Here is a 144,179-nt window from a genome sequence, read left to right as displayed (position 1 = left end):
CAATGCAATGAAAGGCTTAAAGTGACTTAAATGATCACTGACCAGACCTGAAACCCCAGAAGAGTAATACAGAACACAAAAGCAATGACATTTAAAATATCTTTACTTTTTAATGGTTTTGCTTTCTGTACCAAACTTGTTCACTTATTTCTCTAGCTCTTGAAGCATGACATAATTTTTCTTATTTAAAAAAATCCCCAAGACTCCAATTGAAATCAAAGATTATAAAAATATAACTTTTAATCATTAAACTAAACATAAGGAATTCAAATTCCTGTATTCCAAATCCTCAGAAATTGTTTAAAAAGAGCTTTTGAACATGGAGAATCAACATGAACTATATATAACCGAGTTCAACAAATATCCAGAGATATTTTATCCACAGAACTCCCAAAGATCTTACTACCTTTTCCCTGTTCTATATGTAAAAGAAGAAAAGGTCATTTATCTGACAATTAAAATAATATTTTTACTGTATGAAGATATACACAACCATAAAAACATTGCAAATAAAGAAATCCATTCCTTATTTTCATTATGAAACAAAAAATAAAGAAAAAAACTCCAGGAAAATTAAATTGCAAACATAAATCTTGCAAAACACATAACTGGTATTATGACTGCAGGTGCTGCTCAGCTCATATCGATTTGTTCCACACTGAACACCATGACATCATTTTTTTCTTCTCAATCTTCCCAGTTTTTCTGCCCATTTTGAGCTTCTGTTTTTTCCAAGTTGAATATGTTTCAACCCTGCTCCCATTAACCCAGATGCAATTTTGATTGTTATTTCTTTTCCATCAGTTGGCTGTTAAATGAATATTAATTTTAGTGTGTCAGAAGCAGGGAAGGGAGGCAGCTCACCCCTGGGCATCTGACAGCAAACCCTTAACCCCTGCTAAAAGCCTCGAGTGCTCTTAGCTTGGAAGCAGAGCTCAACATCCCCCAAACCCAGGCTTTTGCTGGAAGCAAAAGTGTCTACCCAAAAGAAGTGGCTATTTCTGAGGTTACCTAGACTACAAGAGCACTCTGAAATCACTGAACGATATGCAGAAATGAGCCAGTCATACAGCTTAGCAGTGGCTGAACATCTTTGGCATAGTATCTTGAGGTTTACAGCATTACTTAAATTAAAACATGGATTTAAAATGGGAAAAAAAAAATCACTAGCTAATAGGCTTTGACTAGGTGAGAGTCATACTTATTAGCACAACTGACCTTACCCAAAGTCAATTAGAGCACATGCAGAACAGAGGACACCTAAGCCTGCACAACCAACTACTGATGAACACACTGATGCAAAAAGGCTTATTTTAACAACAGATTTAATTGTTACAGTCAAAAGCTGTTCTCCATGGCATAGCTAATAAATATAATACAGCTGAGGTGTTCAGATGTGGTTGCTTAAGCTGGACATCCAAAACCTAGTGCTGCATCTACACTGCACAGATTTGTTAGCATTACTCCCTGATAGTCTCCTGTTCCACAACAATAATTTTTATCAGCAAAGTCTTATCCTTTCTATAGCATAAAATATATAATTCTAGGGAGCTTTTTGTTTATCTTTCTGTTGGTACATGGAATGCTTTCAGGGCCTCCAAGGCACAAATCATCTCAAAGACATCTTGAAAAGGAGGAGAGGTGCTGAATATGAAAGATGAGGTTTATTTATATAGCTACCCAACGCCTCTAGAAAGCAGGGTTCCTTGTGTTCAGGTGTCCAGAGTGGTGAACATACCAATACAGTTATCCAGATGTGCAAACTCTCACCCACTGAATGTTTTAGCAAATACACCAAAACTTTACTTAAAATCCCCTGTTAACTGTTGCATTATCTGGTCTGACATTTTCATCCTGTGCACTTAGAAGGAGGTCATATTTTAAGTCTCTGTAACACACTATAGGATCACTGAGGCTGCAAGTGGTAACCTAACTTACACACACCTTCTGCTTCTACCTATCCATCACACTGGGGCTCTAAGGTACAGGTCATTTATGGTGTCTCACAGGATATCCAGCAAAGCCAACTTGGTCCACAATGAGCAGTGCAAAGGCATGATAATACACAAAAGCAATTTACAGGAACATAAATAGTCTGCATTATTCTGTAGAAACTAAATTAACCTGAGAGGCAAGCATTGCTTGTATGCCATGAAGCATCTCAGTTTAGGCATTACCTATTTTCCTACTGAAGGTCCCCACCCTGCCACTCCAGCACCACCAGAGATGCCACAGAGATTATGGCATTTTTTCAAAAAAAAGACAGAATGATATAGCAGTGAAAAGAAAGCTGAAGGAAAGCAATACCTAAATCAAAGGAGTGACACACTGGCAGTTAATTGCCAATATGGTGACAGGAATGGAAAGAACTGACGGTTCAGAAAGAAAGGTACAAGAGACCTGTGACAGGGGAGTAACAGAGGTAAGTGCAGCATCTGCTATACACAGTGACCTAACAACCCGATTCATCTCCTTCAGCAGAAAAAGAGCCCAGGAAATCGTCTCCTACAGCTCATCTAAGGTTAATTACACCAATAACCCCTGGAGGAATCCCCCACATGCCCTGTGAAACAGGTGCTGTGTAGGCCCAGTAAGCTCCCCCTGGGAGAGACACCTGGGAGCCCCAACTGCTTCCCACCTTCTCCTCGCCACCCAAAGGGCTTTGTGGCAGAGAGCTCCAAGGTATTCCATCCTTTCTTCCCAAGGTGTATTGTCTCACACTGAAACAAACCTATCATTTGTCACATCTTGTGAACACAGTAAGGAACACAATAAATTAACTCCAGAGGATTAAGGAGAAAGAAAAGCACACGTTTCACTATAAACTGTTGCACTAATAACATTACTAAGTATAAGACATACTTGTACAGGGAACTGTTCTGAGAGAACCAAAGCACCCAGCTTCGTGGCTCTTTCAATGCACAATTAGAGTAGAAGATACATGGACTATGGGACAGCAAGAATAAAGGAGAGTATAGAAAAGGAATGGGTAGCACTAGTACCAGCTTTGGCACACACCACACTGACTACAGGTAAAACCTGCTGCTGCGCTGCACTTCTGTGCCACAGGGACATTCTGCTTCAGCTCAGTGCTTAGGGAACAAAAGATGGACACAGGGAACTCGCTGATTGTGCTGAGAAAGACCACAGGAAGATGATTTGACACATACAAAATTTCCTTTGAATACTCCAGTTCCCAGGAAGACCTCATATCAGTAGAAATGATGCTTTCCTCCTTGCCATTGCAGTTTTCCTTAAAAAAATATTGTTCTTAGAAATACCTCCAAAAGGAAGAGATACTTGGACAGCTCACTGCTAACTTCAGACAGCTTCACTCTACCTTCAGGCAGAGCCTGACGCCCCTTCAGAAGCGGACTTTAAGAAAGGAATAAGACAAAATAGTCATTGCACTAATGAAATAGAACAACAGCACAAAGACTAGATTTGGCTTCCACCAACCACCTCCAGATGAAGTCAGCATCTGGTAGCAACCATGTGGAAAGGCTTCCCTGGCCTCTAAATGATGGGTGATGTTTTTCAGCAAAATCTCAAACTTGGATCCAAATCATTCTTAAAAGAGCCAACTACACTTGGGTATCCACATGAATAGAAAAGATTATCCTGGAAAAGGCAATGGTGAGTGTGACTCTTTCTGAAGCACAGCCCCGTTTGTCAGTTTAAAAACCTAATTCACCTGAATTCACCATGATGATTTTTGGCTTTGGGTGGCTTATAGCTGTTACATACTTATCAGTATATTAAGCATGAATACATTGAACACCAACACCCACAATCATGCCTCGAGCAAGAATCCAGAACTAAGCTGCAATTTAAACAATTTGTTCATGCAAACAGAGGAGTACTTCCATACACGCCAAGCTGGATTCTGTATGCGAAAACAACAACTTAAAAAAACCAAACCACAGATGCACGTACAATCGCAGCAGGGAAGGGAGGAAAAGAACAGAAAAATCGCATCTGCGATTTCCGTTTACAGCCTGTCCTCGGCAGCGCGATGATGCATCTCCCTCCCCATCCCCAGGCCGCTGGCACCGCACCGGAGGCGCGGCCGGGCCCCGCCGCTGGGCGCTAACAGGTGCTGCGCCCCGAGCCGCGCACGACAACTTCTCCTCGGCAGCACTTCCAGCTCCAGCTGGCTTATTTTTCTCCTTCCTTTCCCGTCCTCGCCCCTTTCCCAAGGCTCGTCGCCGCTCGCGATTACCCCCGCGCCGACGCAACTTTGGAGCGGAGAGGTAGGGCGCGGAAAGGAGAGGAGGGGATGCGCGCCCGCGGTTCGCTCCCGTCCCGTCCCGTCCCGTCCCGGCCCGGTGCACTTCCCGCGATCGCGCACCAACGTGCGCCGGCCATAAGGAGAGGGTCCATGGTGCTGCCGTGGAGTGCTGGGAGAGTGGCGGAGTGCTGAGGCCTGCCGCTGCGCTTGCTGCTTGCTGCCGGGGGCGGCGGCGGCGCGGGGGGCGCGGCACCGGCGCCGCGCACTCCCCCAGCAGCGGCGGGCTCGGCCGCGGCAGCGGAGGTCGACACCTGCTTACAGTTCCCAGCTCGCGGCAGCTCCCGCACAGCCCGGCCGCGCCCGGCGCGGCTCGCGAGCGGCTCGGCGGGCGTGGCGGCGGCGACCCGGCCCCGCAGCTGGGCTGGGTGGGCTGGGCTGGCCGCCGCGGCGGGGGGGCCGCGGGCGGCACCCGCTTCCCCGCCCCGCCCGCAGCACTGTTGGCGCACCGCCCCGGCACCGCGGCACCGCCGGCCCGCAGATGCTGAGGGCTCCGGGAGCCGCTCGGGACCCCCGCGCCGAGCCAGCCTGAGCTGACACGAAGCCTCTCGGTCTCCGGGGGCGAACAGGGGCTGGAGCGCACGCGGAATGGCCCCGCAGCCCCGGCCTCGCGCGCGGCATCCCGCTGGGAGCGGGCAGCCTGGGTGCGCGGGCACAGGGAGCTGGTAGCGGCACCGGGAATCCCCAGGCTGGTCCCGCCGGTCGGAGCCGGTGCTGGGGAGCAAAGTGATGCCCACACCGAGGGGCAAGGGCAGCTCATCTCAGCTCCGCTCTCGCGGCGTGTGCAACTCCTCTGCATCACACAAATCTCTGAGATCCATACTTGGCTGCCACACGCCTGATTCCTTGCCCAGCTTGCTAGTCCATCAGCCTGATTTTAAAATACTCGGCCAGCTCTACTACTCACCACGGTTGAAAAGAGCTCCCGACAACTCATTCTTACGCCATTTTATGGCTTAGCTGGTGGAACTTTATTTTCAACTTCTCTCTTGTTTGCAGAATTTACCATTCAACAATTCACAATAAACATATTTTGTCCCTTTTCTTATGCTTTCCCCTGTGTCTCGCAGATGCTGTTATCACTTCGCATGAAAATTCAGTGGTTTCACTTACCAATTGATTCTGGAAAACCTTTGACACCAATCCAAAAAGTAGGATAATAAAAATGTACGTTCTATATGTTGAAACCTTTTTTGTCTGTCATTTTTATCACCCTTCTGACATGTACTTTTTGGCTTCATCTCCAAGACTGAAATCTTTGATCATGTTTTTACTGCTTCAGCATGTTGTGGGATTCTGAACCAGGAGTATATGCCAACAGCAAAAGCACCTGGAGCATCAGCTTTGCGCTGGGATTTTAAACTCTGAAGGAAAAAATAGACCCGAATTCATCCTATGTACCATTAACTCCACGCTATTTTGCCAGTATACTGTTGCAGCAGGAGGTGGTGAAAAGAAAATCGGCTGTTTTAAATCAGTCCTTTGCTTCAGTGACTATAAAGTGTCTGCCAAAAATGCTTTTATGTAGAGGCCCATTAAGTAAACAAGTAAAATCCCAAAGAGGCAATGCCATTTTAAGATTTTTTTAATTCAGTTGTGTAAATAATGAAATTGTCTCTTTGTAAAGTCTCTCCCAAGTTTTGAAAGGGTATTGATGTGTGTGTTTCAGAAGCCATAAATTAACTTCAAAGCAGTGTTAATCTTTTATCATCCAGATAAATTTTAAATGCACTGGGTAAACATCTCTACATAGTGAATGTAGCCTGGTCAGTCACTGCATCTGCAACAACAGCTACAGTAATAACAGAATAACAAAATACTTTAGGTTTCAAAACCACAGTAACTTCCGTACTTGTTTATTTCTGTGGAGCATGAGAATTGTAGAGAAAGAGCTGGAAAGGACCTCAGGAAATAATCTAGTCCATGCATCTAGTTAAAATACCAGTGACCCTCCAAACAGGGGGTTTATCTTTACCCAAAGCCTTCTTTAAAGTGTCCAATGAGGAATGTTTCATTCCCTATCAAGCAGTGCATAGATATATTCCACTAGCTGTTTTCTAAGGCTCTGTCCACCAGGAATATGAAGAAGAAATTATTTGCTTTGGGGCAACCACTTGGCTCCTGAGAACTGCTCTTTGTCTTTTTCCAGTTTTGTGGTATCTTGTCCAACCCCTGAAAGTGCTCAAGGAGGATTGCTAATAGTAACAAGATTTTTCAGTCAGATTTCCAAAAGTTTTATTGTAACATTTAGCAAGTTCAGCTACCTAACGGTGTCCCGGCTGAGATCTTCTTTATCACCGGTAACAATACAAGACACTTTCTTGTTTTACTGACTGATGGCACATCATCACTTTGGCTTTCTTGGCATCAAATTTTATTAATTTTGCCTTTCCACTGAGAAATAGAGCAGCATTTTTCTTGGTCGATTCATGTAATTCTGGAAAAAATTCTTTTTATCCTTGGTATCTCAAAAATTGATTTCCTCGTATTTGTGTCATGTAATTGCTCACTTCAGGAATACCCTGCAGACCAATTATTTCGGAAAAAATAAAGATGAACTGCTCAAGTTTCAAATTCTTTATTTCCATACTGACTACTAGAACAACTCTTTCTCTATAAAAAAATTGATTTAACAGAAGCATTGTTCAATACAGGGGACAGTGATCTTGGCTACTTTCAGTTTCTATGACAAAAATATATAACTTTGTTTCATCTTTGTTTATGAGGTTTCAGTAATATGAAAAATTGCTGGCTGATGTCTGTGTATATAAATTCCTACTAGTCTAGTGAACCACATACAGTGCCAGTGGAAAGTACTAGTCATCACTAAATTTTGGAGATGCTGTAAATTTATCAGTAATATAGAAAACTGCTATATTTGTTAAGCACTCGGCAAGTTTGATTTAAGGTGTAGATGATAAGGGAATAATAGATGAAAAAACTATTGCATATGCCAGCTGTCCTGCTTCTGTGATGTAAATATGACAATCCATAGATTCATTTAAATGCCACTAAGTATTACTTCCTATTCTTGATCTCAGTTAGGAATTTGGCTAAATTTTCTTGGAAGATAGTGCCAGTCAAAACCAGTTCTTGTAAATATACTTGTAGTGAAATTGCCCCTTTACTTGGCAGAGGTTTTTAATATGCTTCCCTACTTGGAGGAGGATTAGGTTCATTGGAACAGCATTTCTATTTGCAAAAGCCATCCAAACCATTATCAAATTTTGTTCTAGAAAATTATTATTAACCGTTGCAATGTCCTCAATCTCCAAGCTATTAATTTATCGTTCATATTTCTTAAGCTTGACAAAGGGGAAAAAAAAATCACTCTTCAGTTTTCACTTTTACTTTTTCTCTAGTTCACTGTCTTGTTTGTGGAACAGCTTGGTTTTGTACTGTTCAAGCTGAAAACAATTTCTGAGGAAAACAAAATTATTTATGTTCATAGAATCATAAATCATTAAGGTTCCAAAAGACCTCTAAGATCATCAAGTCCAACTGTTAACCTAGCACTGTCATGTTTACCACATGTCCCCAAGTGCCACAACCACATGCTTTTTGAACACTTCTGGGGATGGTGATTTCATCATTTCCCTGGGCAGACTCTTCCAATGCCTGACCACCCTTTCAGGGAAGAAATTTTTCCTAACATCCAGTCTAAACCTCCCCTGATGCAACTTGAGGCCATTTCCTCTTGTCCTCTTGCTTGCTACTTGGGAGAAGAGACCATTCCCCACCTGACTACAACCTCCTTTCAAGTAGTTGTAGAGAGCAATAAGGTCCCCCCTGAGCCTTCTCTTCTCCAGGCTAAACACTCCCAGATCCCTCAGCTGCTCTTTATAAGGCTCCAGTCCTTCACCAGCTCTGGTGCCCTTCTCTGAACACACTCCAGCACCTCAATGTCTTTCTTGTAGTGAGGGGCCCAGAACTGGACACAGGATTCCAGGTCTGGCCTCACCAGTGCAGAGTACAGAGGGATGATCACTGCTGGCCCCACTATTTCTGATCCAGGCCAGGATGCCATTGGCCTTCTTGGGCATACTTCTGGCTCACGTTCAGCTGCTGTCGACCACCATCCCCAGGGTCCTTTTCCACTGGGCTGCTTTCCAGCCACTCTGCTCCAAGCCTGTAGCAGTGCAGGGGGTTGTTGTGACCCAAGTGCAGGACACTGCCTTCTTGAACCTCATACTGTTTGCCTCAGCTCATCAATCCAGCCTGTCCAGATCCTTCTGCAGAGTTTTCCTACCCCACAGCAGGTCAACATTCTCACCCAAATTGGTGTCATCTGCAAACTGACTGAACAATTGATCCCCTCATCCAGATCATCTGTAAAGATATTAAACAGGACTGATCTCATAACTGAGCCCTGGGGAACACCACTTGTGACTGGCCATCAGGTGAATTTAACTCCATTTGCCACCACTCTCCAATCTTTTATTATGATACTACAAATATAAAGGTTTGCTTCTTACTCTTCCCCCAAAATACATTTTGGATATAAATTGCTTTATAATAGCTCCGTAAGTTCTTCCATAAAACAAGTATTTCAGATATGCTTCTGTCTTCCAGTAATGATGATGCACACTTTGAATTGAGATCTGATAGCTGTCCTCCCAGCCTTATGTCTGGCTTTCTCATCAAAATATCTAGATCACTTAAAATGATTATGTCATGATTTGCTATTTGTATGGACAGACATTGTAGCACCCAGCTTAAACTGCAAACATGGTTGCATAACATTATTCTTAAAAATGAGCAAAGAAGCTCTTTAATTAGCTTTAAAGCTGTGTGCTAAAAAGACCACATTTTTCAGTACAGTGGAACACAACTCAATTAGAGAATAGTTTGGTTTGTCAGTTTTCCTGGGGCATAGTAGGAAATCCTTTCTTGCACTGCATGTGCACATAAGCTCTGCCTTTGCTTAACAAAACAGACCTAACAAAACATGACAATTGAGTCTTGCTGCCGAAAAGGATTTTAAATGGATTCGTATCCGTACAGCCCCACTTACCATATGTTGTATTTAGATACCTTAGGCAATACAGAACCAATTTTTAGCTTTGCATCGCTGATATCACATTTAAATCTTACATTTATACAAAGGGAGACCAAGTTCCCACTTTGAGGAGAGATAGTAATGTTGGTTCCTTGTTGCATTTTAATATACTTAAATGCTATTCCCTTTGAGCCCCATTTTAAACCTACTGTTGCCTCATTGCATCAGGTTGCAGTTACACAAGGCAATTAATTCCCTCAATGAAGAATCAGCCACAGTGACATGTGGTATCCAGTCTGAAGACAGAGTGCATTCTCTCTGACAGACTCCTGCTGCTAAGCATATCATAAAGGAGGCCAAGAATGTTGAATTTTTTAAGTGAAGTCTGTCTGTACTGAATTACCAAAGTGGAATTCACTCAGAAGCATTTGACTTCTTTCTTTATGTTGATTTCATTTGCACTTTGTCTTTCAACAAAAAATGTTGATACCTGCAACTTAACACAGTGCATAAATTTCAAGCAGCCAATTTCACGTAGTGGAATCCAAATGCCCCAACTTGCTTCACAGGTCCCCTGGGCAGCACTGGGATAGTTACTCAGAGAGTCACTGTCAAACTGGGGATGGATATGGTTTGAACTGGGCATTAATAAACAGTAGACACAGATGTTTGCTTAAACAAATACTCCTTTTCAAAGCACGAGTGCTTCCGTTCATGCTGCAGACTGATGCCTCACCTCTCCTGGCTCCAGATCCAGCCCCCTCACCCAAGAGAGAATAGCCACAACTTTTCTTTCACAAAGATGGGCAAATACTGTCCCTCTTTAGAATACATTGGAAGGGGTTCACTGTTTACAATAATAGGATAAAGGATGAACTCAGAAGAGGGAAACTTCAGTTCACTGACCTGCCAAGCCCAAGATAGACCAAGCAGGTCCTGGTTCCCTGGAGGTATTCTACAAAAGGCTGGCATTGGGAAGAAGATTTGCTCCTCAAACCACATTGAAGGCAGATGTCTCTGCAGAAGGACATGTAAGTCACTACGTAAGAGAGAAAGAACTGTGCCAGTGTTCCAGGCACAGTAGGCCAGTGTTCCAGGCACTCCTATGCAAGGAGAACAGTCTGGAGCCCACACTCCACTGGCAGGGAAGTTGATCTTTATGTTAGGTAGTGTTGGGCAAAGAAGCACAGAAATGACTGCAGGAGAAGGCTCGGGCACTGCAGTACTATCTGTTCAGCCAGATATCCATACCTAGTACACTGTAAATTCATACTTTCCCTTCCTTTACAGTAGTAAATGAGATTACAATAACAAATTTTTGGGTTTACACTGTAATCTTTGTAAACTTCCACATCAGCATATTTTAGTCATGGTCAGAATAAAGTTGTTTTTTTCCTTTTATTTTTTTTTCACTCCACAGTGCAATGGGTCTGGTTGTACCAGCAATGGAAGCCTGGAGGTCAGATCTACACCTACCAATTTCTACTGCCTGACAAGCAAAAACATCCTTGTAAGTCAAAGCTGCAGCATCCCTGCTGACCTTACTATGTGTTACAGTAATCACAAGAGGAAGCAACATTGCCCAACAAATTTGGTGTAAATTACATCCCTTTTGATCCCTATAAACTTCCACGATCAGCAGCTGTTATGTACTGAAGGACTCACTCACACACATCATAAATTTACTTAATGCCAAGTAATTTAAAGGCAAATTAAGTTTGTAACTTTCTGTGTGACTCCTGAATTCCCCAGAGTTGCTCACACAAGAATAATAAGTCAGATGTTACCCTCAAACCACCAGTGGGCAAAATATTCTTCACAAAAGAGTTTTAGGTTTAAAATTCTCCTGAAAACAATATAATTATCACACAGACAAGCTGTAACAGTGCTCAAATTCTTACCATTTCAGGCCATTAGCTTAATGTAGAATTTAACTCTAATGCGCAGGAATGCTTCTGAAGTTCAAGAAGCTTCTCTTTGTACTGCTGGCACTGCAACTTGACAAGCAAACAATCCAAATTGCAGTGACTCAAGGGATAAATGCAGAAGTACCTGAATGCAGAGACAAGAAAAAACATTGCCTTCTACTTCAATCCTGGTCTCTACCGAGGAAAGGACGAGTATTCAGCCCCGTAGGAGTCGGCACTCTCCAGGGAGCCCAGCCAGCTCCTTGGCTGCTGTAAGTATTAAAGAAATTGACATTTTTTCTTTCATAAATGAGAGCTGAAAATGCAACTGAAGTGGGAGCAAAAGCAGTCTGACAAATCTGGCTCCTCAAACTAGCTTAATCTGCTTGGCACATGCCCTGAGCCCACTGGTGGCTCTTCCCACAGGGAGGACGAGGTCGCTGTCTGTGTTTGCACGGGGCACTCCCAGCTTAGAAAGAAGCTGGTAGAGAAGAGCTGACAGAGAGGTGAAAGAAGTGGGAAGGTAATTAATTGGTAGGGCGTTACCTTTCCTCAGTGGAGATACACATACATCATGGACATCAAAATATGTCTTGCATCCCTGATGCTGCCCCTTATTGCTGTGATGGGTAGATTAGAATAAGGGATATATAATGTAGCCTTTCTTCCCAATTACATTCCTGTAAATATTTTGCTACATAACAATTTGTCTTAGAGATTGCCTGTTCAAGTAGTGGCTCCAGGTCAGTTTATATCACGTTAGATGACAGAAAGATTCATGATGGATCTGGCAATTGGCGCTAATTTAAGAGGCACTATTTTGAGGGGAAGGCAAAATAGAAAATGCTTCACAGTCATACATTATTAAAAACCCAGGAAGAGAATTTTCTTGGCTTTTGAAAACATTCCTTCCCACCCCAAGGTTGCATTAGCTGATACAAAGGAATGAATAAAAGATTGCTGGCAGTAAGGGTAGAATTCCCAGTTCATGGGGAATTTTGCCTGCAGTAGCCTCCTGTAATCCTGAAGCAAAAGCTGTCTCCACCAGTTCTGTTTATCACCAAGATTTAAATGTCCATGAAAAAGCTTCTAAAGTCTATTTATTTCTAATGGAAATAAACACTCCTTCCTTTACTCCATTCAGACAGAATTTTCACCTGTCCTGAGATCAGATGATCTGTTTGAGATGAGCAGTGAGCTCTGCAGTGTGTCTCCTGTCATAGCACATTTGATTTCTTGACATTGACACACTCTGGACACACTTTGAAACAATATAATTAGCAACCACAATGTGAATTCAGTTCTGAGTCTGAAATGTCAGCATACATTTAAGAACCATACTCCATGACATAATTACCAAGATACTAATTAAAAGTATTGAAAAGGGGGCATACGGCCTTGAGAAGGAGAATTTTATGGACCCAGTCAGAGTTCTCAAGGGAATTCTTTTGCAAAAGGGATGCCACTGTGAAACTGTTAACATATCCAGAAGAAAATAGCACTGCACAGAACCTTAAGAAATTATCTACATCAGTCCTCTGCCATGAATGGGGACCAACTGTTATTTACCAGCCCCTGTGGACCAGTTCCTTCTTGCTAAAAAAGGACTTCATCCTCTGGCATACCTCCTAGAAGAGCTGGGCTGCTTCTCAAACCCCTAGTACACTACCTTCCCCCCAAAATGGAAAACACAAACAGGCAGTTTCAATCACAAATGCCACAGCTGTTGTTAATACTGTATTTTCTCCAAAAACTGCGGTCTATGTATATTGTCCTACTATATTGTTCCCAATACCCGTGAATCCTGCCTATGAAGACCTGGCTCTGCTGGGCTCTCAAAGAGCAGGACAGCATATTACATTCTCATTTTCCTCATACACACTTGAAAGAGCCAGTATTCTTTGAACTGGCTTCATTCTTCATCCTATTTCACACATTAGAGAAAAAGATGTTAAATATATAATCAGGTGGCCCAGTAGCCCTCTAAAAGGGGCAGAAAGGGCAGAGAAGAAAAAGTAGGGGAATTATCCGAGGCAGAGGGTTCATAAAATAAGCCCCCACTCATAAAAGCACAGCACAAATGTTAATTGAGTATTCATTCAACGTACTTTACAAATACTTTTAGGCTATAATGAAAAAACAAATGGGAACACAGAAGTCGTGAGTATATCTACAACGTAGGTGCTGATGCTCCCCACAAGCCCATCCAAACCAGCAGTGTTGGTGGGCACTCAGTGGTTCAGGCTCATCAGCTCAAAAGTATCTCAAGAAGAAGCCTGTGGAGGTTCCAGTGCAGAATGGCCATGCCAACACAGCCCTTTGCTGTGCTCTGTGCTGTATTGTATGGTTATATCAGGTTGGTTCTGAGATCTCCACGCCCACTGCATGATGCAGACACCTTCTGAAATACTGACCAAAGACAAAAGTTGTAAGCTTATAGCAGAACTCAGATCTCAGGAGTTCTTTGGTTTTAGTATTGAGTCCAAAATATTTCCCCACTGTACAAAATAATACAGAATGGATTTAATTCTGTCTAGAGTATTTTAGAGGCAAACAATAAAAAAAAAATGCTAATATCCCATGGGCAGAGACAAAAATGTTGAGACAGCATGGGCGTAGAAAAAGAAAAAGTAGGAGCTATGCCATGCTAGGATCTGCCACGAATGTGCTATGAAAGGAGGTGGTAACTGAAGTATTTTTAGTGACTAATAGAAGTAATTAATATGAGAAAAAATAATGGTAATAGGAGAAAGGAGTGGATTTTTGCTATTCAGTTAGAAACTGGGAAAACATTACAGGAAGCTATGGACCATTTTAAATACAAATTTCCATTCAGAAGCCTTTCTCAGAGTATTTGTTTTAGGCTTGTGTCTGACTGGTGGGGAAGAACTGATAGAATTAAATACAGTTTGGGTGAAAGCTGCAGCTGAATGGAACTGTAGAGATTGTGACATAACAACTGCATATTCCGAAAGGTAACCCAATCTTCTAAGGGATGTAAGTTTTAAAGTGTTGAAGTGCTAAAGGGAACATTTGGAGTGCAGATAGGGCATACTGCCAGATAGTGCCCTGCCCTATTGCTGGGTTGAAGGAATGGTGCTCAGTCTTCTAAGGAACAGAAAAAGTCAAAGTGCTGAATGAAGACCACAAACATCAGAAAATCAGGTTTCACCAAGTTCAGGAGTCTGTAGGAGGTCTCTAGGGAATGGAATAGGTCTGTAGGGAAAAGGAATCAGGAGGATATGGCAGTGAAATTTCACTACACTACTGCACAATAAAAAACTACCTTAAAGAAGATGAGGTAGAAGGTGTAGTAAAGAGTCATCAAAATTGCATCAGGAAATGAAATTTTGAAAATTACCAAATTAAGTGTGATTGCCTTCTGGCAGCTTTTTTATTTTTTTTTTTTAAAGTAACTTGAGGCGAGGGAATAGGAAAAAGCTCCCTTTTCATTTTATACAGATCAACCCTTTTTTCTCCCTGTCCCTGAAAGACCGAGCTCATGAAATACTCAAATGGAATTTCAGTGTTTCTGTCACTTGGTAGTTTTCTAATACAATGTAAGTTTGTCCATGGTATTCAAAAGTGAGCTGAATTTGGGTCATCATCAGCCATTTAATTTTGCTCACCAATGAGGCAAAGCTAATGAAGACATCTTTCAGAGCAATGTAGTATGTGTTTAACGTGTCAGCACTTGTGAAATTGAGTTTCCTTCTTTAAAAGACACAAAGAACTTTTAAATGCAGGGAGGTAACATAATGAATGAAATGTGAACATTACTACATTGCACTTTGCTTTGAACCATTGGGACGTTCCCATCACATTTCAAATATTCTGCCACATTGTCTTACAGTCAAAGGCTATCACGAGAATATTCATCTTGCCTCTGATCTCTGTTTGAATATTGCTGAACTGAAGCTGATAAAGAAACTTCAAAAGGAGTGTAAATTATTTACAGGTTCTGGGACTTTCACATTAGAAAATACAATTGGGAAAAAATAATGAGTTTTCAGTTCTCCAAACACTGAAAGACAAAAGTGCTACATCAAACACTCAGATTCTTTTATCTTTAGATGATATGATACAAACAAGAATTAAAAATATGGGGAGAAGAAGACACGTAGTGAGCCAAATTCACTCCTGATGTCTTACATAGTGTGTCTTAAACAATTTTTCTTTTAAATATTGTGAAGTATTATTTGCACCTCTACAGCATCTGCATTGTTTTTTTCTTCTACATATCTTGAAACATTTCACAAAGACAGTGATACTGAAAACCAGAAGAAAGAATTATCTCACTAACCACTCTGTAGGACAGTGCTCAGTATCATATTATGTGTATCACACTCCTTTAAGACAATATTCCACAAGCTAATAGTTTTCAAGAAACTTTTATTGAATATGAACCTGTCAAAATACTTAAGAATGGTTTTTTCCCTACACATTATCTATTTTTTTTCCACAACTTCTAATAGTTTTCACCCTTCCAAAATGTAAGGTAGCCCCATATGCCTTTGATAAAACAGAAAACCTTGGAGTCTAGGGACCTCAGTCCAGTCCTCATCAGGGTTGTTCCCACATCACAGAGAACATCAATATATCTGGAACTTAGTGGTAAATGAAGTAGAAAGGTCCAAATCCTATTAACCCACCTGAAAAACATCTGCAGATAGAGACAGTTTGATATGTTCTTCCTATCTGAAGGCAAAATCTGTCTGATTTAGGAGCAGTAATTATTCTATTTTCAGATGCTGCTTCTCTCCTGACTTGTCATGATTAAGGTGGTATTGAGCCTTCCTACCTCAGACATACATATATAAAGGAAAATAACAACCAGCGACCTCTGTGCAGAGGCTTTCATTGGCCAGACCAAAGGTGCTTGACAGCAGGGATAGGGAGGAAGAGGAACATTCTCTGTTGCTGCCAGTGCCGCATCTGTGGAGAGGGTGTCATGGTCTGTGCATTGTAAAGATTTTAGAAACAATAAGGAATGGTTGTAACTTTTTTTGTTTGTTTAAAAATGAAACTGAAAACCCAGAAAAAGTGGCTAACTCATGTGCAAATGTAACTGTGACAAATGCCTCGGTTTATTGGAGAATAAATTAGTATTCCTGACACATCAGTACCTCCCACTGCATTTTACAAGTGAGACACTTCAGTGGTGTTATGTGTAAATAATACAAAATAACTTGCTTACATGAGCAGACATCATTTTATTCCTTCCTCCTACTTGCCAATGCTTGTCACGCTCAGCTTCATTCACTTTAATTAAAAGACCATGAACTCATTAAAGGGAGATGACAGAGAAATAGAGGATCCCATGATGGAATTCACAATGGGTGTAAGCAAAGCTAATAGTCTCTTCCTCATGAAAAAGCAAGCTACTAATACAATCAGTAAAGATTACGCTTTGTTTGTTGTCCTCAGGATTTTAGGTCACAAAGCATATTGCTCCCTGAATGCTAAAGCTGACCCTTGGGCTAAAAAATGAAAAATGAATGGAAGAAATTGGTTTGTTGTTTCCTCCCTTCTCTTGGATCTAAAGTAATGAATGCTGAACAGACAGCAAAACAAATAATACATTCTTGGAATGGAGCAACAAGAATCCTCCTAAAAATAGAATAGGAATGAATCTGGAAGACCCAAATCTTTCTGAAGGCATGAACAAAGAAAACTAATCAGTCACACTTTTCCAGTTGCTGCCAGCCGCAGTATCCAAGTGACGGCAATATCCCGTGTCACTACTCTCTCCATCTGGTCTGTACAAAGAGACACTGCTGTTCAGTCTTCCTGTTTTGCACCTTTCTCATAAGCTGACTTTCCAAGATTGGTAGAAAAGGGTCCATCGCATTTCAGATAGATTGTGAGGTAATATTTTTGTCTTCCCAAGAAAAATTCATGGCAACTGTATTCATATCAGTTGAAGAAAGAGAAAAAGGATGTCAGGAGAAACAGTTTCTGAGATTATATACTGAGGTATTATTTTGGGAATAGTAAATTACAGCAAAAGTTCCGAAAGAGGGAACATGTTCCCTTTATCTTCTTCCACTTTGCAGAGCTATACCACTCTTTGCACCTTTGAAGCTCGTGTAAGGTACTGCATCAGGCATTATTAGATCTTGTGAGACAGCGATTTTTCATTAAGAAGCTGGTGAGGCACTGGCACAGGTTCCCATATAAGTTGTGGATGTCCCATCCCTGAAAGTGTTCAAGGCCAGGTTGGATGGGGCCCTGAGCAACCTGGTCTAGTGGAAGGTGTCCCTGCCCATGGCACTGGGATTGGAACTAGATGAACATTAAGGTCCCTTCCAATCCAAACCATTCTATGATCCTGTGGAGAGCAATGTCTCCAACAGATACAACTCTTTCTCCAATGGCATAAGTTCAAGCTTTCTGCTTTATAACAACATTAACTTATTTTATTCTCTTTTTTATTATCTTTCTGTTTTTCTTTAATAATATATTGAATTTACCATGAGCAATTAGGCTTTGACTGATTTTGGCAGGTGTCCCAACTCATTGCAAATATTTTGTTGTTGTGGTTTAGGCCCAGCCAGACATCAAGCCCCATGCAGTGTCATCTTACCACGCTCACAAATCAGAGTTCTTGTATTCCAAAGGGAGCTGCTCTTTGATGATCCTAGGACTGTCCCAGGTTCTTCTGTTTTCTGGGGGAAGGAGAGGCTCTATCTTAGAATTACACAGCTTGGACCCAAGCTGAAGCTTACAGTGAAGAAGAAACAAAACCTAATAGACCTAACAGAGGGCTGGCCTGTAGGATGCAGTCCTCCCACAGGCTTTTGCCTGATTTTCCATCATATTTTTGACAATCTATGGTCAGCTTAGTCTGCTAATTTATTTGGCAGACTAATTTATTTAGTTTAAATTTATACAATTTAAACAGAATACTTTAAAACAGTGTCCTTAAAATCATTCCTTTGTTTGAGATGCAAAACATTGACAGGTATTTCTAAATAGGTTTTCACCCTTCACAGAAAAGGAGCTATAGCTCCTAGTCAGCATTTGAGCCAGCTCCATCTGTGGTGGCAGCAAAAAGCTGCAGTTCAAGTGTCCCAGAAACATATTTATGGGGAGCAAAGGTTGTACCTGTGGCTATTGGAGTTTTTAGAGGCACAAAAGACTAAATAGAAACTGAAAAGACCATTCAGGTCTCCACACTGGGCCAGAATTCAGTGTTTTCCTGAGATGAGTTTAAAAACATTCAGTGATCAGGTCATGTGGTGGAGATATGCAAACTCTTTAGGCAACCTATTTCAGTTTTAACTACATTATTTGTTAGAAAGTCTTTTCTAATACCTAACTTTAAGTTTTCCTTTTTGCTATTTAAAGTTATTACTTTCCTCTCATCCCCAGTTGATATGGAGGATACTTTATTGCCTTATTTCTTACAGCAAACATTCAGAGATATAAAGACTGCTATCATTTCTCCTTCATCACTCCTCTTCCCTTAGCTCAACAACCCCAAATGTTTCAGTCTTTCTACATAGCTCACACTCTCCAGACCTCATGGGCTTTTCTCATCCCCTTTTAATTTTCCTCTGTACTTTCTCAATTAATATGCATCACTCTTGAAAACAAAGCCTAGAATGGGATATTATACACCAAGTACAGCGTTACAAGTGATACTCCAAAATTTTTTTTGCTTTAGTTCTATCAGTAATAATAATAAAAAAAGAGAGTAGATCATCTGAGCATCGAGTAACTGCAAGTTTTTCCTAAAGAGCTCACAAATAAACATGGCACAGTGACATGAGCAAGAAATAGCATTTAAAAAATTTTATTAACCAAAAATAGCAACACAGTGCAATAATTCTTAATAGATGCTACATACTTTACTTGTAACAGTAAACCTAAACTGAAGGTAGTGAGGAAGGCACTTCGGGGCTCCATAATTCAGAATCTGAGAAAAAGTATGTTTGGTTACATACTGTATATATATCCCATAATTGTTAAAGCATAAGGCCACTTGCTAAGGGGAATGGTACATCCCTATCCAAAGTGAACATATCACAGAAATATCAATGTTTTTGGCTGAGCTCCAAGCCATGGCACCTGTCCAAACTGATCCATCTTTTATGGACCAGTATGTACTACCTATCAAGTCAAATAAACTATGATCTAATCAAACCAGATACAATGACCATATAATAAAAGAAATCACCTATCAAATCAGCCACTGAATGAGTATAAAGATATTTCCAAGAGGGACAGAAATTATTTTGCTGTGGCAGATGTCCAACTCCACTATTTGTCTTTTGTTCTAATCTTAAGGAAAGCTTCACCTGCTTTATTGAAAATCTTGCAAGGTTAGGCTTGAGTTGATGGAAAAAAATCCTTTTTGTAATCTTTTGTGCAATGAAAAATGCTTTTCACTCCATTTGAAAAAGTCTTCCATAAAGCAAGATGGTGAGGTTTATAACAGAAAGACGTTGTTTTTCCATGAGTAGTTGTAGACAGCACTAAGATGCCTTCATGTTCTCTTCTCTAGGCTGAGTAATCCCAGGTCTCTCAGCATATTCTTATGAACCCCATGCTCCAGTCCCTCAGGTATCTTACAAACCTTCTGCAGATCTTGCCCTGCTCCATTATGTCCACATCCTTCTTCTACTGGGGATCCCCAAACTGGATGAAGTAGTGCAGAAGTTGTCTCACAAGTGCAGAATAGAGGGGACAGATCATTTCCTCCAACCTTTTCATACACTCTTCAAGTACAGCTCATGACATGGTTTGACAGAGCCCTACGTCTTTTGCGCACAGAGGATTCCTTTTAGCCTTGCCTTTCAAAGAAGATCCCCATTTTCTTTCCTACTCTTTACTTACACACAGTTTCTCCTTGAAGATTTAGGGAATAAATCCCATCACAGGAAAGCCAGTTTGATTAGTTGTTTTTGAATTCAGTCTTGAGCAGTTTCTCTTACTGAATTTACCATTAACTGTTAATAAACTCATAATTTCCATAAAGAGAACAATAAGGGACAAATCTCTTTCCTATAGGAAGAGCTGAGACAGAGGAGAGCATCTGTAACAGACTTCACTCATAAACCACAGTAGAGCTACATTAAATTTCTTCATACTGAGTACTTTTGATGTTTTATGTTTGTTTAATGATACTAATTTATGAACCACAAAACCTCTGGCTTGCTCTCCAGTAAATCAAGTCCAGTCTTGCTTCTCATCTCGGGAACAGAAGCAGAGAGGTTTCATGTAATCTCAAACACAAATAATTTATTCAAGAGAAAACGTGTATGGAGCTTTTTATTTTAACTTGTCAACAGGAAACATCTAATACCATCTGAAAGCTGATTACAGAAAGACATCAAAACTCTCACTTTCTTGGGTCTCAGCTGCACAGACATGAACATGGCATTAAGCAACAGCCTAAAGCAACAGCCTTTGTCATAGCATTATGTAAGTACATACCTAAAGATAAGGACAAAGTGTTTCACATTTCCCTTTCAGGCAGAGATGGACCAGGGTGAGAGATACTTTCGGACCCAGATTTTATCCACCTTGAAGTTTCAAGGTGCTTTGGATTGGAAATTACAAATGAGCCTGTCATATTTTTTCAAACCATTTTGCAAGACTTGTTTAGATCTTGTTTAGGTATGTTCATTTATATCCAAGACTTTGACACTTAGAGCCTGTCCATTCACACTACTCATGTAATTTGCTTTAGACATGGAAAACATTTTTGCAGAGATCAAAGTTTTTTGTAGATTATTTCTGAAAAAGAAAAGGTATAGATCAATTCTGCTATTTGCTGTAACATTTGCACACCTCTCCCAGAGTCTGGCAGGTATTTATTGTGACATTTTAGGGGCTGTGGTGCTGAACATTCAAATATTTAAATTTAACCATTTACTGATGTAGAAACTGGAAAATACGTCTTTACCCCCTTAGTTGGTGCTATAGCTACTGAATACTGAGTTTAGTCCTTCATCACTTGGTCTCTTGATGGCAGTGAAGGGACTCCATGAGAAAGAGAAGGAATAGTCTGGTCCCCAGTAAACCATTCATGATGATCAGGAAACTCTCCAAGGAGAGGCATAATATGTGCTTACTCTGGCAGCAGAGGAAGTATGAGTACTTTAGGTGGTTTTCAGGGAAAAGAAGGTACTGCTGCTGTTTCATGTAGTATTTTATCTGGCAGGCATGGGCTGAAACAAGAGTTTGAGCCCTATGACTGAGATAGATGGCCACAGAAATGCCTAGCTTGTGAGTCTGCACAGCAACTGGATGGGCACGCCTACATTGTCAAAATGAAGGTGGCTCTTCCTCTGTCCAGAAGGAGATATTTAGGGAATCTACAACAAAGACAGACATTCAAGCATTTGTAGAAACTAAGCAGTGTTTTAAAGGTGTAAGACATTGGGCATAGGATCATATCAGCTAGTTTTATGTCCAAATCTGTCTTTTTCCATCTTTTTTAGAGTCTCCCAAATACTAAATTAGATTATTTTGGACAGTTATTTGCTATACTTCCTCCTCAACATGATACATGAAAGAGGGTAGATTTAGGTTAGATATAAAGAAGAAGTTCTCTACTGTGAGGCTGGTGAAGCACTGACATAGGTTGCCCAGAGAAGTTGTGGATGCCCCATTCCTGGAAGTGTTCAAGGCCAGGTTGGATGGGGCTTTGAGCAACCTGATCATGTAAAGGTACCCCTGCCCATAGCAGAGGAGTTGGAACTAGATGAACATTAAGGTCCCTTCCAATCCAAACCATTCTATGATTCTATGTAAAGAGAAAATCTACAGAGATGGAGAGAGCACAATAGGGTGCCTGATCACGGTCAAGTAGTAGGAATATGGCCCTGTAGGCCATGGGTTCTGTGGTCACACTAAGGACTGGTGCTATATTTTATGGGACAGCCCCTCAGATCTCCTGAGTTGGTTACATCTGAAGTCCTCAGAGCAAGACACTAGTGCCTCAGAGCAGGGGACTCCAGGCATTCCTTAAATGGCTGGACCAAGTATTACTGAAGATGAATGTACACACCTACTTCAGGGGGAAATTGGGTTATTATTGTTCTTAAAGCATTTTGGAGGAACAGATTATCATAAATACTTCTTTTTTAAGTGACTAGAATATTGGAATTTGGAAAGGTAGGAGGGGGCAGTCATTCATTTAATGAATATTATATGCACTACATATTCTCACATACTTAAAAATGACAATTTTGAAATATGTACCCCAAATCAGCTACATTGGCAAATAAAATTTAAATGAAATTCAGGGTTTTCAAAATGTAATAACATGAATATATATGCCTACATAGTATATTGTATAAAATATATATAATATTTTATACATTATATAATATATTATATATATTTTATACGAAATATAACATATATAAAATATAAAGTTTATATTCTACACATTTATATTTTATATTATTTTATGCATTTCTTGGAAAGGTGATAAATTATCTTGTGCTTCCACCGTCCAAGAATTCAGGTCCTCTTTTTGGTGTCTCAGGCAGACGTCTTTAAATCCTTGATTTCTTCTAGAAAATAGGACACGATAAACAAGTGGACTTGTTTAATGTGCCAGTGCAATTTTTGAAGTAGGAATTCTGTTCAGGAAGACCCAAAGCTGAGAGCCTTTTAACGAAAAGTGTCCTGGAGATACAGATTTGAGATACTGTCAGGTTTAACAACCCAGCTTTCATCACTTGTCAAATGCTGTTGTAGGGAAGTCCATTTAGAAATGTCATGTGGTAGAGCAGCTGTATAGGAGTACACTGGATGTCAGACCCTGTTTCATTTACTGTCTTTCCTCAAAGTGCTCATTAGGGGACTACAGTGACAATCTTCTAGCATTGTAATTCTAGGTATTAAGAGGTATTTATGTATCCAAATTAAATATTTTTATTCTGTGTCAGATGAGAATTGTACATTTTACAAACTGCAATTCAAAATAGCATTTACTGCAACTTCATTACTGAATCCTAAGTGGAATTGCTACATCCTGAAAAAAAAACAGTGCACGCAAGAAAAGTAGCAGGAGTGAATGTATATTTTTGTCATACCTGGCAGGTCTAAATAATCATCATGTAGTCAGGACATGATCTGATTCCATTTCTTATTTTTCCATGAGACTTACAGAGAAAGTGTTGTTTTCTGCACTACCAAAAGCTCAGTCTCACAACAGTGTGCACCATTCTTGCCCTGGTTGTTATTGGTGTTTGTTCTGGGTGTTTCCAGTGAAGGGTTTGAATAACACCCTGGCACCATGTAAACAGAACTGTTCTACTTCCTCTAGTGGTTTTAATTCAGTTGGAGAGGCTGCTCAGTACACCATAGCAGGTTGCTGGTAGCGGGATTTAAGGCAGTTGTCTCTGTCTCCCCCTCCCAGATAGTTACAAATGCTCACATCTTTGTCAAACAGCCTTTTCAATACCACTTCTAAAAGTTAATTCTGGATACTGCCCATATTCTAAAAGCACTTCGGTGGTTTTGATGCTGATTTTCTTGTATTTCTGCACACACTAAACTTAGCAAGCTTCATTTGGGATTGGGAATAGCAGAAGTGCTTAATGAGTAGGAATATATCACTTGTTATAGGCCAAATTCTGTTACATTCTGCTTCCTATAAAAGAAAAAAACAAGTGGCAGAAGCCTGTAGTGGTTTCTTTTTGAACACCACAAGTTTGCCAATCATTATTAAAATTGAGAGAGCACAGATTTTCTCAATCTGCCCAAAACCAGAGAGTTTTTCAGAATAACTTCCCTCCTTCCTTCCTTCCTTCCTTCCTTCCTTCCTTCCTTCCTTCCTTCCTTCCTTCCTTCCTTCCTCCCTCTCTCCCTCCCTTTCTCCTTCTCTCCCTCCCTCTCTCCCTGCCTGCCTGCCTGCCTTTCCTTCTTCCTATCCCAGTAATGCAGTTTCATTCCCTAGTACTAAAACAAACACAAATAGATAGTGCACTACCTTCTCTTCATGGCTTGAGGGGGGTCATTAGTTTATTACAGATGTTGCAAATTAACCTTCTACCCCAATACAGCCAGCTGTGGTTTTACACTGTGCAACTTCAGCGTGATATTATTTGCTTTCCAAAATCCAGGACATTTTCTAAAGTAAATTATCATCTTGGTTGTATCATCATGTATTGGGAAACCTTTATGAGTGTTTATGAAAGGGGCAGGAAATGAGAGGTAAAATTGCCTCTGTTTTAGAAAAGTTTATAGTTTATCTAAATTTCCTGGCCTTGAGGAGTTTAGTGTCTCTAATTCAGCATTGCAATAAAGTTAATTGCCTTGGATATTCTTCTTAATGTGAAAGTAATTCTCAGACAAATATAGCTATTAAGAGACCTTGTATTACTGGGTTCATGGGTATATCCACAGTGCCTGAAAATCTTAGGCGTGGGCTGGGTGTCTACTGCACCAGCCAAGGTTCACACAGGCTATGTGTGGTCTGCCAGGCTGGTATTTCCCACATCACATTCAGCACTCCTGGTTCTCTGCTTGTACGGATTGGGAGCCCTCCCAACTCACTTTTTTTCCAGTGGACCCACTGATGAAAGGGCAGGGAAAGAGGTAATGGCTAGTGCTATCTGGTTTGTGCCATCTTGGAGGTTTATGCAGGATTCCACAAAGGCACACCAGAACATGGGCAGCAGTACCGTGCTCCCTCCTCTACCATTACAGCACTGCACAGAGAGCAAAATGCCTTCCCCACTCTGCAAAGCTGACAGGCTGAGTATCTTGGGAACAGATTTTAATATTTACTTGCTATTACTCCATCCACAGATTACTCTTCTCTGGGGAACTGTCATCAAGCCTTTAATGCAATATTCAAGCTCATTAACAGCCTGTGTAGACAGTGCAAAAGAAAGAGGTCAGAACCGAATGTTTGAGTGTATGATGTCTGCACCTGAGGAAAAATGCAATAACCAGAAAATATCCACTCTCAGAAACAGTCTGCTTGTTAACAGGAGCCACGCTTATGGCACAAACAAAACATAAATGAATATATTCTACATTTTAAAGGGCAACCCCCAAAGCAGAATTTTTTAGCCAGAAAGCAAAAGAAAGCCAAACTCTTTATGAAGTCTGATAGAGACAGCTATTGCTATCAAAGACATGCAGTAAAAACTAAACTAGAACAGTAATGACCATGGACAGCACTATAAAACTTCCAGACAGACAAACAGATAATACCTTACAGATAAGGGACAAAAGGGCAAAAACCTATTTTAAGGTAAGAAAGAAGGGGTAAAAAACCTCCATAGAAATTATAACAAAATACTAAATAAGTAAATATAATAAATCAGTCAACTAAAGTCACAGGTCATAGTTTTGCCCCTACAGCATAAATCTGCCTTATGTGACACCAGTTAACTAATTCTTTCAACCTGACAAGATCACAGAATTAGAAGAGATCTCAAAGGACCCTCTCCTCTACCCTACTGTGTAATGCAATCACTTTGATAGAAGGTTCTTCAGTCTGTTTTAAACTCGTCCTATCATCAAAATTTCATATCCTTCCTATGAAATCCTTCTGTTTCACTGGCCCCACCACAAAGATGGCTAAAGCCTATCTTCCCTGTGGCAATTTAACCACATATTCCTCATCCTGTTCAAAACCATCATGGAGAACAGACTGTCCTTCTGTAGTGGGTTTACATGGAAAGGTTTTGACAGCAGGATCTCTGGTGTCTGTGAGGAGACACCAGGAGCTATCCCCACATCAGATGCAGCCACTTCCTGCAGGCACCAGTGGACCTGCCAAAGCTCAGTCAAAACTGAGCCCATCAACAATGCTAGTGGGTGCCTCTGTGATAACTTATTTAAGAAAGGCTGAAAAATGCTGTGCAGCAGCTGTGAGAAGGTGTTGTGAGAAAATATGAGAGAAGCAGCCCCACAGCTCCACAGGTCAGTGAAGAAGGCAGGGAGAAGGTGCTCCCTGCAGGGCAGAGATTCCCCTGCAGCACGTGGTAAAGACCATGGTGAAGGAAATTGTCTCCCTGTAGCCTGTGGAGGACCACGGTGGTGCAGAAACTCACACTGAAACTGTACCTCTGGGAGGGACCCCCAATGGAGCAGGGAAACAAAATGAGGAGAAAGGAGCATCAGAGATGAAAGATTGTAAACTGACCACATCCCCATTTCTATCCCCCTGTGCATCTCAGGGGAGAGGCAGAAGAACTGTACTGAAGCTGAGCCTGGTAAGAACAAGTAGGAGAGAGCAGAGGGTAATTTTAGTTTTGTCTTTTCTTCTCACTATCTCAATCTATTTTTAATTGACAATAAATTAAATTAATCCTCAGTCAAGACTGGTTTTGCCCATAACAGTGATTGCTAAGCAATCTCTCTGTCTTTATCTCAGCTCACAAGCTTTTTCATCTTATTATCTCACCCATCCTATTGAAAAGGGAGAGTAAGAGAATGGCTTGGTGGTCATCTGGCAGACAGTCAAGGTCAATCCCCCACATCTCCTTTAGAGAATGTTATTACATCATTTTCTAGACCAGAGGTACAGTATCTATCCTCTTCAATCTTAAATGAAGTGAATTTTAACTAAAGGTAGCTTTAGAAATATAGAAAACCATGAGCAATAAGAATTATAGATGACCTAAGCTTTTCCTTAGCATTATTTAGCTTAAGTAAAGCTTATCAGAAAGAGAAGACCAGGATAAAACTCTTCAGAAGCAAGAGATGAACTAGAATTTTCCAGACACACAGTGAGCTTGATTACAAATAGCAACATTATTAGACCCACTTATCATACATAAACTAGAACAGTTTTATGTTACTGGTGTGGTAAGCAGGAAGAGCTTCTTTTTCAAACAGTGTTCCTTGGGAGCTGAATTCATGATTAGATGGCTGGACACAGAAATTATTGGGGCTTCTCAGAAGCTTTAGTTTTTGGATGGCAGGGAAGTTAGCAGAGTTTTCAACTCAGATGTACTAACCATTATTTAGTGATTCCTAAAACACATAACTTTCTAAATTCCTTGCTTTTAATTACTTTTTATCATCCTAATTTGTACACATTAATTTATTAATGTATTGTATCCTACTGTTTTTCCCTTTTTCAAATTGGAGATTTAAGATAAGATTGGTGGGTTTTTTTACACATCAAAGGCTTAAAAGCCCAGTTTTGAGGGTAAGTCTCCTTGAATTCTGCTGCTTCCCACTTCATAGCAGGGAATCAATACTCTTCTTCACTGTCACTTCTTTAAACTAAGTAGATCCCTTTGCTCTATTCCTTGGATGACAACACTGAAAAGTGAATAATGTATTTGAGTTGAATCTTTACCAATGAAGGGTATACTGGAAGAAATTATTTCACATATCTTTGAAGTTTTACTCTTGACAATACATCCTAGGATGACAATTCCAATTTTTGTAATGACATGGTTGACCAAAGACCAGTTTATGACCTTACTTGACCAGAGTTTTTTCTTCAAAGCTGTTGAAGAAAGTTGCTCCCCATCCTGTATCACTAGGGATGATTAATCCCACTTACGTATCATGTCTTTGGATAATTTTAATTTCATTCTAGCTTCCTTTTAATTTCATCCTATTTTTAAGTCCACTTTCAAATTTTCCAGTAACATTTTTGAACTCTATTTTTATAATCGGAAGAATTTCTGTCCTTGGTTTAGTGCCATCTCCAATTTTAATTTAAGAATTAATTAGTAGAAACTATAAACCATCATCATTACTGCATTACAAGATGAATCATGGTTTACAGTCCCTGAAAAGAATCAAGATTTCATGTCATACCACTTCTAAGTTGTAATGAAGGTCACACACTTTGGACTGGTGCAATAGGAAGCTGGTTTTTGGCGTCTCAGACTACCCAAGGGTCTAGCGTGTGCAAAGGTCTGTCTTTTTACTCCAGAGTAACATGCAAATGAGACTAAAAGATAGGAGTTTAGTCTTGATTCTATTCACCGTTCATGTTATTGTGGGGTTTTTTGTTTTTAATTATTGTATTACTATATTACTATTATTACTATTTATATTATTCCATTGCCCAGTAAATTAAGTTTGCTATTAACAGATGGATTTGATTCACTAGGCATGCATTAAATTAAGCAGGGAATTCACAAAATCACACACATAATCACAGAATATTCTGAGTTGGAAAGCACTGACAAGGATCATCAAGTCAACTCTTAAGGGAATGGGGTCCTTTCAGGGCTCTGTCTGCCCTTTTCATTACATGATAAATGGAGTTATTTCTAAAAATGGTTTTACAAGTTTTGTCCATAATGCATATTTCAGTCGCTAAGTTATTCAGCAATATGGAAAAAATCAGTTGTTGTTCAGACTTCTGAAAGTAAAGGCCTATTGATTAATACAGAAGTTCTGGATGGATTTGGAGTGGCTCAGATTCTGTGTCCAGTCCAACAGGGCTTGTGCTTGCCCATGTGGGCTCCTCTATGCTACTGGAACCCATTTGCCAGCAGAGTGAGAGCTCATGAGAACATTTTTCTACATGGGGGATGCTGTATGCCTGTAAGATCCAGAGCTGTTGGCAGGAAGGAGCAGATTCAGATTTGGATTTCAGCTTTAAAAACAGAAACCTATATAATTTGATGCAAAGATACTGATCTCATCATTCTTCTTTGAAGTAATTTGAAATAATTTTGGAGCTAATTTCTGTGCATAGAAAGATTTTCAGGAGTGGTGTTGTCTGTGCATTAAAAAGATTACACCATAGGGCCATAATCCCAAAAAGCCTTGTATCTTTGCTTTACTGTTATGGCCTCAATGGAATTAACAAGGATATTTACATAATTAAAGTCGAGTGCATGAAAACAACCTCTTGGTATCAGAACCAAAAGTTAAATATACAAAGAGGGGCAAGAGGAGATAATCATGTTTTTAAGCATATTGCACCTGAAATAATTAGCATATTTTCTGCATTTTCTCTTTTTCTGAGTGACAGAACTTGACATTTAACTGGGTTTTAAGAGAAAAGTGAGACAGGAAGTAAGGATGGTACCAAAACCCTGGGGTCCCTGGAGCCCCTTGTTCCCAAGAATCAGCTTTCAGGAAAGTTGATCTTTCCATCAGACTATAAACAAAAATTCTTTTAGAATTTGGTTGAGTTTTTTTTTTTCAGGACTGAGCTACTAATACAGCTAGGCATAATTGTATTAAGTCATGTGCTTACATTTTTGTTCAAAGAGAATTTTATGAATTTGAACGCTAAAGAAATCCAGGGTAGGGAAAGCCACCTCTGAGCTGCAGACCTGATTTTGGGCTGCTTCTGCCCTCTTGTGACCATTGTGACATGTTTTCTGCAGTTCTTTGCTGCGTAAATACACGACATTTATTCTTGCTCACGCTCTCAACTCTTCCCAAAACAGGCTGCCAGCGTGCCAGCAGGTGGCTGTGGCTACACAAGCAGAGACCTCCCCCATGCCTGGGCTTCCTGCCCAGAGGAAAGCGGAAGCCTTTGGCCCTATAAATTTACTTAGAAGAGGAAGGCGCGGGGGGGAGGAGGGGGACACACAATCAAAAACCCCAAACTCACCTCATAAAACAGATTTCTGGTAACTTTGGTTTTCTTCAGCTGCAAAATAGAGGGTTTGCATTATAATATAATAATAATGAAAATAATAACGGAGGAATTGTAATGCAATGTAATATAACACAATATAATGGTTGCCTCTGCAGATACCCTGTGAGAGTGGTGCTGTGCAGGGTCTCCTTGCTAATGTTGCTTATATTAAAGCAACTTTCAAACACAGTATGGTTTAACAGACATGTCCTTAAATATCACAAAGCTTGGAGCCCAGATAAGCCACTCAGTTGTGATTCATTCCAGTGAGCTTCCATTACCATTTTTGAATATGTGTCTGCTCAAAAAACATCAGAGATTTGCTGCTTGCACCATCTTTCTCCCCAGCACTTATAGGGAGAGGCTCTTTAACTCCTTGGGCTCTGGGCCAAAGCCCTCAGGCACATACAGAGTTGCTGAAGTGAGATAGATTGCAAGGCCACACCATAACAGCCTCAGAACATCACATATATACACACACATTTCACATTTACCACCCCACGCAGCCCCCCCTTTTTGTCCCTTACACACCTGCTTTCATGTATATTAGCATAATCTATCAGAACACAGACTATTTATAAAATATTGATGATTCTCTCTACACAGAAAGTGGGAAAGTAAAAAGTGGAATTTTTTCCTCAGGTAGAATTTCATTATTTTTTTCATGATTGTTGGAAAAAATCATTTCTCTTGTTCTAATTTACAAAAGTGTAAATTTTTGAAAGCAAGACAGGTTTTTTACATTGCAAGTTGGTAATGTCAGGGTCCTTATGTAAGGTCCTGCCCTCCAAATTTTAAATATATTGTTCAAAACTCAGTAATGATAATAATACACAATGATTTTTTTATTATCATATGAACTTCTCCAGAGCCACTATAAACCAGGAATTCCTTAGTGATCTGCAAGTCACATTACCAAAATCCTTTCTGCATGATAATACCATGGAGAATGAGAGTTTAGACAGGGAAGGGGAAAGCTCAGCCATTCCAGCATCACAACCTTCAGGAGCAGGGAAAACATTCATGGGGGTCATTAAAGAAGCTGTGATTGGCACAAACAGGTATTGTGATGTGCATGAGATGTGCTCACCACATGTGGCAAACAGCCATCCTTTTGTGACTTCTGCAGGTACTTGAACACGAACCCTGTTCCATTTTTCCTCCTAATATCTGAAATTATTACAGACATTAATGTGAAGGATTTTGCTTTGAGTTTGAAATACCAGCATTTTTATCCTGGCTGTTCATACAGGAATTGTGTACTAATTGTGTTATTCATACAGCATAGTTCACTGCAGCTAGGCAAGCGTATGGTCTATATTTTGGCTGTGCCTTAAAACAAGTATAATTATTGTTTTATAGTGAGTTTTCATAATTATTAAAATTTTAAATTCATCTCCATAACAAATTTTACTCCCAAGGTGCATTATCATGTGTCTCTGCAAACAAAGAGAGGGTAGCCGAGGGGCTGATGGCTGCTCCCTCTCATTTCGGGCCCTTCCCTCCAGCCCTGGATCACGAGCTCCCTCATCCACCTCCAATGCACCTGGATGGCACTCTGGCATCAGCTGGGTGCTCTGCAGGATTCCTTTAGCACCAGCAGATGTCCCTGCCATGTAAGAAATCACCATTCAGATAATCACCTTAGAGGAGAAAACCCTTATTTTTTGGATCAACTGGAGTAGTGTTTCCAAAATGGGAAGAAATACGAGAAGCATCCTTCCTGCCTGCCTCTCTCCCACCCTCTCCCTCTCTCCCCGAGCACAACCTGTGACAGAACAGAGATGGTTTGTGTGGACAAGAGTACAGGCTGTCACAGCTTTCCAGCATTTCTGTAACACAGTTACTACTACTGCTCTTGTCACATGTGATCCAACAGAAATGGATATGGGAGAATATTCTGATGAAACTTTAGAATGTGATGGTGACCATGAGATACTTTGCAAAGAAAAGTAACCTGGTGCTCTACCTGCCTTCATTGGTGACTCTGGGAGTGTGTGTTGCTACTCCACTGGGAATTTCCATGCACAGCATCTTCCCTTGATCCTCGATCCTCGGAATAAGCCTTAAAGTCCAGATGCACGGGGTGAGTGCAGAGATCCTTCCAGCCCTGTGGCCTCTTCCCGAGTCCCCAGTAGCAAATGTTTGAGGAAGGAATATAATAATACAGAAATACAAAATAATCTTTTCTCCTTCCTATCCTCCCAGATTCCAATTCTCAGTAAAGCCTTTCCTATGCCTTCAGAGATGCCCTTTCTGTGGCTTTTTATATTTCTCTATTACAAAAGAAATATTTGAAACTACTATCTTTAACTGACCTGTGCAGTGCCACACCATAGGTATCGGTGGATTTAGTGAAATAACATATATTCAGTACTGATGGGATTTATTAAGTTTCCTGTTCTCAGCTCTGCTCCTCTTTTCCCTGTGAATTATGGCAGGACAGATATGTACATCCAGGTCATGGGAAAGATTCCAGAAGATGATGAAAATAAAATAGAGGGAACAGCCAAGAGTTTCCTACCTGGGTTAGCTGCTGCATCGAACAGTGACTGTCTACCAGAGCTGGATTTTTCCTCTCAGCCCAGACCCACCTGCTCATCCCCTCTCCCTGCTGGAGCTCTTGGTGTTCACACAAAAAATAGTCACATTCCAAGTTGATGGGGCAGAAACTTCAACCTTTTCTAGCATGAAGAAAAGACTGCTGAAGCACTAAGGTGTCTCTTAAATATGAGATCTTTTGCAGGTTCCTTCAAATGTTTGCTTCTCTATTCCTGATTTCCATATTAATTTATTTCTATATGCCTATCTCCAACTCTTTCTTTCAAAACCATTGATAAAACTCATTGCTAATGCACACCCTACATATCTACATTTTGAAATTTGGACATAATTTATCACATCATGTTCCAAATATAAATCTTACTACCATGAAATTATTATTTTATTATAAGAGCTTTCTACAGTGTTTCTACCAAAATATTTACACTTAAAAATACCCTGCTGCAAAGTTACTATTAATAGACCCAGTGTTTTTAGATGTGAAAGACACATTAGATCACTGAATCTGGCAGTTATAAAATACATTTACTCATGTGAGGGTTTAAAAGGAAAGTAGGTTTTAATTTAATAGCACACAAGTGAAGCAGAGACATTTAGAAATAAATCATAATAAAAAGTTGTATTCTCTGAAATGATCATAGTGAAGGATACCTGTAGTTCTGTGGAGACTCTGTCCAGTGCCAACTGGAGGCATCATTTGATGCTGGACACTGTTTCTCTTCTTTGCCAAACAAGTTAATAGGTAAATAGAAATGCACAGCCTATGGATACCTTTACTGTAATGTGCCTATCTGAATGACTCCCAGCTGCCCCTCCCAGCTGCCCTTAAGCAGACAATAATTCCTTGAGGGAATGAGATGCCTCATGGTAAGCACATCACTGCTTCCCTGGACTAATCCAGAGTTGTTCTGTTTGCAACACTTAGCACTGCTCCAAGAGAAAATTGAGACAAGCAGGTTTAAATTCACTTGGAACTCACATCCCAGTGGTAAAGGGCTCTAAAACAAGATAGAGAAGAAAGAAAGAACGTGGGATGCTTTAGTGAATTTCTACTTCTTCAGGATCTAACATATTTCTTCTGTTGTTTAGGCTTTTAGAAGTGCTTCCAGACCACAGTATTCCTTTGGGTGCTGTAATGGCATTTATGGAGGCCAGAAGGAAACTTCAATGTATAAAACTTTCAGCAAGGGTGTTTTAAAACCTAGAATGATTTTGTGCCATATGAAAAGAGTATCATAGGAAAAATCAAGACATTTTCCTAAAGAGGGCTAAACTTGTAAACCAGAAAATGTCATCTTTATTTCTTGACATTGATATATTGCCGAAACATTGACAGAAACAAAGTAGCTGCAAACTGGCTTTCCAATAAATCCAAGATATAGTTGCAGTTTAGTGTAGCAAATCCCCAGACAAAGGCTCAGCAATGAGACACTTTGGAAACAACATCCCTTAAATGTTTTAAGCATGTCCTCAATACTCACTCTATAAAGAAATCAAACAGGCAGAAAAATAAAAAGCAGCACAAGAAGAAAATCAGAAAATCAAGGGGTTTTTTAGCTGAAGTCATTATAAAGAAAATTTTCACTGCAGAATTCCCGTCAGACACACAGATAGCAAAATGCATACAACTGTGTGCTAATCACAGCAGCATCCAGAAGGAATGTCATACACCAGGAAAAGCCCTCTGCTCATGTCAAAGGGAACAGAGATGTTGGAGTCCTGCTGAGCAAGTAACAGCCCTTTCTGGAGTCTTTCAATTTTAGTTTAATTTTGAGTCTCAGTGATTGGGACATACAGAAACAAAACTTTCTCTTAATCACAGTCAGGGACCTCAGTGAAACTCAAAGATCTGTCAAAGACAAATGTAAAAAAAAATTAGGAGCTGGGTTTCCAATAGATGTGTATTATTATATCGTATGGATAAATTTTGCAAGGGCAGCCTGCCAAATGAAGGTCCCCACTGTACTAAGAGCTCAGGAGCAACAGAAGTCAAGAGAATCCATGTGAGAGAGAGGCTTTATTAATGGCACAGCTGCAGGACAGAGCTGGCATCTTATTAGGTACTCCTAGTCCCATCATGAAATAGGAAACTGTAATGTTCATGCAGCTACTTGTTTTGTGTTGCTGCGGCTAAGGGAAAAGAAAACGTGTGGGTGGATTGTCTGGTGGATGGATATTGCAACTGAGATAAAAATTCTGATTAAATATTTAGACTTAGGGAAAACAAAGGTGATTTGGGACATAAACTGAGCTGTGTTCTTGATTAACAAGGAAATGTTAATGCTTCCTTCAACGAGTAGATGGCAGCAGTACCATTTTCTGCTTAAATACTCTCCTGTAGACTGTGCTTTTGTAATAGGTGGACAGAGAAGAATGAAAGTCCCTGTTCAGGAACAGGCAGCTGGAGGCAAACAAAAGAGGGAACACAAATAAATGTAGTTCCTCTAGCAAATTCAGCTCAAGGAACTCATAATATTGCTATTTGGTACATAAACAAACATCCATGAAACAAAAACCTTTTTTCTCCCAAATAGGACTTAATTATCTTCTGCGCATGAAAAGAATGAATTCTGCCTCGGGTCTGTCAAAAATATTCTGGCCATTATGAATCTATATGGAGCCAAGAAGAATACATACAGTGCTTGCATAATAGAGGCAATAATCAGGCTGTGTGCTCTTTTGTTTCCATTACAGTGCATAGCTTTGCCTAGACCAAAGGTAAGAACATGTCTGGCATGCACGAGTCTGTGCATAGCATTGCAACAGTTCTGACAGTTCTGTGGATTTCTGTGGCAGAATGATAATTATTTATTTGATATTCAACCAGATTTGAGAATTTGTTTTCCCATTTTGTCTCCAAAGGTTGTCCCCACTCTCTACATGTGAATACTTTTCCTGCTTTAACAGCCAAGAAATAAGTAGCCTTCAGGGGTTGGAAGCCTGACTGCTGTCTCCCTCAGAATTTGGAGGACTGAAGCTCTGACTCCTGTCTCCAGCTGTCAGCCCTGTTACACACAGCAGAGAGGAACAGATGATGGCCAGATAACAACTGGAAGGATCTGCCTGTATTAATCCAACAAAAAGCAGCAATGTTTTTGGTTGTTTAGAAAGTTTGAGTATCATGGTTTATGTGTATGGATGTAGTAACACAATGGCTCAATATTGGAGCTAACTACCTTCATAGTGCCTAAGTGGCTGAGGTTGGGGGCTGTATGCCAAAGAGTGGCTTTCAATTGGAAAACTGCTGTGCTGGAGTCGCCAGCACACAGCAGCTCAGTTTACCTTCTCCCGCTGTGTGCAACAGTAGTGGTGTGCAGGCACAAGGAGATGTGACACAACTTCCAAAGCTCACTCCAGATCATGGTGTCCAAGACTGTGGCTTAGATTTCTCTTGTATCACATTTACATTCATATGTAAAGACGTCCTTCCTTTAATTTATATCATAAGCAAGTCCCTGGAACATAGACACAACAGTTTTTGGGAAAGCAGTTTGGGAGAGAGACATTTGGAAGATTAGAAGCCAAATAGACAAGAAGAGATACACTGGGAGATACACTGGGAGTCTGAGGAAGAAGCAGCTTTCAACAACCAGCTAACCTAGGACACAGGGCAGATATATGCACTTTTCACAAGGGAGGGGATATGTCCTGGGTACCAGTGAAGGATAAGGAAGGACAGGGCTTTTGATGAAACCTGCAAAAGGTAACTGGGGGGAAGGCAGTATTAACAATTGCTGCAAGAAGAGCACAGTACCAGTCTTAATGTGCTTAAAGCATAAAAATTTTGCTTGAGAGAGCATGCATTTCATTTTAAGATGAATCAGTGTTGTTTTAGGAGATTCAGTTCTGCCTGTGCTGTTCTGGATTTGACATGAGACATTTTCAGCAAGTTGTTCAATATGAAGTTTTGTTTTCATTCTTCCTATAGAAAGAAAAAGAAAACTGTGATTGCAAAAAGTGACACTTGTGTATAAAAAAATCTTGTGATCTGTTGAGCATGCTGTTTTCTGTACCTAGATCAGCTGAAACAAACCAAGGGCTCCTTTGGACAGTGTAATGCTTAGGAAAAGTTTTCTGTGGTTCTTTCACTTGAGGCTTATATCTCAGACCTCATTTTACACTCCTAAATACAAAATCTGGAAAATGTTAAATTCTATCATATGAATGTAGACAAGGAAATTTCTGTGATGCTAAAATGTTGCTTATACCCTGAATATTTAGCTAAAGAAAGAAGTGATCCAAGAAGTCTCTTTGAAAAATTAGAATAAATGAAAAGGCAGAAATCCAAAGTAAAGCATGAAGAGTGTTAAAAAAGGTTTACTTGAACAGGCCAAGGTGAAATATGACAGAAAATCAGGAAGGAGAGATGCTGACTGTATAGATTACTTTTCATTTTTTTATAAGGGTATTAACTGTTGTGTCTTTTGATCCAGTCATTCTTATTTATACATACAGAAAGTCTTATGTAGATTGATATACTGCCAGAAGTCTACAGGTATAGACCATACAGGTCTATACATACAGGTATAGAGTTAGCCCATATGAGCTTACAGATAGACAGTGGGTTGGCTGGGTGGAGAGCAATACCAATACATCCACTGGGAATGGGAAGGACTTGCTACATGAACAGGGGCATGGGGAAATTTGAGGCACAATGCATGCCACACTTGTTTCCTTTTATTTTTTATCTAGTAAAGAATGACTAAATGTAGTTAATCAGGATTGCTCTGAGGTTTGCAAATGGCATTTTCCTACATTATCCCTATTAAATTTTTCTCCACTTTTTTTTTTGAGAAAGAATTCTGCAGAGTGAAACTAAAATTACCAAAGATTTAGCATATGAACAGCCCAGACATGCCAAAGGATAGAAGCAGATGGTTTGTTCATAAATATGTAAGAGGACTCCCATCCTTTCTTTCTTAATAGTTTGTTTAATTTTTTCTTCCTATGTTTATAACAGAAATGGGGAAATACTCACCAGTGCTTAAATTAAATCTAACAAAAAAGGTGTTATCACAACCATTCAGCATCCACTGACGCCAGGCTATGGTTTAAGGCTGACCTTAGCTGGCCTTAGTAGTGGAATCATTTAAGGATTAATGAAAGGCTGTCTTGTCACACAGGAGGAGGGGAAGCTGGTCAGTATTTTGTGCAAATCAGTTCTTTCACCCATCGTTTTACCACACATCAGCCTAATCAATTTTATCAGTCTTATATATGCTTATCCTGGGCCACACACAAGGTAAGCAGTTGCCTCAGGACTAACAAAGGATACCATGTTTGAGCTTGCCAGAGTTCTTTCCCAGTGCTAAAAGTTTCTGTTGTAAATCAGGCATAGCAGTGACATCTCAGACTGAACAATGCCTTCAATTTGTTAATGGACTTCCGGACTGCATGGTGTTAGCAAAGTCATGGAGGTTTCAGTGATTTAGTGAAGATAATGATAGTCAAAAAGGTAAGAGACTCATAGTTGCCCTTTTGCTCACAACTCTGAATTCAGATTAGAAATCACAAAGGCAAAGCTTTTCCATCATTACCTCTTTCCCAGAATTTCAATTTCTGCTTAAAAAAACCTTACTGCATCATGTTTTAGTTCATCTTAATCAAAAATACAGCATCAATGCATGACATGCTTACCAACTGGAGCCATGCATTTGGTAGGGCATGAAGAGGTGAAATTCATACTGAAAGGATGTCTACCATAGTAATATTAACAGAACAGCCTGAACACTGCAGGCATCACTATAATCTAGAAGAAAATAGTGGAATACACAGAAAGATGCCTGGTGAGTTTCAGATGAGAGTGGCTGAGCAAAAATGGGTGCAGCAAAAGGGGTATCTGGCAGGGAGGGGCAGAGACCTTGATTTCTGGAGGGACCTAGTTTGGTGTTACTTGATATCCACAAATGCAAACTGTTGAAAAATTTGCTAGTCTTCAAGTTTGTAACAGTCCACTTAACATCCATTTATTGAATATAGATCCTGCAGGTCTGCCTGAAACATTACAGCTCTTTGGTACCATCCATCTGGAAATGATCACTTCCAATTCAGGTCAGGAAGGCACTCCTGTTCCTTTTAAGGTCTGCCCCTAAAGCCCACCATGCTCATCCTTCCTCCTTTCTTCCACACACTCTTTACACATTTGTATTTACTTCCCCCTGCATGAAACCATACTATTTAAGTACTGTTTGCAGTACTCAGAGATTTGAAATACAATGATGGTAAATTATTTAGCAAACAATTAGAGGAAGGAGTGCAAACAGAGCCACTAATTTCCAAAAGTATCTTTAATCGCTTGCTTCAGGCTCAGAACCCCAAGCAAATATTAAGATAATTAATCGTTGTCAACTTGTCAGTCACATCAAAAGCACCTTCAGTCAATTATGCAAACGTGTCCCTCATACTTCAGAAGGTGTGAGCACAGCTATCTGCTGTTTCTGTCAAGGTCACACTGAATTCACAACACTTTTCCCATAGTGTAGAAGTTCAAATCTATTCTGATGGTTCCTTTAGGATTTTCAAGCCTTTGTTCAGCAATCGTTATCAATGAATGAAACACTTGCTTTATATCTCCAATGAGTACTTCAAATATAACCTTTGAATAACCTCCAGTAATTGGTTGACAGATGACATACATGTGAGTTTGGATGTAAAAATTGTTCTAACAAAATCCAGACAAGCACAGAGACATAGAATTCATGATCAAAAAGGCAAACCAAGGCACCTTTCCAGAAGGCAGCTGTTCCCATGTTATGTTTTTCAGAAAAGATTTTAGCTTATAGAATTTAGGAGTACCTTATCACTTGATAGCAACATATCATGCCTTCAGTAACTACTTGAAGCATTAAATATAACTGCAAATTGCTAGTGTTGGGGCTCCTTGGGATTCCTGACATCCTGTGAGATGTGCTTTCCCCCACCCCGTTTGAGCAATAACCACCAGTGGGTGTGGTGATGGCTGCATCCAGCTTACTTTGGACTCTGGGGGTGGATGGCAACATGGTAGCCAAGGGCTGTCTGGAATGGTGACCCAGACGTCTTGTTGGTGTGCAAATATGACTATAAGTCACTTATTTTACTCTATAAATAGCGGGTAGCCCAGGGCCCACTGATCTCTTCTATATGGCAGCAGGCTGCCTGCCAGCAGCAGGCTGTTCTCCTTTAACAGGAACACCTCCCAAGATCACTACTCAAGCTTGAGAGATCCCTTCCCACAACAGATCCTCACTAAGTGATTAATAGCATGATGAACTTTGACATCTTAGCTAAGTGGTATAAAGGATTGATTGTGCACACACATAATCCTTTAGACATAAACTGTTGACCAAGTCAGGACTAGGAGTAGGATCCAGCTGCACCTAGATTCTTCTCTGAGAACAGTTTTAGAAAGCAAGAAGGTCTATTCTGAACCCCATGACTCAATGGGAGGGTCTCCCTGACAGTTTTGTCTGACCCTGTTCTCTCTGTAGTAAATAATCAAGTGTACCTTGCCATCGAATCTTGTCAAATCACTGTCATTTCCCGTTGAACATTTGCTCACAACTTTGTATGGTTGCTTCTGTCTTACGAGTCAAGCGCATTGCTCCATGCAAGACACATGCATATCAATCAATCAATCAATCAATCAATCTATCTATCTATCTATCTATCTACCTATCTATCTATCTGAGAAAAAAACCAGAAGCAATGTTGTTGGAAGTACAACAACATCCCCACTGGGAGAGCACTCTCTGGGAGGAGTGCAACTCCAAAGACCCATCTCCATTTTGGTACATCCTCATAAACCTCCCAGGAGGCAGCAAGTAACTAAACTTGTTCCTTTACTGTCAGTTTTGCTAACTTAAAGCTATAAACCCACTTTAGGTCTTTTGCTGGGCATTGTTGAGCACTACATGTTTGTACGTAACAATTGTTGCTTTTAAATACAATGTAAGTGTGGTTTAATGCATTTCTGTGGGATTTCATTCTGACTTCTTAGTGAAGGAAAGCAGCATTTTCAAGATGGAGCTGTACAGTTTGTCTTCTGGCACAGGACTTGACACAAATCCTGGCATCATTATTTGCATGTGGAGTGCTTCATGTATTAGTGCTAAATATAAAGACAGGCACAGAGTGCCTTACTACCTTTCTCAAGGAGAGCATGTCCGTGTGGCTGGTGCATAAGTACTGTGACCTACAAATGGAGAGTGCAAGGATTAGGTTTCCCAAAAAATTAGGTTCACAAAACTTATTTTAGCATTACTTTGGCTGTATTTATCACATGAAATCCTCAACCTCCAATGCTCAGGCACTTCTAGCATTCCAATGGCCAGCTTTATGCGTTCAGACTTGTCTCTGATCAACTCATTTTCTACCTCTAACAGAAGGAATTAAAAAAAAAAACAAAAATAAAAAAAAAAAACCTTAAAGCATCTAAGTTTAAGTACCTCAGAGCTGCTTCGCAGGGCTCTGAAATGATTCTGTATTTGCTAACCCTGGAGCAGGAGGCATTGGGAAGCAGAGTATGGCCTCCCCTCACTGCCAGCCCATCAGGCTGGGGAGAGTCGGCAGCATATTTGAGGGTTCCTGGGCCTCACTTGCCTGGTCCTCTGGCAATGTGTTGGCTTAAGCCTTTTTTTGCTCAGGACCTCTGCACTGCACTACAAGGAAGCCCAGCCCTAGGAGTGCAACTTTGGAGACTCAGTTGTGTTCTGTTTGCTTACTTTTGTGAGTCTCGCTAGAATGCTTTGCAGTTGCATCCTCAGAGCCTGGAGGCCATCCAAAAGAAAACAGCATTGAACCTAAACTCCTTTTGGGCTCTGGAGCTGATGCTGCATTTTGGGAGCTAGCTCAGGCCATTTGCAATGAATGGCCATTTTATGCCCTGGAGCAGATTTACTGTGGGATTCCTTTCTCAGGATGAGAAACTGCCACGGTTTTAAACAAGGGGACACATCTCTTTGGCATCTGTATGCTTCTAACATCAAGAATGGCAAGGGCTCTCTAGAGACAGGTTTCACTGTACATTAACTTTTGCAGTGTGTCAGCTTTACGGTGCAGTTGGAGAAGTCACTATCCAAGCTCAGGGTGTTAGGACAAAGCATACCAATAAGATAATAGAATTTTCTGGATTAGCTAACATGAGCCAGAAATCTGGGTTGACTCTTCTCTGCTAAAGTCATCCTGCATGTTTACAGGTCACAACAGCTTAAAAGGCTGGGGTGGCCACTCACATAGCCATCAAGAGGTGCATTTGGCCCAGAGACAAGTTGGAGCTCCCTGTCGCTGGACAGCAGCAGAGGCAGCAGCTGGGACAGATGGAAAGTCATGCTTTGAGGTTAACGCTGATCCATGAGAAATAGTTTTGCACATACCGCAGCACAGTCAAGTAGTTTTGAAACTTTCTAAGAGATTAGAGAAAAGATCAAGAACAAAACTGAGTTTCCAACACATGAGGGACAGTAGGCTGGCTTAGGATGCTCAACAGAGAGGTTGGATCCATACTCTTATGTGACTGTGGCATGCAATTTCAGAAATAGTGTTTTTCCACACTGAAACTGCATATCTGACCTACAAGTTATACAAAGCAAAGTAGGTAGCACTGTCATCACTGGCAGAAAAGGACTAACCAGGAGGCTGGAGAGAGAAAGACACTGAGCAAAGTCAGCTCAGACAGTAGATATCATGGGAAAGGAGTTCAGCTGCCTAAAAACCTGAACTGGAAGCACCATTTCTCCAATAATCTCAGAAAATAGGGGCAAAAAAGGGTTTAAGGCTGCTTGTGACTTACAGTGAAGAGATGATCATTTTATTTTAGTTTGTTAGCCTTTGAAGAAGCAAGAAAGCTGTTATCACTGTAGGGCCAGGCTACCGACTTGGGATCTCACTGTAGTCCTCTAGCAGATAAAGTGGAGTATTGCCTAAACATTGTATAATCTGGTACTCCAGTAAAAAGATGACCTCCTGTGAAAAGAATTTATTGCCAGATTACTGCTCAATGAGACCTCATTCTTCATATGTGTTCTTACATGTGTTCTGTATTCACTAAGAAAATTGCTGCAGTTGGATGAGCCCTCAAAAATTGTCTTTGTGCCTTTTTTCAGTGTCCAAAGAAGGGGACATTTTTAAAACAAGTGTATCTCAGAAAGTATTTAATATAGAACATTACTCTTCAAGACTGCACATGCATCATTCCGCACTATTGAGTGGCTACTTCCCACTCTTGTGTGCAGGCTTCAACAGTCATTTCTGTTTAGGTCATGCACTTAAATTACATTTACATTGTCCTGTGAAGAGAAGGGATTTTGTAAGGGCACTGAAATCTGCTATGCTTGCTCTTACTTTCTTAATGCAGCCAGAATGGTATAAGGAACATCAGTGTACACTAAGTTTAATTTGTATTAAGGTGTCCATCTTCCTCAGAGGAAAAGATAGATTACTCTAATATGCACAGTTTTGTAATAACAAGATGTCTCACCTAAAATTGTAGCTTAGTTGATAGATTGGTTAGAAAGAATTATTCCCATGTAGATTCTAACATTGTATTTTAATAAATGTTTTAAATAAAGGGAAGACTACTTCTCATGCAGTTTTGCTTTGTTCTAATGAAATATTTACCATGCTGTAATTGCAGTCCATCCCTCAGGCAGAAGGATACTGCCAGCCATGTAATAAATATTCTACTATGCCTCAGCTAGCCTTTTTGAAAAAGAACTTCTCTTGGTAGGTAACAGTTGTTTGATAATTGTTTGTTCTGAGATGACCACTAAGGAATTAGTTCATTAAATGGATTTTAGAAACAGCAGGGGTATAAGATTCATCACATCTCATCACATTTAGCTATTCATTTATATATTCAAAAAACTTTACTAACTATTCCTCACAGAGGAGAAACAAACCACATGAGTCAAATCACCAGGTTACTTCTGAACTGCAAAAGTACTTCATAAAATCACTTCCAAAAAATACAGGAAGCTCTTCTGAAAAACCAAACCAAACCAAACCAACCAAAAAAAAACCTAAAAACCAACCAAAAAAAACCAACCCACAACTCCCCCAAAAAACCCACAACTCTCTCCCAAAAAAACAATACCTCCCAAAAAAAAACCCACAAAAAACCCCCAAAGAAACAAACAAACAAACAAACAAAAACCACCAAAAAAGACCAGGAAAGCTAGAGAGGGCAAACGTGCAGAACTAGATCCTCCCCCACTGCCATAGCTCTGCTACTCGACTTTAATCAGCTGGCACAAAATTTAATCTAATAATAACAAAGGGCATCAAAACAGGCCTGAGTGTAGTTCCACACTTGAAATTCTGTAGTCAGTGTCCAAGGACAAGGATAGTGCACTCATTTTTGAGTCACTTCCACAGATCATTCTCACCTCTTTGGCCACTGCTGCCATCTTCCACTAGTGCTGAAATGGGCCCAGCATCTTCAGAGTCATGTCAATATTGATTTAAGTTTACATAAACCACCTGTAAGTATTCCTGTAAAACCAAGTTACTTGCAATAGTGGAAATCCTTGTAACGCTATAGAGAAGACAGAAAACCTCACAAGAACTCCCATACTGCTTCCTACCTCTATTACTGATCACAGTTTCTCTGTCGTGGGAAAAAACATGGTGGCAACAGGCAGGGAGAGAACATGCAGCAGGAGCAAGAGTGAAGCTGTTCATTTCTCTCAGTTCCCTCTCTTATTCTCTGCCTTTCCTTTCTGGGTTTTGATCTAATACTTCGATCTGACAAATGGAAAAGAACAGAGGATCGCCAGGAGGTAGCAATAAATATGCAGCAGTACTTTCCTGCCTTTAGTTTTCACCTTCATTCATAGCAGAAAAATTGCCTCAACATATTCTTCCTTACAGAATGGGGAGGAGGACACTTTATGCCAAACAGAGATGTATTTGTTTCCTCTTAAAAGAAAAGATCAGCCTCTTACTTCTGTATTCAGAAGCATGTATTTACAGAGTTGTTACATCGCCTACAACCAGACTTTAAATATTTATTGCTTGTGTGGTTTAAAAATAATGCAATCAGATGACAGGCAATCTTCCACAGATTCTCCCTCTGACAATATTTCAAGCCATGGGGGAAAGCCAGTAAGCTGGCTGGCAGCTTACTCCACAGGCAGCTCTACAGGGCCAGATCCTGCTTGGATGCTGGGTTCCTCCACAACTGGGAGAGGAACACAAGCCTAAGAAGCCCAGTGCTTCGCATCTCACAGAAAAGATCCATAGGCTCCCAAACCAAAAGAGGGGAAAAGGATCAACAGGATAATAATTTTCAGTTTTGAATACTCTTGATGTGCCCCACAGAGGGCTGGCTGGGTAGGGTAGGGCTTTTGGACTGCAGAGCCTGTACCAGCCAGCTGCCAGCCCCCACATCTCCCTGTATTTCCATGAAGGAGACATCCTGACCAGCAATGAAGACAGAAGTCAGAAAGAAAGGGAAACATTCAGCTGCCCAGACTAATCCCCCAACTTGACAAATATTTTTCTGTCCAGGAACAGCCACCAGTGTCACTGCAATAGGAAGCAATATCACAGGAATCTGCAGCATGTCTCAAAGGACCATACAACACTTTCAAACAGCTTGTGTGTCACCAATGCTCAACATTCACTTTCAGGAAAACACTGCTGTATTCATCCGAATTAGAACTGCTGCTAAAACAGGCTAAGTCTTAGGGACCAATCAAACCTTCCCCCAAACACAGACTAGCTGTACAGTGTGGGCTTCCTCCACAGTCAAGTACCATCTGGGAACTGTGGAATACTTTCTGCTGATTTTGTTAACTTTACGGAAGATGGAGTCAAATGCAAAATTCACTTCAAAAGTTTCAACTAAAAATACTAACAAGCTTTTAGATCAAGGCTTCTAGCTTCTAGTCATCTTTGTGGGAAATGGCAACACTTAACTTTTCTGTTTGTGGTGATTCAACTACACCTCAAACTTAGCTCTGTAAGGATGTTCAGTCTCTACTGAATTATCCACAGTGCATGCTGCATTGTACAAGCATCTTTCTGAAGTGGAAGCTCTGAACCAGACCGTTAAACACAGGAAATTTATCTTTTTTTTTAATAAGTACCTGCAGAAAAGTGTAGATGAGTAAGTAACATCTTAATATATATGATGTCAGGAAGCTTTTGTGCTACTAATTTGATCATTCCTCTTGTGACTGTAGATAAGAAAAGTTTATTTTATTTTTTGCCTCATGTCTTGGTAAGTTCAACAGTTTTTCCAATTTTCCTTGTCTGGGTCCTACAGTTATGGAAGTCCTGATTTACTTTCATATAGAGGGAGATCTTTTTGTGCAGCACATGGGTTGCCAGAGGCTTGTTGGCTTATTCCAGGAAAGATGAAGTCATTACCTGGAATACTCTGTAAATACAAAGAGATGAGATCCAAGCACATCATTCTTCTCACACATGGGTGGAGACAGACCAGCTGAAGTTACTATGAAAAGAGTATAAACAACTCTCTTAGCAGTGATGCAGCACTCAAGACTCACATCCCTAGCTGATATTTCAGGGATACTGAAATAAATGTCAGAATTGCTAAAGGCCTCTCCTGCCCTAACAAAGGACAGGAAAAGTTACATTTTGCAATGCATTTTCACTCTTACAAAACATGCAAGAATGCAGAAGTGTTATTTATGGCTTTTAAAAGGCTAGAACAAGCAAAATGTTGGCAACAACTCTGCACAGAAAGAGTCAAACCCATGTTATGAGGTAGCCATAGAGAATGGAAATAAAAACCTTTCTTTAAAGGAACAATATCAAAACATCTTGATTTCCCAGACACTGCAAAAGAAGAAACCACAAAAGAAAAAGTTATATGCTTCAAAGCACATCGTCTAAACACAAGCCAAAATCAAAAACACTCAAGAGGAAAGCAAATTTTAACATCTCTTGTAAATGAAAGGCTAAACCAGGCAGCAAACAAAGGTTGAGAAGAGCAATGAAAAACTTGAAATAATGCCAATTAGATGGCAGGGAGAGAGGACAAGGGGAGATGGCCAGCAGTGAGCATCCTGTGCCCAGAAAACATGCTGGGAAAATGCCAGAAACAAGTGGCAGCTGGGATTTTCATTCTGCTTAAACTAGTTTCATTCCTTGAGAGACTCTATTGTGCTGAACTGGATTATTTCAGTTTTACTCCTGAGAGTAGGGGCATTCTCAAAAACTCTTTGTACTTCTGACAGAAAGCTGGTATGCCTTAATTTGCCCAGTTTTGTCAGATGTTGGTTTAATGGCACTGGATCTAGGTGAGATAAGGGGGTTCACAGACTTGGCCAGAGCTGCCCTCATGCCTTTGCTCTGGTGGTATCCCAGCCTGGACAGAGCAGACCCCCTCCCACTTGCTATCCACCACATGCTCAGAGGGCAGCCACTGCAGGAGACTCCAATGGCACATGCTCATTTACATGAGGAAAAGCCAAAGATTTTAATGAGTTAAACTCATATGCAACAGCAGTAAGTATATTAATAGCTAAAAGTAACACTGTAGTTTACTGCAGGAAGATTTCCTCTCTCCTTCATGTCCAAGGCTTTATTACACAGGAGAGCCATGGGCTGCTTTCACCTTGCATGAGTAAACTGTATCATCAGAGAATAACTTTAACAACTTATGTTTCCAGAAAAGTTAGAGCTCTCTTCTCATGGGTAATGGGTAAAAGAGAACCAAAACCCCCTAGAAAAGTCCCATGCCTTGTCTAAGATACAACCTTTCTCCTGATGGCAAAGGTAAATCCTATCATCTTTTACTTCTGTTTGGACAAAACAGTTTGCTTTCTTCCTACTCCAAAGAATTCAGTAGTCCTTTGTCTCAGGTTTATCCCTGTGGAGATGAAGGAACAGGGAGAAACAGGCCCTTGTCCCTTCCTCAGCTGCCCCCATAGACCTCCAGCTACCACGCCACACTTCCAGCTCTCCTCCTCTGAGACCACTTCTCTGTGTTTGTACTTTGAAACCGGCTTTATACATCTTGTTTTCCCAAGCAGTCCTTGCTACCTCAGTGTACAGGTTTCAGCAGCATCTCAGCTCTGTCCCTGATGTGGCTGCCCTTCCCCAGGCTGCCCTTGCCAAGCAGGGTGCTCATGTGGCAGGTTCCTGTTTAAGCAGTTGTCTGTCTCCCTATAGTCAGGGGAGGGCCAGGGCCAGCACAGCAGATCCCAAAGCTGAAGCATCTCTGGCTCTGGCCTGACCAGGAGCTTCGGCCTCAGATACAGGTGTAGGATGGAGTTGTGCAACAGAACATATAATTTTCATCACAGAATACCTTCAGACTGTTGTCTCCAACTCAGATTGCTTTTAAGGGCAGCCGCACTCACTGTAGTGTTCTTCAAGGGCTTCCCACTGCCAAAACAGCCAATGACATTGCATGATGATGTACCCAGAAAGGACAATGACAAACAAATCTAGTCCCAGATGAAACACAAAGAAAAATTAATTAAACATGGGTATAAAAATAATTACATGCTACATAAAGACACATGCAAACTGACATTTTACAGATGACTCATACTTCCTTGCTTTTTTCCAGTGTTTCCTTGAAGCCTGCCCTTAGTCATCTTGAGGAAAGTGTATTTGCTTATGGAGCCATCTGCCTTCATTAAGAGCACTTGCCTGATTCCAGATCCTCTTCACCACCAGCATGACCACATCTGCTGTAACAGAGCACGTAAGATCTCAAGATCATCCACAGATCTGCCTGTGTCTTCCAGAGTTTTTCCAATACCCTGAAACAAAAAACAACTCATAACCCATAGAGAATCACAAACAGACAGATTTATAGGACAGCAGCTTCTTTACAGACTGCTGCAAATGTTCGATTAGATTAGCTGTGACCTTGTGAGCATGAAATCAGCTTGATCACCATCACTAGTTCTGTAAGTAGAGACTAACACTGCGGGAAAAATGGGATTGTACCAAACAATAAACCAAAGTGATGTCTTTTTTTCTAAGTAGCTTTATCAAAAATCTCAGAGGCCTCATTATAACAGACTCTGACATCCCCACCCCTCAGCTCTTTCTCTATTAACCAAAGTGTGTAAGGAAGGAATTTTAGAACTCCTTGCAATGCAGCACTCATTACATCATTGCAGTCACAGACCGTGAATACTCATCTTCCTTTGGGGCTTACAGCATTTCACCAGGGGCTCTGATGGCTGAACTTCAATTGTAGTAGGTTGACCCTGGCCAGACACCAGGTACCCACTAAAGCTGCTCTCCCACTCTCTCTCTGCAACTGGACAGAGGACAGAGAGAAAAAAAACAGCTAAGAATTAATGAGTAGAGATAAGAGCTGGGAAAGGTCAGTGGATGATTACCTTCACGGGCAAAACAAGACTCCAAGTGGGGATAATACTTATATTTATTACTAACAGGATAAGAGCCAAAGAGTGAGAAATAAAACAGTCTTAAAAACATCTTCTCCCACCCCTCCTTCCTTCCATGTTCTCCTTCCTCTCCCCCAGCTGTTCAGGGGGAAGGGGAATGGGGGTTGTGGTCAGTTGTTGTTTCTGCTGCTGCTCAGAGAGAGGAGTCCTTCCCCTGCTCCAGTGGGGTCCCTCCCACTGGAGACAGTCCTTGATGGACCTCTCCAACATGAGTCCATCCCTCGGGCAGCAGCTCTTCCCAAACTACTGTCCCGTGGGTCACTCCTCCACAGGGTGCAGTCCTTCATGAATGAGCTGTACTGATGTGGGTCTCCCACAAGGGCCACAAGTCCTATCCGGGAAAAACCTACTCCAGTGTGGGCTCACAGCATTTCACCAGGGGCTCTGATGGCTACATGTCAGTTCAAGGGATTCTGGTAGCTTTTACCACCCTGCAGAGTCCTCTCTGTAGCCACCCTGGTACTGTGTCTCCCTCTCTAGCCTTTTTTGTTCCCAGACAGAAGAGCTGTGGTGAGGGGTAGCTGTAGTACCATTACAAGGTGTGGATGTATTTCTGGCAAGCTTGAAATAAGGGAAGGAATAGAGCTGGTAGAAAGAGCAAAACATGCCAGGTATGGAATAACACCCCACAGCTGATTTGGCTGCGGGAAACGATGATGCTCAACACAGCTGGTGCCATTGGGGGCTGAAATGGGACCAGAAGATAAAATAGGGCCTTGGGCAAATAAGAGGTGTTCAATTTAAATCTAAGGCACATAAAGCAGAGAGAGGTAGCAATTTAAGCATGACTGTTTAGCTGTGATGTTTTGTAAGAAATCAACAAGGCTGATGTTAATAGCCAGGAAACCAGGAGAAGGGAGTTGCAGAAAGTAGGAGAGGGACTGAGAGGGAAATGAATGAGTGCTCTGGGACATTTTTTCCCTTCTTCTATTTCAGAGAAATACTTCTTTCAAGTTGTAATAACCTCCCTGAAAAGCAAATTGGACTGAATGCTTTAGTGCAGCTACAGGATGCTGCCCTGCTCCACTGAAGCACTTAAGCACACACTTACTTTCAAGCTTATGGGCAGCCCAGAAAGCCAACAGGACTATGCACTTTCTTGGAGAGAAATATGAATATAAATGCTCTGCTGGATTCAGACCTGGAAGCTAGATTCTACCTTCAGCTTCAGTCATGTAACTTCAATAAAGGCTGGACTGACAGCTGGGAAATACCACCCTGTGTATACATGAATGTAATGAAAAAAACCTTACCAAAGGAAAGCCACTGAATTGAACTAATACATTTAACTTTTATGTAATAAAGTTATAATTTTTAAAGGTAGTTTTCAAAGAGCTCTTGAATATGTCCTGTACATCCTTCTTCTGCCACTCTTCAGGAAATCATATACATCTAAATGTACAATCTAAAAAATACTTATTTCTTACAAGGATCTATACATTTTGTTCTGTGTAGCTTGAATTGATTGACACAAACAGATCTCTTTTATTTTTACAGCTGGATTATTTAATTTCTTTTCTTAAAACTACTTCTCAGCAATGACATATCAACAGTTGTATCACACAAGGCTTGACAAGTAAAAAGACACACAGAAGGAAGAAACCATCTGGTTGAAAGGAAGACTATCCATCCTCTGTACAGGGGACAAGACTATAAATAAAAAATTACTGATCTGAAAAAATATTGGAAAGCACCAGACAGACTGTTTTACTGTTAGCCACACTTCAGTACATCCTCCTGCAAACCCAGCATGGGCTAATGGAGAAACACTCTGCATGACTATTGATTTCTTTATTTAGTTTCCAGGCAGTGGAATTACAGCACAAGGATCACTGTTTTCAGCTGTTTTGCTTTATTCTGTGAAGTGACCAAAAGGTATACGAAATTTTTGAGCTCATTTGGCAATTACAGAGATGTCTCAGAACCAAAACTAATTCTGAGCTGGTATTAATTATAGTGTTTTAATAACATGAGATTTTGACCCTCTTCAGGTTTCATGTCATCAAAACAACCCTAATGCTAATTTTGTGAGGACCCTTTCTTTTCAGGTAAGCAACAGTGTTTGAATCAATTCAAATTACTAACCTCTACCCATGAAGGTCAAAGAGGTTGTAACCCCCCTGACAAACAATGCTGGAAAACTGGTAACAACAAATTAGAAGGAGGCTGAGGTACTTAACAACTCTTCTGTGTCAGTCTTCAATGGCAACCTCTTTTCCCACACCTCTTGAGCGGATGGACAGTAGGATGGGGGCTGGGGGAGCAAAGTCCCTCACACTGTAAGAGAAGATCAGGTTTGTGACCACCTGAGTAACCAGAATGCATGCAAGTCTATGGGACCTGATAGGATGCATCCCGGAATCCTGAGGGAATTGGCTGATGTAGTTGCCAAACAATATATCATTAGATTGCATAGGAAGAAATTCTTTACTGTGAGGGTGGTGAACCACTGGCACAGGTTGCCCAGAGAAGCTGTGGATGCTCAATCCCTGCAGGTGTAGAAGGCAGGGTTGGATGGGGCTCTGATGTGGCCTAATGGAAGGTATCCCTGCTTACGGCAGGGGGGGTTGGAACTAGATGACTTTTAAGATCCTTTCCAACTCAAACCATTCTATGATTCTATTGTGATTATTAGTATTTTATTTCATTTAGTGTCTCATATGATGGGAGTATTCCAGAAATTATATGAAGGATTTTTGAGCACTCCAGGCACTGTGGATGAAACATGCTACTACTGTAATTCTTACACCATGTCATGAAAGTCACAAGTCAAATAGGACTCATGACTTAAAAGCCAAGCTGTACTTAAAAATTATCCCTAAACGATCCAAGAACTTAAACCAAATAGAAACAAATTTTAGACAAGAGTATCAGCTGGATTCCCAGACCTTCACCTGTGGTCATCCCACCCACACTGTCACATGGAGGTGGCAGGAGTCTGGGAAATACAGATGCAGAAACCCTGTCCCTTTTCAAACTCTACCAAGAAGTAAGACAGCTCCTATGAGTACCAATTAAGGACTTTGGGGTTGTCTAGTTTGCAGAAAGGGAGGACGAGGGGAGATCTCATTGCTCTCTTCAGCTTCCTGAGGAGGGAAAGTAGAGAGGGAAGTGCTGAGCTCTTCTCCCCAGGGTCCAGTGATAGATGGCCTGGGAATGGGTCAAAGCTGCACGAGGCAGACATGTCATTAGGGAACACTTTATCAAGAGGGTGGTCTGGAACAGGCCTGAAACAGGCTTCCTAGGGAGGTGGTTGATGTCACAAAACTGTCAGCATTTAAGAGGCATTTGAAAAGTGCCTTTAATAATGTCTTCTAGTTTTTGGACAGCTCAGTTGGACTAGATGGTTGCTGTAGGTCCCTTCCAACTGAAGTATTCTAGTCTAGTCTAAACTAGTCTAGTCTATAGGAAAATACACATACAGGAAGACATAGAGAGTAGGAAACTGCAGCATCACACAACATCCTCAGAGGCGTCAGCATGGTCCCATTCAGGAAGACACCTTTTCGGTCCACTCGAGTCAGACAAGTGGTGACTTCTGGGAACGAGGATGACATCAGGTGCTGCCAAGGGCCCTCCAAAGCTCATGAGACCCACTTCTCTAAAAAAATGTGTTTTGAGGAAAGACATTCAGGACCACAGTAAGAATTCACTGTCTGCTTTTCTGTTTTATAATACACATTGCTTTATTTTTCCTTCTTCAGCATGGCATTAAAAAACCCAGCCAAACAACAACAACAACAAAAACCAACCAACCAAACAAAAACAAACCATTGACAAACAAAGATGTGACAAGTTTTTCTTCTGGGAAGCATGAAATGGGGAGTTCTGGTACCAGTGGATGATAGATAAACTCCATGGAAGAATGAGGTGGCCACTGATTGCAGCAGGACTTCAGTGCTGAAGATAAACCTTTCAAAGCCCGTAGACACCCCAGCCATTGTTCTCTGATGCCCTGGGTTTTGCCATAGTCACTCTCACCACAGCAAGGCCATCAGAGCATGTAACTCGATTAGGATGGGAAAAACGTGCATGCTCCCCTCACTCCCCCCGAGAGCACAAGGGATAACATGGCCAACAGCCAGGCATGGGGAAGAGGAGGCTGTGTGCTTGCACGCTTAATTTTGTACCTCTGAAGACTTGCTACAGTCTTGTCAACAGCCTCTCCATTCCACCTCTCCTTAGTGCTCCCAAACTCATGGGAGAAGCAGTCTGACGCACAAGTTATGTGGTGAGGGGTGGTCTCAGTTTATGAAAGATTTATGAGTGACCAAAAAACCCACAAAACAAAAGGCGTGGGGGGGAAAAAAAGCATTCATTGCTGAATAGTCTTGAATACTCTGCTGACTGACATAGCAAGTTTTATAAGCCAACTTTCAGCCTCCTGCAGCCAGCATTGCCTCTTGCTGAGAAGTTCTGTTGTCTGTGGGACAGCGTTTCCAGGGTGGATCAACGTTGGAGGGGAGGCAAGGTTGGGGAGGTTCCAGCTGCCTGTATACAGGCTCTGGTTTGGGCTCCATATCTAGGGCTTGCCCATCTCAGGGAGGAAACCATGATGCTGGAGTTAAAGCACAAGAGCTATGAGGTTTATTGCTGTACCTGAGAGGTATCATCTATTTTTGTGAAATTAAGTGGAGAAACAGGAAAATATAATGGAAGAAATCAAAGAGCATTAAGAATCTTTATTTGATACCTTCTACCACATACAAAGACTACTGATGATTGAGAGAGTTCATCTGAACATTGTAATCCAGGTGATTTTCAGTGAGCAAGTGATAATTCAACAAAATGTCAGGGGTTTTTTCTCTACAGAATTTCTTTGATGCCAATGAAAATTCATACAGGAAATGGGTGGGCAAAGGATTACAGTTTTTTGGAACTGAGTTTTGATTTTAATCTGAACCAATTTTTCAGTCTGAAATTAATTTTTCTATTAAAAAGAAAAACCACCCAAATGTCGATATGTTTAAAACTTATAAAACCAAATTGCAACAAAAAAATTGTTTGTAAATGCCATTCTGTGATGGTCTCTGAACGTCCGAAGTTTTTCTTCAGCTCAGGTCAAAAACCATTGCAAAGAATAATAAATACTGAGTGGGTAGAAAAAGCATTTTCTTAGCATCTCTGATGATAGGAAGTCACAGCAATGGGAGGAAAGCCCCAAGTTAGTGTGTTTTAACACCCAAACACAACAGCAACAGTTTTGCATTGAGTGGTACCAGTGTTTGGTTATTGCCTTGATAATAGCTTTGGTGGTATTTTATGCCTTTGCACCAATGAAACCAGACATGTTAGCAATGGTGATATTTCAAATTTTGTAAAGTTAATTACCTGATTATTATTGCCTTTCATGAAGTGTACAGGGCACTGGGTCCTTGGGCTCTCAAGGTACACCAAGGGCTGCTGCCCCATGGGGGAAGGTCAGCCAGGAGCTGAGCACTGTCTGTGGTCATCAGATTTTTTGCTTTGCTCTGTAAATTGCAAATATAGTGCAATGCAATGCTTCAAGGAGTTTCACAGCTGGACTCTTTTTTTTCTAGGAATAAAAGAATGTAATATTGTTCTCAGCATCATATCAGGGTCACTTGGGCCATATGAACAGGCTCAAGAAATAAGACTCCTTCTTTTGTGTAAATGGCTGTATACTTTCAACGTAAACTTGTAGTGAGGCTTGTATAATTGTACAGTGCTCTAGGATGTGGTATATTTCTCTTCTTGATCTTTAAAACAGGAGATGGGTATATATTAGGAAGAGGCTTGTAAAACTTTAAAAGCAGCAAAGGATGCAAAATCCATTTGCTGGTGTTTGCACAGCTTAGTGAAACTCTACATAAATATTATTATACAATCAAATAGTGTGTTGACTGATGGTAAAACATATAAAGGGAAATGTTAAACATTCAGCACTGACATTTTTTAAAGCTGTTTAGGGAAATGCTTCGTTTCTGATAGAAGATGTAGATTGAATAATCCTCCATCGTCTTTAGTCTTTCATTGGTTAGGCAGGCCTTAGCATCATTCTCATCAATCACACAGTCTGAAACAAATCAGCTGAAAATAAGGTCAATGAGGCAAAGAGAAATAGCTCGTTGTACAGGAAATTTCCTATTTTCTCCTGTCTGATTAGTTGCATTTTTGCTACAGCCAAGTTGTCAGCTCTCAACTAATGCCCCAAACTGCAAATACATATTCATATGCATATTAACTGTAAAGGAACTTAGCCCCTTAGTCTGAGTTATGTACATGCATAGTCTTAGCAGAGTGAGCTTCTAAATTATGGCCTGGTGTGTGTTACGCAATGTCAGCAAAGATGTAATGAATGATAGTTGTGGGGTCTCACTTTTGAGTTTGAATCTGCTAAAAATGCATATGTCTAACATTGTTTTCTTTTTGTAAATGCAAAAATTTCATATGCTTCTCAATTTGCTGACATTTGTTTGAATATACACAGATCTAAATGATGAAACCTTGTCCCATAGAATTCCTTTAGACTCCAGAAATAATGCTATCAAATTATAAAAATGCTGCTAACAGTTTGTACTGGATGCAAAGAAAACCACTTGTCCTGCTCACAAGTAAAGATTAATAAAACATTGACAATATAATCTTCACTCTTTCCTTTTGCATCCAGTACTAATGCTTTTGCATTAGCCATCGTTATTACAGAAACAAGAATAGTATCTGCAAAACTAAAATTGAATTGCTTGGTAAAGAGGGAAAAAAAAAGCAGCACATTAAAATTTGAAAACATATATAGTAAATTTTAATTGATATTTTAAATTGACAAAGCCAGAATTATTTATAAAGCCTTTCCCATTAAGTTTGCAGGAAGTAAAGGCGAGAAATCATGCCCTGCTACACAAACATTTTATTACATTTACCCACCACCAATGTCAATCCACCATTATACCATTGGTCCTCAAGAAGGTAAGTATTGTGGAAAGCAGCCAGCCTCATCTGCACTGTCTCTGGTACCCGTGGCTTCCATATGGTGTGTCTTGCTAAGGCTGGTCCCTTAATGCCTTGCTGCCAGAGACTAACAATGCCTGAGACTTGTTATGGTGAGGTCTTAATGATTAAGATATCAGGACCTTTAATATGTTCCTGAAAACTTGGCTCTAGGAGCTGTTTGAGCATAGCAAGGTCTCAGCATCACAAAACAAGTCTTCCTGAACAGTGACTGAGCCTGTGGAGAAGCTGGAGTCCAGGCAACTAACTTGCATTTCCCAGACTATGCGGGATGATGGGGAGAAAAAAGGTTCCCATCAGTGCTCCAGGCAGGTGATGTTGTCATTGTCATCAGGAAATGGATGCTCCTGCTGCTATTTCTGCTGCGTAAGAAGGACTTTGTCCCTTATTCTAGGAGACTAGGGAAGCCCAAAGCTGTTTACTTCACTCAGGTGGAAGGAAGCTCTGCAACTGCCACAAGCGGGTCAGAGTGGTGCAAGGATCACCTTCACCTGAATTTGGACTGGTTGCGGAAGAAAGGATCCTGGTGAGCATAGCTAAGCACCTCCTATGAACAAGGCAGGATGTCCTTTTCCTTTCACTCTACAGAGCTTACTTGGGATCCAGGCTTTTGTACAAAATCCTGCAGTATGGGCCAGCTGCAGCCCAGAGCGACTCCCTCACTGTCATGATGCTCTGTCAGTGTGAGACCACACACGGAGGGTGGTGTGCTGTGTGCCATGCCCAGGGCACTGCACAGGCGTGTTTCAGGAGGAACAGGCACCTCTCCAGGAAATGGCTACATTATGTAAAGTTGTTTCATTTGAAACAGGGTTTTCAGCCCTACAAATTGCCTTCAGCATCTGAGTCCCCAGGTGAAATGCAAGTAAGCAAACCTAATGCTTAAGGCAAGGAAAGTCTTATTGGACACCAGATGGTTCATATGTAGATAAAGGCATATGGATGCATGTGGGATTTCAGCCTGGCGGGGAAGGTTCCACGCTGAACAGGTTTTGTTTCTCTTGGATCAATGGTGGGGAAGAAAACCTTCGCTGAGTCTATAAGACCCTTTGGGAGGAGCCTCCAAAACACACAGCCAGGCATGGAATCAGTACAGGTTCTGCAGGGTGTCTGCAGCATATCTGGCATATCTGCTGGAAATAAAAGTGAACAGCACCTTTTGTTGTTGTTGATTGTGTAAAGTACTATTCCATAAATTTGTAAGTCTTTGTAAACCCGTGCATTCTGTTCCAAACAAGACAAAGCCTCTCTGTAAACAAGAGGTGCTTACATGTATGTGCAGTGTTGCAGAGTTGCCAAACACTACTCTTGGGAAGGAAGCCAGACACTCAGAGGCCTGGTCAGTGTTTTTCTTGGAAGATTGCTGCTAAAACATTTTCAATGAGGTTCTTTCTTTGAATGAGACATATTCCAGAAAACTTCTAAGGAACAATAACATTTTTTCTCCAAAATCTTGGCTATATAGAAACAAAGTACTCCAGCCAAGCCTCAAACTAATTAGTAATTTCTGCAGTGTTACCTCCCTGGAGTTTTAATTCAGTTAATTTTTGTCCCTGTTGCCCACTCTGGGCTCTGTGTGTGCCATAATTCACACTGAAATGTTAACTCTGACTCAGAAGCAATGAGACTTTCTGACACAGATGAGACCTCGGGGCATTTGGAGTGAGCTCCAGGATACAGATTAATATAATATATGGAAATACAGGAAACATGGATTTAAAAAAAGCTTCATACTAAAGTTTCGTCATCATGTAACTGAAGCTTTCTTTTGTATTTGGATGCCTGTTGAATCAAAATTTTACCTGTGGGACAGGGGAGGGATGGGTCTGGGAATTCAACTAAAGTATCTCCTAGATTATCAGACAGTAACAAGATGGTGATTACTGACTGTCCTTAAAATAATAAAACTCAGCCCCATAGTAGACCTTTGCACCACAATGAACCCAAACAGCTGCTTCCAGAGGCTGCCAGGCTGGGTACATGTTAAAACTCTCCTAAGGCACAATGAGCTGTGCACTGCTACAGAGGTGCAGGTGGAAGGAGCAGAAGGTAAATGACTGAAAGGACTGCCCTGACAGCCAGCACACAGGATGGTACATTCCTGCATGAAGATGTGGTTCCTGAGATGTTGTTTTCAGTAGCAGTTGTAGGAATCAGAGAAGACAGCAGAAGCCTGTATGTCTGCTTTCTCCTCACTTTGTTGCATGCATAACATGATTTAAATATTTTCATCTTCTTCCTTCTTAAGAGTCTTCTGTACACACCAACCAACACACCAGACACTAGCAAGGAGAATGTCACCTTCCTGTCACCTCGGGAAAATATTTTTCATTCCCATAATACAAACCATCAAAAACTAAATAGGATAATTTAAAAATACAATCATATTCTTAGTTGACTGAAGCAAAAGGTGATGCTTTAATATCTTATTAAGATATTGGATATTAATTTCCTTCTACTCAAATGCAAACATGGACGTTCCTGTCACCACTAATGGACTAATATTTTATATTAAAATTTTTTTTTTTGGAAACTATTTGCATCACCTACAAATCAAGCCAAAAATGAAACTACCGGATTTTTCCTTGCCAAAGCAGATTTACCATTCAGCACCTGTAATGACAAGTTTTATTCATCTGTTTATACAGCAGTTACCGACTGTAATGTATCCATGATATATATGTTACCTTGTTGAATATTTCTTATAGGTGTATGCTGAAAACTGCTCACATAAAAAAAACATGAGGGTAATTTGGCTTCAGCTGGCACTCAGCCAAGAACAGGCCTGTCCACAGCTGCCTGGGTAGGCACACCTTCAGATCTTTGTATAAAATATTCCTCTTCCACAGTCATTCTTGAAAACATACTTGTCCCATATCAGTGTTCATGAATACCAAATAAAAGGTAAAGAAATTGCCCTTGAAGGAAACTCCTCATTTTTATTTAACCGAATACTTAATGAATCTACTTAAGAACTTGCCCCAGGATATTTCTAGAACTATCTGTGAACAGAAACCTGTAAAATTAAAATATTAAGTGTTAAACTTTTTATAGAATGGGATAAACCTTCCTTCCTCTTTCAGAGGAATAAAAGTCACATGGCAAAGCACAGAGCATGTGACTGCTGCTGGTGAAGTGTGAACATGCTGCCTGCATCAAGACTAGTATGCTAAATAAAACAGAGTAAATATGAAGTCCTTAGGCTTTTTATCCTCCAGTTCAGTTTATTTGGGCTCTTTGCAGTGCGAGTCTTGGTGAAGGTTCTAGCCCATGTCTGAATGAGTGCAACTGTGATGAGCGGCAAAACTTCCTACTTTACTTTGGTGGGTGAGGTGTTCTGTATTGTTTTACAATGCAGAGCTTTAATTTGTAATATTAATAGAAGCTCTTAATGAAATTTGATTCATTAAGCATCTTCAAGCCCACAAGAGGATGACAGGTCATCATTTGATGCAGAGAGAGGCAAAGAAATATCTGGCATGAGAGCTCATCTCTTGACTCAGACACTGCCCTTTCCAGGCTTCCCCTCTAGAAGATGAGTACGAGCCTCAGGCAGATTGCTGCAGTGTTTACTGGAGGAGGAGGAGAGGTTCAAGAGGAATATCTGCAGAGAGGATCCTGCCAGGCAAGAGGCAGGCTGGAGATAGACAGGTGCCTGGAGCATGTGCAGGTGTGCTCTGGGGCATGAGCGCCAACACCATTGCCACAGGCTGTGCACAGCAGTGGTTTAAACAGAAGAAAAAATGCCAAGTAGAGGAAAATATATTTTAGCTATCAGGATGATCAGAGTGAGCTATTTCCTTAGAATTATCAATAAATAACTATAAGTTCAAAACCAAGATCACCCTCACTCAGCTGCACTAAATGGTGCCACTACTGTTTCTTGCCCTCTCTGAGATCTGCAGCTCTACCAGCACCGTAGAAACACAAATACTTCCTCAGCTATGCTGGTATGCATGCCACTGTCTTTCTGCACCATTCCCTGTTTTCAATCTCTGCTCATTTTTTCACCTCTCTCATCATGTCATGCTTTCATTAACATGAGATTATTTCTGCTCTTTTTTCCCTTCAGTCCTCATACTGGATTTACTGACCTTTTCCCTTCTCCTAATGGCTTTGTTATTGAACGTATGATACCACAACAGACTGAACACCTCTCTTTATAAGAGGTGCCCCTCAGGGTTTTCCAAGCTTGCTTTTATATCCTGCAATGAAATTCTGTATTTTTGAGACCATTCCTAGCCCCTTGAAACTGCTGGAAAACTTATTACTGATTCCTGAGGGACATGACTGATCACTAAAATCAATGATACTTTAGGATCAAACATTTTACAGCTCCAGCTGACTTCAACAGTAATCCTCCTTGTGCATCTGAGGATGCAATCCAAACCACAAGTCAGTAAACAATTAATTGACCTATTTTTTAAGAAGATATGTCAGAGTTAATGGGCAATGTACTTAGGCAGCTTGAGGCAGAATTGAGGTCTCATAATTTTAATGCTTTGTATATTTATAAGTACTGAACTCTGAAGAAAAATGTTGAGCATCATCATTGCACATTCCTGTCAAAAACACAAGTCAGAGAATTTCACTGCACCAACCTCAGTTAAAGCACATGTCAGAAAAGCAAAAAGAGTTAATGATCCTCACATTTAAAATACAACTCTGTATTTACAGTCTGGATTTCCCTTAAACCCCTTACTATAGGCTCTCTAAATTTCTCTTTTCAACTGTAGAAACCTCTACTGGCTTCTCTCAGCATAAGTACTTAGAGAACGTGACCAGATTTTGAAAGCCATAAATTCTATGAATTTCGTAATATTTTCTGAGACTCCTCAATATTCCTTTCATTTGCTTTTTCTTTTTTTAAGTAGAGCCTTCTTTCTGCAACCAGTCTCCAAAGGTCACCTTACAATGTTTTGCTATTTCCCGTATTAAGCAGCAATGCTTTTCAGCTGACATTCCAACTTCAAGTCATGCATATGAGCATGATGTGAGCTTGCTTCAGACCAAGTGAGAGGGCTGCAAACAAGACTGCTGTATAATTGCTGAGAAAAACAACATCCATTGTCAAAAGGGGCACTTCATCAAACAAAATTTAGCTGCATGAATACAAGTGTCTCCAAATGTTTGGTTCATGCTAAAAATATAGCACATTTATTAAAAATATATATTTATAAACATTGGTATGAACAGACACAGATGTTAAGCAAAAGAGAAAGGAAAAATAACCATGTAATGTATTTCTCCCAACATTTTATCAGGTTTAGGCAGACCTTGCTCAATGGAATTGTTTTTTTCATGATTGCACCATATGTTCATTCTAAATAAAAGGCTTGTCAGATCCAATGTAAGTAAAAGCAAAAACCAAGAGAAAAAAACCATTTGACCTAACAGACACGTGATCTGTGCTATGAAGCTATCTCTGAGTTCAGTCTTTGCGGGTATACAGCAAACATTTCTAATTATATATAGTGTACAGTTTCTTTATTTTCTTTTTTTTCTTTCTATTTTTTCTTTTTTTTTTTTTTTTTAAATTGTGTTAAAACAACATATCCCTGGTGGATTTCTTCAAAGCTACAGCTTACATAACTGCAGTCATTCTCCCCCAAACTGAAAACCAAACCGAAAGGGAGAGGGCAGGATAGAAGAGTTAAGCTTATTACTGTGTGAAAAAGTCTTGTTAAATTAATTGTGCTTCAGTCTTCGCTGCCTGCAGGCAGTGCTTTTATGATGTGTTAATATAATACAGAGTCAATTCTGATTAAAGAACTTGTCAATAGTCAGCAATGTTTGTTGTCATTCTTAATGGCCATTTTATCTGGTCTATTTGCATGCCTTCTAGTTTACAACGTTGTGTAAATATACACAAAAATGATCACAATGAGGTTCAGAATTGTCCCAATAATTCCAAGCATTGCCAAGATGGTTTCTTCTTTGCTTTCCTTTTCTTGACTCCCTTTATCTTCTTCATTTCCACTAGTGATTACCATCTTGGTGGCCAGTTTCTTTATCGTCCCCTTCAGGATAACCTAGATTTAGGAACAAAAACATCAAAATGGGTTGTTAGTTTGAGTTTCCAAACTCATATGAGTAGTGGAGCCAGTTGCCGAATTTTTGCCCAGTGACACATGGGGTTGATAGTTTTACTAGCTATTTAGTAAATGCTTAATTAAAATCATAGTTCAGCTAGCCTGTAGTGTACTTATAACCCTCCACAACACCCTCTGCTTAAGTGACAGTAATCATTCCTAACACACATAACTCATCTGCAGTGTCGTTGTAAAACTGGTTAGAAGTGTATTGACAAGGTGTGACTCCACTGGCATCAGTGGGGGTTTTGCCTGCACTGAGACTGCAGGAGACCATCTTGTCACATTGTGGAGACCCCAAATTTACACTTCAGTACCAAGAAGCGAGTAAGAGAAATAAAACTAGAAAGACCTTGTTTCTTTTCAATAGGAAATCACCAAAGACAAAGGCATTTTGTCTCCTGACGAGAAGGCAGCAGTGACTTCCTAATAAATAATTCAAAATAAAAGCAAAACCAAAATAACATCCATCTTGGCTTTTATTTTCCTCATTCTTAATGTACGATGAAAAGTTACTTGCAGTGCAGTGAGCTGAAATGTATCGATCTGCCTGCAGGGAGAAAACAGCCATTTCCCAAGCAGCAACCCTAGCCTCTGAACTGCTTAAAAAAAGAAGATTCCTCAAATGTGGGATGAGACCTTACTCCCAGCACAGCTGCAACCACAAACAAAGAAGCTTCCTTGGTCTTCCAGCCATGGGTAAACATCTGGTTGTTTGGATAAATTCTATGTATCTGTGTTTATCTACTGCAAATTTTAATCACATGGGCAAACCAGAGTGTCCCAGAAAACTGAGAAAGGTTGGCTGATTTCCCAATGCCTACTGATCTGCCAACATCTGGGTTCAGGCAATGTCCTGCTGTTGTCTCCCAAGCTATAAACCATCTCTGCTGTAGAAAGCACTGGTCAGATGTAGGAAAAGAATGCTCTCCTAGAGCTCCTGCCTATAAGGAGGGATTTGGTTTGGTCCTTTAGTGGACCCTCATTCCTCCCTCCACTAACTCACGGAGCAAAACCACTAGATCCCGTGCAGTGTATATACTGAGTGGTGATGGCACCCTGAGAACAGGCCACCACCTCTGTTGTCACATGTCCTCTCCAGCTCATATCACCAGAGGGGAGCCCTGACCTGCAGTTCCTCCAAGCTCCAGTGCTGCGCAGTCATGGAGCAGCAACCAGAGTTCTGAAAGGATGGAAAGGACTGGGAGAGGTGAGGAAGTCTTGCAATGGAGAAACTGAGAGGAAAAACAAAGAATCCAGGCAAAACAACCTGTATTTTGTCATATCTGCAAGTTGTTCATATATAGGACAGTGAGTAACTGCTGGCAACTTCTTAGGAGTGGTGGAATCAGAGCAGGTGCAAGTGACTAGTGGTAAGGCAGAAGTGGGGCTCTGCAGAGGTGCCACTGGCCTTTGCACTTACACTTGCATTAGCATTTATGTGTTTTATCTTATTGTAACCAAGGAATTCAGGGGGAAAAAAGAACAAGGGAGTCAGTAACTGTAGGGAACCCACAGCAGACAAGAGTCAGTGGGAGCAGGGGGCACCAGGCAGAGTGGTACTGCATCAAACATCAGAGCATGCTCATTCACCGGGTCTTGGGATAACCTGCCCCAGGAGAGCAAAGTTTCAGAGGCACCAGGTGCCTCCCAGGGATACTGGTTCCTGCTGCCCCTCTTCAGGTTTCCTTCCAACCCTTGGAAACTCCCTGGAACACAATTCCTTCAGATACAGCCACCTGCAACTCCTGCAGGACCTACCTCTTCTAGCAGCAGAAGGGTTTGTCATATTTACCCCCAGCTAGTGTCCAGAGGAGGGCTTGGCTGCACCTGGCTGCCTCCCTATCTTATTAATTGCAACTGTGCAGTCAATCATATCTTAACAAGCAACTTGTGTCTGGGAAGTCACAGGAGAATTCCTACCAAAGCCATTTACAATAACGTCACAACCCAAGCACATCCACTCCATGCAGCATCAGACCACAAACCCACATCCCAAGATATAACACGCAGCTATTACTTCACCCACAGAGCCATGAGTCATTTGGATATTGTGTTCTTTTCCCCTTCAGTAAATGGAGGTTTTCCCTCTGGCCAACTGTTTGCATTTCACCGTTTATTTGAGAAATCAACTGGGATTACAAATATAGTCTGATAAAAACCCCAGGCCTGGAATGCAAGGATTTGAGGGGAGAGTAAAGTTCTTTCTGGCTGGTTCCCACAAGAGTTGAACATTCTTAATTCAACACTCCAGTTCCCATAGAAATATGGTCACACCCAAGCCCTTCTGTATAATATATTTCTCTACGTCCCATGGTTTCCTGTTCAAATCAACACAAACTCACAGGAGTGGTGCAGAGCCCCAGCTGGGGTGGCTTTGCACATGCACTGCAGCTGCTGGCACTCTTAACTTTGGTATGGTGACCTTGCACCACATGCACTGGGCAATCCTATTTCTAGGATTACTGTGAGCAGAGGCAGCATGGGGGTTCAGACAGCATCTGAACCCCTGTCTTTTTTTCTTAAGTAACACAAACTGCAGCATGAAGTTAGTGTCAAACTCTTTCTTGCAGAACACTAGATCCTAAAATTAACATAAATCTAAAAAGTACATGAATAATTCACAAAGAAAGAAAACATATCAAAGGCTATTAGATACAAAGACAAAGCCTCTGGCTTAAGAAATCCTTGAGTTGTGAATTTTTTGGAAGCTCAAAAACTATTCTGGGGAAGTACCACTACATCCTTGCCTTGTTATTAAAGTCTTTCTCAGGCACCCATTACTGGCTAATGGGAAAAGTGGGGGTCCTTAGGCTTCATGATCTCTGTTCTGAGGTTGTACAATCACTTTTTTCCTCTTTGCAAGTTGTGTTTATTAGTAAGGAAATACTGGGTGGTTTCAAATTTAAACACTACCAACACTAATTGAACTGCCAGATCATTTCTGTCCCACTAAGGAACACTTAATTCCCCACTTAACTGAGGGAGAAGGTCCTCAGTGTGATGCAGCGAAATACGGACAGAGAAGCTGGTGGCTGAAACATGATGAACATAAAGGATCAGCAAAGAGGCATCAGTAGTTGAGAGTTTATACGTGGGCTGATGCACAGTGTGATTTGTTAGAGGTCATCTCTGTGTGCCTATGTGCTGTGTTTGGCTCGGGCTATGATGCAGCCTGGGACAGCATGAACCGCGTCCTTTTTGGATGAAACTACAACCAAAGATGTGCTCCAGGAGGTCTTTGTGCACTATGAAAACTTCAGTCTATGACAGTAGGTTTCCAGACAGAAGCTGGTGTGAATTAAAACCCCCGAAACATGTGCTTTGTGGGTATTGGCACCACTGGTTTCTCTGGAGAGATTGGTCCAGAGGGTCCACACTGCTCTCTATTTTAGACATTGCCTAAACTACAAGAGGGAGTACAAAATGGTTTGGTATAAGAGGAGTTTAACATTCAAACAGAACATGACTGAGACCAAATACAAGTATATTAATACTTTGCCAAATATAGCACGGTTGAAATCAAGGTAAGCATTGACTTTGAACTGTGAAGAGACCAAAATCAAAATTACTTCTCCATATGTAAGGACTGACCTTGGGAGAAGAGGAGCACCCTCCTAATGGCTGACTCAAGCCTTTAACCTTCACAGATCTTATGCTCAGAGCGGTATTCTGACTGGCTGGGGTTTGTGGGTGTTTTTTGCTATTGGGGAAATACTTGCTGTCAGTTTTAGTATAATTACCCCAATTAAGAAGATAAAAAGTCATCTGGCTTTCTGGGTACCTTTTCTCAGCCTTTATTATTCTTTTCCGGAAATTGATTTCATTTCTTTGACATTATTTAATATTTTTATGATTCTTATGACACATTTTTCCTTTTATATTTTTCTGGTGGTACTTCATGCTTGTCAGAAACATTCCTTTTGGTTACTCAGAACTGCTGCTAGAACTGCTGAGATAGGAGGTCTAGAGAGCACTAGATTTACCTTTTTTTTAAATAACTATACTTTTAAATTACTACCTCATTAGGAAAGTGCTTACCTACCACATCAAAATTAATGTCTTTCCTACTTCATTTTGTAAGATTCATCATTAATCTAACATCAGCCTTTTGAAAATATATGTATTCCAAAAAGCTATCCATTAAAAGATGGATATTCCATGTATTCTGCATTATACAGGGAGACGAGGACAGTTCAGTGATTAGGACACTCCTTGCACTATTCATGTCCTTGCACTACTGCTGACTTCTATATCTCTAGAAAATCCAATTAGTCTCTCTGCCTCAGTTTCTCGTCTATGGGATTCTTTGAAGAACAGACTGTTCAGTCTATGGCAGAAAATGATCCATAATAAAAATGAGGTCCCAGAAAGACTTCTAAAAGAGGGAGATGCTAACATGAAAAGTTTCAAACCCAACTGTGCTATAAAATACATCTGCTATCCCAGATCTGTGGGCCCTGCTGCACATCACTGCCATTGCAAAGAGTCCAGTAAACTGGCAAAAGCATTTCTAGCAAAAGATCCTTTTTGTGTCTCTTCACTCTCAGTGTGACTGATCTAAAGGTGATGGCTTGATGGCAGGGCTTTGGAAAAGGCAGCAGCAAGTGCACATCTGTGAATTTACTGCAGTATGTTTGTCACATCGAAGATACAAAGCACATCCCTCACAAAGTACCTGCCCTGACATATCTGACAGCTTTTGAATATGCTGGCACCTTGACTTGATCTTGAAAAAGTTTTGTAATCTTAAATCATTTCTCTTCTAAGTCATTATTTATAAGCTCCCTGAAGAGGCTGTGAGTGCAGGGCTCAGCCAGTAGAATCTGAGCTCCTGGGAAGTCAGAAGAGGGGAGGATGGTCCAGGCTCTGCCAGGGGCCCTCAGCACTGCCCCTGATCAGCCCCATGCTGTCATGTAATGTCTGGCACCTTGAAAAACAAGAATGGAAACTTCTGAAAAGCTCACAGGGTCAGATGCTCAGCAGCATCTCTCTCCCAAGTTCAGCTCAGACACCTACATTTACACCAGCTGAGGATCTGGCTCCTTGTTTTCAATCTACCTTGAATATCAGTGAGCGCAAATTTTGTATTCTTAATCCATAATCACAGACAATCACCAGCCAAATTGTTTTGATATTTAAACTTGTTTACAGTCCCCAGGCTATTAGTTGTGATGACACATTAAGAGATAAGAGAGCTTTAATTTTCTGAGGATAGTTCCACCCTCTGGGGATAAGAAAATGCAGTGGAAACTTGTTTTGATTAGCAAACTGAAGAGGGCACAGAAATCAGACTAAGTGGAGTGTGAGTTCAGGTGCTGCTGGAGTTGACACCTTCCCTTATCTCACAAAGAGGTGCTCGAATTACCAAACAGCGAGGAGAGGCTTCTCGAGGATTTAATCCCACTTTAACATCATGGCCAAGTGCAGTTTTTTTCCTTTCCTCCTAACAAGTAACCTCATTTTCCTCCAAGGGCAAACTTGGGTATTTGGGTGCTTGGCTCCTGAATAGTCCCCAAGCAAGATGCTGAGCAGGGCAGTTAAGTGCTATTGCTCGTGATGTGAGGGAGGAAGGTGCACTTGGCACACACATTTGTGCTCGTTTGCAGTTCTTTTTCTAGGGATTAGATTGGCGTAGTCTCACTTCTGTGATGACTTTGTATCCACTTCTGATCCTTGTGCTGTTTTGACTGGACAAGTCCTCTCCTAAACTCTAGTAATGCAGGATGTTGTCAGCTATCAGTCAAGATCCTGCTCAGGGAAGTGCTGGCAGGTGCAGGGACACACATTTGCATTTATTTTTAGAGTTGGATTTCAGGGAACTGAAAGGCACCATCTAAATGCAAGATAAGGCCAAGAGAAGCTCTGGGGCCATAAGAAGCTTGACTAAGAGCTCATTCAGACACAGCAGCATGCACAGGTAGTGCACAGTATGTATGAATAGCAGATGAATTGAAGTGGAATTAGCATAAACTGATAAACAGTAGAAATTAGTATACCCATGAAAAGCAAAGACCTGCCATAAGAGAAGGGAGAGGGAAAAAAAGGAAGGGTGCCCAGGGAGAGGTCTTTCATTAGAGATAAAAAGATCAGAAAGAGCAGGAATGAGAGCCAGGTTCAATAACACACCCCAGGAGCGAGCAGAGACCAGTGCCTAAAGCGAAGAGATGTCTCAGTGGAGAGAGGACACAAGCACTTATGTAGTCCTCAAGCAGGAAAATAAACCCACATCAGCCTGCTGCTATGCTGCAGGTTTTAGTCAGTGGGAAATTCTTGCTATTTATAGCTCTACAGTTGGTATATTTCCAAAGGTCTCAGCAATGTGAGACCCCCACTAGAATAAAGGGAAGCACTCAGCAGCAAAGAGGTTACTCTGAGAGGGTAGAATTCAAATAAGTAGTGTATTACAGGGCTCATCCTGCTCTCCACCTTGGGTTTGATCCAGTTTGTTCTGGCAGCTCTTTTTGTCCCCCAGGGCAGCTCAGAACTCAGTGGAGGCAAAGGACTTGCAGCCAGTTTTACAGCTTCACCTTCCTTCTCCTCATTTATGTCCCTGGGACCACTCTCAGCCCTGAAACGCTCAGGATACCTAAGCTCTATTGTAAAGAAACTAGATATGTTCAATACAAATATCCTTATTGTAGAAACAGAGCTCTGTAGCAGAATAATGATCCTCAAGCACCAGGGAGTTATTATAGACCCTTCCTGCCTCTGTGCAGGCAGTGCTTTGGTTCCTCCACCTACGCCAAAGCCTTCCCACATCAGGATTCATAAGGCTTCATGAGTCCTAGTTTGTGAAAGAAACAAACCTGACTGAAGTGAGAATAAGTCTCCCTTTAACCCATAGTCCTCTCCCCTTTCATATGACATGCACTGTGAAGAAAGAATTGTTATTGATCAAAATTAAGTATTTTTAAAACACAGCTTGAAGTATTTATGTTTAAAAGCCAAAATTTAACAAATACAGAGATTATTAATTTTCTGGTTGGACCTAAAGAATGGTTACATTTCAATATATTTCTGTTTGGTTTAGATTGGCCTATTTTGTTCACAACCCATTTTCCTCATACACAGCCCTGTGCTTGTTGCTTGGTGCTAGTGCTCAGAAGCAGATATGTTTGACTCTCAGTGGTACTGTAGCACACACTTGCCTTTTTCCTCCTTTCAAATACTCATTATTTCTTTTCAGACCCTTAGACTTCCACAGTAAAAGTTGTGCAAGTATTGCTCAGTTTGGCTAGAAAAAAGTCAGATGGGCCAAATTCTACTTCTATTTACTGCTCATATAGAGGAAAATTAAATCCTGGCTTGTTGGAAGGTAATGACAATGTTCTCTCACATTCACTGAAATCAGAGTTCATGGGCTGCCTCTCACAAAGGTGGAAATAAGAAAGTCTGTAAGCTGAATAGATACAAAAGTTGGTTGAGGAAATGAAAAACAAGGAACTTCATCCCAAGAGTAGTCAGGAGTTAGAGAATGAATAAAGTTATTTTTAGTAGCAGCTTATTCTTTGACTTTGGTACCTGATTGTTGTATTTTTATTTTGGGATTTTGCAATCCAGGCTCTTCTATAAACCTGTCCCCACAGTATCCTCTAGCAAAGAGGTCAAAAGAGAATTAGGGGACTTCTGAAAAACTATCCACTTGTTATTTCAACTTGTTTCTTCATTCCTCATTATGCAATTTGAGAAACAGTGAATAATTGGTTTTTATTCTTCAGGTCACCCAGAATGGTGTAAGTCTCTTACTATGTCCCTCTAGCCATCTTTTTTCCAAGACTCAAAAATCCCCATCTGTCTAGTTGTTTCCTCATACAGAAGCTATTCCATGTTTTTGGTTATATTCTTGCCATTCTCTCTGACTTTCGTAGTTATGCAAAGGGTTTTTGAAGCAACAAATGGCAAAACCTTTCTGGGCTTCTGGAATTAATGTAGAATCTGTGTGCTGAAGATGTATTGTCCTTACTCCAAAGATTTTGTCATTTATACATGTCAAGGTTGACAGAAAGGACACTTTTCATTCAAAGATTATTAAAAAAAAAAAAAAAGAGAAAAAAAGGCTAATATCTCTCCCTCCCACACATGCGAAATTATGATAGAATAAAGATTTGAAGTTTGAAGAAGAATTCTCTTAGTCTTTTGCCCATCTTTCCTGAGGTTAACAGAACAGAATAATAAAAAAACTATATTGAGCACACCTCGATGCTGACAAATTCAGTTTAAAAACAAACAAACAAACCAAAACAAAAGAGAAAACCAACCAACCAACTAAAAAAACCCCACAAAAAACCTGTAGAAACCTTAAAATTTGCAATTTTTTTTTCCAGATAACAGTTTTTTCTGCTGAAAAAGCTATGTGAAAGAATGAGATGCTAAAATATCTCCATCATGTCAGGGCTCAACACCTATTTTTCTATTTCAAGGGCATCTCCAGGGTTCTCTTTTAGAAGCAAAAATACATTGAAGCCTTGTACAAGGAAAAAATGCAATATCCAAGTCTCAGAGTAAGACAGGTCTCCGTTATCTGCCAGAAGGCACATAACCTCTGTCATAAGCAATTTGAAGATCTTCCCTCAGCGCTGCACGTTGGAATGGAAACCGAGCTGCTTCAAAGACATTTAAGAAATATTAAGAGAAGGAAAAGTGACACAAATTTATATTAATTTGTTGCTATATAATATCTCTAAGTTCAGCCAAGGCCAGGAGACAACGTGGTGTGTAATGGATCAAACTACCTTAACCTCAGATGTGACCCCTCCCTACAAAACAAACGTACACCAGAAGAGCATTCAGAAGCCTGAGGGATATAACATTAGAGCTTCCCCAGAAAGGAGTTGTTAGTGTGTGGGGAAAAAAACAATTTATAAAATCTAAAATCTCCACTTTTAATTCCATCTATATCTTTATTCCAAAATTAATTGTTAATTATGGCTACATTAAGGGATGCTGCAAATAATTCTAGCCAACTGATGCTTTCTGATTTAGGAAAGCTGTGTTCAGGGTTTTTTTTTATAACTTTCTAAAATTTTAAGTGTTTGGTCTGAAATTATACATGCCAGCCCTTTGTCCCAGAAAAAATATTTTGTAGGAAAAAATCACCCAGTTTTGCTCTTTATAAGAATGATGCTTGGAAACCAATTGTTTTATCTGCATAAAAATCTGACAACCATTTCTGTGAAATACTGAAGTATCTTTACTTTGAATCAAGGACTGCATTCTCAATTTTATTGTGGCTGAGATGGCTTGATGTAAGTGCTGAAGGTGGGTTTGTGCATCTGAAAATACATTTCTTTTTAAGTGATCAGTTTTGTAAAAGACATTACCTCTCTTGTAATTTACCTCTCTTGTAATTTCTTTTCCTGTTTAATTACTCTCTTAGCTCAATGTATCTTTGCAGCACTCCAGTAGGTTGAAATGACAAGATGAAAATCTGAACAGCAAAAGGGTTTGATTTTGATTTTAAAAATAAATTCTTTGGGTTTTTTATAATTAATCTACTGTCCAAAAATACCACAGTTAAAGGTGATCCAGAAAGAATTCAGCCTCCTTTTGTTCATATGTTGTTAGCTAGGCTTTAACAAAGCTCTGAATTTCAGCTTCAGTCAAAACACCGTGCATTTGCCATAGAAGAGGAGGAAAAAAAAAGCTTTTGCTCATAGGATGCTTCAATTTTTTTTATTTTTTTTATTTTTTCAGAATTTAAATGTGTCAGAAGAATCTGAGAAGAGGAGCAGCATTTTTTGTCTGCAGGTGTGAGACACTGTTCTGAGGAACAGGACAAGTTGTTCACACCATGTTTTTCAAACCTACCCCCCTGTTCTGTGTTTCTGGGAGCCTGCCTTGGGCATCGAGGATAGAATATCTGAAAGTGGCAACTACTGGCCAGTAGTGTAAGAAAAGCTAATGGGAGTTGAAGCATGGGCTGCCAGGTCCTCAAAAAAATTGCATCAGGCCCCCACAATTATGAATACTTGTAATCTTGCTCTTTTTTGCCTTAGGTTGCCATCTGTAATAGGGAGTAATGATACTCAGAATTGCTATTAAGATGTTGTAAATGGAAATTAGTCAGTGTTTGCATGTGGCAAGGACCTGCACGGTGGAACACCCTGGAATGCCCCAGCAGGAAATAATTTTGTCTTCACAGCAGAGTATGGACTATGCATTGAAAATAAAATCAAATATTGAACTCACAAACTGTGTCATCTATTATGCGCACCAAGTGAGACAGATCCTGGGCAAAAATAGCCTATGACTGATGCACCTGTGCAAGGTGGCAAATTAATGGAGTAGAGACAATTTTGCTTACAGCATTTCTTAGCTTCAAGTGCTGAGCTGTGCAACCTTGATAATGTTCTTTTCGCATACTGTTTTGTGTGTAATTATTACCTGTATCAGCCCAAATTTAAAAATAGATCACTTCTCTATTGAATGCCTCTTTTAGGACATAGTTGCAGCTGACTCTTAAAGGTTCCAATAACCTGCAACTCATGCTGAAGGCTACTGGCACTGTCACAACAACGCCATCCAAACTCTGAAAATTTCAAAGCCTCTTTCAAAGCCCTGAGATGAGCACTCCAAAAATGGAGGCAGCTGAAAATCCCTTGCCACTTTTAAAATACTAGACATAATAAGATAAAATAACAGATGATTTGAGGGAGAAACTAGTTTCTAAAACAAAGTTATCGAAGTAGGGTAACACTCCAGGCAACCAACTCCCACACCTTTTATCATCATCCTTAGTCATTTATATTGGAGCAGCATGCAGCAACCCCTGCTGACGTCTGGGCTAGAAACCAGACACAGATAGCAAGAGTGATACCTAGCCCAAGCAGCTTACAAAATTACAACAGTAAGAAGCATGGGAAAGGGAGGGAGGAAGAACAGAAGGTTGAAGTGGGTTGCTGAAGGTCGATTTGCACAAACCTGGCACAGCTGAGAGAGCCAGGGCCTTGATCCATGGGAGCAGCTGCCTCTCTGGCGCCTGCTCTGAGCAAGCAGGGCATGAGAGATGGCAGCTCAACTTGTGCAGGTGCCCTGCTCCTGGGGAAATAAGCTGGTTGTGCCAGGAGTAACATATTTGGGAAAACACAAGAGTGAGATGACACATGTCCTCTTCAGGGCTTGGGGTGGCAGAGCAGAGAAGTGGGATTTGGGAGTGAAAAGGTCACGAACTCAGCAAATGCTCTGGCAAGGCCATTAGAATGGGCAATGAAAAAAGGAGCATGGAAGAGCTGGTTTTCCTAACCCTTGTGCGCTGGCACATTGCTATAGCAAGTGTTTGCTGTTGGGAATTGCAGCTATCACAGAGTCACAGAATGGCTGAGGTTCGAAGTGACCTCTGCAGGTCACTTGATCCAACCCCCTACTCATTCAGGGTCACCTACAGCCACTAGCTCAGGACCATGTCCAGACAGTTTTTCAGTATCTCAAAGAATGGAGACTTCACAACCTCTCTGTGCAACATGTTCTCCTGCTCAGTCACCCTCAGTTACATGCTGCTTCCTGGGGTGCAGAGCTTTCCATTGTTTGGAAAACGATGTCACCTGGCATATGGAGCAAAGCCACAAAGCCACTTGGATTCTTTTTTTTTTTTTTTTTGCCTATGGCTTATTCTTATTCTCTTTAAAAAGATACAACAGATATGGTTATGGATCTGGAGAGATTATTTGCATATGTCTTCCAACTCTATACAGTATGCCTAACAACCCATGTTCTTCCTCTCTCTGTAGTGGGTACTGTACTATATAAGGAACATATTTTGATAGCTAATGTAATACAACATACACATCATGTTGCCTCAAGGTCATGGTAAATCGTATCTGTTTATATGATGCATCTTGACATACTCTAATGTAGTGCCAGTAATTTAAAACAGTGACCATATAAAATGTGACTAAGACCAAGAACATAGCTTCAAATTTCACTGACTTTTTTGCATTAAGAGTATTCGCTTGCATTTTGGTAATTCTTCATAAGGATTTAGGGAAAAGAATGTACATATTGCTACATTCTTCTTCAATGGACACCAAGACAAGTTCCATTCACAAAACCTTGAGTAAAATTACTGCTGAAAGGCAAGCTGATCTAGATTTATTCCCCCAGAAAAGAGAGCCAAATTTCATCCTGATTTTTTTTAAACATATAATGAATTCATTAAGAATATCACCTGCAATAAAAAGGCTGCTAACAATAAATAAAATATTCATAGTATCTGAATTATGCAAAATTGGTCACTGGAAATTATTGTGTGTAAGTCCCAGAACCCTTAGAGAGCACTGAGTCCCACTGAACTAGTGTGATAATTAAAAAAACAACAGCTTGCCTAGAAGCAGTAGATTGGATAATGTTTCTTTCAACTTTATTTTCAAAGCAAAGTGTTTATCTGTTATGAATTGTAGCCCAAGATATTCTGCACATGTTTAGACTGACCCAGGTTTAATTCTAGCAGCTGTCATACCATCCCTATAGGACCAATGCTTTCTCCATTAAAACACTTTTCTCACATTTGTAAAGTATCCATTTGGCTCCGCTTGTATTTTTAAAGTAAAACGATCCTCTAGGGAGATGTTTAACCATTTCTTTCCCTTTCATGCTCTAAGCCAGCATCAAGGAGTGGTGGGATGAGCTGACTGAGAGAAATGAGCATAAGAGTAATAAAAAAAAGCTTATGATCATGGACTATGTAAAACCCATGGAAGATGGAAACACTGCTCTTCAGGCTCTGATGAGGGAAAGGACTTTCCTCACGAAGCAAAGTTGGGAAATGAACACTAATCTTAGCAGAGACATTCAGGTGTTTTCAGTTCATGACATTTAAGGAAATTCTAATAAATAGAAAAAAAAACAGATTTAAAAAAAAAAAAAAAAGAAAAAGACACTAAGACACTCAGGCCAAACTTCTCCAGAAGCTAGTTGAGGGCTAATTTAAAAGACTGAACTAAATATTAATTCAGGTTAACCTGAAAATGGTGATTATACTCTAAGAGAATATCTTGATTTCTTCACTATGTAACAAAGAAATGGAAGGCTGCTGGATGGACAAAACTCAGTGCTGCTTCAATTCTGGACTGAGAGAAGACACATTCTAGTGAATACTCACACTGGTAAACATAATTAACCTATTCAAAGATACAAGAGCATTCTTAGATATTATGATTTCAAAAACTATCTCTAATGTAAATTAAACAGGCAGTTGTACTGATTAATGTTAGAGGTGAAAGGAAAAAGACTACATGACTGAAAAATTGAATGTGCAAAGTTCTTTAAAATACAATCTCTCTACTACCCATCCAGAAAACCTGAGGCAGAGCAAGATGAAAAACTTTATCTAAATTCATGAAGCTGCCCACTGAAGCTCCAGAGAACCAAACTCTTTTTCTCAGTTTCCAGATCAGCACCCTGTTCTTCGGATCACATTGTCTCTCTGAACCGTATGGTTTAAACCGATGCAGCTCAGCTTCAGTTTATACTGGTTGAATTCTTGCAGCATAAGCTTTTTAAGAAGTCACTTTGCAGCACCAACAATTTAATTCAGCTTAAGAGAAACACAGAAATAGAAACAGTAAAATGTCTTTTGACCTTTGCTGTTGGCTGCAATCAAACCCATGCAACAAAGAGAGCAGAGCAGAAATGCTGGACATACGTTCAACATGAAAAAAAATGTTTGGGGTACTGAAGAAAACATTCAGGAACAATTCATCATGCTGATAATATTATTCCCATAAGGCTGAAAGGGTCAGTGTCATGTTAGATTATGCATTGTACAAGTGCCAGCTATAGAAGAAGACCCACCCACAGGCCCTACACTATTGGGCAGAAGGTCACTAAACACTAGCAATTGATCTGTGGCTCTAGAGACTCCGAGCAGGGGCACAAAAAAACCATCAAATAAAATGTGCAGGTTTCTTTTTGCTATTTTACAGACTATTTTGCTAAAGAAGATGACTAAAGCACTAATAATGACATTGTCCTATCAATACTATGTTAATCAATGCCAATAATAGATGAAAATTATTTAACACAACTCAGAAAAACACTCTTAAACTAAATTCCTCTTTATTTCCTCCTGGTACAAAAACAGCCTTCCAAAGATTTCTCTTTGTTCAAAGTCATTTTTCTCCAAAGACTTCCCAGCTGGTTAATTGCTTTCACAACAGCCTGTCTTAACTTAAGAACTCAAGGTAAGTCCTACTTTTCTTATCTTATCAGTCCTTAGCTCTTCCCAGATATCACCAACACAGGTAGCACATCTGACCCATATTCTCATAGCACTGGGATTTTGGGTCAGAGGTCACCCTCTAAACAACTCTTTTTTATGCTGACACTGAAAGCCATGTCGTGCGTGCCACGAGTCCAACAGGAGACAGCCTTTTGTCACCCATATGCTTTTTCTGTTGAGTTTGGAATGGGCATCACCTCAGTGAGATGGCAGACCTGACTCTGCATCTCCAGAAGCCTTTCAAGCTGCTGTCTGAGATTTGAACTATCCTTCTCAATTCTTTAGAACTCTAGATACCAAGCACACTCCAATAATTCACATAGAAACTCTGCACAGTGACTGGTGACTGAAATGCAGCCAGCTCTGGAGTGAAGCACAGGTAGTTACAAACCAAAGAGCTATGCCAAAAGGTCAGAAGGAGAGGAAGGGATGAAGATTATTCTCTGAAGACAAAGAATATGGCAAATTTAGACTGGGAAATATCTTGCTCCATGAATCAAAAGACATAAGCTCTCTTTGCAAAAAAATGGGGAGCCTAAAAGCTCATAACTCTACATTAGTAAAGCAATTATATTAGCTTTCCTGTATTAAAAAACCCAAGACAAAACTTTAATGCTTCTGGCTTTGCTTTTTAAATAGAAACTGAAAGTTACACTAGACAAACTCCAATTTAAAATCTCAGCCAGCCTGACAGCTGTGTTGACAAAGAAAGCTTTTTCCACAGTACCTAGTTTGTGGATTGATTTTAATAATGGACATTTTCTTCCTACAGATCCAATATTTATATTCCTTTTGTTATTTTGAAAACTCTCTGGGGACACATAAATCTAACTGTATCATAATTACACTTATCTTTGTTTCATACCTGTAATCAGATTAGGACCTATGGCAGAAGCCATAGGAAAACTGGTCAATCTATTCTGCATGGATATGAGAGACTCCAGGTATTTTTCCAAAAGGATAATCTATTTTATGGAGAATAAATAAACTTTGTCAATTTTTCAGGAAGATAATGTTTTGTCAGGAGCATTTTTTTGGCTTATTTCTGAAAGAAAACATTCAGAGGACTCCTGAGTCTTTCTTCTCAAGTTCATGTCTCTCTTTCTTCCAGTTGCTCCCAAATCCTTCTTCCTTTCCGCAGTCCTTGCTTCCCTGGAGCTTGCAGCACTGCTGAAGCTCATTGTGCTTAGCAGGGGTAGAAAGGAAGAGTGATGTAGGCTGGTTGAGTCCTTCCAAGAGAAAACTTAGGGTTGTACAGCTCATAGCTGCATTCAAACCCCCACAAAAATCCAAGAATCAGGCTTTTTATGGAAACCCACTGGCAGTGTTTTACTTCGAATACTGCTGCTTCTTGGACTACAAATGTCAAAAGCGTATCTGTAGTGATGCGCTGCTGCAGGCTGGCTTTGGGAAACCCTTCATAAAAATCTGTCAGTGAGGCTGGGTAACTTCCCTCCTCTGATGAAGTCATCCATTCTGATCACAGCTACACTCTTCACTCTCCCTGGGGCTAAAGTAAACATTACTGAGGAGAAAATGTGCATGACTTACAAATACACAGCACTTCACGACATGCAAGTACTTGCAAATATTTAAGAACAGAATAGCTTTCTCATAGGTATCTGCATGTACACGATGCTCAACCAGCATGATGACTTTGCTACCCTCAGGACACTGCACAGCCAGTTAAGAACAAACTATTCTATATTGCACTTGCAATCACAACTTTGCTGGATGCTGTTGCCTATCTCAGGAAGGATGGTTAAGTGGCCAAAGCACTGGGTGGGGACTGGAGAGGTAGGGCCTCTGGGGTCCCAGGGGCACTTTCACGAGCACAGGGACACCCTTTGCAGTTGGGAAGTCTGTCAGTATGAATAACCCTGCCTCTGAGAAACCGTGTCTCTGTCCTCCCTGCACATTAGCACTCTCTCCCCAGTTATATGCTGCTGGGACTATGTTGTGCAGAGCTGCTAAACATTTCATTAAAGCACATGATTTCCATCTTGTCAAAGCACTGTATGGGCTGCCTCTCTCTCAGTGTTGCCAGGTGGTAATTGCCAACCAGGAAAACAGGGATTTGCAAAAATTACTGTGCTTTATAGATGGTGCATTGCCCTCTCTCAAGAGCCATAATTCCTCTGTTAGCACATGTATCTGTTGCCTTCCTTCTGTTTTCTCGCTCCTGATTTCTTGTAAATGCTAATTTTGATTTTTTTTCCTATGTCATTTTGCTGTCAAAACTGTAAACACTAGAATATTACTAGGCATCGCGTCAAAGGAAGATTTACAGATGTTTGGTCTTCATTATTTTTTAAAATTTTACACTTTTTTTTTTTTTTAAACAGCACAATAAACAAGGTATTTAAAACCTCCCAAACACGGCTTATAAATTCATCCTGTTCCAGCTTGCAGTCATTTATAAATGACATCAGCTATTTCTCTGCTACAGTTACAGGACTGCTGCACACATAACTGTGCTGGAGGTAACTCCCACAGAGACAGGTGGGAGCAGAAGTAAAAGGGCCTGCACCCCTCATAAGGAGCAGCTACCTGAAACCACACCCATGGGATGCACTCCAAAGCCCGTGCCCTACCATCCTTCCTCCTTTTGCTTAATCCAGCTAGATCAATGCCAGCTGGGTACATTTATACAGATTGTGTAGTGCAAGCATGAACAGAGACCCAAAATGGAGCTGTGCTGTCATTTTACAGGGAGAAAGAAGAAATCAGTTCCTTTCATTATCAGTCATTTTCATAGAGTTTTGTGGCTGACAAACAGGCTGCTTGAGAAAAACTAAACAAGAAGTGTGCTAAACCTTGGAGATACCCCATTGTGGAGCAGCTCTTATACCAGTGGAGATGTGTCTGCAAAGGCATTGTGCAGAGGCACAGAGATATGCCCTGAACATTTGCTGAAGAAGTATGTGGCAGGTAAATATCTGAAGCAGAAAAGGAGTGGAAAATAACTTTCAGGTAAAGAAACAACGTCCAAAGCCACAGTATGTTCTTATTTTCTTCGGCAGCAACTTGTATCAGTAGGTGTGATGAAACCAGCCAGTGACGTGAACCAGCTGTGGAAGAAAGCAGTGGCACAATTTTCACTGACATCACCAGGTACCGGATTAGGCTTCGAAAGCAAAAGTTGCCCAGATGAGCAATAGTGATAGGAAAAAAATATACTTTTTAATAACTTAATCACCTGAATTGCTAGCATATGTGTTGATGCCATATCCCTGTGTCAGTCCCTGAAAATGACCCACATAGTAAGTTATCAGCTCCAGTAACCTCAAAGAGGAGTACATGACAGTGAAGATTCACAACAAATCCCTTTATTTTATCTGTCCTACTCTTGAATAGTAACAGGTTGTACCAAGAACAGCCCCTGCATCATGCTGCAGCATCTCTTTCTAGTTTAAGTATTTAAGCAAAAGTACAGTTAACCCAAAGAGACATCAGTAAAGATCAGTGGCAAATTATCTACTCTGCAAAAGGCATCAAAGATAAGTATTAATCATTAATACCAAAAATCAGCATAAAAATCCACATGTAATTCTGATAACTGGGACCAGGTATGTGGTAAAGCAGCCAGGGAAATTAGTTACTGTCTTTTTGGCATTCTATGTGCTTGCAGAATTAATTTTAGAAGTTCACTTAGGATTGAATTCTCTAGAAGAGGCTCCTTCTCTTATCATTTGTATGTACCCTGTCAGACTGACCATCTCAATAACTGATATTAGCTGCAATTTATGTGATAAGCACAGGACAAAAAGGCTCCCAAATTTTAAGCACAACTTCCTCTTGGGTAGGGTTCACATTCTCAGAGGAGCTTGTTCTGAGCCTTGCAGCTGTTCTGAGCACCTGCATCTCTTGCAGGTGCAGCAGGGCCAAATCCTGACAACGGCTCACAAAAGCAGCTTCTGCTGCTGCCTCTTGCTCATAGCCAAGGAGAGTAGAGAGCTCTGCTCTGCCTCACTGCTTTCCATGGGTCCTTCAGGACTTGAATTACACATGTGGTATAATAGATCCAAGAGGTTTCCTTTGAGCTCATGGTCCTGTACAAGCATAAATCAATGTCTGTATTGTATTCTATGTGAAAAGCACCAGTTTTGCATATTAGCTTTATCACTCTATCAGTAAGCTAGAAGTAGTAAGGCTAAATCCTGAGAGGGTTAAGCCAGTCAAACTACATCAGTGAACACTGCCTGAAAGTGTAGACATTGTTTGGCATATATCTTAAGCTGTCAGGAAGAGCAGCCAGTGAGCAATGCAGTACTTGACCTGTCAGCATGATACAGATCATTTACATAGCTTTTTACAAACATTAACAGATTAATCCTCACCTTGGGACACACAAGCAAGGTTCAGTAGCCCTGACAAACAGATCTGGAAGCTAACTCGCACAGTGGTTGTAACCTGATTTCCAGGACAACCCAGCACCTTTACATCTTGTAAAAGCAGAGTAAGAGGGGATGGGATGTTATACCTCCAGACCAGGAGAAAAAGAAGTGTGAAGCAGATAGAAGCTTTGGCCCAGCCTCTTGAGTCTGTGAGGAAGTGGGGCTGTGGGGACTTAAGTGCTCTATCCTGGCTCGTCTTCAATTCACACCAGCTGTGACAGTCACAAGTAGGATGGTAGCTCTCACCCCAGCACTGAGGACACAGGCCCGTTCATGTGCAAAGCACTGCATTTCACGCCCAAAGTGTAAAGCAAACCAAGCAGCTGAAGTGGAAAAGTCCTACCTGATTGCAATTTCCTTGCCCAAACAGCTATCCAAAGCATCTCAGCTCATCTCAATGGGATCTGTTTCTAAAAGCGGTAGCAGTCATCACATGAGTGAAAACTGAATACTGAGCACAGAGCTTGGGCTTTGCATTGAGGAGCAGGGAGGATCTGTGATGGATACAACCCACAAGATCATACTGACAAAGAGACCTAGAGACAAAGTGGGACATGGACATGGACATGGCCCATGAGGCCATTCTGGCTATTTTATTTAATTACCTGAGAGACCTCATTTGTGCACACATCATTTATGCAGCTGAGAGGTCTGGTCTTAGTAGTATCACCAGGGACTGAGGAGCTGTCCATAAGCCACAGGGGGACTGGGAGATCAGGTCCCTGGTGAGGCAGGACAGGATGTGATCCCACAGGTGTGACTCTTCACAGGAGGGGCATATGCATGTGTGCAGTGCAGGGGTGAGAGGCCCAGTTTATACACACGTGCAATGAATGGATGTACCCAGGTACACTGTCATGAGGTTTAGCCATGGATGTCCACATGGACAGGAATAGACAGAAAAAGGATCAATGGAAGATGTATCTGTACAGGCATCTTCTAGAGAAGTGTGGGCAAGGAGGACATGACACAAGATTTTTTAAATATACAGTATTTCTTGTGTTGTAACTTGGTAAAAAGTTTTAACTGATGTCAGGAAGGTCTCTATTTTATGAAGGAAATTGCTTATTGATCCTGTCTGTTTCCATCATTTTCACACTGTACTATTCACATGCTTAACCTGCAGCGATCCAGAAAAGTTGTTTCTCTCTTCATGCGTGACTTGACTTCGGCAAGGAGATGCTGCCCCTCCATGTGAGGCTCCAGCAAAGGCATGTGGGTAGGAAGAAGTTGTGAGGTAAGGCACACTAGTGTTCCTGATGTTAAAATCCCTGTGATGCCTATTTAGTGTGCCTTTTTCAAGTCATAAATTTACTGAAAGCCAGATGAGAGATCACAAGTCAATTTGGAGATAAATTCAGCAACACTATTGTACCATTATACATGGTCTACTTTTGGGTTTTTGGGGGGTTTTCGGTGATGCTTTTGATCTAACTCCTCTTGTGAAACATTGCAGATGTGATTTGTGGTCTTCTACTAGTTTATTAAAATTCAGTGAGGATGGAGCAAATATTCTGTGGGCCCTTCTTCATTAAACATCCATCACATGGTTTTCAGAGTGGGGCCAATGACTAGACCAAAAAATAACAGTGATTCCTTAAAATACCATTTGAAAGCACATGAAGAGATGCAGAATTTAAGAAATAACAATTAGGAACAAAAGTAATAGAACAACCCTTCCTTATTCACCCCTGATGTGCTAGTGATGTTAAAAATATAGAACAAGGTACATCACATTACACAGCCAGGGTGTTCCCAGTAATATGACACATTAAAACATGCTGAGCATTACCTTAAGTAATGTCAAAGATGCTGTTACCTTTATACTGAGTCAACAATACCTCAGAATGGCTCCAAAGGAGCAGGTACAATATACATTGTCATACATTTCCACAGCAGTGTTTTTTCAGAAGTCGTCAAGCTGTGCCAAGCTTCAGAGCATTTTGGTACAATATAAAACACTTGCTACGGAATGAAGCCACAGGAACTCAAACCAAATATGACATCACCGAAATGCTCCCTTAAAGGAAAGTTTTGTTTTCCAGCTTTCATTAATACAATACATATAGAGAACAAGTACTGTGTTCAGCAGCACAGAAACAATACTGTCCTAAGGCCCTTTGTGCTCATCCATTAAGAGCCACTTTCAGGAATGCTTTAAAAGCCTTTCCAAAATCCTACCTTCTCCTGCTAAGTATTTTATAGTACTTCTCTACTCAGTGAAAAGTTACATTTACTGTGAATACCTGAACAAAAACCTTTTACCAAGTTAAAGTTTTTATTTAGACACAAGGTAAAAAAGGAATTCCAATAATACACAAGTGACAGGTCTTAAACAGTCTTGTCATCAGCTTTCCCAGTCAAAAAGTTACATGGTTTTGTTTTCAAACATTAGCTTTGTCTTCCCTAAAGGAAAGTTTCTGGCGTTCTTATCATAGTTCAGTGAAATCTCACTTTGCAGACACTTTTGCGAGGTTCTGGGATGTGTCAAAGGAAAGTCCTAATTTTTCTCATGAAATATATCCCAGTTTCACATGGAGGAGAAAGTGATGCTTTTCAACATCTAAAGACATATGCATAAAATGATAAGTCACAAATTTTCAGAAGTCAGAAGTTAAGAATATGGACTGCATTGTATCCTCTGGGGCTCTTACAATGAATGAAATCCATTATTTATTCTTCATTGTTTATGTTGATGGACTTCAGTTGTTCTCCAATATTTCTTAGCCAAATAAAACCCACTTTACCTGTCAAAGTTCAGTAATTACCCAACTACAATAATTAGATTTAGTTTCCTGACCTATTAATGTTTTAGGAAATATGCAAATATTATAAATCCTGTGCTCAGATCCTCAAAGGTATTTGGATACCTTACTCCCTCTGATTTAAAAAATAACTAGGAGTCCTGTGATATGTTATGTTCTTAAACACCAGCATGTGGTGTTCAAGGTTACATGGAAAAAAATTGTCAGCTTAACTAGAAAAGACTTTTAGGTCTTCTTTTATGATATTTACAGATAACATTAGTTTAGGAGGGAGAGCTGAGGTAGACTGGGGACAGCCCTGTGCACCATCACTGTGGATGAAGTTGGAGTGCAGGTTATCCTCCCAGCTGCTCTGAGTTCTGTCCACTGGAGAACAGTATTTTGAAGCAAGTTATGTAATTGCTCACTATAAAGGAGTATGTATTGACTAAAGCATTCCTTTCTAACATTTTTCCATTGTAAGCCAGTAAAAAGTTCATGTCAGAAAAAGTAAAAGTGCATACTTGATGCAGTAGGGTGCATTTTATGTTCTCTTCTTAACAATTCTCAGGAATAAAACCCAAGTGAGATGAGATTTCCAATGAGAGTACTGTTTTTAATCAGGCTTTCATATTCTTCAACATTAATATGTCATTGGGTAATTGGGTAAGTATAGTACCTGTCAGCGTCCAGAGGTATGTAACACCTGGAGCTGCACAAATAGACCAAAGTGAGGCAGATACCACTTCAGCTTCTGGGATATTCTGCTACAGAACTCATTCCAAAACCCTGGAACATTTGCAAAAAGCTATTTTCCCTGCTTGACATGTACAAAATTTCTCTGAGTTTGTATTAAGATGCCAAGTCAGATTTTTTTTCCCAACTTCAGATGTAATTTTAGCAGCTAAGTACTTCCTGTAGAAACCATATTTTCCTTTTTCATAAAGAGGATAAAAACCCAAAAAGATTACCTTGGACAGAGGAGGCATACCAGGGTTAAGAAGAATCACCATTAGGTTATATATTGTCTTTTTCATCTATTTTCCCCACAATTCCTGGATTCATACTGACCTGTGTGAATTCATCATCAGTCTTTTTATGTTTTCAGTGGAATTTTTTCTGTGTTGAAATTTGATTAATTTACCAAGAGCCTTCAAAACCATTACATAGCCCCACAGCTGTCCCTAAACCCTGACAGCATAAGCAGATACACATGTATATCCCCCAGAACCTGTATGGCATGTTTAGGATACTTCTATTAAGTAATTTTCTGTTTAATATAAGATCTACTTCCCCTGTGTAGTAAAGCAATTACATAATTAATGGTTACATTCAAACAGAATGGCTCAGAAGAGAAAAAGGAATTTTTAGGACAACTGGAAAGGAAGTACGCATCAGTAATTCCCTTTCACATTTGATACTTCAACTAGTATTAACTTAAAAGTCCAAATGCAAGTCATTAAGCAAAAAAAATGAACAAAATGAAGAGCAACCTTGCAGGGACAGTGATGAACTGAGAATAAGGACATTTGGGTTCAATTCCGAACTCTTCCCTTGGTAGTATAGCTTTGGGCAGTTTTCTTTGTTCGTCAGTTCCTTATCTATTTAATAAGGATATTAATACTCGATTAATTCTACTCCTTGCCTGCATGCCTTTTGAAGGCCTCTTGAAGGTTTTTGTAGTAGAAAGCACTACTTCTGGTATCTGTAAAACTCAGCAAAATAGAGGCCTGCTTTTTGTTGAAGACAAGAAGAATTAAAGGAGGGAAATGCCCTCAGAGATTATGTCTACCATAGATGTGGTGAGAACTGCTGTTCAGTATCAGTAATATGGGGCTATGCAATATGTAGTGCTAAAGATAACCCTTCAGAAAGCTTCTGATTAAAGAACTGACTCATGAGAGCCAATAAATATTGGGACAGCTATAAAAGATCTAGTTATAAAATTTACAACAAAACATTTCACTTCAAAAAGAGAAATAAAGTGTTGCAAAATTTAACCGAGAAAAACGGACAAGCAGATATCAGTACAATTTCTTGTAACAAGTGAAAGTCTGATTAAAAATTTTAAAAGGAAGTGTTGTGTCACTTTTAAATCAGTATTTACAAACATATAGATTTTTAGATATTTTAATTTTTTAAAAACTTTATCCCTCTTCCATTTTTTATCCTGGTTTACGAAAAACACATATGCTGATCTATGGAAATTACTTGACCAATAAATATTCCTTCTATGGACATTAACATTTAAAAACCCAAAACTTAAAGACCAATTTGGGGGTTGTTTTGGGGCTTTTTGCAAGCCTTTCAAAAGTCAGGTTTTTGCTGGATCTTGAATGAAGACAGCTCAAGGCATTCCAAGTACAGGAACTGCTTATGTGCTATATTTTTAAAACACATTTATCTTGACTAGAAATAGTTGCTGCAAGTGTTGAGAGTATTTCCACTGCTCGGTGTAACTTCCCTGACAATGCAAATGGTTCAAGCTCTAATTCACATAGTTTATCTAAAGAAACAGTTCAATGGACTGAAATGAAATGCAGGTGTTCTCAGCATCAAACCTTTATTGAATAGTATCTTAAAAGAAAAGGAAATTACTAATTTTACTTGCTTTAGAATTGAAAGAGAAAGCTAAATGCAGGTGTTGTGCAAGTGTTTAAATTATTTAAAATGCAGCTAAAGAAAGAGTTTTAAGTCACAGCAATTCATTGACAAAAATATATGATAAAGACAATGGACATCTGGTATCAGGTAAAATCTTCTCTCTCAAAATAACAAGCTCTTTAGAAAAGAATCCACTATTCTTGCTATGTATATTATAGGGATAAAAGAAACAAATGTACATATTGCTGCATTAGTGTACTGGTACATATTAAAGGCTATCATACTTGCTTTTCTTAATATTTTTCTTTCTTTCATAATGCACAACCTAGTGCAAAAAAAAATCCTTTGCACTGTATTCTGAAAAGGAACTATTCTTTACAAATAACAATGAATGAAATGTTACTTGTTATGTAATATATATCCTAATAATATAGACATTTATAAGCATGCAAAATTGCACAGGGAAATAAAATCCAGATGATTTTATCCTTCCTATTTGAATATATATCTATATTCTGTAGGAAGTTTACTATAATTACGATTTCATATTGCGTTTCTATACCCTAAAGATAAGCATATTCCTGGATCAACTAAAGAGCTAAACATCATGTATTATCCAAAAAATGAACCTATTTAATGTAGTAAAAAGCTTGGTAAATATCCTTGAACCCAATAATAGTGAGTACTTTTATAAGATCAGTGATGTTTTAAATGAACTATTTTTTTTAATGGGTTCCTGGAAAAATTGACAATACCTAGTAGCAATGTTAATACTGTCAGAAAAATAATAAGGCAATGAATGATTCCAGTAAGAACGCTGCACTTCGATTTGGAGGCCACTAATAAAGGTAAAGTTTTGCATATTCTGACAATTTTTCACTAACAGTGTGTCTGTACAGTTGCTTGATCTTTAAGAATGTAATTAACCTATTTTTCTCGGCCTAATTACAAGGCAAAAAGAATCGCATAGGTGAAAGGAAAAATTATTTTGTTTAGAAGGGAAATACAAATTATGCCTGAAGCCTAATAAATCTGTTACTATGACAATCAAAGATCCTGGTCTTATAAAATTTTTCAGAATTTATTCACATGAGTAGTTCTCACTCATTGTGCTAGTTTTGACCTCTCCTATCCTGAGTGACCACCATAAGAGATGGAGCCCGAAGTCATGGACTAAATGAACTCAGTGGACATTTTGTGTGCATTTCTGGACATTTTACAAGGGTGGTCCATAGAGTAAGGGATTTATATCTGCATATTAAATATAAAGATGGGAAGGAGGATGGTGGTTAATGAGGATGTATTGAATAGTGTACGACCTCAGCATGATGTAAATAGTATAGAATGAGGAGTGGAGAATGGGCTGGCTTTGGCTGGGATAGAGTTAATTTTCTTTCCAGTAGTTAATATAAAGCTATGTTTGGCACTTGAAACAGTATTTATAATACAGAGATGTTTTGGTTCTTGCTGAGTGCTTCCACAGAGCCAAAGCCTTTGCTGCTTCTCATTCCACCCCACTAGCAAGTGCGCTGGGGGTGCACAAGGAATTGGGAGGGAATACAGCTGGGAGAGCTGACCCCAACTGACCCAAGGGATATTCTGTACCACATGGTGTCATACTCAGAATATAAATGGGATGAAGAAAAAGGAAAAGGTGGGAGAGGAATGTTCACAATTATGTCATTTGTCTTCCCAAGTAACTGTGATACATGATGCCACCCAGCTTTCCTGGAGATAGCTGAACACCTGCCTGCCCATGGGGAGTGGTGACTGAATTCCCTGTTTTGCTTTGCTTGTGTGCATGTGGCTTTTGCTTCACCTATTAAACAGTCTGTGTCTCAACATATGAGTTTTCTGACTTTTCTGATTCTCTCTCCCGTCCCACCAGGGGGAAGTGAGTGAGCAGCCATGAGGTGCTTAGTTACCAGCTGGAGTTAAACAATAACATTCACGTGAGTTGTCCCATTGATTGACACAGAACTGCTGGTGTGAGGAGAGGTTTGCAATGGGAGACTTGAATTTAGGATGCAGTCCTTGTTCACATAGTGATCTGAGGGAATGACTTCCACAAGCAAGAGATTCTTTCTAACACTGCAAGTGACATTTATGGTTGTGTTGTCCTTCCTCAGTTTTGCTTATTTGCTCTTACACTAGAATGTAATATTTCAGATAGTAAAATACACAAAATATCTACTTTGATGCACACATCAAAGGTTTTGAACCTTTACTTGTAAAATCAAGGCTGATTCCTCTGAACCCTACTGAAATACTGTCACAGTATGGAATTGTGTTAGTTATCTCTGTTTCCTCCTGTTGCAGTGATTTGAAGAAGCTGCATTACTATTCTCTCTTTAAAAACTGCCTTATGGAATCTTTCATCATATAAGGAGGAGATTTGTTGGGAACTATCACAAAATTACATCTTTTTGAATACTATTTAAGCTCTGATTCTTGTTCATGAGTCCTGCTGTGGCCTGGCCTTTTTACTTTGGCTCTTTTCATCCTTCTCACCCTCAAAACCTGCTACCAGGAACCCATCACCTCCATACCCAGCTGGACAGCCTGTGACAACTGGCACACAAACCTGTTCCTGTTCCATTTCCAACCCCATTAAAAGCAGCCAGATTTGTGAGGGGTTACCCTCAGAGCAGGGGCAGGCCCTTACCACAGTTTACCCCTCAAGAACCACTCAACTTTTTGTCTTCCAAACTCAGTGATCAACCAAGATGTGTAAGAAAATATATATATTTCACATCATGACTTTCTCATCGTTTAGTCTACCCTAATTTTTGAAACAGAGATCCAAGTAAACCAGGTTTTCTGGAAAATAAACCTGCTCTTCCATCTCAGTACATTCACTGTATAATTCCTGATCAGCTTGGCAATTTTTTGACAAAGACCCTAAATTTTTGTAGGTTGGGTTGTTAGTTAATAAAATCTCCTTTCATCCAGGAAGATGAAACCATATTACACCTGTTAGTGAAAAATATCTTGCAACACTCAGTGAAGCCATTTCTAGTAATTCTCAACACTACTCTAATATGTGACAAAAATTACTGGATATGAGAACATCCCATACAGGGTTTGCTTATTTTATGAGCTGGATCATAATTCACAGTGGTAGTTTTTTGGCTTTCTGACGTGTGTAAGAGGATCTGCCTCTCACTATATCTAAAACACAGATCCAAGTCTGCATTTGATATTTGTTTCCCATGGAAACAAAATAGAGTAAATCTTTGGTACCTGCCAATATTGCAGACATTCAAAACTGTTCTATAGCCTTCATTTGCTCAGATAAATATTATTCAGGACTATTCTTACATTGATATGGAATTTATTTTACCTTCCATTTTTGCCTTCTAGCGGTCAGTGCACAACTGAGGTGTGGGGAAGGTATAGCACCATGACCCCAGAGAAACAGACAGAGCAAGAGAAAGGGGAGGTAGGAGGAGGGGAATGGAGGGAGGGAGGGAAAAAAGAAAGAGAAATGTCAAAGCAAATTCCTAAACATCCTCTTTAGCATGAAAATATGTACAATACAGCTACAGATGTTCCAGTCCGAGGGCAAATGATAGCACAGGTGGGCACAAACACACACACACACACACACACACACACACACACAGAGTCACAAAGCAAGGGAGAAAGACAGAAATGATCTTACATAGCTGCTGCAGTAATCAGGACACTTGCTGCTGGAAACAACCATACAAACAACCATTCTTTTGTTACCTTTCTACATTTTTTTCAATTTTCATTTCACTATTGCTATTATTTTATACCTCTTCACCGTATCAGAAAGATGGTTATTATTAAAAAGAAGGAAAAAGGCCTTACCATGCAGTGCATCAGGAAGAGATGAGAAGCACAGAGCATGCTGCAGAGATTAAGCTCAGCATGGCATTCAGATATCCTTTGGAACTGAAGAAAATTGTCCAACCCATTCTTCCTAACAAAGCGGACAAGTTTTCTCTAGGCTTGAATTTTTCACCAGAAGTCAGATCCTTATAGTGCATTATATTTTCTTCTTCAGGAGATATATTTCCTCCAGTTAAGTTTCAGCTCCGTAATGCCATTTCCAATCAGCTCTAAGAAGTTCTTCATTCCCAGATTCGTGGTGTCATCAGACGGACTCCAAAGAAAATTAAAGAAAGAAAGAAAAAACAGAAAATAATACCTTACCAAAGCCCTGAAATTACTATGCTGAAAATGAGAAAATATGAAAAAACCACAACACCCCCCCAATTGTTCTATTATCTAAGTGTTTCACAACAATTAATACTACCTCTTTGGTCTCATATATCCAGTGCTGATGATTTGTAATAAACGGAGAGGCAAAAACTTTCCCAATTCACACATGATGCATTTTCATTGCTGCTGCTCAACTGTGTACTACCAAACAACCCTTTTCATCCTGAGACATCTTTTAAACTGTCTGACAAAAACATCAGCTATCCCCTTCCCTTCCCAAAGAACATAAATATTAGAATTTCTAGAGAAGTATTGGAGGTTTGACAAATAACCCAAAAATACAAATCAAATCTAAAACCAAAACCCTCAAAGCAGAAGGTTTCTTGAGCAAGACGGTACTTTGCCTGAAGGATTTGGGGACACACGCACTAAATATCATAGGGAAGGAGAGAGGGGGAAAGAATGATGGCTAATGGAGTGTTTGGAGAAGATGGGGTGGGACCAAATGGGTGTCAGGTGGGAGTGGGATCCTGAGTCACCCTCAGCCTCCTGCCTGCTCGCTGACAGCAGCTCGGGCTTCCCCTGCACTTTCTGCAAAGCATATTAATTGATTCTGGTTGCTGAGCAACTAACTCTGGGGAACCACATCGACGGCTCCGGCTCCAGCACAGCTTCAGCAGCAGCAGCAGGGCGAGGGGATTGTCTCCTCCGCCTCTCTCCTCCTCTCGGGATCGGTCAGCCTACCCAGGATGTCCTTAGCTGCCCTGCAGGGAAGCTTTGCGAGGAAAAGGAAAAAGCCCCCACTAGGGCAGCAGAGAGAGGGGGTGGGATGCTCCCCCAGTCTGCGCGGCACCGGCAGGACTCGGGCGAGCAGCCCTCCTTCACGCTGACAGCACCGCTGCAGCCCCGGGGGCATCTCCCCGCTGCCGCCCTGCGTGGGGTGCCCGGCCAGGGGGGCCGGTGTAGCCAAGGGAAACCCAAACAGGTATGTCGAAAGGTAGGTGAGCCAGGGTGGTGCAGCTTCTGTCTGAAAAGCAAACATCATCTGCAAAGATGTTAAAATGGCAAGAAAGTTCCACGGTTATCGTAGAATCATAAAATATCCTATTCTGGAAGGGACCCACAAAGATGATCAAAGTCCATCTCCTGGCCCTGCATAGGACAGCCCCAAGAATCACACCATATGCCCAAGAGTGTTGTCTAAATGCTTCCTGAACTCTGTCAGGCTTGGTGCTGTGACCACTTTTCTGGGGAGCCTGTTCCAGTGCTCAGCCACCCTCTGGGTGAATCCAACCTAAACCTCCCCTGACACAGCTTCATGCCATTCTCCTGGGTCCTATGTGAGTTTCCAGTTGCAGCTGTGGTCACTTATGTTCTGTCCCTGCAATAACAGAAATTGTATTGCTTATTCCTTACCTCTTTATCCTGTTGCACTTCAGACAGAGCAGACACTTGTCTGGTTGAAAGGGCACACACTAAACCAGAGCCACCATCCAGAGGAATTGCCCAGGTGTCTGACAGATACTGAAAAATGGAGCTCTCTGACATAACCTTTTAATTGCTTTAACTGATGTGTGTAAGTTCCACGTAAAAGAGAAGCAGCAATGAGGCCATTTAGTTTTGGCCCATAAATGAAGTAACTAGAGCTGGCTTAAAGGGGTTTCTCCTAGAGAACCCTGACTGATGGCCCCATAGGAGTGACACAGAGGATTTCTACAAGGTTGACACTGAGGGGATGGATTCTGAACAGGGCTGGACCTCTGTAATTTGTGGCAGGGCTTCTGCTGACTTCTGTGGCTCTAGAGTCTGAAGGAAATACCCAAAACACAACAGTGTCTGAAACATGACATTTCTCTTGCGCTGTTGTTCTGTATAAATCCTTAGTCAGATCATGGCGTTTGTTCAGCACTGACTAAGCTGTCTTTCCATTGCACAGGTAAGATGTAAGAAATAAAAAGACCTAAAGATTTCTCTCCCCGTGACCTGGCAGTAAGTGCAATATCAGATCTTGGCCAAACTGCTCAAGCATGATTACTGTCAAAGACCTGAGCTAGATCAGCTCTTTATTCTGTTATAGTGATAGGACAAGTTAAAGGGCAAGGCCCTGAGAACTGCCTTAGCTTGCAGTCACACAGCAGAATTATCTAATTCTCCCCTTGAAGAACTCCAACCTGTATCTCATAAGCCCTATCTAAATGGCAAACACCAGGTCTTTGTGAAAAGGGGACAGGTTATCTTTAGGAAGACAGTAACTTTTCTGACAGTAGCTTAGCTGCACCACACTCTGTTTTCATGCTTTATAAAGGAAGATCTACAGTTTAGCCTCATTTTCTTAGCAAAGCCAGATGCTTCACATATATTCAAAGCTCAGGAAGGACCATTAGATCCTGTTAGCAGAGCTGCTCTGTGAAACAGATTGCAGAACATATTCAGTTCATCCAATATGTTTATTGACATGAACATATACTGGGAATTCCTAATCCTCCAAATACAACATACAGAGAAATATGGGAACATTTAGACTGAGGGAACAAAGAGAGGTGGAACAGATTGCAGAACATATTCAGTTCATCCAATATGTTTATTGACATGAACATATACTGGGAATTCCTAATCCTCCAAATACAACATACAGAGAAATATGGGAACATTTAGACTGGGGGAACAAAGAGAGGTGGAGAGATTTCCTAAATACTTACAAAGGAATTACTAAGTCTACATGAACTTATTTCACCATACACATAGTAAAGGAAGATTTGTTTTAGCATGATAAGCTGTAGTTGTTTTATCTGTTCCACTATTACTCCTTTACATTCTTGCCGGTGCCTGTTTTTATCCCCAACAGTACAATCTTTAAGAGTGACAACAAAGTATTAATATTTTAATGTGCTTTTTTTTTGTACTTTATTTTTTACAAGGCAGAATACTAAACAGTATTGAAGCTCTCTGTAGTGGAGGAAATATCGTTAAAAGTGCTAGGGAAGGGAGTTGAAGGGCAAAGCAATAAAACAAAACAACCACAGAAAGAAAGCAAGTAACCAACAGGTGATTTCAGAATGAAAGCAAACTAGCATGTAAGAAGGAGCTATCAGATTATTAAAAATATTTTAGGAGAGGTAAGTTTGGAGATGTCAAAATTTGAGCAGCTTTTTACTTTTTTTTATTTTTAAATTCAAAGTTGCTTAGATAAAATTCAGTCTCTTACAGAAAACAAGTACAGTATCTCCCTTTCACTTACACAAGACTTGAATTTAATCTCATATAAATGCTTTTTATTATGCATTGAAAAGGCTGACTAATGCACTCATTCCGTTCCTATTCCATTTTCTATTTATCTTTTCTCTTCCCACCTTTATATCCTTTCAATAGTAGCATTATCCTCTCTGAGAAAATGAGTGTCCTGTGAGCCTAAGGACCAGAGCAAGCTAGGACCCAGTCAGCCTTCGTTCCCTAGCCCTAGTGTTTGGTACAGCTGGTGTCCCATGAAAACCATGTTGGTTAGTGCAGCTGAATCAGGCAGGCAGCATTCCTCCATGTTCCAGCCCTCCAGCCAGATAGGCCCCATACTACCAGACCCTGGGCATCAAAACAACAGGGATGTGCAACCAGCCATGGCAACCGGTTGGGCAGAAGCCCATTTCAGATCTTAGACTGCCTCCTCTGTATTGCTGAGACCTGATAGCAAGAGAAAGCCCCCAGACAAATGGGAAGAAAAAAGACCCTTCTGTCAATATGTTCTGGTCCAGAGTGTAGGGGAGGGCCAAGTGGAAGGATGACACTTGAAGAAGGTAAGTGAGTGCTGTAGCAAGCGCGAAGTGGTGGCCCAGGCCAGGGAAACAGCGCCTTTCTCTGGCCGTGAGTGCATATCTGTGCCGCAGGGATGGAGGGCAGTCAGGATGGGTGGGCTCCCTACTCTGCTGAGCAATTACTCTACACCAGCCTGATGCAGAGCAGAGGGGACTTGGAAGAGATTTTCAGACTTTAAGAAGCCGAAGCAGAAAAATCTCCCAGGAATCTCCCTGCAAAAGTCGGGAGCAGGGAAGATAAGGGAACTTGAAGCAGAGGTGGACCAGCATTACTCCTTGTGTGTTCAGACCACCTCAGGAGCCCCGCTGTCATCAGGAGATGCCTTCCCACAGGGCAGCACAGAGGCCACTGTGAGGACTGTGAACTGAGTGACATGAGACACCTTCTCCCCAGTTCACACAGCTGCCCGCCCCAGTACAGCCTGGACACCAGAAGTAAGTGAAACAACTTGTTTACCAAAACAAGCCTTCATCACAACCATAGTTTAATACTACAAAGACCATCACTTTACTCCTTGCAAGCCACACCTTTTCCAGTATCTGTGATTTGATAACTGAATTAGATTTTTGAAAGTAGTATTGTATGTAAAGGATACAGTATAAATGCAAAGATGTGCCCAGATTATGAAAATTCTTTAACATATGAAATTAAAGTATAATTCAATTATGAACCAATTTTTGATTAAAAACTTGTGAAAATGATTTACAAATATATTTTCTGGGTATGTTTCTCACTTTGACCCTTCAATATCCTGTGTCTCAATTACTATTCAGTCAATTACAACACAAACAACTGAATTGATTTCTTGCTGTTTTAGTTTAAATGCCATAATACATGCAGGAGAGTCTGAGCTTCAGTGAGGGCATTTCCAGATCATCAGCACTTAATTGAAAAATCTAAACATAAGCAATAGACCTTAATACAAAAAAAGTATCCCAAGCATGACAGAGGATGTACATGTAGTTCCATCTATCTGCAGTATATTTAGCATCCCTAAAAACTATTTCTAACATATTTAAAATAAAGTATTACTGTAACATTTATTTTCAGTATTCTATATGGCAACTGGTCTCATTCCTTTCTAGTTTCCATCAGTGCAAATCAGACTAGAATACCATAGTTGTCAAAAACTTGCAACAGTAAGAAAATAGTGCATGGTAAATAAATGGTAAGAAAAGCTAGTAAAATGGAAAACATTTCAGATTTGTTGTTCTCTTTCTTTTTAAATAAATTCTGTTTTACTACAACTCAACCACCAACTGACTAGAGAGTGATAAAAGGTTACAGTTTGTGTTTGATAATTTTAGGGTTTGTTCATATTTTCATAAGTTACTCTGAAATAAATATTAGTGGATATGATTGGAACTTCATTTATAGAAAAGTAAACCTCCTACATTCACTGGTTTCAATGAAATCACCCTTAATTTACGTCCGTGTAGGCAGTACAATTGATTGCAATACTAATTGTCCATTGTAGAGTTAGCTTCAGTTTAAATTTGTTATGTACAGGTAATGTAGCACTGCTTTCTGACATCATTCTAATGCTAAAAATAGCATTTAAATATATCTACATCAAAAATTGATAGTAGCACAGCCATTTGCACTGCAGAAAATACATACACTAAGTATTTTTCTTCTTCAGGAAAAGAAAACCTGGTTTGAAATTAACTTCTCAGCACACAAAAGAAATATAAATGCATAATCTCAACTGATTTGAAAATTGATATCTTGACCTAAACTTCCATTTTGTATAAGCAATGTGCAGTGGCAGTTGCATTTTTGGGGGAAGTCGTTGATACTGAACACAAGTGACATTTCAAAACATATGGTTTTATCCTACTTCTCTGACCTAGGTAGAAAAACAGTCCCTGATTTCTATGTGAAGAGGGCTGAGCTCTTAGTCTTAGGGGACTACTACAATTTCAGACAGAAACCGCTTAGCCTATTGCACCAAATAGAGGCAGACTTGCACCTCTAATGCTGCTTAAATAGACTAGTCCCTTTCGTACATAGAACCACTCCAGAAGACAGGTACTATTTTCTGAGAGGCAGTGATGTGTTTGCAGTGTCTGTATTGGAACTGGAATCTCATTAGAAAAACAGTAATCTTGCTGTACAGCCGTGTAGTAAGATAGGACATACAACGCATTAATTCACTGAATCCCAGGGGTGATCATCTGCCTGAAATTCTTTTCTAGATAAACATGTTCACACGTGGTAAAAAAAGCTCTCAAGCAGCAACAGTTATTACTGCTGAATAAATATTCACATTATTTCTCAACAGGCAATATACCCACTGGGCAAAAAAATTATAGTATGCTAATGAAGGATTAGACAGACTTCGGCTAAATTAGTCCTACTACAGTTCTGTTAAGCTCCTAGGTGTGTATTACATGACATTACTATTTAATACCATAGAACAAAAATTTCTCTCTCTCCCCTCATTTTTTTTCTTCTTTTTTTTGTCCCCTTTCTTCTCTTTTTTTTTTCTTTCCTTTTCATAGAAAGGGTGGAGATTTCCTTTCCTGGTTTAACTGCCAAGCATTAAGAAAAGTAATGTAACCTGAATATTCCAATGATTCACACCTAGGCCTTTTAATTACTGCATCATACACAGGATGCTGCTAGAATGAATATTGCACAGCAGCCAAAATAGTCCTAAGCATTATTCAATACTCCAAAATGCAGAGTATGGGTGTTGCCATGATACTGCACAGTACTCGAAGAAACACGCTTTGAGGAATTTGACAGAAGCCAGATTTAAGTAACTGCTGGCATTTCTATTCTGAGTATAGCTGGTCTCCAGAATACCAGTATTCTGACTGGTAAAACCTTTCAAATGCCTGTTTAGTCTTTGCTTCACAACAGATTCATCAGCCAGCTTGGTTTTCTTTTTGCCACTAGCAGAGGTACCTTTGTAAGCATCTTTCTGGTGAAAGTCCCTGGGAATAACTCAGAAAGTCCCTGAAGATCGACAGAGAATGCCCCTTAGCTGAGGGGAAGAAAACTCCAGCCATCCTCTGCCAGGCTCTTTTAAATCCTTCTGAAATACTCACTCTGTTGATTATATTTTGAAAGCTTTACTGGTGAATAAAGCTTCCTCAGATTCCTCAGAGCCAAATGATAACAGCAAAATATACAAATATATATCCACAGCGTACTCTGAGGTATCGTCTTTCAAAAAACCCCAGCAAAACAAGACAAATCAAACCCAGCCCGAACATGTTAACTCTTTATGATATATCTATTTCTAAAATATCTCAATTGCTTTTAGGCTTTTCCTTGGTGCTGGTCTCTAATTAATTAATCACAGTGTTTGCACATCTTGAATGCTTTGTTTTAATGTCTCACTCCCTTCTGTGGATTTCTCTGCTGTGAGATTTTAATGAGAGCCATTTCTCATGTTTTTATGCAGAATTACTATACAGAGGAGAAAGTGATAATAACTCAGTCTTCTGTTAATTACACTTCTAATTATTCTTAGAAGTTTATTTATAATCATGTCTGCCAGCAGGATTTGTTTCAATTATCATAGCCAGATTGGAAATGGAGCTTAAATTAATTCTTTCTGTAAACAACCATATTTTAAAACAAGCAAGCAAGAAGTATTAATATTTATTTTTTAACTCAAAATGCTCCATTCTCTGATTGCTATTCTTGTAAAAAAATCTTAGAGAATCATGTAAAATCTTTGTCCTTCAATAACTAATAATACATAAGCTAGCAAATGTTCTCAGAGGACACAAAAAAACTTAATTAAGACAAAACCTATTTATGGTTAAAGGGTCTTTTTTTTTTTTCTAAATGGTAATCAGTGCTTTTATGTTAAAAGTCTTCAAATAGAAAGCCTCACCTCTAGAGGCATAGCAGTGCCATTACTCAAAGAGAATAAGTGTTCTTTCAAGGGTGAAAGGGAAAGAAATATCTATTTTTGATGCTGTTAGATTCCCACTTGCAAGCCAGGAAACCCCTTGTTTACCACAGTGTTTCTACAATAATGCAGACCTCATCTGATAAGTAAGCTGCCAAAAGATCTCAGTTCAGGAAATCATGTTTTCAGGGAAAAACTGATCAAAAAAATCTTCAGAAAGTACAATCCTATACACGTTATTTCATTTATCATATGGAATAATGTTGTTTTAACCAGAGGAATCAACCCAGAAGTAATTATAGGAGGATAAAACCAGTTATTTCACTATGCACAGATGATTGACATACACATCATCTTCCAATAGTATATAAATGTATAAAAGTTGCATACATTTAGGGATTAATTTCGAGTGAGATCCAGATCTCAGCTATGGAAAGAAATAATAGTTATTGTATAGGTAGAAGGTTTGTAACCTGACAGATAGAAAATGACTATGTGCAATAGTGTATGTTTAAAATTTAAGAAATACAGTTTGCCTTCATATCAAACACATTTCCCTTTGACACCAGCCCCCTGCAAGCCCCTTTCCCCTCACCAAAACAGTGGAAGAGAAGCCTGTGAGACTTACCTGTTTGCCTTACAAGAGATGAAGTTTTTAAGCATCAAAGTTCTCGTGACAATCAGCCGCTAGCACTTAGCTTACGTGAAAATAATTACATTCTCCCATCTTTTAGATTTCTTAGTAAGTGAAAGCTAGAGATGGATGCCAGCAGCCTTGTTAAAATATCACTGTAATCCGTTCAAGCTCTGGAGATCGCTCAGAAAACCAAGTCATAAACGTGCAGTGTCTATAGCTTCACAAGCAGCTCAGCATTATCCAGGTGTGTACCCATCTTCCTTTTCCAATACTGTACTTTAGAGAGCACTCTACCTATCTTCATTTGAGTAGAAAGAACACAGTTGTTGAAAGTAAATTCTATGTGAACAGAAGTGTTCTACATTTTTAGGTTTTCTCACATCAAATAGTTATTATTTTAGGAAAGGAGACACCCTTTCGGTTTTTTGGTTGTTGCTGTTTCCTTGTATATCAAAAAAGGAAAAAAAAAAGCTTCAAATAGAGAAGCAAGAAGCAAAGAAAAGGATATAGCAGTTCAAGAAGCAGCAGGCAAGGATGGGTGTCTTGTGATTGCTTTGAGTTAATACTCCTCAGGGGGAGATGAAAAAAGCACAAATACAGCAAAATCTGTCTTACAGAGTAAAAATCTGTTGTATAAGCCAGTCTCTGGCAAAGTAAAACAGCATGTGCATTTACTCCATTAATTTCTAGCATGCCAGTGTGCAAAGGAAATTAGAAGCTTTCTGTTTATTAGTAGCAAACAGGTAGGAAGGAGGAAAGAAAATTCAGGATATGTAACTAGTGTAATTGTTTCTGCTCTCCTGAGAAACGTATCAGATCTATCGAAGCTGTGTGTGTGAAAGCAGTATTTATCAGCACCACAGAACGTTTTATCATTGCCAGTATTTTCTGGAGCATATGTGGAAGGTGCACATTTAATAATTCTGCATCCCCTAGATGCTAATAGCATGTTTGTGACTGCTCTTTCTATAGCTTAAACATGCCTCTAGACTCTCTGGAAAATATGACTATGAAAGCTGTTACAAGAATCATAAGTGCTGAACACTTTGGAGTAACTGACCCAATTACTGGCACCAAGCAATGAGAACTTCAGCCTAACAACCTTAATTCAAATCCCACTAAAGCCCATGAAAGTAGATTCTGAGAGGCTGTGAATAAGGACCTTTGCCAGCTGGCTCCTGTGTCCCTGGGCACCATAACACAGCTAAATCACAAAGTCACCAAAAACAACTTGGAAGGAGCTGATTGAAACGCTGCTCTGACCTGAAGCTCTCCTGGATGTAACAGGAGGATGCTGGGTCTGAATTTGCTCACATAATGTATGCAGCACAAACACATGCCTGTTCCCTTCAAGGCCAAAATGAAAACAGTCCATTTATTTGTATGATGAGTCCAGTCACAGGCCAAAATGCCACTGAGCCAAATGCTATTCAAGCATAAAACAAAGAAACTCCTCAGCTACATGAATTTACTGTCCAGCTGTCATCTTTCATACTTTCCATACATACATCCCACCTGCAGTGCCACCAAATCTTGCAGAGCACGGGGTTCTTGACTTTAAAGCTTTCTAGTTATTAACCCTGCCATACTTTGGGTCATTTGCCCCCAGAGCAGAGTTTGATCTAGCCCTTTCCAATCAGTAAAAACATCACATTTAATCAAAAAAAATTAACCCCAATTTCCATTACTCCAGTTATTAGAGTGGCTGAAGTCAATGAGCATCTCAGCGATACACTGAAAATATGAAAAATGGAAAAAAAAATCCCAGGGCCATGTTTCATATTCAAGCTTTGAGGAACTGCACATGCCAGAAGCAGCAAATCCCACATCCTTGGCACAGAACAAATCATTGATAGCTCAGGGCTTTGCCTCAAAATACCGCAGCACTTACTTTGCATATTCCCTTCTTTGCTATATCCACAATTCTGCATTCTGCTGCAATGCAAGTATCCTAAGCTTACATGTTCATGGAAAACCCCTGTCCCTTTGAGGAAGCTTTGGCTGCTGATCTTTTTGTAGGGGAAGCATTTGCTCATATGTTCCTAAGCATTAGATATGCTGCCAACTCCCTTTCTATATCTGATGCCCAGGCAAATACTCTTTCTAGATGCACAGCAACCCCACTGCCCCTGGAACAGCCACAGATAGGAAGATGAGAACACAGATTTTTTGGCATTGCAGAGAAAATCCCAGCCTACCACTCAGTCCAGCAACTTTCAGTGGCATCTTGAGTTGTTCCAATTCCGTTCAGACCCCTCTAGACCCCTATGAAAATTTTTCTCTTCCTTGTTCATTCCTCAATTTTGTTGGGTGTTTGAGTCTTCCCACTGGCACAGGGCTGCTTTCCAGCCCAACCTTTGACAGAGAACCACATGCAGCACCCCTGCAAAAAAAAGCAATAAAGCACTTGCACCATCTATTGCAGGATACGTGAGCAAACAGCACTTCCACCCAAAAAGAAGCTGCCACTGCCACTGATGCAGCATGCAGTGCTTTTTGCACACCAACATAGATTTCCCACTATGGTAGCCTGAACTGCAGACGAAGGACTACTCTAGCATTGTCACTGCAATAAACTCTTTGGTGTTATGTGGCAGAAATCTCAATGCACAGCCTGTTTTGAGCTCACATTTGACTTCTAAATATGCTTGCAATGCATTCTGTGTTTTTAGCATGCCCAGGGTCCATATTTTGGGTTACCAGCATGAGAAATCTTTGAAGAGGTGTGATGTTAATCAACTTTGGATAGACCGGCCCATTTTAACATTGGGCAGTCAGAGAAAAAAAAATTAGAAAGACAGATATAAGATATCAGTAGCTTCTTCTAGAAACAGAGGTCAGTGGCCATGAAATTTGTCAATATCTTGTTAAGCATCAAGAACTTCAATATTTTGACACTACAAAGTGCACCTGCCTCTAGAAATTATTTTGAATGTCTGAATTATCCCTCTTCCATCAGATCCAATAATCCTTGTGTAAAAATATTTGCCTTATATTTTGTACAAAATACTTCCAGCACTCAAAGGTATATTTTGGGAATAGAGGTCAACGTGCGTGTGTCCCAAAGGTAGGATATTAATAACACTAGAGGATCTATAGTTTTCCATAAGACATGGCATTTCAGCTACTGACTGTAAAAAATTGAATCTGTTCCAAGGATTGTTTTTACATAGGAAGGTGACACTATCCTTGCAGAGGGCTTATGGGTATTCCCTTCTCATCCTGGGAGAGTCTGAGTGTCCCAGGAAGGACTCTGAACATCTTCAGTGCCTTTTGAAGGTCAGAAGGAAATGAGTGAGGTATACAAGCCCCTCAAGGAGCCAGGATCCTAGCAAGCATGATATAATGCTTCATTCTGTCATCTGGATTTTCTTCCATACTATTCTAGCATGAAAAAAGCCTTTGACAGACTGGGATCAATTAATTTTAGAATATGTGCATGTCCCTGAGCACTAAAGACCTCCAAATATACTTTTTTTGTGTCTTGCTCACAGAGTTCTTACCAAAGCAATTCTCCCTATGCATCTTGGCAAGTTGTTTTCACTAAATAATATAGCCTGCACAATTTCCTTGGTGAAATATAACCAAATGGTAAAACAGTCTCAAGACCAAAACCAAAATACTAAAAAGCATAACTACTGAAAGTTAGCACTGTCTAGGGTACAGAGTCTTGTAAGAAGAAACAATAAACAAGAAACACAGGATAAACAGGAGTGGAAACTGGGACATTTAACAATTACATTACTTTTATTTCTAACCAGAAACATAAATCCTGAGGCACTCTGTGCATATCCATATTCATATCTGGAACAAATTTATTGGTGCTTAAAGAACAAGTCCCCATACCTGGAAATGAGGAAGTTGAGTCTGCAGCTCAAGATTCAATTTGGGCTTAAGTTCAGCCATATTTTAAAATAACACTTTGTGATCACTTCTACTTGTAGCAACAGCAGCAAGAAATGAAAGAACTGTATTTAATTTTGATTAAGATCAAACAATTTTTTTTGTCACATTCAAAATCAGTTCTAACACTGCAGAGCTGGACTATCTCACATTCCCTGCAAAAGAGTAGAATGCTTATGTAAACGTCCATATCATTCCAACACACGTGTGTTGATAAATAACTTTGTATTTACTGTCCTGTGCTCAGTGTTCAAGTGCCCAAATATTTAAGCCAAGCTTGAGAAAGAGGCAGCATTTCTTTCATGGTCCAGAGACAGAAACCCCTTTATTAAAGGAAAATGACTCTAGTCTTTCAGCTGCTTTAAGAGAAGGTTGCAACACATTCCTTGCAGAAATCATTCATGTGATGAATGGGGGAATACTATAATAGGCTGCCAGGATACATAGATATAATGCCATTTTTTTCCTTGGACTTTCATGAACGCTGTAGGGTCCAAAAGTACATCACACTCTGAAGTGAGTCCATCAGCTCTTGAAAAAAAAAATTCTAAACTTCTTGAGCACCCCTCAGCACCCTAAAAATAAAAGCTAAATTACAAAATGGAGATGAAACAGAAAGATGATAATTGAAGGCCAACTCAAGGATAAAAGTAGAAGTGGAAAGGCTTAGAGCAAGGATATTGGGGGAAAAATAGAGCTGTAGGAAGAGAGTTAGAGAGAACAGAGGTACAGGTTGAGGAGAAAAAGGTATGATAAGATTTAAACTCATGTAAAAAGAAAAAAGGTGTGAAGCAAACAGTCTGGAATCCTGGCAGAATATTTGCCAAACTGCAGTTTGATCATGTCCTGAAATTAACTGCCTAGGTCAAATGCTCTTCTGATTTACTCTTTGGGAGCCAATCACTGGTAAGAATGGGAAAAAAAAGAAAGTGAGCATGATTTAATTTGATTGTCCATATTTTTAAATTGTTTTAGGCAATCTTTTTGCACTAAGATTTTACTAAGATTTCTTACTGAAAGCATTTCTTTCAGTTCTTCAATGTTTGCTACATGATGTATAGCGCCTGGCATCTGGAGAATCAAACTACTTTTTCACTGAGGACTGGGTCTAGTTCTTGTAATCAGAACTGGAGTGATTTCAATGCCATTCACAAATTAAAAGTCACCACCAACAAGCTGCCAAAGCAGCAGTTTAAGCTCTGCAGTTTTGCACTGTACTGATATGAGTTGGGTATGCTCTTATGGATGGTGACAGTGTCGCAGCTGGCTAGAATGGCAATTTCCAGTTCATAGATGGTAAAAAATGATAAATGGCAAAAAGTTGAGAATGGTAGCTTTTTAACTTCTTTTGACTCCCCAAACCATACCAATTTATATTTTTCCTTTCTTCACTTTTAACATTATACATTGTTTTCCATCAAGTGCTATTCATTCAAGGCCTAGTGAGTGTCAGTGCTGTCCGATCAGAATCCCAAAGGGATCACAACGGCATGTAACAGCAACAAGCATGGGATAAAAAGAGGGCTTTAAAAAATAAAAGCTTCTACCTTATACAGGTAGAAGGGACCTCAGGAGGTCATGCAGTGAACCTTTGAGTCTGACCCACTTTTACCTGCTTGACGGAAGTGCCCACCTTTCTCCCAAGGTTAGCTGTAATAATGGGCTTATATTAGTGTATGTCTTGAACAGATGGCAAAGACTTTGTTTAATTTCTTTTCAATTTTTCTCTGACTTCATACCTTCAAGAAAAGACAGTACTTAAATATTATGAATGTGTTATAATCACTCTCACTGTACGCTAGCCTGTAAACTTCATAAACCATAAATAAATAAGCCACAGATATTTTGTATCAGTTACTGTTTTGATTCATGCATTGCATAGGAAAGATTTTTGGGTTTGTGAAGAAAAGATCACATAAGAAAGATTCGGCCCTGTCATCCATTCATGACATTTGCATTATAGAGAACCTGTGACCAGTCCTTTCCTGAGCACTTTGAATAGTACGTGGAGTAACATTTTTTAACTTTGTTTGAACAAAAAAAAAGTATGCTTGCATCTCCTCTGACTCATTAACTCAATAAAGCCATAATATATCAATCAAGCTACATGTAAAGAGGAATATAATAGCACAATGAGTCTATAGTCCTGTTTCTAATTAACATGGCTTAACCAGACACAATGAGCAATCTCACTGTGTAAGCATACTCCTGTGACTGTCATATAAAAAATAATCTGGAAAGGTTCAAAGGATTTCAGTCCAAAAACCTGGTTACTTTTTCCATCATCACAGCTCAATTTTGTTTCAATTAGCAGCTTTTGGAGGGAGTAGTTGAGAGCAGTATTTGAAGAGGAGAACTGGTATCATTACCCATATGCAAAACAGACATAATATTTAGTTCCCAAAAAAGACACTGTCATGTTTTCATTAAAATTATTAAAATGTTTTGCAATCTACAGATGGAAAACACTGTCTAAAGTCAAACAATTCTATTCATAAAAATGTTTTTGTTTTTCAGTCCACTTACAGACTGCCATTCGCTTGTTTTGCTCTTTCTTATTCCTACAGAATATTCTGTTGTTTGGTCTTTAGTTTGTACTTCTATCCTCATCCTTGGAATCCGATAACACTGGGTTCTGGTACGGTGCTTTGCATGTTTGCCCTAGCAAGTTTTAAAGACCGCGATCATTTCATGAAGTCAGGAAGGAAAATTTCAATTTTGGAAATACTGGTACCATATACATTACAAAATAGCTTCTCTAAGTCTGTGAACTCATAATCTCCACTGAAAAGCAACACTGCTTGACTCTAGTCTACCGGATTTCTTTTATAGTTATTCTGTTTTTTTCAAGAATATCTCTTTTGTTTATCCAAGACTAACAAAATCAGAAACTTAAGACAGGTGAGGAATGAAGAAGTAGTACTGTTACACATACCTGTACTATACCAGCACTTTGTCAAGAGAAGCTATTCTGAATCTTCTGTCCTGAGGCATTAAAGCAAAGGTCACAGTAACTTGTACTCATGAAAGATCCTGTGGTTTTTCCCATAAGCTTCAGGTGACAAATGCAGAACCTTGGACAAAATCCAACTCAGGAAATTGCCTTCTAACTACATAAAATAATTTCTATAGTTTCAACTGAGTAATGTATTTTTCTCCACTCTCCATCATAAGGTCCTGTTGCTGAGCAGCCTTCAGTAACATGAACATTTTAACCAAGAGTTGTTTTGAATCACAAATACTCCTAAATACTTAAATTTCACAGAATATTTTAGCAACTGGGTTCAAAGAGCTATAGAAGCTCAATCTTTTCTATTGCCATTTTATGTTAAAGAATTAACTTCTTGTGCTAATACAGCATTTTTCTAAACACTGTATTAACACTGCTGGAAAATAGTTTCTTCTATAAGCTGTCTTGTTAGAGTCTGATTGGCAATCCTTAGCATAAGGAAAGAAAATACTTGTTTCTTTGCTTTTAACACAGCAGATCTAATGGACAATATATTTTTAGTTATATACCATAAAGATGAATTATTTAGAGAAGGACCATTGTCAAAGGCTAGATAGTTTCAGCTGCTTGAAAATGCACGTAGAGCCCCTGAATTAGCTTGTAATGCCATTATGAGCCTGAAATTTATAGGAAACATTAGGACCAAGCCTCTGTGAATATTATGGCTGAGGGTTTTAGAAAAACTTAACTCAGCAAAGATACCATAGAGCATGACCCAGGTTCACTGTCTCACAGTAATTCCATAGCTGAACATTATCTGCCTCTCTCCATCAGCAGCCCCTGGGCAGTGACCCCTTCTGAGGAGGCCCCTCATCTCTGTTCTGGTGGCTTGAACAAGGTAAGGCTTCTTGGCAGTGAAGGGGGGTTTGGCCATCTTGGTGCACAAGGAGTGTTGCACTAAATCACTTTTAATAGATTTTGTTTTGCAGACACATGCCTAGGCCTGTTGGAAAACTCAAACAGTTCCATAAATTTTGAATGACTTTGTACTAAAAGATATATGTTTAAAGGCTACACTTTTTAATAAAAACATAATTTCCACACTTCACTTGTGAGTTTGCCTCTCTCTTATAACACTTAATACTGGATAAAAAGATATTTATATTCTGTGAAGAAAATATTATCTCCAGTGAAGACATAGCCATTAAAGTTCTTCTGGTCTGCAAAGCCTTATTTCCTTCTAACTGCATATATTTTTTTCTGCAGTTAGTTTTAGATAATCATATTATTCGCTGCTAAGTTTTTTGAATGATATGTTGAGTACTTATTCTATCAAACAGCTGCCATCAAATAGTCTTAAAATCCTCAAAATAGCCTTAAGATCCTCCAAGTCAGTCAGTGAAAGCCTATTATTTGCATATACTACCTTAAGACAGCCATGGGTGTAGCAGTTTTGAATACCATTTTCATATACTATTTCCACAATACAGCATCTCCTTATGATCTTAAAAATATATGTGAAACTCAGCACAAAATAAAGACTAAGTAATATTTTCACAGATAAACTACAAGAAATGGAACAATGTTTGTCCATATATTTTGAAATTCAATATTTTTAATAAATTACAGCTTCTAATATATTCAAGTGAGGTGGGGGGGGAAGGAAGGGAGAACTGAAGGATCTTTTTGTTGTTGTTTAAATGGTATAATTACCATATTTTAGTGGATTAATTATCTATGAGGAAGGTCCCATTTACGATGAAGCATTAGCTGCTAAATGCAGCCCTAATATGAAGCACAGCAAGTTGCAAGCTAAACAGTCATCTTTGAGGTTATCAGGAAGTGTAGTATACTGGCTGTTTACACGTTCTTTCAACAGTCTTCTATATTCAAGTTTGGGTGGTTTTTTTTCTTTGCAGCTTTAGTGCTCTTCCAGTGCTTTGTTGTTTGTGTTTGGGTTTTTTTTAATTTAATTTATCATACATATGCTCATGAAGATGAAGAGAAACAACTAGGAATATTTTAATGAAAATGTATTTTGTTTCATAGACTGAGAAATAAATTAGACTGAGGAATAATTTAACAGGTATACACACATACCAGGAACAATTATCTAGTTCTGTAATTTATTTCATTTATTACATTCTAATTCTTTTTCTAAACACCTACTGTACAAACTTTTTCCAACCTATTCTCATAAAGTACACCACCATTGCAGGGGTGATCATTATGAAGAATTGTATTTCTGATTTAAACTACTTCAAGCTGAACAAAATAAAGCAAATTCTTTTCTCATTTATACTGTAATGCATAATTTTCTTAATAACTTATTCTTTAGTGGAATTTCGCAAAGTTTTGCAATGAAATCCAGGGCCTCAGTTATAACAAATTTACAGAAAGGTTTACTCCAATATGCCCATTTCTTACAATGTTGTTCATTTCATGGACTTTACACTTTCAAATACATATATGTCATGAACAACAGTGGTATTCATAAGCAAACCCAAGAAAATAGATATTTTTCCACTTTTTCTTTTGTTATCTTTTTTTGAGCTTTGTCCTTCAGCAAGTTATTTAAAACTTCAGCTTTTTCTGCTCTAAGAACTTATTTATTCTTGTCTCTCCTTGGTGAAGTTATAGGACTAATTTATATGCAGCAAACACATAAAAATTCCACAAGAATCTGCATAAATATTTCTCTATCCTTTTATACAATATTTCATTGTTACAGTACTTGATTTCTCTACAGTTTTAACAGAATACATGTTCTATACCTCTTAATAAATCATAAGAGAATACCTATTAGATAAGAAGCAAGAAAAGTTAAAAATGCTGATATGGCTTTCTGAAGCAAAAAAAAAAGGAAATAACTCTTAAAAAAATATGTTCTATCAATCTAACAGTCCTAGAGCCCGTATTAGGCATAGTCAAACTCAACACACAACACAGATGCCTTGCCCATCAAAAGCTTGAAAACTGGGTGGTTTTCCACCAGACAGGCATGATACACAGAATAAGGCAACACGCAAATTTCATTTTAACAGGTTTTTGGCCTATGCTGGAGGAAGTTATAACCAATTCATCATATTTTTTTTCTCAAGTCTGATATTTCCTATGCCTTCAAAAATGATTATAAAGTTTTTTTCAGGTTTTTGCATAAAAGAATAAAAAAGTAAGAAATATTAATTGCTCAACTTAAGGAAATACAAGAGCTTCTAAATTATTGTAAAGTAGGGCAGATACACCAAAAGCACTTTTGGAATGCTTACTGTAAGTTTTCCTGTTTCAGCATTAAAATTTAGAGATTAAATTCTGTTCTATTTCCCTCTAGTGACCACTTTCATTGAAATAGGAATTCATTCAGATTTATTGTGAAGTAGCGGAACAGGAGATGACCCCTTAAGGCAGCCACTCATTCCTCTTGTAGCAAATTATGTAATTCCTGGATTTGATTTCCAGTGCACAAGAGGCACAAGATGTGCTTTAGATAAAAAGAACAGGGACAAAGATTTAACATAGAGGAGGGCTTTATTCAAGTGCTCTGAAATGGAATTTCCAAAGATGTTTTCAATTTTGGTATCTGCTACTCTGCGAACGTGCTTTTTGAGATCAACTTCTGTGAATTCAAGTGAGACATCATTTTTATGCTGTTAAGTTTTAAACAGTATGAACCAATTACTTCCACATAAAAAGGTGAACACCTATTTAAAATGCACTTCTATCTGGGGTGATGCTTTTGCAGGCATTGGAAATTTTGCTACAGTTGCATGAGCTTTGAGAAATTTTCCCTATTTTTTCATTTTTGATGGTGGTAATCTATATCTCAGATTAGAAGAGTAAAAAAAACAATTCTAAGAAAAGCATTGCCAGAATTTTCTGCCTGTCCCTTTTTCTTCTTATTACAGCCCCAAATTTTATTAAAATAAAAAAACAAGGGTGGGGGGGAAGGTTTTACAGGAAAACAAAGGCTTTTTTTCCCCCCTGTTGACAGCAAGACACATTTAGCAATTTCCTTATAGAATAATACAAGGGAATACAAGTGATTGTGTGTTCAGGCCTAGTGTCATTACTAAAGCTAATCTCTTGCTTTCATTGAGAAATATCTTTGAGATCAGCTCACTGAATTTAAGGAAAGAATCTTTAATTCTTTGCACAAACCCATGATGCTGTGCAAACCCACAAGCCCAGACACCAGCACTGAGTGTGAATACCTGTTTCAAAGCCGTGGTAAGTGCTAATTCCTAGGTCATCCTTTCCATGCGTTCCTGAGACTTCCAGTCAAGAGATCACCTTAAGCCATAAAATGTTCTCCCTGGTACCATGCCCTCTTCTCAAGAAAATTTATTTCAAACAGCTAAAGGTGAGAGAAACAAACTCACCTTTGCACAACTTAGTAGACCTTTCCTGATCACATTTAAGACCCAGAAGACACAATTGATCTTTCTAGGTATTATGCCTTTAATCACTGTGGCTGAATAATCTTTCCCCTTCAGCTAAACAAGTTAAATCAGAATGAAAGCATCAGTAATTCAGTTACGTAGGTTTTTCTTGGTTTGTTTTGGTTTTGTACTAAACAGGAAACAGTACAAACAGTACTCCAGGTTGGACACAGAATTTTCCATCCTTCCAGCCCTCACTGCGTTCAGTTTGCCTACAGCCCTAATACATCTTCAGCTACCAGTGAATTAAAACATGATGTATCCACATGCATCTTTGCCTGTCTCTTGTTCTTCCTATAACAGAATTATAGGAAATACTTAACAGAAGACTCTTTTGTAGTGAACCCATTATCTTCCAAAATGTCTTTATTTCAGTGCAACGGCCTTTCCATTCACATGATTTGTATTTCCTGTCACAGTCTAAGGAATTTCTATATTATTTCCATTTCATAAGTCCATCATATAAGAAAGTCAATAATACTATATTTTTTTTCTCCATTCATCTTTAGAAAGAACATTTTTTTTGGACTTCTACATTAATGATGAAAAATTGACTGTGGTTTTGCAGAAGAACTTAGTTATTAAAATCTAAATTAATCATATAAAAGGGAAATCCTCACTGCCTTGTAATGTAGTGTGCACAAAATCTGAAAAGTTATTCTCTTTGTTCTGTGGTTTGCCTTTGCTCTTATAATCTTGTTTATTTTCCTCTGAAATACTACTATTTATGGCCTATGAACCACCCTGAATATAACATTTAAAGAAATAATTACATGGGTCAGAAAATGTGTCACAAATGTTTTGTGATTTCTTAAATTCAAATCAAAACTTAACTTCAGATTTTAAGAAAACACATATATTTTTGTTTACTTTCAAGGGGGAACTATAGGTTATCCTCTGCTGAAGAAACCCTATTGAAGTCATTTGAGTTATACCAACAGATAATTTGATTCAGAAGGTACCAGATGCAATACTGCTTAATTGAACACTGCAATACTATCTAATTTAATTATTTAGAAGAAATAAGTCTCTATATCGTGTTCAGCTTTCGGTGAAAAATAAAACAAAGGACATGTTTCTCTGTGTTTCAAGGGTATATTGATACTATTCTGAATCCCAGGAGACAAAGGAATAATAACCTGCTAAAATGTTGAAGGTAAAAGGATACGGTCGTGTTTTGGATCTGGCCAAAAAGATGAGGTGAATGAGGCATTTTCTGGGCAACAGCAAAAACATGAATAACACAGGACAGATTTGAGGTGGACTCTTTCATCATCCAGACAACCACTGGAAAAGGAAGGTAGTATGAACAAATTGGCAGCAAATTCATATGTTGACATATCTATTTCTATAAAAGGTGAAGAAAGCAAGTAAAGGACAAGGTCTTCTGACTATCTTTCTGGCCAGCCTGAAAGAATTGGTTGAGAATGTGCAGCTACAAAGTAACCTGTGAGAGTGACCATGAAATAGATGACAGAACTCACAGGCCTCAGATGGTTAGAAAGGAGAACACAAACACCATAAATCATGGAGCTTAGGACAGAGTGCAATAAACACTTGGAAGTGGATGTGCTAGATTTTTACATAATGTCAGTAAAAAGTGGAAAAGGAATTGGGGAGAGCTGGTAGTGCTGTTAAAACAAAAAAACCAAAAGGAACAAATGAAAGGAAGGACAATTCATAGGCACAAAGTACCCTGATCCTGGAGTATCAACAGCCTAGGGATATAATGAGAAAGGCAAAACATAACTTTTGAGAAAGTAAAATATAGGAGAAAACACTCCATATTTATGTTATTAGTATTAGAATATTAAGAAAAATGCTGATCTGTTCCTCAACAGGAATCTTGAGAAGGTCACAGTGTTAATGACATCTTTGCTTCTGTCTTCACTAAAAATGTCAACGTGATCTTACGAGCTGAGACAATGAGCTGCAGAGATAGAGATGAGTAATAAAAACAGAACAGTGACAAGCAGATTGGAAAACAGGTAAATGAGAGTTTTTAAGATAGACTCACTGGAAATTCTCTGTAGGTATTTTCATTCACCCAGCCTTTTATCCCAGGGATGATAAATGATTATCTTTTGAAAACTTGTCAAAAATAAATAAGGCTCCACAAAACTGGAAAGGCCACTCCTACATCTAATTATAAAAAAAGGAAAAGAGAGGGGGGATAGGCTAGAGGAGAGAAAACCACTCAACCTACTTTCAGTTCGAGAAAAATCCTGGAACAAAGAGTCAAACCAACCATTCACAAACACCTAAAAGTCAGAAAAGTCATACGTGACTGCCAGCGTGGACCTTTCAATACCAAATCGTAAAAAGTAATCTAATTCTTTTTATGGGATCAGAATTGTTAAGACGTAACAGTGAAAAATAGACAAAAATAACCTGTCACAAGTGGAGTTGTTGCTCAAAAGATGACACCAGGTTGGGGCAGAGTGTTGTTCTGCTGGAGGGTAGGAAGGCTCTGCAGAGCGATCTGGACAGGCAGGATTGATGAGCCGAGGCCAACAGTATGAGGTTCAACAAGGCCAAGTGCTGGGTCCTGCACTTGGGTCACAACAACCCCCTGCAGTGCTACAGATGGGGCAGAGTGGCTGGAAAACTGCCCAGTGGAAAGGACCTGGGGGTGCTGGTCAACACCCAGCTGGACACAAGCCAGCAGTGTGCCCAGGTGGCCAAGAAGGCCAGTGTCATCCTGGCTCATATGAGGAATAGTGAGGCCAGCAGGACCAGCAGATTATTTCCCTGTACTCAGCACTGGTGAGGCCATACCCTGCTGTGTTCAGTTTTGGGCCCCTCACTACAAAAAAGACATTGAAGTGATGGAGTGAGACCAAGGAAGTGCAACAAAGCAGGTGAAGGATCTGGAGCACAAGTCTTCTGAGGAGCAGCTGAGGGAGCTGGGGGTGTTTAGTCTGGAGAAAAGGAGGCTCAGTGGGGAACTTACTGCTCTCTACAAGTACCTGAAAGGAGGTCATAGCCAGGTGGGTGTTGGTCTCTTCTCCCAAGTAACAAGCAACAGGATGAGAGGAAACGGTCTTGTGCCAGGGGAGGTTTAGATTGGATGCTGGGGAAAATTTCTTCACTGAAAGGGTTGTCGTTGTCAAGCACTGGAACAGTCTGCCCAGGAAAGTGGGCAGACCTTGGAAGCATTTAAAAAACATGTGAATGTGCCACTGGGGACATGGTTTAGTGGTGGGCTTCTCAGAGCTGGGTTGATGATTTGACTTAATGATCTTAAAGGTCTTTTCCATCGTAAATGATATTATGATTCTATAAGTCAAAATTAAACTTCACTGAGCTGAGTATCCTTTCTCTGACAGAAGCCTCTAGCAGGTATCAAGAAAAAACATGAAAAAAATATGGTAAATATATACTTAACTTTTCTGTGATAGGTTGTCCTGGTTTAACAAATACTCAATGACTTTTGGAGCTGGAAGTTGATTCAACAGCTATTTTGGACTATTTCATTGAAAACGAAAGGATATTTTAAATAAAACATTGCAGAATCTTCTATTATAACATTTTCATAAATCACTTGTATGACATTATAGATACAAGATACTTGTTAAATATGTCAATCATACCAGAATTGAAGAAGTTTCAAGCCCTGAAAGGTCTAGGACTAAAACTCCAAATAATCCTAACAGGTTAGAGAACTCTCCTGCAAAATCAGGATTCATATTAGAGGGGGAAAAAAGAAAGTAAAGTTATACACTTAGATTACACTACACAAATAGAGGATAGGGAATGACAGATCTGTTCTGCTGTAAAAGATCTGAGGATTAAAGTGGATCAGATCTGAGCATGTGCCAATAACACTGCCAAAAGCAAACATACTGCCTAAATGAAAGGCTGTCTGTAAGAGCTGGTGCAGCATCCACTGGAGTAGGTTTCAATTACAAGCACTGCTCCTCAGCATATGAAAGAAGTTAAGAGAGCAGAAAGAACGACAGAATTCAATAACATGTTTTTTGGGAAGGGGTCATATAATCCAAAGGGTCATATAATCCAAAGGATAGAAATCTGAAAGGAAATCTAGAAGTTTTCAGATGTGCAAAGAGTAGCTGTAAGGAAGAGACTAAGCAATTCTTCATGAACATTAGGGACAAAGCAAGAAATTTCACACATAAATATCAACACAGAAAATTCAAAGCCAGGCCCTAGAAAAACTTTTGGACCACCAAAGTTGTCCACAAAATCAGCAGTCTCCATCACTTGAGTTTACCAAGGCAAAAGTCAGGCAAACACCTATCAAAAAAGGCTTAGGCATAAATGACACAGCTTGAGGTTAAGTGGGGTGTCTTCCTGTTTTATTTTCTGTGCACTTACCAGGTTTTTTCTCTCTATTTTTGCATAAAGGCAGATAACTACTAAAACAAATCATCAGAGGATGTTGTAGATTCATAATTTCTTCTAGTTGCATTTAAAGATACAAGCCCTTCCTATGAAATATATTGTATTGCAACAGATAATTATTTGGCTTTATACAGAAATTACTGACAGTGACTTCATGATTTTTTTTTCTCTGAAGGAGATTAAGCTACCTGGTTCTAATGTTTTATTCTGGCTTTACTATCTGGGCATCACAAATAGATTAATTAAAAAGTCACTCAGGGTGCTATCAAAGTGACTACTGACCTTTTCGATCACAGTGTTGTACAACAATATGATACAGGAGGCTCAGAAGGGACAAGAAGCAATGGTCTCAAACTAAAACACAAGAAATTCTGTTCAAACTTTAGAAGAAAACTCCTTTACTTTTACAGAGGTTGAATACTGCAGCACATTGCCCAGAGGAGTTATAGAATCTTCAACCCCGAACAACCTGCTATAGTTGACCCTGCTTTGAGAAGGGATTTGGACTGCACAGTCACCAGAGGCCTGTTCTAACCTCAGCCTCCTGTGACTCTGTAAGATCCTGTGAATTCTAGATTTCGACTACATGGAATGCATCTCATCATCATGAATCAAGTGAAAACTCTGAAGCATTCAAGAATGAAAACAAGAAAAACCCATGTGAAGAGAATTTTCTCTTCTGTCATGGTCCACGTGGATTTTTTTCTGATGTATCCAAATTATTTTTGTTCCAGTTAGATAGTTTTTCTAATGAAAATGAGATTGTTTTCTGCTATTAAGAGTGTGGGAAATGCATCCAGTGAAAAGCTGAGTTACAGTCTCTGTAAGATGCCGCCCTATATGTATGTGATAAGCAGTGATGCAAAAAAGTAGAAGGCGGCTTGGTAAAAAGGGGAACATGATGAGATGCTCCACATGAATTGGAAATTATAAAGACCTATTTAGCACAATATTTTAGAGTAGATAATATAACATTAAAAATGAGGAAAAGAGAAGTTTGCAATGGAATATACTTCAAAAACATAGAAAAAATACTGGAAAATGTTTGGTGTGCATAGAAAGACAGGGAATGGAGGCAAAGCCAGAAGGAATCATCTTCCACAGCCCAGTGAGGGCTGTTGTCAGATTCCAGACCCTCACCACAGAAATCTGGAGTTTTGACATATGCAATTCACATCTTGAGACTGATATAAGCCCAACCATTCTGTGACTGAGGGTTCATCAGTAATGATTCTTTTTAAAGGCTCTTGCCTTTATTCCCAGGACAGCAGAAGCAGGACAACCTAATTAACCCCCTTCTCCATTGAGCCCATATTTTCAGAATAAGAATCACCTCCCTTGATTTATCTGACCCTTCAGGAGAAACCAGAGACAGATAGTGCAAACAAACTCTTCTCATGATGCAAGGAAGAGTTAGATGCTTCTAAATGGGAGTGAGAATCACAAATAAATACAGTAAGCACCGTGCTAATCAGAGGTAATAGTAACAAGATGACATAGTGTCCCCTTGCTGAAACTGTGCACTAAAAGCTAGTGCAAGTCAGACACTTAGAGATTCAAACCATCTCTTGTATGTTGGCATTTATGTCAAGTATTTTGGAAACAAAAGACTGAAAAATGGCTGAAAAATGGAAGTGGTGATTATAATTTATGTTATAGGTTAGAAGTTAAGTGCTCTCATGCAGGAAATAGAAACTCTGAATACAAGACCTTCTCCAGCCTGCTGGTTCAAACTCAAAATTTTCACCTGCCACCAGTATGGATTATCATTATTTTTAAAAGGAAGGTTTGGATGGAAATCACTTTCCTACAGAAGCTCTGCCATCATGCAGTAAAGAATTCACTGTTCTCATATACTAAGAAATTTACTACTCAAATTTACTAACAAATTGAGAATGTAATTTCATTTGAAAATGAAAAATAAAGGCAAAGTCAGTGTTAAAGAGAATTCATCTGTAAATAGCAAATTGCCTCCTGGAGCAAATGCACTCATTATGCTCAAAGAAAGGATGAGATCTCCCACAGTTAAATAAAACTAGTAGGAAAAATAATTGCTTGATAAATCAGAGTAATTAAATTTTGCACATGTGAATGCTACTGCACCTCTGTCTTCAGTACAACAAGGCCATCCCTGTAGCACAGAAACAGCATATAAAGCTCAGCCTTTACTCCCTGGAAAATCTATTACTGAAAGAAAGAGAATACCTTTTCCCTTTTAGCTCTTCATTAATGAGGAATGGGCAATCATGGAAAATGCCCCACAAAGCTACTGGGATCAGAGCAGTCAAAAACTGTGATGATGCTGTCTAGTTCCAGTTCAACTTCTGCCAACCTTCCACCAATCATTAGTGAGTCTTTTAGCATTTTAAAAACATCTTATTTTAAAGCAATAGACTCTGTTTTCCTTTAGTAACCTGCCTGAAAGGTAATTTGTTAGTTGGTCTGTCTTATATGTTAATTTTTGTATACCAGGTAAAGAACTGTTTCCCCTTATAACCTTCCACAGGACAAATATTTACCCACGAGACCTTTAAACCTTATTGGTGCTCTGCTTGCTCTGTATTAGTTCTGGAAGAAAGCTTCTGCCATTATCTTTTCAAATTCTAAAAATTAATTCCTGACCATTCAAAACATTTTTGTGTATAGGCTATCTAAACTCAGTTATCTACATGGAGGCACACACAGGTTCATCCACTGTTTGTCCTTCTGCTACCACCAGCAGAAATCCAGCCAGTGCAACCTAGAGCACGATTCACTTCCCCCCAACCAAGGGAACCAGCAGCTGCTGAGCTGAATCACTCCCTCAGCTCCACTGACTCCAATTCTGATCTTAATATTGACTCTAATAAGGGCTTTGATACTGAGGGCTCAATCCATTGCCCACACAGAGGGAGCCCATGCCATTTGAGATGAACAGCATAACCTGCCTGTCCTGCTGGCAATAAGTCTCCCAGAGCTGTCAAGGTGCCTGGCATACTCTAGGGCATCTGAAATGCTAGCAGTTCCTGTGGGGGAGGGACTGAATCAAGCCTCTAGGCCACAAACAGACTTCTACATAATAAATTTAGGTATCTCAGTTTCCAGCTGAATGTCTGGAAATTTAGGAGTTCAAACAGCTCTATCTGGAAAGGCTGTGTTATTGCCACAGTATATGCAGCGCTCTTATGATGGCTTATGATGGTTTCCTTCCTATTGTTCAGGAGACTAACAGAAGAAAAATACAGCAAAAGCTCATTCATATATATTCCTTAAGAGTACAAGGATGTGTTGCATACCCTGTCTTCAGAACCAGTCAAGCAGAAAGCACCAGTAAGTACTTTCAAAAGGGTTACAGAAGAGTGATTTTGGGCTTAAGGGTCATTTTAAGGCATAACAATATGAAAAGCTTTAGATGGTCATAAGTTAACTCCACATTTTATGTCACCTCGGGTTTTCAAGCCATCTAGATGCATTATCACTGGATAGCATTTGAACTAAAAATTTACACCTCTCAGCTTATTCATGCAAGCTCAGTAGATGGCAAACTTGGCTGCACTCCAAGCTGGAACTGGCCTGTGCTGCAGAATCTTGGGGCAGAGATGGCATCAGCTACTAACCTTTGAACATTTAGGTATATTCAGACATTTTGGTGCAGACCCTCTTACTGCAAAATCACCACAATTTGGGTGAGACATCAGGAAACAAAAGACCCATGAAGCGATGAGACAGCATACCTACACAGAAACACATATCCAGCTTCTGACAGCCTATTTTTGACAAAAGAGAGGTTGCCTTCTATTAAGAGAATCTAAGCAAAAAACAGTAATTTTGCCAATGGCCCAATATTCTATAAAAATCAGTTCCCTAAACCAAATTCCCTAAAAAAAGTTCTGAAAATCTTATTACTCGTGTGGTCTTTGTGCATTTAGTCTCATTTTAACTTCTCCACTGCAGCATTTTTGTAGGAATTGACCATAGCAAATGTCAAGTACAGGTTATCCATTAGGTGGTTCTATCTATTCTATTCTTTTAGATTAGATATTGCCAGATGACCGAGTAAATTCTCTGAGCTTCTTCCCAACATACCTCTTGTGTGTATGTGTCATGTCTGGCAAAAACTGTAGTGTCCACTGAGAGAAAGAAGACATGTAGCAGATGCTCGACTGCATTTCTTTTCCTGCTTGACTGCAGTGACTGCTCTGAGAAGTAAACAATCCACTCAGTAAAACAAACTGCTGCAAATGCTCACTATGGGTTGTATCATTCAATTATTGCCTTGCTTATTCCCTTTCCCTAAACAGCTTTATTCAAGTTCCTGTACCAATCTATATACTCCTGAATTTTTATCAGCTATATCTCTTCTCTCCAGGCAGAGCCCACATTTCCTTTTTGCTCCAAGACTGTTTTATCTATATGCAGGATTGGATTTTTTGTTGTTGTTTTTTTGTAAGGTACTTATTCTTGGAATTAATTTCTGCTTTTTTACCAGGGGATGGCATTGCCTATAAAGTATTCAGTCTCTAAATCAGACAATGAGAGAAAAACATATGATGTCTCCCATTTTCATAATCAAAAGAGCAGCTGATGTCAGAAAGCAAGATAAAAAAGGTGACCTTAAACCAATATGGTTCATGAGGACACTGCCTTTTAGTCTCAGTGTCCAATTTATCTCTGCATGTGCAGGGTGAAGTCTGCAAAGTAAGACTAATGAGTATGGCAGAAACATATGCAGTAATTCATCATCGTAACAAAGCATAACACAATTATCAGGAATTTCCTGTAGGCTTGCCATGATTACATGGAAACAAATTGTTTGGTCCGCTCAGTTAGAAGTGCAGAAATGCTGGACCAAAAAACAGAAACGGATTGTTGCCACCTATATACACAAATCATCCTTTTAGGATATGACAAATGTACAATTTGGCTTTCTTTTTTGGTTTGTACACTGAAACTGTATTCATTCAGTGCCTGGCCAAATAGGTCTCCATATTCTGCAACAGCACACACCCCAGAAAACATAGGAGGAAGAGGTAGTTGGCTGCAGGGGTAGAGGAGTTAATGGATGTAATCACTACACCTTTCTCATGCTTGCCGAAGATTTCAATGCAGCAAAAAGTTCTCAAGTAAGACAAGAAGGAAGGGAAACCTTTAATTAGTTGAAATTTACTTACTTTAAAAAAAAATTTTCTGTGCTTGGTGTATCTTCCTGGGAAAAGACTAACATCAGCATCACTTTGTGAATAATTGGGTTTGGTCCTGTTCCTGGTTTTCAGCTACCTGGAGTACAGTTTAGGCTGATGTTTATTTGACTTTCCTCCCAGAGGACCACTCTTCTGTAGGAGAATTAAAGCTGTGCAATGCTTACACAGACATTTCTTGCACTTCTCATAGAGAACAAGGCCTATTCTGAGTAAGTACTAATAATAGACAACACTGCAAGTAGCTGCTTGGGGCTCACATGCCTGAGAGACATAATATTAAAGGTGAAGTCACTGCTGAAAGGAGTAGATAGATTGCATTTGCTATCACAGATCTCTACTGTGTTTCAGGGATCATGCCACTTAGGTAAAGTGGGACTTTGAGAGCTAAAGTCTAATTAAAATAAGTGGGCGTTACATAACCATGCTTGGAAGGCAAATTTTCTGCAATATTCCTTAGTGACTAGAAGCTGTCTTTATACAACTCAGCTCTAGCAATTTAATGGTTGGGAGATGATGAGGAAATAAATTAGATTTTGGTACACAATGGCCAAATTAATTTCAAGGGTATATGTAACTCTTAGCACTTAGGACCCATAACCACATCATGACCCATATCAACAGTAAGGTCTCAGTTTTTCAGGGAAGGTTGGGTAGCATACATCACACAACTGCTTTCTAGAAGGTGTTCTCATGCATCATGACAAAAGTCGTGTTTCAGGGAATGCCTTAGCTCCACAAGGATATCCATTACAGTCAGGGATGCACTGCTGAAGCCCCAGGGATGTACCTGGACAAGAGAGTGGATTTGCCCCTCTGTCCTTATTTTTTTTGCTTTGCTTTAATTGCTTTGTCTCTGTTGCTTTAATGCTTTTCTTCCTCACCTCATTTATTTTATTGATCTTGTCTTTCCTCCTGTTTCTCTCTTTCCTGGTTACTTCTAGATTAGCACAAGTTTGGGAAGTCCCACAGGGAGCCCCACTTGGCCCCTTTTTGCTGAGTAAAACAGCCTGCCAAAGTGAATATATTCTTGTCAGAAGCAGTAGGGAACATTGCTGGGAGGGCCTACCTTGGATGTCACAGGTATTTGGTGATAATCTGTCATGCTACTGCAGAGTCCAGGTAACAGTGCAGTAATTGTGCTCCACCACTACTTCTCTAAATTACGCCAATGAAGGAACTATATAAGGTGCAAAGAGAGTTAAGCTCCCTCATTATGTCTGAGCCTGGTTTGCCAGCACTGCTTTCTTAAGGGCTGCTGCACAGAACTCAGTCTCCAGCAAGGGGGAGCCTGCTGCAATCAGTAGACACCTTATGGAGGAAAATATACCAGCTGTTAAAACAAACCTCAAATTAATTTCACTGTATGGATGAATTCTGCCAAGTTCCTTGAATTTTCACAGACCAGTTTCACCTACCCGTAATTTACTACTCTTTAAAACGTAAACAACTTTCAAATAAGATTTTATTGCATTTGAATATAAGTCTTGTCATGTTCTTTACTTTTCTACTTCATTTCAAAGAATGTTGTAATGATTAACTCATGCATTATGGGATGCCATGTGTAATGCTCCCTTGTGACAATAACTCAAATTGCTGTTTTCGTACTACCTCCTGTCTCTCACTCTTGCTTTATTTTTACTCTGGTGTAACTAGGAGATCTACACCCTCACTCATTTGAGTAGAAATATTTTCAAGAAGATATTTCTATCTCCTTTTCCCAACTGACTGCCAGCTCACACAGTCTAGGGCAATGGCTAAGTGAAAGGATCCAGCTAATACAGCTTTACTTCCAGTTGCTACAGAGCTCACTTTCCCAGGAGTTCTGCTGGACCTTCATCTGTAGAGCTCAGTCACGCATCAAAACATCAGCGAGTTGTATGTGAACTGTTCAAATGCCTGGTTAGTCAATGAGGCATACAGCAAGGATTCAGTTCAAACAAGCAAGGAGCAAGGTCATATCTTTACAATTTTATTTTTTTTAAACAACACAGGTTGACTAATTACTGAGTTTCACCTATACCATTCAAAATAAGAGGCAGCACTATTAAATCTTCATTCTGGATATCAACTGAGAAAGAGAGCTTCTGGACTAACTGATTTTTTATAATATTAATAATTCTTAACCTGATTAAAGATGCAGAGATCCATTTCATTTTACCATTTGAGTAGAAGAAATAGGGTTGAAGCTTTAAAGTCCCATAATACTGACAGTGATATGAGAACTCATATAACATGCATGGAGAACCTGCAACAAGGGAAAATTCTGAAAAATCTAGGAGAGAAGAAAGTGGCAGCAGAAGACATGCAATCAAGGGAGATTTGAGGCTTTTCTTCCATCCTATCTCTCCTTGATTACACCAGTAGTAGCCTGTAACTGTTCACCAACTCCATATCCCAAATCTATCTAGAAAATGGTAAGAAAACTCAGGATAGGAGAATTCAGCTATCAGGAGCAGGCACAGATTGAGCACTTATTTTCTCCCAAGTGTTCTATGCACAAGTGTCCCTACAAAGAAAAACCCAGAATGAAAACAGCAAGGTCTGTGCAAATAGATGCATGAGGTTAATAACTTTTTTGAGCCTATCCAGGGCTGGTACTATGAAACTCTATCATCCTATAACAAGAAATACAGTCTAAAAGGATTTATTAAGATTATTAAGTCTGCATCCTTGTGAGAGCAGGACTGTTCTCAAAAATACTTGAAGCAGTAGTTTCTAGTTTAGCTTTAAATACACAAAACAATGGCTTTACTATTCCTTGTCTTGAAATGTATGCAGTACTCAGTGGCTTTTTCTGTTCTCCACTTGCAGTTGCTATATGTACAACAGAAAACCGCAATTTACATTAGGTGGCCATATATGATATGTTCAATCAGTAAAAACATTTTCTTTTCTGCATTTATGGGTTGTATGGTGGCAGCCTTCAATAGCTGCCAGATATTAGGATGGAAAAGGCCTTAATCTTTCACATCACAACCTGATCACCTGTTCTTTTATCCTGTTACTCCCACAGACTGAGCACCCCAAGGAACATCTCCAAACAGACTCTCTCTCCTTGCTGTCAAGGTCATTTATGGACATTTGCAGATATTCATCTATCCTCAGTCAGTAAACTGAAAGACATTTCACTTTCTTTGTACATCCTCCTCTAATAATGTTTCTCTCCGAATTGCCTCCAGTTCTCTGCACTGTTAATTAACTTTTATGCATTACCAGAGATGGATGCATCTTAGTAGTGACTTAAGTGATTTCTCTATAGCTTGTGTTTCAGTTTCCATTCATAAAACACTTCAACCTACATTAGTCAAATTGTTTCCCCCTTGTAATACTTTAGCATTTCCACAGTATCTCTCATTCTGAAGTAATAAAAGGGCAGAGCAACAGAGGAAGGTCAAATACCAGTATTTGTCTTTGCATGAAATACTCAAGTTGGTTAGGATAATAAAATATTTTCTGAGTGTTTGTCAACTCAGTATTTTCTACATGTCAGTTGCATTATTAAGTAAGAACAGCTGAGCCTTACCTTAAATACCAGTATAATAGGACCTTAGTCATTTAGTAATATTGTTTCATAGAAAAAAAAACAAACAAACAAACAAAAAAACCCCCAGCTCAAACCTTGTAACCACATGTGTCACTGTGGCAAGGATTTCTTTAACAGACTGTAAACAGCACATAGCTTTTCACACACATTTTAAGGACACATCTAGAATTCACATACACTTTCACTTTTTATCACCTAATTATTAGAGAGACAATTTGCAAAAGTAAACAGTTCGTACAGTGTCTGAACCTCTTAGTGTTACAATGAACATGGCTATAAAATTATTTTGTTATATAATACCAGAATGTGTCTGACTTACACAAATGTCGAATCATTTAGAAGTGTGAAGCAGAGGTTTCCCAAACTGGTGGTCTATAGACTCCTATCAGTGGTCTGCAGCAGATGGTTTATGGCTGTCTGGTTACGTGGTATTCATTCCCTATGGATAGTGGGGAGAGAAGAGATTAACAAAGAACGGATATTGACCAAGAAAAATATTTCAGTTTATCAACATCAGTAAAATATTTTTTGATAAAGACTGTTGCCCCACAGTTTCTGTTAATAACTTTTGCATTTTATTATGATTTTATCAAACAGATTGCCTTTACTGAAATTTTCTCTTTCAGATTGTTTCCTCTTTTCCAGTCCATCCATTTATGGGAAAAAACATTAGAGAAGATGTTATTTATAGGGTGTTTTTAACAGGTAAAACACTTCTTGATCTCAGAGACAGGTAAAAAGTGAACTGTCAGCTGGCTTAGGAAGTCTGATGACACTGATGAGGGCTAAAATGCAAAAAGTGAATGTACGAGGAATGGAAGCAAGAAGAGGGAATAAAACAATTACAACTGCATGTTTTCCACAAAATCAGGAAAGCCAAAATGATCTGATGCTCAAAGGCTTCATAAAGAGGGATTCTACAAGTCCATGAGCCTGCAAAAATAAGCTGCAGTGTAAACGTGGGTGTGTTGACCGGCAGAGAAGAAGAACTAGCATTGAAAGGTTATATACCTTTTTTCCCTTTATCTTCACAGGCAAAGCCTGCTTCTGGACCTTTGTGTTTTGTAGAGTCTGCAAAGAAGAGGGGCAACCATCAGTAGGGGAGCAGTAGGCCAGGAGCTGCCCACAGCCTGGACATACTCGAATGTAAGTGGCTCCTTTGGTTGTCCAGAGAGGCGTTCAACATGACTCTGAGTTACTGCCTGTCACCTGGGAAAAACTACAGCAGTCAGAGGATGTCCCTGATGACTAGAAACAAGGCTAACATACATCTATTTTAAGGGAATTATGTTTACAACAGATACCAAACCACGTTTCAATACACGGGGACCTTAATAGACTCAGGAACTGGGATGGGAGAAACCTCATGAAATTCATCAAGATACCAGCTTGGAATTCTAAGCAAAATAAATTAATATATTTTTTACCACTTTGGCCTAGAAATGTTATTAGTTTTAGGGTAGCCCCAAGTATGTTTTTGAAACAAATAAGCTGTTCAACAACCTTATTATGTTCTACTCCAGGTAAACCACGCCATATTTCAGTATATATAATTTCCATAAACAGTTCTGAATTTGGCACAATTATATACACAGAAAAGCTTTGGCCTTGTTTTTGTTAGAACTGCTTCTGTGACTTTCACAATTCCCTTTTATTTCTCTGTCACTGTCTGCTTATCTTATCTAATTCATTATTCTAATTCCCATGCTAATAAACCCACATTAAGAGCCACAAATAGAAAGGGGAAAAGGGTGAATTACTGCAAATCACTGTCTCAAAAACACGTTTCAGACTACTTTTTTTTAAAAAACCTGTGATGGCTAAAATCAAGTTATACATTCAAGGAATACATTCAAGAATACTTGTTTATTAAAACATAAAAACTTTTCAATATCACAAAATGGAGACTCAATTGCTCAAAGATCATGACTAACTCCAAACTTTATGAGGTCTAATGAAAGCTCTGCTTTAACTGTATTAGTTATCCAAGTAGTACAACTTGCACTGCAAGATATAAAAGATTCATGTCAGTAGAGATTTAAGCTAAGGAAAGTAGAACAATACTAAATGGTTAGTGAACTGCATTGGAATATTCCTTAAAGCAATTTCTTTTTTTCTATGTCTACATTACAATGCATTTTATTTTATCCAGCCCAGGTGAAAACAGGGTTTAGTGGTACCCCAAAATTCAAGCAAAACTTGTGGGCATCTAGATTTGCTTCACAGAGCAAACTGGTTCCAGAAAAGCAAGAAATTTTTGAGAATTACTGGTTAGCTTCAAGCTTATAAGCAATAAGGAAAAAGAATAACTCCAAAGAAAGCAGCAAATTCAGTAGGAAGAACCTTTCCAACAGTGTAATTCTGGATGCTGAAATACACTGTAGTGAAAAGCAACCTGCATGAAAGGTACACTGCAGTTCTTTCTTATGGCTCTGTTTTGGTTTTTGCCTGAGACAACAGTGAACATGGACACAATAATTATATTGGCTTCCTATATTTCTGGTCTCTCAATAGTTTTTCCTCTCAAATATATAAAGCCACAGCTGCATTCTCTGAATATTTTCAGCTTGATTATAGAGCTCCTACAACCTGTTTTGTACTGTTTGTGCCAGGCAGTAACCAAAAAGAACAAAAACATGCTAATGCTTGGAGAGATGCTATGAGCATAGCTACCTAGGCACATGCACATAACCGGAATTCACAGTGCTATCCATGAAACCTGATGCTTGGGAAAGTACAAAAAGCTTGATTTAGCCATCAGTCTTTTGTCTGAGTTCACCATAAATTTTCAATTTCCTCCAGTTACCTTAATGTTCACAGGAAAGAAGCTTGTATTCCGTTGCTTCCTACCCATTTTTTAGGCTCTTCAGATTGTGCTGCAGCTCTTGGCTAACATACAGTGGGGTCAGGTAGGTCAAACCTTGCAAAATTGGTGTTTGCCAGGTTTGATGGACAACATCAGAGTAAACAATTCTGTCCTCCTTAGCCTATGGATTTCTTTTCATTGTCTATCTCTATGCTTTTCACATATATCACACTTATCCATGTATATTTTCAAATAAGCATACTTGCTTGGGCTACAAGCCCCTGCTTCAACCTCACTCTATCCCTATTCCATGTTGTCAGCACTTGCCTATTGGGACTACTGCTCCCATTTTAATCTAAATCTGTTTTGGTAGACACAGTTCCTCCAATCTGCCACGTCCAAAAACCCAGCATGTTCCTATGCTACTTTATGCTGCCACAAGAATTTTTGCAGCCCCACACCCAAATCATGTCAGGAAACCAATGCAGATGAAAGCTTAGCAAGCAGAAAAGCAGTGAGCCTCTTTCTTCAACAGTGCTGGATTATGCCATCTTCATGTACATACTGTGGGATCAGCATTAAAAACTCTAGCTTCAGAAATTCTGACCAGTCCTGAAGTATGAACAATTAATGTTCTAAATATCCCTTAAAATACAGGTCTTGTTAGAGATCATAGTGTCTGAGGCAGGAAAGCTCTTTTCTCCCCAGCTTGTTTGTGTGCATGCAGACCAATTTTTTATTCCCAAGACATGTCTAGGAAGAATCACAGCATGTGAGCTCTTCTCTGTCAGTGCCTTCTCCAAAGGGGAGGGTGATGTGTCAAAGGCCTGGGATCCCTGGTTCAGTTTAACCTGAAACACCTCAGAACCTACTCCCACGGGTTCTCAAACTGATCAACATTTTCTTCTTTCCTTATACCGTCTGTTCTCTTTCTGTGAGCTGCATTTTTAAACATTCTTGAGACAGACAAGCATCACAGGCCATTTTATTTTTGGAGACTGGCGTGGATGGATAGAAGAGAGACGTATATTTTGATCTTTCTATGGACTTCATTTTTGTTCTTTAGCGTTTTAGTCTCCTAGTTTAAATAGACAGATAGGCAATTTGAACTTGGAGCATCTGTTGCCACAGAAGAAAACAGGATCACCATCCCTCTAAATATTCTGCTCATGTGTAGTGATCCGTACCAGGCCTTATACTTCAGAAGGCTTGCATATCAAAATGTTAATTAACAGATATAGTCCATTTCCATATGTCTTCCTCTAAAGGTTACTGCAACAACATTTCCTGGATATCCTTTAACAATCTAATGGCAGCCTGGCAGTGGTCTCATGACAAATAAATTTAAGTGACATACAGGTTGCAGGGACAGAATACAAAGTATAACGAAGCAATGTACTTCTTATGGAGATGTGACATGAAAAACATTGACCTGTGGTCCTAAGTAATTTTCATAAGACAAAAGCTTTCATGGTAATAAAAACAAATCAGTCAATGTGCTGAAAGACTAATATAATAAACCATCAGGGAAGCTATTCAGCTGTGTTAACTTCATTTAACAAAACAGGAGTCATTATTATTCTAACTTTGTACTTAAAGTTTGGTGATAACATTAGCTGCACTATAACAAAGTAGCCTTCTTGATTAATGGGAAATACCTCCAGAAATAGCAGTGGGATTCAACATAGAAGTATGTGCTACCTTACTGGTCATATTGAGCAAAACCAGCTTGACATTAGGAACACGGGGCTGGACACGGGAGATTATTAATTGCAGCGAAGCTGAAGATGGTGCAGTGGCCCTGCATGAAATATTGCCAAGTCGGAGACTTTTTGTATTGACAAGCAACTAGAACATGAGGAGGATGAAAGAGGCATCAAGAGTGCAAATATTTTGTATGGGAAGGAGAAAAGAAAAGAAGAAAATGTATTTTCAGTACAATCGCAAACTGATTCTCAACGAATGGATACTATGCTGCTTTTCAAGAGAAACAAAGCTGTGCTTCATCATATTTTTTACAAGGTGAATTTGCATTTCTATAACCACTGAGAATGGGAGAAATTAAGTGAATTACAAGCAATTTTGGATACAGGTAGAAAAAATTCACAGGCTATGATTACAAACCATGCTTTCTAACTCTAAGCTCATCCTTACACACGCACTCAGCAGTCTTCATTTCCTGAGGAGCTGAAATGTCTTAATGATTCTTTTCTTTCTGAGTCTCACTCTCATTTGCAAGCGTCTTTGCCATTCTGGTTTATAAATTAGACAGTATTTGGAAATATCAAAGTATCAAATAACCTGCTGGAAGTTTTTCAAAATACCCAGACCTTCTTTTAAACCACTCCTTTCCTTATCCTGCAGTGAATTTTGGTGACTTTACACACTTAACAAACCAGCTTTCTCCTAATCTATACCACAAGCAACTCTACTAAACCCAGTCAGGATTTTATCCAATTGCACAAGGTCCAGTCAAGTAAGCATAAAAGCCAAACAAAGGCTGTAAGCTGGGACTTTGTGGAATATATCACAGAAAGATCTGAACTATTTATTTGAGAAGAGGATAAATGGATATGCAGAGCAGAATAGAAGGGCAGAGAAAAGGAGGTAAATGAAAGAAGCAGATTATACAGGCACAGCTGAAAAAGGTATTACCGGTAAAGATATGCAACATCTCTTCCTGATTAACAAAATATAAGGTAGTCAGTCTATAACTGAAAGGGCTACAAGTTCTTCAGAAGACTTTGTTCCTGCTGATGCGACATGAATGGCTAACTATGATGGACATAATACTGAGAGATCCCACTTGAATTCAGGTCTACCAGGTACCGCACAAGCAAATTGGTAGACAATTTCATGCCCTATCAGCTTAAGATATGAAATAATAGGGATGGACAATGAAACAGAACTGAAAAAAAATAGACTATACTCGTTATTAGACCTGTGTGTAAAACTAGATTATGAATAAGTCTACCAAGAACAGCAGCAGGTGCCACATCAAAATATATTATAGTAAGAAAACAAAGGACTTCACCCCCACAGAAGACAAAGCACTCAAGTATTCCGGACTGCAGGAAAAAAATCCAGTCTCAGCAGAGATGAAAAAACTACTATCCATCTTTAACTGACAGCAATATTTAATTGTGACTCCTCTTTAAAATCTGAATGGCTTTTCAAGGGGAAATTTTAAATACTCTAATATTCTTTTCAAGTCATACATCTTAAAAAAATAAAATTAAACTTCCAGAGCAAAACTGAATTTACATAATCTAGATAACAACTGTAGTTTCAATTCATAAACAAGAACGAATATAAAAATAACGCTGTATGATTGCAAAAGAAGTTTGCTTTAAGAATTTGTCACTCATTCTGTTTTTTAAAGCATTTTATATATTTAGATCAGTTACTACCTTTTGGATACATTTAGGAGACCCTGTGCATGCTCATAGTTGCTCAGAATTATGGTAGCCAGTATAAAACTCTCTGTGGGTTGGTTCTTGTGCCTTGTCTTGCTAAGGAAACGAGGAAGTGGGTCCCATTCCCAAAGGTCAGCCCTGTGTCCTGTTCCTCCTGCAGAAGTAAAACCAGCAAGCCTGGCTCTCCAGGGCTCATTATCTCACTGTGCAGCATCTTCTACCATATCCTTTTTGCTATCTCTTTCTTCCCCATGGCATGAGCAGCCCCAAGCTCAATCTAGTGGGCAGTAAAAGTCAGTTTTGCTTATGGTGCTAAGAAATCTTGAGTCAGCTCCATTTAGAAATATTATTCTGTGCCTTTCTCCAAAGGGAATGAAGAAAGTGTGTGATCAGACAGACTCTTGTCTACTCTTCAAAATGAAAAAAATAAATAGAAGTGTTAGGTAGATCTTCTTTTTTGACACTGTCATAGCAACTTAGGGAAACTGTATAGACAAATAGAATGAAGACTAAGTGAACCCCTTTAGTCTGGAGGGATTTATTCTCCCTTGATACCCTCTGAATTTGCCTTGAGTGGGAGGAGAGGTGAAAAGGTCTCATAAAGTCAGATAATCAGAAATAAACTTAGCAAGATAAAGCAGATGGATGCTCGTCTTGCCGTTTTGTTGATTTAGTTTTAACTTCTGCCCAAAGATCTCTGCAAAACCTCAGAAAATTCAGCCAAGGGTAGTATGGCCACTGACCCCATTAAGGGAGTACAAGAATTGTGATACATTGAAGAGTCTCAATTCCCCAGTCTCCTAGATGATTTGCAGATAAGAAGAGGAGCAGTGGGACATCCTCTCTCCAGGCAGTAGCTCCTTCTAGAAGGTGAATCACAGTATCATGGCCCCTGTCAGAGTCACTCCGCAGAGATGACTTCCACTGCTTCTCGAAAAACACTTCTCAAAAAAAACATTCCTCTTTGTCATAACAACCTTTTGTAAGAATACACAAGAGAGTTAGTCAAAACTACCCACAGTTATAGCACAGGCCCTCTGGATCTTTGTGAAGTGCAATAGGAAAAAAGTGGCCACTGCCATAATAATGAGATTTGTCTAATGTAGGTTCCAACATCAGGAAAGCTTTGCTCTCTCCACCACAATATACTCCATACCTGTGACAAAGCAACAGTCTCCTTGTGCCATATGACTCCTTCAGCCCAGCCTACTTTATGCTGAAATTCAAAAGATACTATTTTAATTGTCCCAGTTCAAACACTACAAAACTTAAGAAAAACCAAAATCAAAACAAAAGAGAAAACAAACAAACAAACAAAAACGAAACCTTTAAAAATCAATCTTAGATATTCTACTGACTAATTTGACCTAATATCAGCCTGATTAATTCCCTTTCCAGAAGTGTCTGTGACATTGAGATGTTTTAAATTACCCACATTATAGAGGGGATGACTGTTTACAGGATATTATGTATATAAGCAGTTTTGCTCTTTTAGTCTTGGCTCTGTGAGCAGGGCTAGCCCTAAGGCAAAGCCTAAGGCAGAAAGTGAAATACATTTTTTAAAGGATGTTTGTTAATTGAGCCCTAAACTGCTTCCCTGTTCCTTGCCAGTTTTATCCTAACATAAGAACAAGTCAATGTTAAGGCACTCTGCCAGATGCTGGGCAACTCAAACCTCCTCAAGCCTCCTCTCTCTTCCTTGGCAGCTGATATCTCTCAGCACTATTCAAATTTTGCTCAGATCTAAATGGGCTGCAATCTGCAAAGGAATATTTTAAATACATGCTGCTGTACAGAAGAAAAACAACCAGCTAAGCACAGGCAACTAAACTAAAAACTTGTAAGCTCTGTGACAACAATAGATTTATAAATGCCTGTTTATTTTGCTTTGGGCATCTCTCTGAAAGGTTGTGATTGAGGGCACTGCTAGTTAGTTGCCTTATTTCAAGAAAGAAAAGTGCAGCAGTTTTGCCAGAACTTTGCTGCTCTCCTGCAGTCAGTGCACAAACTGATGAGAAAAAGAAGGAATTTCTCAGACCACATGCCTGATATTCACCCCTTTCCTGAAGACCATTGGACTGAAGAAGCATGATCAGTAGCCTTCAAGAAAGAAAAAGACTGCATCTGGCAGGAAGAGAAAGGTAGAGAAGTGGTTGAGTGCCAGTCAGACTCTGCTCTCAGACCTGCATCAAATGTCCTGGAGTGACATGAACCACTCAGCTCCTGCCTACTTTCCGTGGTGAGACTGCAAAAACAGGCTCTGGTGGGGCTGGAGCCATTCCCAAAAGCAGAAATTCTCCAGGTACCCTATGCTGGCATTTCACTTCCCCTCTGGGACACTGTGATTCCCTATGTAGATCAACAGATATCTTTCAGATTTTCTTTTGATGAGTGAGGTAATGGCTTTTAGCAACTAGTGACTCCTTCGTCACTCCCATTGTCTATCTGCCCAGTGTCCGCACTGCTACAATGCTCCACTTGATTGTCATCTTACACATTACAAAAAAAAGAATTTCAGTCTTCGCATTTTATTGCATGTGGGGCTTTCAATATACTCCTGAGATTTCTGGGTGCCTTACGGATTCAAATGCAGTTTGATGGCAGGTTCTTCCCAGTTGCATATTCCTGTACACGTAGTTCTTCAGCATCCTAGCGATGCTATTTCAGCAGCTCTGTTTCAGCAGTGTCTGTTTGTCATCTGAGAACTGCCTCTGCTAAAGACAGGAGACCAGGATGATGTCTCCAACCAATTCCAACTAAAACTTATGCCTGGTATTTCAGTGCCAGTATTACCAAGGTTCCAGCATTCAGTGCCTATTCATTTATTGTAATGGGTAGAGTGTAAACATTTTATAGGTAGATTCAGTGCCAGCCTACCTTCTGCTCTTGCCCATGACAGTAAAGGTGAATATATCATCCAGTAAGCATCCAATACATAAGAGGGCTTTTTAACTTCTACTTCTGCACCGGTAGAATTTGGCCTTTGCTATAGAGTTGGACTTGAATCTTATGTTCATGGTCATGAAGATGAATTACAAGTAAGCAGTTTTAATGATGTCTTTCTAGATCACCAGGATGATGATGATGATAATGATGAATAATGATGATGATAATGATTATGGATCATCATTTCAAGAAACAGATCAAAATTTACAAAAGGGTGAAATCTAAATCCAATGTCACGTGTTGGTGCTAGCGTAGAGAGACAGCGTTGAGGGCTCAGCTGTCACCATCAGGACATGTCAGGCAGCCAAGTGGTAGGGGTGCAGGCAGAGAAAGGGCAGCCCAGAAAGGAGCCAATGGATTAAGGACAACCAGAAGATAAAAGAGGAAGAGCCAGGAATAAAATAGCATGAGGGAGCTTTGTTGAACGGGCACAACCTAAGCCATAAAGGTGACAGACCAGTAGTTATGGGGAGTCTACATGGAGATGTGAGCTGCAGTAAGATACAAGGAGATGGTGAGGCTGTTGGGATGAATGTGAAAATGGAGTGAGGTGACGCTGGCACAGACATCTGTTGTCAAATGGCGCCTAAGAAAGAGCTTGATTGAATAGCTGTCCAAATACCTTGACTGAACAGAAAGAGGTTCAATAATCCAAGAGGAAACAGCCTAAAAGAAGTTTTCAGTATTTTCTCCTTGAGTCTCACTCTGCAGAAATAATATTTTCAAACATCCTTCATCTCTTTACCAGCCTACCAAACAGCCAGGCATAGCTGTTCTTTGGAACAACAAACATCAAGGTGATTTAGGGGGAAAGAGAGAACTGCTTGGCTAGTTTTCCTTGTCTTTATTTTTAACTTAGCAACAAAAGGGAGGGAAAGTTTCTTGGTAACAAAAATAAAAACAATAATGCCTTTCAGAGCTGTTACCAGCTCATGAAAAGAGCTAGGCCAGAGTGTAGGTAAAAGCTGTTGAGACTCTTCAAAAGAGAAGGAATCTGACACTTGCATGACATTTTCAGTTTAACATTGACCTCCTACTTCCCTGCTACTGAAAGGTTCATCAGCTACTAGATGCTTTTAAGAGCTTGGGGGAATGAAATGAAATATTATTTTTCCTGTCTAGATGCTCTACTTTAAACCATTTACAATCATACTCTTTTCTGTTAAAAGCCACAGTACTTTGCTTTAAAAAATCTTCAGGGTTGCCAAAAAAAAAAAATAATCAAAATTCAGTATCATCTGCTTTTCATCAAAATGCTTCTGTATCTCCTAAAAGCTTTGATGAAACTGATGAGAGACAAAGGTTGAGACAGAGACCAAGTGAATCTCAAGCACATAGTAAAGTTTTGTTCTCTCACCAAATAAATTAAGAGGGAACTGGGTTGAAGTTTTCTGTAAGTCTGATGCTTGTTCATCTCACTAAATCAAAGTAAATTTCACAATGTGTGGTCACAGACTTTTACAGTCCATTGGTTTTACTAGCCTTTATTGCACGCACACTGCCTCTATGCAGAGACCTAATAAGATCAAAAGAACTTCCACATCTAACATAAATGTGAGTACAGGAAAACAAAGAGACCTGAATGTTAGGATTTCTAAACCAGTGAACTATTTATGAGTTTGGACTGTGTCCCCACAGTCTTGGTAAACCTATGCCTGATAAGCTTTACCATCATGGAGAATCATGTCATCATAAATTCGATTCTTCCCATCTTTGGATAATACATTCCTCTTGGTAAGATCTTGGATGTCTTTATGTAAGTATAAACAACAGTGATTACATAGGTCCTCTGTACTGTTCAAGACAAAACATATTAAAACATTTGGGTCACAACAACCTGGGGCATTGCTCGGGGCAGAGTGGCTGGAAAGCTGCCTGGTGGAAAAGGCCCTGGGGGTGCTGATTGACAGCAGCTGAACATGATCCAGCAGTGACCAAGTGACTAGGTGACCAAGAAGGCCAATGGCATCTTGGCCTGTATCAAGAACAATGTGGCCAGCAGGACCAGGGCAGTTATTGTCCTGTTGTACTCAGCACTGATGCAGCCACACCTGGAATCCTGTTCACCTCTGGGCCACTCACTGCAAGAGAGACATTGAGGTCCTGGAGTGTGTCCAGAGAAGGGCAATGGAGCTGGTGGAGGGTCTGGAGCACAGGTCTGATAGGGAGTGGCTGAGGGGGCTGGGGGTGTTTAGTTTGGAGAAGAGGAGGGTCACAGGAGACTTCATTTCTCTCTACAACTACCTGAAAGGAGATTGTAGCAAGGTGGGGGTCAGTCTCCTCTGCCATGTATCAGGCGAAGGGACAAAAGAAAATGGCCTTAAATTGTGCCAGGGGAGATTCAGATTAGATGTTAGAATATTTTTTTTTTAACTGAGAATGCTTAGGCATTGAAATAAGTTGTCCAGGAAGGAGTCACCATCTCTGATACTGTTCAAAAAGGCATCTGAATGTGGCACTTAGAGATATTGTTTAGGGTTGATTATGCTGGTGCTGGGTTGACAGTTGGACTAGATGGTCTTCAAGGTCTCTTCCAACCTTAATGATTCTGTGATTTAAAGAGGTGGGATTTTGAAGCTATAATAGATGGCCCTGATGTGAGTATATGGCTGAATACATTCCAAGGACTCTCTCTTCAAGATGCCAGTTTTAAGCCCCTTGAGCAAATGACTTCTTTTGTCCTCACTCTATGGCCATCAGTTAAGCCCTCATACTCATCAGCAGTAGCAATCAAAAATCATCTAGTACAGACAGAGACAAGCAAACTTAATCTCTGGATTCAGAAGTGTTTGCAGTCCTTGCCAAGAAAGGCCTATCCCTCTTGATTTAGCATCAAGTTGCAAGATAAACAATCCCACAAAATTGCCTTTCTCCACTTGGGCACCGCAAACAAAACCCAAATCAATGAGTGTTTATTAGAATGAGCTTGACAAATAATGACTTCCCACCAATTGGCTATCCATGTTTTACCCTTTGCTATCTGGGAAATCTCCTTAATAATGTACTTCGTTACATAGAGATTATTGACAAGTTCCCTAATGGTAATAGGTGTTCATCAGAAAGGACTTGCAAATGAAAATTGTGATATACATATTCATTTTCAAAAATCCAAATTGTAAAGATTGAATTAGACACATGAGTTACTTTGGTTTTACTTGAAGGTTTTTTGGCAGAACTATCTGAATACAGAACAGTTTCAGTCTTGAAAATTGGCCAAGACCTGAAGAAAAACAACCTAAAGCTATGTAGTAATAGTCATGCAGGACTGAAATCTCTCTATCACCACATATATTCCTAATTTTTTGATGATACAGTCAGCATGTTCTAGCATTTGAAGTGAAGCTTGAACAAGTATCCTCTTTGCCACAACTTTTTGGTGACTAGTTTATTTCTTTCTATTTGTTATTTTGTAAATGTAATGGGTTTCCAAGACATCCAGCATCTTGCAACATATCATTGCATTTTTCCATTAAGAATGCTGAAAATTAAAACTGGCAGCTAAAATATGTTTTAGAGTCAAGTTTACTGGTCACATCCCACTGATCAGTGTCAAGGTCAATAAACTGTGAGCTCACTAGGTCCACAAGGAACAACTCACCAAATCCAGAACATTCAGATGTGGTTTAAAGCAGTTGTAGGAAGAAGAAAAAAAAAGAAAGCACTATGTGGATATCAGTTTCTCCATGTTTGTACTATGCTCAGAGTTTTCAAGAGAGAAATTGTTCTAAACACAAACAACATGAGAATGAACTTCAGAAAAGGGGAATAGCTAAAAGAAAAAGCTTCCCAGAAAAGCTGCTCTAACTCAAACTTACTTACAATGATCCATTCTCTTTGTTGAGACTTTTCAGAAATGCAAAATAGAAGACATGCAGACTTCCAGACAGATCCTTGCAAAAAGTCCAGTAACAAAACACAACTGATTTTCTGATTATCACAATGGGACAACTGATTAAAATTGCGTATAATTTCTGTAAATTTGGAAGGAAAAGCCTGAGACAGAGAAGTTGAAGGAGACAGGGATCAGCGTCTATTTCTCACCCTCTATTACCTCCTTCAATGACTTTTAGTTGTGGGAGACCTTTAACTCTAGAGAGGGATTTATCTTATATGGATGTCACTGATGTGAACACCTCTGTCTAGAAATGTATCTTGAGCTAGTTGCCTTAAACTCCCTAGAGTAAAGAAATATGTATTTTTAGGCAGGACTCACCCAACCTATTTTGCACATCTGCTTTAAGATATATTCAGACTTCAGAAGAGTCCTGTTCCTTATATATTGTCTGTAAATGGAATCTCAGGGATAACTTCAGAAGCTGAAGTTTACACTAGAGATCTCTAAGATTAGACATGCCAAAGCTTACTCTTAGGGTCTATCAAAAAGCATGCAAACTTCTCTGGCATGGAGGAAAGTGAAATCTTTGCCTGAGGAGACTGTAGGAGTGTGTCATAAAAAGAACTATTAAGTTTTCTGTCTGATGCCTGCAATCAAGGTGACATCTGGCTCACATTGTGCAATTTACCTGTTTGACTTGAAGAACTCAGATCTACTTCTTGCCAAGCCCAGGCATTTGGTCTCTAAGGTGTAAGTCTGAAAGAGAGGTTTTTGGAAGGCTGAGAAGGGCAAATCACCAGGCAAGTAAACTCTAAGTAATCCTTTAAGGTGGTGATGGCAGGGACAGCACTGTTAGTCATGTAAACAGAAAGAGCCAATACTGATTGGTTATTTTTGAAAGAACAAAGCAAGGTCCTGGCCCAAGAAACATACTAAGATGGAGCCATCAGTGCTGAAAATTAGGATGTCTTTCATAATGTCCCTGCACTTACTGGGAGTTCACATTTCTGTATTTCATTTTGGACTGCCATGTCTTCCCAGGAAAGCCACTCTGAATCACTCTCTGCAAGACATTTACTTTACCAGGTATGTTCTGTGAGACCCAAGTCCTTTACTGGATGTAGTCCAAACCCCACCTGTGGCTTGGACTGTCCCTGCACTAAGTTTTGGAAATAAGATGTCTATGGATATTTGAAAACTGTGTCTTTATACACATTATGAAGTCAGGAATTTCTGTCAGTAGGTAAACAGAGAAATTAATACAATCAAATTTTTATTCCCATCCTCTTTACGCCCACACAGTATGTTTAAATATTCCCTCAAGTACATTATCAAAAACACAATAAAACCACAGCCAATGATAATGATGAGTGATGAGAAAAAAGTGTCCTGGCAGATGTCTAACGGAACGTAATCACTCAACAGGAAGTGCCCGGTACGATTTAGTATCAATATCTCTCAAGATCATTAATTTTTTCAGATTTCAATATCCAGAAGTCATCCATCCCATTTTTTTCCAGCTAATAAAATTTTCTTTCTTTTGTCCACAGTTATTGACAAGACTATTATCTAAATGAGTATTAGCTCTTTCTTAATTAGCAGGCAATTCAGCTGTGAATTGCACACAAAACCTTGTCTATTTTAATAAATGGTTACATTGCTTTACCAGAGCTGAGCAATTAATTAACTCAGAAACTGCATTCTGGTTTTCACACATTTTTCTGGCATTTGTGTTGTGTACTGACCAATGCCACCATCACATTGTCTAAGAGTCTTATTCCCAATCTAGATTGTTTATAAAATATCAAAAAACAGAGTCAATTAATAGCTTGGAACAGGAATTCTCCTCTGCCCCCAATTTTTCATACTCTTCAAGAACAGCCAGCTGACATCTATCTGCCTAAGTGGAGTCCAATTACCTGTACACATGTGTAGAAGCCTGTGCATCTCAAAGTAGCATTTGAAGACCTCTGCTTTCAGATCATTCCCCCCTGATTTCCTATGCTTATTTAGCATGTAAAGACAAAGCCTGGGGCTTCAGACCTGATTCTTTACAGTCATTCACAGCAGTGAATATAATGCAGGTCTAACCCTTCACAGAAGCTGCCCAGGATGTTTGTCAGCTTCAAGAGGGCTGTACTAACTTATAGCAGCTTCAAACCTTGCTTGTTGCATTTTACATTCACTTTGCCATAGCACGCACAATTACACAAGCTGCAGGGCAGAAAAGTGAATAATTCAGGCCTCTTTCCTCCTCCGCCCACATCTTTTATTTGCATGTAAAACACCTACTCTGTTGCCAGAGAAATATAGCTAGGTAACATAAGCAAACTAATGAGGTGTAGCCTTGAGGCGTGTCAGCTCTATGTGCCTCAAAAGCACCTACCTCTTGAAACACAGAAGTGCTGTTCAAATATTGTTCCTGTTTTTGTTAACTAATAAAAACCACATGAAAATATAACACCATGTCACCCACTGTTTATAAGCTAAAACAGTTCCATACAAGATTAGTAGGTAGCCTGAGTGGGCAGCCTGCACACACCCTGTCCTGGGTACTAGGGTTTTTAGGATCGGTTTTTTATCATGCATCTCAGGAAATGTTTGTCTTATCAATGAACACTATGCATAGGCTGTCAAAGCATATTGCAGTCCCATGTCACATAGGGTTGTTTTGACTTGTCAACTAAAGTAGAAGAATGCAAGTAATATATATGAGCATTTTGCGTTAGAGCATTGAATGCATTCTGGTTTTGATTAGGAGGACCAAGAATTGGTTTGCAACAAGATCTAATATGCCTCTTGCAGCACAAAGGACATTAAGGATTCTCATGCTAAAAGTGGAGCATTGCAACTGATTCTGGTTCATGGCTGTCCACTCTTCACTGGACCCTTCAGATCCTTAAGATGTGAGCTTCCCTTTTATCACCGTGGCCCATCTTTCTCCTCTCTGCATCCATTTACATTCTGTTGGGCTTGAAGCTTGTCCTGTATCATTCTGCTTTCTCAGTCTAAGGAAATACACACAAGTCTTCAGAAGACTCAACGCTTAGCTCCATTCCAAAGTCTGAGCATCAAACAGTTTTACCTAAGGTGAAAGAGTTAACATGGGATGTACTCATGCAGCATCCTCTCACCAGCTGTCTATCTTGTAATGACAACTGCTCTATCTTTATCAGTCACACATCAAACCAGTAACAAGCCTTCAAATAGTGTTTTTCCACTAAACATTTAAGAGTGCTTCATAAACCACAGATTACATACAGATGCAAAAACATGCCCTTGACAGTTTGTAATTTTCAGATAACAAGTCTATTAGTTAAGAGTTTTAGTGAGATATTTAAAGTTATATAGCAAGCCCATAGCAGAGCTAGAAATAGAGTACATACATTCAACTCCTAGCATGATGTTTGCTACTTAACGATCTTATCTTTTTACTCCCAGAAGCTGCCTGAAACAGTATCTTCAGTGCGCAGACCTGGTTTTGCTCTATTCCGTGTTCTCTTCTACTCATAAGCAAACTGCTAACAAATCTCAAAAAAAGGATGGGGTTACATTCTCAGTAGGTATACCCCAGTAGGTATAAACCACTCGAACTCTCGAACTTCATTATAGACAACAGCTAGCTTGGTCTTCAGCATAAGTAAAAAGATTATTATTACATTTTTCCATCAGGCACATAAATATAATTTAGATCCTTTTTAGAATGCCCTCTTTTATTAGGATGACAAGGACTTTATGTAGATGAAGTCCTCACTAAACTGTCAATTTATTAGCTAATATAGGCATTCTTATTTGACTGATACAAGGCTGATCAAATGTTCTTTTTACCTAACCACCCTATTTTTATTTATACGTTAAATACTGTCTCAAAGATCGTTTACTTTCAGAGTCACAGTATCACAGAAGATTCTGAGGGACCCACAAGGATCATCAAAGTCCAACTCCTGGCCCTATAGAAAAATCGCTATTTACCATCAGAATAAGCTTTTCTAGAAGATTGACATGCAATACTTCCTGAACTGGTAGACCGATTGCTGATAAAGTGAATAACCTTAGAAATTTTGTGGAATTCTCCAATAAGCCTCACTAAAGTTGTAGCATTAGCATGCAGGCACGTGTACCCTGACCCCACAGCTGCCACTCAAATGAAATCCTGGTGAAATAATGATAGCTGCAGTGTTTCATCAAAATGTAAATTCCATGACAAAAGACTGCTGGGATAAATGACACGAGACAAAGAGGAAAGTCTGCATGGGACCAGGCTAAGGAACTCTGACTCTTTCATTTGTAGCTGTTATCAGTACAGAGGTACTAAGCCCTATTATTGGGATAGACTAACAGAGACCAAGAAGCTCCTTGTCTCACCCAAAGCTAGGGAGGGTTTGGATTAGGATCTTCAACTCCCGAAGCTGCATTTAAACAAACATTTCTCCTGATTTGGAAGCACGACGTGAAGCCTCTCTCCATTTCCGAAGCAGTCACGTTGCCTCACTCGCAGGCGCTGGTTTGTCCTGGTTTTGGCTGCTATTGTGAAGGTGGCCAAGAGAGGGCACCCGGCCCTTGGCTACACAGCTCCCCCTGTGCGAGCTCCAGCCGTGGTGCGGGCACAGCCGGCTCCGCTCCTCGGCGGCGATCTCGCCAGCACAGAAAACTAATGCGTCCATTGATCCGCAAGAATCAACCAGCTATTATGCAGCAAGCGCCCCAAATGCTCTGGGAGAAGGGAATTTCTGGCCTGGCTGCGCAGGTGTCCCTTATGAACTGGGTCCCATGCACGGATGAACGGGCACATAAATTGCTTTCTCCAGAAATATCTGTTTTTATTTAAAAGCGAGATGAATCAGAAATAGCCCTGATGATTTTCATGCCTCAGGTGTTCCGGGAAGCAAGCATGTGTGCTGGTGCTGAGGCTGACAGGACAGGACAGGTTTATTTGCTTGCCCTTCTTGATATAGTAAGTGGCATTTGATAAATCGTTGTCAGACCACTGAAATCTAATAACATGGATCACTACAAGATGATTACAGCCCCTGAACATTACTGGTACTATATGAGTGAATAACAACCTTGCTGTCTTTGACAAGGGGATACGTAATCCTCTGGGTATTCAGGGACAAGGTGTGATTTCCACAACTTGGTCAGGAAAGGCATTAAAAATTGTAAAGTCATTGGCTGAGAAGCCCTCCCTGTGGATTTTAATGATTTGTGATGATGATAAATAAAATCACTCTCTTAATCAACCCTTTTCAATATCATTTATGAATGTCATAAATGTCAGCATATCATTACAATATGGAAGAATATTGGTGTAGAGACTCATCGATGCATACATACATTTTAAAATACAGATATTGCCAGTCCAATGATGAGATGAAAACAAATCAACATAAATTACATCCTCTTAAAGGCACTCTAAAAATACGGTTTCTTAACACAATGTACCTGCCAAAGTATTCAATGGATTTTACATCATGTCAGGGAATAGCTACCAACATTTTTGGTTGCACAGAAAAGCTAGTAATCAATGAGAAGAAATGCAATTCACCATGCTTGATAGGTGAGCTAGAAAGGCAGCTATACTTCTGAGAAAATGTCAGGAGTGATATGTGGACACTCCTTCTGTCTTGAGTGCAGAATCAAGACCTGCCTTCACAGTCAAAATGACACTATAATTATCAGACTTTTCTATTGACATCAGGCCGAAATTATCAATCACTGTCCAGCAGAAGGCAGGTAAGATTGCCCAATAAGTATACATTTCCTCATATTTTGAGCTGCAAGAAAAGGATATTAAAGTTAGATTGGTTTGCATGCCTCAAAAACCTTTTCATCAATTGCAAAGAAGAGAAGACATAAACATATGAAGATATCTCTTGCAAAAGAAGCATTCTGAAAGTAGCTACTAGATCTAATTTTAAATCCTGTTATTTTTAAATACTATTCATAGCAGAAGTAATGTGACCACAACACATTTAGGTAAGAACTAGAAAAATCACTAATCTGTACAAGTTCAAGTGCAGAAATCATTGATGTGAGACCTCAACTGTGAGGGTTAAGTTTTGCCTGAAGCAATACCTGCCAGCAGTCCCACTGAAAACACAGTGTACTCTCAGAGAAATGTTATTAGGGGAATGAGAGGGGAAAAAGAAAAGCTTGAACTTTAAAGCATTCAGTTTAAAATTCTCATCATGACTTTCACAGAATAGCCCTGACTGCTGTCCCAAGCTCCTACCACATGTCCCAGCACTTCTTGCCCTTGTTAGAAATGCTGTTGTTCATCTCAACTGCTTCTCTTCCCTGAGATCAAAGACCTGCCCAAGACCTGCTCTAGCTCAGTATCAGCACCCACTCAGTCTCCTCACATCACTGCCCCCGAAACCAGTCTCAGCAGTGTTAATTGTGCTCAGAGAAATGCCACATAAGGTCTCAGTCAGTGCTCCGTTTAGGACACTGCTTGGCTCTCCTATCACACCCACACAGGCTATCTGGGTTAGGAGCTCTACTTTTATTCCCATCACACTGTTAACACAAACCAAAAACATGACTGCAACATGGGAAGCGTCATTTTGACCCTTTTTTGTGTGCCTCAATAACACTGTAGAGTAGCTCAATGATTAAATTGTGACTCTAGGGAGAGGTTTGACCAAAATGCAAAGCCCACGACATGCTGACCCTGAGAAACCCCTCAAGACAGAAAGTCTTCCCAACGCCTGAAAAAGGTGAGAGAAAAAGGCATTTGTCAGCTGCTAATTATGAGGACACAGCTGTACAGTCTTCCAGGCCTGTCCTTATCCAAACCCTATCCCATTCCTTTAGAGATCAACCAAGCCAGATGTTCCTGTAGCAAAGTTTGGCCACCGGACCCCTGCAGGTTGCTGGTACATCATGGCAGCCATTCATACAGAGGGAAGATGCACGGCAGAAGGGAGGCAGAGAGGGGCAGACCAGGAGGGAGGCCTGGCAGGGCAGGACAGCGAGGAGACAGGGACCAGGCAGTGGCCTCCCCCACAGATACAGTCCCAACACCTCTCCTGAGAAGAAAGAGCCAGGGTGAAGGCATTCACGAAGGTCCTGTCCAGATTCAAGTTCCACCTGAGTGGAAAGGCCTGTGGCAATGTTTTCAGGCATTAGGAAGAGGGAGGTGCAACCCTGGGCAGCCTCTAACTCTCCAGAGGTGCTTCCTGTCAGAGAGGATGGACTGATGTCTTGTTGGCCAACAGCTCATTCATTGCGGCAGAGAAAAGATCCTTGTCTGATCAAATCAGGTGCCCCCATGCCTCTGCCACTCTACTGTGGATGTATCTGAACCCCTTTATTTAAAAATACCTTGGGTGCTGAAAAAACCCACCTCAGAACACCTTTATTTTCGGACAGGAGAGCAGAGAGACAGTCAGCTTCCCAGGGAGTCAGACCTTCATGGTGGGAGGGCAGAAAGACACTGTTCTCGTAACCAAGTTGAAATGCTAGAAAGAAAAAGGCAGCCATGTGCTGCACTTCTGCAAAGTGATATCTGAAATGCACCCAACTTCTTTATAACAGTCAACACAGGGCAATTATCACTAAACAGTTTATCCAGAGCTGCCAAGACTGTGCTAAAATCAGTTATGGAGACTATACAAGCAAGGAAACAATGAGAGCCCCGAGGACAGCAGTGCAGGTGCTTAGGATTGTCATGGAAAAAGGTCAGAAGCTAAAGCTGCAAGGGCAGAATAAACACAGCTATCTACATTTTTCTTTTATGTTTTCCTAGATAAACACATCTGTAGGTATGTGTCAAAAATCGTCTGCAAACTCACAGCAGGCATGTCCTTGTTGTATCCACACAACATAAACAGGCTTCCTTTGTAGGGTTTGCTTTCATTTTCACTGAAGTTGAGACAAAAGCTGCAAGCTGCTTTATCAAGGAATTAATCATACTCGGGTCTAAAGATGCATCTTCTACTTTGCCACTGTCTGACAGGTGTCTGGTACATTTGGAAAGGGAAGGTTACTGGTTGATGAGAAGCTCAGTGTGACCTGACAACATGCGTTTACACCGCAGAAAGTCGTATGTATTCTGGGATGCATCAAAAGAGATGTGACCAGCAGGTTGAGGGAGGGGATTCTGCCCATCTACTCTGCTCTTGTGAGACTCCACTTGGAGTGCTGCATCCAAGTCTGGGACCCTGTTAGAGGCATGGACCTGTTGGAGTGAGTCCAGAGGAGGGCCATGATGATGATCAAAGGGATGGAGTACCACTGCTATGGAGTGGGGCTGAGAGAATTGGGGCTTTTCTGCCTGGAGAGGGAAGGTCCCAGGGTGACCTTATTGTGACATTCCAGTACCTAATGGGGCTATACAAGAAAGTTGGAGAGGGACATTTTACAAGGGCATATAGTGACAGGAAAACAGGGAATCTCTTCAAACTGAAAGGGGGCAGGTTTAGATCAGATAGGAAGAAGTTCCTTACTGTGAGGGTGGTGAGACACTGGCACAGGTTGTTCAGAGAAGCTGTGGATACCCTATCCCTGGAAATGTTCAAGGCCAGGTTGTTTGGGGCTTGGAGCAACCTGGTCTAGTGGAAGATGTCAATGCCCATAGCA

At 39.8% G+C, this 144,179-nt stretch overlaps 1 long non-coding RNA gene across 3 annotated transcripts; it reads right to left on the bottom strand.

The window, feature by feature from the left end:
• Window positions 1–60,780: 60,780 nt before the first annotated feature.
• On the bottom strand, window positions 60,781–123,002 carry LOC103766525. 3 transcript variants are annotated; one of them, XR_001921895.1, is made up of 3 exons: window positions 122,913–123,002; window positions 89,544–89,838; window positions 60,781–61,683 (listed from the first exon to the last, which is right to left on the bottom strand). It is a non-coding gene; the product is annotated as an uncharacterized LOC103766525 (long non-coding RNA). The 3 variants fall into 3 exon arrangements; XR_001921894.2 differs by lacking the exon at window positions 122,913–123,002 and adding an exon at window positions 89,992–90,378; XR_608121.2 differs by lacking the exon at window positions 122,913–123,002 and having other exon boundaries at window positions 89,544–89,900.
• Window positions 123,003–144,179: the final 21,177 nt, after the last annotated feature.

Source organism: Manacus vitellinus, unplaced genomic scaffold, assembly GCF_001715985.3.
Source record: "Manacus vitellinus isolate BGI_N305 unplaced genomic scaffold, ASM171598v3 scaffold_6_pilon, whole genome shotgun sequence".
NCBI classification, from domain to species: Eukaryota; Metazoa; Chordata; class Aves; order Passeriformes; family Pipridae; genus Manacus; species Manacus vitellinus.
This window is presented reverse-complemented; position numbering and strand designations above follow the sequence as displayed.